General features: G+C 45.1%; 5 protein-coding genes across 10 annotated transcripts; 1 reads left to right on the top strand and 4 right to left on the bottom strand.

Annotated features, from left to right (window-relative positions):
- Window positions 1–2,793: 2,793 nt before the first annotated feature.
- fbxl16 (F-box and leucine-rich repeat protein 16) lies at window positions 2,794–33,637 on the top strand. 3 transcript variants are annotated; one of them, XM_086288105.1, is made up of 7 exons: window positions 2,797–3,195; window positions 23,114–23,819; window positions 25,355–25,597; window positions 25,762–26,027; window positions 29,499–29,583; window positions 29,784–29,847; window positions 31,223–33,637. In XM_086288105.1, the coding sequence occupies exons 2-7, from the start codon at window positions 23,121–23,123 to the stop codon at window positions 31,369–31,371; spliced, it is 1,506 nt and encodes a 501-aa protein (XP_086144231.1). In that variant the 5' UTR covers window positions 2,797–3,195; window positions 23,114–23,120; the 3' UTR covers window positions 31,372–33,637. The 3 variants fall into 3 exon arrangements, 1 of the variants encoding a protein (XP_086144231.1); XR_015128725.1 differs by lacking the exon at window positions 31,223–33,637 and having other exon boundaries at window positions 2,794–3,195; window positions 26,838–29,583; XR_015128726.1 differs by lacking the exons at window positions 29,784–29,847; window positions 31,223–33,637 and adding an exon at window positions 26,838–28,516 and having other exon boundaries at window positions 2,794–3,195.
- Window positions 33,638–47,617: 13,980 nt separating this feature from the next.
- Window positions 47,618–65,880, bottom strand: glyr1 (glyoxylate reductase 1 homolog (Arabidopsis)). Of its 4 annotated transcripts, XM_086288107.1 has the most exons (16): window positions 65,760–65,880; window positions 64,772–64,808; window positions 64,612–64,691; window positions 64,382–64,520; window positions 58,522–58,632; window positions 58,034–58,117; window positions 54,838–54,891; window positions 53,704–53,754; window positions 53,462–53,535; window positions 53,258–53,357; window positions 52,994–53,104; window positions 52,481–52,582; window positions 52,185–52,347; window positions 51,537–51,716; window positions 50,140–50,264; window positions 47,618–49,968 (listed from the first exon to the last, which is right to left on the bottom strand). In XM_086288107.1, the coding sequence occupies exons 1-16, from the start codon at window positions 65,795–65,797 to the stop codon at window positions 49,894–49,896; spliced, it is 1,524 nt and encodes a 507-aa protein (XP_086144233.1). In that variant the 5' UTR covers window positions 65,798–65,880; the 3' UTR covers window positions 47,618–49,893. The 4 variants fall into 4 exon arrangements, with proteins under 4 accessions (XP_086144233.1, XP_086144234.1, XP_086144235.1 ...); XM_086288108.1 differs by lacking the exon at window positions 54,838–54,891; XM_086288109.1 differs by lacking the exon at window positions 58,034–58,117 and having other exon boundaries at window positions 47,619–49,968.
- A 3,117-nt stretch (window positions 65,881–68,997) lies between these two features.
- ppl (periplakin) lies at window positions 68,998–85,146 on the bottom strand. Its single transcript, XM_086288111.1, has 22 exons — window positions 84,944–85,146; window positions 81,855–81,954; window positions 81,431–81,585; window positions 81,130–81,250; window positions 80,576–80,701; window positions 80,439–80,480; window positions 78,560–78,721; window positions 78,375–78,482; window positions 77,884–77,979; window positions 77,685–77,807; window positions 77,449–77,595; window positions 77,215–77,366; window positions 77,020–77,129; window positions 75,844–76,007; window positions 75,542–75,720; window positions 75,295–75,433; window positions 74,922–75,115; window positions 74,521–74,671; window positions 74,356–74,439; window positions 74,148–74,264; window positions 72,149–72,241; window positions 68,998–72,073 (listed from the first exon to the last, which is right to left on the bottom strand). Exons 1-22 carry the CDS (start codon window positions 84,991–84,993, stop codon window positions 69,401–69,403), a joined length of 5,286 nt encoding a protein of 1,761 aa, XP_086144237.1. The 5' UTR covers window positions 84,994–85,146; the 3' UTR covers window positions 68,998–69,400.
- A 2,612-nt stretch (window positions 85,147–87,758) lies between these two features.
- Window positions 87,759–90,858, bottom strand: LOC147331830 (uncharacterized). The gene is made up of 3 exons (XM_086290526.1): window positions 89,213–90,858; window positions 88,721–88,792; window positions 87,759–88,139 (listed from the first exon to the last, which is right to left on the bottom strand). The coding sequence occupies exons 1-3, from the start codon at window positions 90,624–90,626 to the stop codon at window positions 87,820–87,822; spliced, it is 1,806 nt and encodes a 601-aa protein (XP_086146652.1). The 5' UTR covers window positions 90,627–90,858; the 3' UTR covers window positions 87,759–87,819.
- A 23,803-nt stretch (window positions 90,859–114,661) lies between these two features.
- Window positions 114,662–116,047, bottom strand: tmem187 (transmembrane protein 187). Its single transcript, XM_086288112.1, has one exon. It carries the CDS (start codon window positions 115,922–115,924, stop codon window positions 115,139–115,141), a length of 786 nt encoding a protein of 261 aa, XP_086144238.1. The 5' UTR covers window positions 115,925–116,047; the 3' UTR covers window positions 114,662–115,138.
- Window positions 116,048–143,325: the final 27,278 nt, after the last annotated feature.

Raw genomic sequence — 143,325 nt, forward strand, 5'->3', positions numbered from 1 at the left:
GCTCTATCTGTCCATGAAGCCAGATAACACACACCAATGAGTTAAACTGCAGGAATGTCTTAAAGACATAAAGACCTGGATGGCCGCTAACTTTCTGCTTCTTAATTCAGATCAAACTGAGGTTATTGTACTCGGCCCTGAAAAGCTTAGAAATATGGTATCTAAGCAGATTCTTACTCTGGATGGCATTACCTTGGCCTCCAGTAACGCTGTGAGGAACCTTGGAGTCATTTTTGACCAGGACATGTCCTTCAACGCACATATTAAACAAATATGTAAGACTGCGTTCTTCCATTTGCGCAACATCTCTAAAGTTAGAAATATCCTGTCTCAGAGTGACGCTGAAAAACTAGTTCATGCATTTATTACTTCCAGGCTGGACGACTGTAATTCATTATTATCAGGAAGTCCTAAAAACTCCCTGAAAAGCCTTCAGCTAATCCAAAATGCTGCAGCAAGAGTCCTGACAGGGACTAGAAAGAGAGCATATTTCTCCTGTTTTGGCTTCCCTTCATTGGCTTCCTGTTAAATCCAGAATTCAAAATCCTGCTCCTCACATACAAGGTCTTAAATAATCAGGCCCCATCTTATCTTAATGACCTTGTAGTACCATATCACCCTATTAGAGCACTTCGCTCTCGCTCTGCAGGCCTACTTGTTGTTCCTAGAGTATTTAAAAGTAGAATGGGAGGCAGAGCCTTCAGTTTTCAGGCCCCTCTTCTGTGGAACCAGCTTCCAGTTTGGATTCAGGAGACAGACACTATCTGCACTTTCAAGATTAGGCTTCAAACTTTCCTTTTTGCTAAAGCATATAGTTAGGGCTGGACCAGGTGACCCTGAATCCTCCCTTAGTTATGCTGCAATAGACGTAGGCTGCCGGGGATTCCCATGATGCATTGAGTTTTTCCTTTCCAGTCACCTTTCTCACTCACTATGTATTAACAGACCTCTCTGCATTGAATCATATCTGTTATTAACCTCTGTCTCTCTTCCACAGCATGTCTTTATCCTGTCTTCCTTCTCTCACCCCAACCAATCACAGCAGATGGCCCCGCCCCTCCCTGAGCCTGGTTCTGCCGGAGGTTTCTTCCTGTTAAAAGGGAGTTTTTCCTTCCCACTGTTGCCAAAGTGCTGCTCATAGGGGGTCATATGATTGTTGGGTTTTTCTCTGTCTTCTTTGTATCATTTTAGGGTTTTTACCTTACAATATAAAGCACCTCGTGCACTACTGCTGCTACTATCTACACATGCACAAAAACGGATGGATTCCTTACAGAAGCTGCTGGCACTGGGAGCCCTTCCCCCGCTATAGAATACAATGAGTGTTTGTCAAATGCCTTAATTGACTTTGTGTGTGTGTGTGTGTGTGTGTGTGTGTGTGTGTGTGTGTGTGTGTGTGTGTGTATTTGTGTCGGTACGTTTTGTACAGTAAAATGGAACCTTTTGTGTTTTGTGCCTGAATGCGCACTGTCTACTGACGCTTTGTGTGCATCTATGTGGGTGTATCTCTTTGTGCCAAAGTGGGTGGGAGGCTGAACAGGCTTGTAGGACTAAAAATAGAATGCTCTCCAGCTCCCTGCCTCTTTGGACTGAGAGAGTGGCACAGCAATAAAGAAAAAGGGAGAAAATGGACAGATCAAACATAGGAGGAGAGTCTACCGTGGCGTCACTTCCTTATCAAAGCACGCCTTATAAAGAGATACATTCCCAGTAGGAAGTAGTTATTCCAATAAACTCTATAGGACCTGGCTTCTTGGTCCAAAACTGGAGTCAGTATTGAAGTGCTCTTGAATTTTTACCCGCTGTTTGTGACAAACCTCAGGTTTTATAATCAGCAAATGTATTTGCACCATATATTAAGAGTCAGATGTGATGATACTTTCTAGCACAGCTAGATAAATATCACTGAAATTAAGATATCGAATGTAAGGGCTCTGTGAACTGGAAAGAAGTCAGTTTTGCCGCCTGCTAATTTGTGCAGCAAGTGTGCTGGAATATTAAGGAATAAATCATAATATCATAGAAATGACAAAACGATCGATGCAATGGGCAGGAGTTTGCCCATTGGTCAGATAAGCTGTGCACCTTTCTTGCTACATTTTATTATAACTTCTAATGAAGGTGTATTGTCCCCGCTCTGTTGGCTTACTTTTCAAGTAGTTTTCCTTTGAACTAAGACTGTGTTGCTATAGTAACAAAGAGTTTTAAAAGAATCAAGTTTAAAAGTAGGACTGCATATGTCTGCCACTTTTTAGCATCCCTCTTCTGTTTTTCTTCTTCACCCCCTGTCCGTGCTGTCTTTGAAGATAATCGTTTTAGTACATCCCTCAGTGCATAAAGTAAAAACTTCCAAGGATCAGTGCATTTCCCAAAATCGGTGACCAGAAGACTGCAAAACGAGAATCTGCATATGCTGCTGACCTTACATCTGGATAACTGTGGCAGCCTGAACTCTTTCTTAAGGTCAAACACCAGTTTTTCACAGAGCATGTTTACAAATGCTGTAATAGTCGGAGCATGCGGAGTCACCCAGTTGGTGAAGAGTTAAATAACTCGCTTCTTTATTCATGAGCAAATTGTTTAATGTTGCTCCAACTTCTGCATCATATGAGCGGCCTACACACAGTTTTGTGTGTCCTCCACAGTAATGGGGGTTCAGTGAAGTTTGCTGTCTGTCACGAGTGGAGAATCACGTGCGCTGTTGCTTCAGGTAGCAGTCACATACACACACGGGCACAGGTAAAGCAGCTGTTGGTGTTTGGTTTTCGGGGTGTGCAGCATGCAGAAGCTGCTGCTCCTCGGGTTACATAAGAAGCAGACACGGTGGCTCTGTGCACGCCGCTGCTCCAGCTGCCCTCGCCTATCTCTTTAAATGAGACTGAGCCTCTCCGCTCTGCGTGTGTGCATGTGTGTGTGGAGGAGAAATTACGAGACAGAAAGGGCCACTGTAGGACTCGGCGATCGAAAACACAATAGACAAGCTCTTGTGCTTGGATGCGAACGACTTTGCAGAGGAGCCGAATGTGGTTTTCTGTCTATGGCGCATCTTTAGCTCGGCGATTGGACGCAGGACCAGCTCGTAATAATTATTTATTTCGCCCATTCTGCGCCGCACCGGTGGAAGAACCGTGATCGAGGCAGCGACAGCGACGTGCTGATCATGGATTAATGCCCGAGTGATTTTTCATCTACAAGGTAAACTGCGGAAAGGGCCGGCCGAGGGAAATGTGTCCGTGATCGCAGGGTGTAGGTGTGTGTGGCGGGGATGGATGGATGGCGTTACTTTATGGCAGCAGCATCCACGCCGCAGCTCCTCCGCGCACAGCGAGAAAGAGGAGACTGCAGGAAGAGGGTGATGTGGGTGAATGGCGGTGGATGTTTTAGTTCTTTGTGTGCACCGTGAGGCCTTCAGGAGCCGGAGCTGATCAACCGCATCGAGCTGCGTATTGTTAACAAACACAATGACGTCAACGTCTGTCAATGACGCACGCTCTTTCGTTCTTGTTTGTTTAACAGTGAAACAGGCTTTAGGAATCCATTTGGACTGCAATGTTTCCTTTGTGTTGCTGTTGTTCCCGGTTCCACCCATGATGCTCTGTCAGCTCTTCTTCATTCTCTGTGGGCCCGCTACGCGTTTCTGCGCTTCATATTTTAAAGGCTCCTTAAGTAGGTCAAATTGAGAAAAAGCAGTATGTTAGGAAAGCCTGCTACCAAGAGCTCGCTTCGAATTTAAATGTGTGGGACATCTTTTAATAATGCAGTTCAGGATGGTTGTTAGGTCATTCTTGGTAAAGGGCCACATCCTTTCAAATCCACACCCATGCAAGTTTTTCACTTGTGTATGTTATCGAATAAAACCATCAGTGGTATCATGAGGGTTCACCAGAAAACAGGTTGTTTCGAGATGGCAAATAGTGATATATTACATGTAGTGATATACAGCCCGTTTCAGGCTGGCGCTCCTTTCCTTTAATCTGACAACAACTAAACCATTGCAGGCTTCACTGGGAGGGATTCTGCTGTTCAGGCAGGGGTCACTCCTGATGTGTCACATGACTTCATTCACACATAGCAACACAAAACAGTAGTTTTGTTAAGTTACGCTCATCATTGATAGAAATGTTTTGGCTATATTGGTCTTTGAGTTGTTCTTTTTCTACAGTGAATGCTCAGCACACACTTTAGACAGCGCTTAAAAATGGTAATTATTTGGTTTTCTTTTCCCATAAAGGAACACAAGGCCAAAGATATACAAAAATCAACATGCAATAAGAATTTAGTGGCACTGATTCTACAATGTCTGCCTCCTGGTGAAGTTCTCTTACTTTTCTCTGCATGAACAAATGTGAAAAACAGAATTGTAGGTTTACTCAGGTCAGCACGGTCTCAGTGTGAAGCTGCTATTAAAGAGTTGGAGGAGCCACTGGACAAAGGCCCAAACTGTCAGCCTCAGTGGAGAAGATGCTGGTTCAGATCCAGCCCAGAAACCAGTCTGCACATGCCAGGCATGAACTGGAAACATGTGTCACTTTCCACTGTCCAAGTTTTACATCACCATTAAATGAGAGGCTACCATCTAAAACTGACACTTTATAAAGTTTATAGGTGATCATGTGAACAAAGAAACGTCATTTTTGAAGGGAAGCTTTATGGTGAGAATGTTTGAAGGAGTCGAGGTGAGTCGTTCAACCTGGAGAAAACTGTACCGGCTGCTAGGCATGATACATGCATCAGCAAGGCAGAAACACCTGCTGTGGAGCAAGGCACGCTAAAGTTGTGGAATAACCTTTCCAAAATGAAACTGGTTGTGTAGCTCACAAGGTTGAGCAAGCGAGCTATATGCCACAAAGGTACAGCAGAGACCCGAGTTTTCCTTTCCTGTCCACTCTCAACTATTATTTCGTAATAAAGGTTAAAAAAACTAAACCCAACAGTACTTAAAAAAATCAAGTCTGTGCAGGGATTACAATCATTTAAACTGAACTAACATATCCAAAAACTCGGCTACTGAAAATGTATTTAGAGGGAAACTTACCAAAGGGACATTTGACCAGATCTAAGTTGTGCTTTAGAATAGAAGAATCCTCTAACTGTCCCACCGGGGGAAATTTGGTTGTAACAGCAGGAAAAAACACACGTAAACAAACAGAACAGGACACAGAACAGAAGCACACACAGTCTTTACATATTTACATCATGGACAATAGTTACCAAAACAGAGTACTGTACCGTTATTAAAATTAAAGAACAGATACCTGACAAACTCAGGTTGTGGTGTGCAGACAGAGCAGGATACTGAAAGATGTTTAAATAGTTAAGAATATTTAGAATAATTAGAAAAGTGCCGATTGTGTACTTTATGCATAGTTTTGACCCTGCATGTATCATTTTTGTATTCATTTAAAAGCAAGCAGACAAAAAACCCCAAATGCTGATGGCAGGTTTGTCATCATGTAGCTCGAGGAAAAGTCAACCCCTTCTTCAATTCATTGGCTTCTAGAATTGAATGTCAAATCATTCTCCTCACATAAACTCTCCTGAGTGGGTGCGCCCCACCAGAATATATATGTTATTACTATATTACCCAAACAGAGCTCTTAGAAGCTTGTACTTATAGTTTCTAGAGTTCACAAACGCGCAACGGGCAGCAGAGTTTTCAGCTGGCTCCTGTCCTGCTCCAACACGCCGTCTCTTAGTTGATCTAAAAATGCTGCTATTGGCTCATGCCGCATCGGGAACTTCCCACCATGACTTCTCTTTATACCTCCCAGGCTTTTACATGCAGCTGTTGAATGTGATTGAATACTCTCTGCCATCACTTTTTGGTGTTTTTTCCAGTTTGATCTTTATTTCTGGCGTCTCTTTTCCAAGTGCATGCAAACGGCTGGCTCTTCTTGAGCCCCATTCTACCTAAAAAACGTCCGACCCTTTGGTGGTCCGCTGTCTCTGTGCTGCACCTCTTTTGCCTGCATTGGTCTTCTGGCTGCCCATGTTGTCACAACTTTCAGATTGTAGTGCTTTTACCAGAGTTTTTGATAATAACATCCTTCATAACAAAAGTATTGCATTAGTCTATATATATGAACATGAGAGGAATGCAAACATACATATTTACATGGTGATGAAAGGTCTTAAGCCATTCATAGACCATCTGCCTCTGAATATGATCATGTGTATTCTTTTATATCGTAGCTTTTTGATCCAAAGCAGAATTAGCACATCTGTTTCCTTCTCTTCATATTAAAAGGTGAACAGCTATCTACTCTGACCAGTTGGCAGCTCAGAGGAAAGCGAGAGATAGAGAGATGAGGACACAACGCAGAGTGGAGAGAGAAGATGCTGAACTCATATTTTATAGCTGTTCACCAAAGCTCTCAATATGTGGTGAAAAGAGACGTCAGTGCTAAGAAGGCCATCACAAGAAATACCAACCAAAACTGTTAGAGAAATTCATGCCAGGTCACCAATCTGACACAGTCTTAAGAAAAAGAAATGCACAAAGACCACAGAAGATAATCAAAGTGAATGATCTCACACTTCTTCCCTTGGATAAGAAAACTGTCTTTACAAAATCCCAGCCAGTAGCACTGATCCATGTCACCATCAAAGTCTACAATCAAGACATGTCTGCATGAATGAAAGGCTTACAACACGATGCAAACCACTGTCAGTGCAGGAATGCCAGGATAGAAAAAGCATCTAACACTTCAGTGGACCTGGGTCACCGGTGTTTATTGATGAGTACTGATAGAAATAGCACGATGGATTCTGAGGTGTACATGGCTACAGTTCTGTGAAAAAGTCTTTGCCCCTTCCTGAACTTTTCTTTTTGCATGTTTGTCACACTGCCATGTTTCACGTCATCAAACAAATTTTAATATTAGACAGAGATAACATGATTAAATGAAACATGCGACTTTGATCAGCCGCATTGGAGGGTTTTCTCGCACGAACAGCCTGAGATGCTTTGACATCTCGATCAGATTTAAGTCTTTGACGAGACCACTCCATCAGTTGCAGCTAGCGCTCCAGCCCCAGACCATCACACTACCACTGTTGGCATGATGTTCTTTTTATGAAATACTGTGTGAATTTTACACCAGATGTAATAAGACTCAAACCTTCCAAAAAGTTCAGTTTCACTGAATATTTTCCCTAAAGTCTTTTTTTCTTTGGCAAATCTAAGATGAACCTTTGTAACCGTTTTTGGTCGTCTTTGTGCTTTGGGCTAAAATATTATCCTCGGACCTTAACTAAGACGAGTGAGGCCTGCAGTCCTTTAGATGTTGATCTGGGCTTTTTTAGGACTTCTTGTGTGATTTCTTGATGCGGCCTTGGACTGGTTTTGTTAGTCTGGCCACTTGTGGAAAGGTTCATCACTGTTCCAGGTTTTCTCCATGTGGTTTACTAAAGCCTTACAATGGTTTTATAACTCTTTCCAGACTTACAGATGTCAGTGACCTACTTTACTGTTCAGGCAGGTTGTATTTAAGTGATTTCTTGATTCAGCAGGTCTGACAGAAGGTCAGGCCTGGGTGTGGCATATGAAATTCAACTCAGCTTTCCAAAAAATGTGGTTAATCTCAGATAATTCAGTTCATTGATGACTCTGTTGGCTCTACCCAACAGAGTCATCGGTGACTCTGCATATAAGAACCAATCCATGGTAAATGGATTGGTTCTTATATAGTGCTTTTCTACTCTGTCTGAGCACTCTTTATACAACAAGCGCCATTCCCTCATTTGCACAAGCACTTTTTTCTACACCTAAGTGCTTTCTATCTAACATTCACAGTCATTCATACTCCAGGGATGCAGTTTGCCCAGAGAGCAAATATGAGGTTCAGTCTCTTACCCAAGGATATTTTGGCAAACTGAAGGAGAGAGACCACAAACAAGTGGCTGACAGTGGCTGCAGTAAAGGTTTAGCAGAGCATCTTAAAGGATTCAGCTGTATAAATTAAAAAAAAAATAAAGTGTAAGAATAAGAAATGAAAACAAAAATATTTAGAAGTTTTGATAGTTTCTCTAGTTGTCTTGATGCATGCTCAATCATGCAGGTAAGCAAAAAAAGTTGATTCAGTTCATCTGGATGTTTTCAGTGGGAGAAACGTTTCGTCATCATCAGGTGACGTCTTCAGTCTCAGCTGACTGCAGGTTTCAGTCTTATAAACAGGACATTTGCATGATGACTGAAACCAGCCCACTGAAGGAACAATGGGCTGGGAGGTCAGTCCCTTCATCATTAATATAACTCTCATGACCATTGATCAAAGCTCACTGAAAACGCCACGTCCAGATGAACAGAATCAACCTTTTCTCTAGTTGGTTTTGAGCCTCTGATCATCAGCAGTGTTTTTGAAAAATACGTCCTGAGAGAGGAATATATCATGTCAAACGTATCGGTCCAAGTACAGAACCTCGTGGACTCATTTACATGAATACACTGGAATTTATCAGTGCAATGAATTTCCTTTAATAACAGCAGTTTGTTTTAGTCATTAACTGTTACGTCCCTCTGCAGCTTTTAATCGTCTCAGTGTTTTCAGCTGGTGCTAATTGGCCACACCTAGTCAGGTGTGGATAAAAGCATACCTGAGGCAAGCTTTCCGGCAGTGCACCAGTCTTTGCCTTGGTGGCACCAGCCATTTTAGCCAACCTGGTTTTCCATTTTAGGATGAAACCTCTTCTCACCCACACTCTGTTATTCATCTCCTTTTTTTTATGTTGCGGCTTTTGAGCCGGGTCGTAACATAAGTGGGGGCTCGTCCGGGATATTTGGACATTTTAGTGGAGACTGAATGTCAGTTTGTTTTGCTTTTAAGTGGGTGAGTGGTGGTGTTCACTGTAATTGAGCAAACTCCCTTTAGTTAGTGTTTCAGCTGGGTGGCTGTGCTGCCCTTCCATCGAAGCACTTGTTTGTTGTTTTGCTTTATTGTTTTAGTTTATTGTGTTTGGTGGCTATCCTGGGTGGGGGTACGCTTCAGGGTTTGGTGGGAGACTGTACCCCGGTCTGCTGCCTATCCTTGAGTTTGCGTTTAAAGGTGCCTCGAGCCCGGTACACCACTGAAGACTAGACAAGTAAAGTTTTATTGTTTTTTAGCATTTTAGGATGGGAGTTGCACATAGTAAATCAGTGGCACCAAACTTGGTAGGAGGTTTTTGATTATGGTCTGTAGCTGAGGCAGGTAGGCTGTTTTTAAGTTGGCATTGTGTGCACACCCTGTGTGTGCATATGTCAGTGTGGATGGATGCTAATGAGATCCTTGTGAGGTGAGTGTTTTGTGCTGTGACCTTTAGTGTTGTGGGGAATATGGCTATTTTGTTGGATCACTTGTGAGTGTTGTTGGCCAGGTGATGGCAATAACACTGTGGGGTGCTGAGCCACCCTTGATGTGATCATTGTGTGGCCATAGCTCTCCATTTTGTGGTTGGTCACTAGTATGCTTGATTTACTGAACTTTTTGGATTAAAGTAACTTGTTGTGGTATAGGGCCACTTGTATGTGACTGTTTGTGTGGTGGAGACAACAGATCACTTAGTTGTGATTATTTGTTGCTACTTTTGGTTGTGTGTCGTAGCAGATCAGGTAATCATTTTGGGTTTGTGACTGTTGTGCTCCTTTGTGTTGGTCACATGTTACTTTTTGTCTGTTCAGTGTGGCAACTTCAAATCCTCATGCCCATCCATGCTTAGAGATGCCAACTATAACGTGAACACTGCTTCTGTTAGCTTTAACTTTTATTCCAGGTTTGTGGGTCAAGGAACTGAAGGCTTCAGAGGGGCTTTTAATAAATTTAAGGGTCCTAGAGGAACCCTTTTAAGGGAGGAGGTGTTACGTCCCTCTGCAGCTTTTAATCGTCTCAGTGTTTTCAGCTGGTGCTAATTGGCCACACCTAGTCAGGTGTGGATAAAAGCATACCTGAGGCAAGCTTTCCGGCAGTGCACTAGTCTTTGCCTTGGTGGCACCAGCCATTTTAGCCAACCTGGTTTTCCATTTTAGGATGAAACCTCTTCTCACCCACACTCTGTTATTCATCTCCTTTTTTTTATGTTGTGGCTTTTGAGCCGGGTCGTAACAAACGGTATTGAATCCTGCATCGAGGCCTAACAGGACCTCACCGCAGCAGAGACATGTTCACAGTTAGAGGCCGTAAGACGATCGCCCGTCGCCTGTACTCGTGTAGATTTCTGTAGCTGATTGACAGCAGCCGAAATGCATCTTTGATTAATTGGAAGATAGCTGGGACAAGTAAAGGCTTTTAAGGAATATTGTAATGACAACACCCTTAAAAGACTTCCACATAGACTAATAAAGAGAAACTGATCATATTTAATATTGAAGTAAAACTTCAATAACAAAGTTTAACGTGTTGTATGGACAGCTCTGATAGACTTGTTGAAACATGGTTTGAACTTTTTGAATATATCATAAAGTAGTCTGTAAGTCAGGCATGCTCTCCCTCTCAGAGCCGTCTGTCCTCTCCCCTTCATTCCCTGTTGGTTCCTTATAATACAATTAGATAACATTGACCTCTGTGGATTGTTTTCACTACAGCACAGAAAATCAGTATGAAAAATGCAAAAGATTCACAACTAAAATGACATGTACGGAAATATAAGAACGATTGTTAAATCATATCTTGTATTTTATAACATCTTCAGCAGAGATATTCATGACATTAGGTAATATTTATTATTAATCCCTTTTTAAACAGAACAGCCTTAAGATTAGCCCTGTGAGCGGGTTAGGGTCTCTGTCAGGAAGTGTTTGAACATATACACACCTGCCCGCTAGCTTAGGTCGGCCAATCAGCAGCTCGGCACCAGAAACTAAGTATAACTTTAGAGGTGACCGTGCATGTTAGGCAGGCCTTTGGCACTCTTTAAGGAGTCGACTGACTTTGTTTCAACGTGTTTGATTTTATTTTTCTTTATCCTGTTTGTATATGTACAGCACTTTGTGAAGCCTGGTTTCATGTTAACGTGCTGTATAAATAAAGCTGATCTGGTCTGGACCTGTGGCTTCATTTAAAAGCACACAGTTGGTTTGTTTTTATTAAAAAATAAAAAACTAGCATCAAACATGATTGTCCCCTGTGCCTCGCTCAGGACAATATTATCCAGTTGTTTATTTGTGATGTTGTGATAGTTTCCACTGTGGTAAAGCAGATGAATATAAAAAGGGCTTCGGGTCAGATTTGGGTATTTCAGGCTAGCTGAGTCAGAAGGGATCATCAAACCCTGTTAGTGAAAAGTAAATGATTATATATTCCCTATAGTGATACTCAAAGATAGGCATAAACAATATTTTGACTGACAGTGAAGTTTACAGTGGGTGTCAAAATGATTTATAACAGATATTTCCAACAAACAAACAGCTCCGCACCTCAAAAAAGTAACATAAAGGAAAAAAGTCAAACATTGTGATGGACTTTTTACATTTGTGAAAAAAATGTAAAAAGTTGTTGTATGGCAGTAATAAATAGACTGAAGTTACCAGGATCACTGGGATATAACAGATATAACTACTGTTAACGCAGGGCCTTTGTTTCCAGAAGAATATTTAACAATATTATATTCACTTAGTTAATTTCAGCACTTCCTTTTTGCTGCTACAGGATATTTTAACTGAAAATAAGCAAGCAAGATGAACTTCTTTCTACAACAGCGTGGTGGAGCTGCACAGGTAGCCAATTAAATTAATAACAGTAACATTTATTTGAAGTCATTTTACTTTCTGTAAAGTCTCATTAAAATTATTATCAGTCCCTCGGTGGATAAAAATGTCTCATTTGTAAAACTGCTGTAAAGTTTTATATTTGTTGCTTATTATTATTATCCATCCATTTCCTTTTTTTTTTTCTTTTTGCCTGTCCCATTTGGTTCTTTAGCCATCAGAATTGTTGTCTGAAGACCAACAAGGATACCCAATGGATTTACTTTGCCAAATGGATCATCGTGGCATTGCCGTATTGGTCCATTTGGTCGATCTTTGTTTTTATTATTTATTATATTTTATTTTCAGATGTTACAGACGGGACAGACATGAGTGAGAGATAGGAAAGGGAGAAAGAAAGAGGAAGGAAAGGAAAAACAGAAGGGGAGAGGGACAGTGAGAAAGGGGGGAGAAAAAAAATAAAAAATCTCCTGGATCACCTGTTGAGAGAAGAATAGAAAACAAGCAAAAAAAGACAAAAAAAACAAAAAACAAAGCAACATACTAAACACAACACCATCGCATTAATCTAGCTAAGTGTAAACAGCAGTAAATACTAAATATTCAATGTTGTTGTGCAGCACGCAGGACAGATGTGCTTCGAAGTAGCAGCCAAGAAAGGTGTAATTTGGGTCTACGAGCAGTGAACACCCGTGTGCATACCTGTGTGGATCAGCATGCTTGTATTCCAAAGGTTTCTCCATGTAACGATCTGCTAGGGAGTGTGGGGGGGCCACAGCCCCGTCCTCCAGGGTGTGAAGCAGGTATGGAGGAGATCAAAACTCCAGACATCCAGAGGCCCCCAGAACACAAGAGACCAAGGAAGACCAACAGAGGGGCAGCCGCGCCACTGTCCCAGAAAGAGCTGAGGAGAGTCCCAGATGAGGGCTCACTCAGCAGCCGCGGAGCAGAAGCCAGGGGGAGTTGCAGTGACGCGCCCGTGAGCTCCGCCGGCCGCCAGCTGTGCCTGAGTGACCGAGCCCCAGGCCGAGAGGCCGGGGGCACCCCACCCCCGAAGGGGCCCGAGCGAGCCCCAGGCTCCAGGCCCGGATAAGCGGCCGCCAAGGAGTGAGCCGGTGTGTACCTGGACGCCCACCCCCAGACACAAAGAACCACCAAAGCACCGACACCTGAGGGAGTCCGCCACCGGCAGGGGAAGTGGTGGTGGGGGGAGATAGGCCTCCAAACCTTGGAGGGCCTGAGATGTCCCCAGAGAGGTGGCGTCTGATACCCAACCTGACATATAGACACAGACATACAGGCACACACATATACAAACATCCATTCCCCCCCTCAGGCTCTCATATGCACTCACTCCACACTCAACCAACGTGGAGACAGACGATCACACTCCCCAAGCGTACTCTACAAACCGGGTCTAGGTACCCTTGCTCCTGGAGGGGGGAACTGCACCCAGACCCAGGTGGTGTTACCCTTTTCCCTGCGGTGGGGAGAGGCAGACCACCCCGACTCCGTAGCAGCAGGGAGGCCCCACACTCCAGACCGCAGTCGGACGGCCAACTCCACCTAGCCCTCCCGCTCCAGCAGGCTGCAGAGAACGGGGGTGGGAGAAGACTCCAAACCTCCCTCCACCCGCTCATTGTAATGTTGATGCATGTGTGTTCTAAGGTGCATTTAAAACCCAGGAGGGCATGGAGCTACCTGCCAAGGAGCAGCAGGTAAGCGCATAGTCCCTCCTGATAGCCCTCAATGTCTACGTGTATTCAAAATTGAGAGGTGGGCAACGACGCCAGGGGTGAGGTGTACACCCTGATGGTGATTTGGACTCCGTGATTGTGCCCACCCCCAAGATCCTATATGTATGTGTAATGAGAGTGTGAATAATGTGAATGTCTAAGTTGTGGGATAAAATTGAGGCAGAGGCAGCCAGAAGGGGACAGAGGGGAGGGGGGGGGGTAGCCTCCTCTGCACCCTGGTGACATACCCCCACTCCAAGGCCCTGCATGTGTGGGTGGTTGTGGAGGAGCGGGAAGAGGGAGGCAGCTGGAGATGGGGAGGGAAGGAAGGGAGGGGCAGGTAACCCCTCCCTGGGGCCAGCTCCCCCGCTGACCCCAGTAGGCACCGCCACACTCCGCGACCCGCCAGGGAAAGGGGGCCCAGGCCCATCCAGACCGGGGCCCAGTGCAGCAGCGCCGCCCGGCCCCACAGAGCCCGGGACAGTCCACCCAACCCCACCACAGAGAAAACTGCACCCACCCCACCATCCACTCATCTTCCAGACTACATAAGACAGTAAACGCCCAGGCTGAGATCTTCCTCCACCTCTCCTGTATCTCCCCCTCCTGCAGAGAGAGTTCCTGAAGAGAGGAAAGCTCCTGCAAGATGTGACCATCTCCCCCACCAGTTGAAGAGCCCCCCAGGTGGTTCGACGCACCGGCGGCACCCCGCTCCAGGGCCGGGCCCCCATGCACCCACCCGCCCACAACCCCGGCAACACACCAACCAGGATCCAAGCCCCCGAGGCCCGGCCCGGGCCCCAGCCCAGAGACGGAGCGCCCCCAGAACCTCACGCCCATCCCGGACCCACCCAGGGGCAGCCAGGCTACCAGATCAGTAACCCACGTCCGTCAGCACAGACCCTCCCCTAGCCCCGCTGCACGCAGCCGCGAGGAAACAGTCACCTGAGAGCCAACAGAGCCCCCAACCGGACATGACCGCTACCCCGGGTTGAGCCCCCCAAGGAAGATGCCTCCGGGGAACCCCCCGACGCCCTAAGCCTGTCCCTACCCCCACACCAATCACAACAGTGAAGGCGGGACCAAACTATGACCCCCCACCCCCACTAGGTGATGGAGCTGATCAAAGGAGCCCAGAGCAATTGATCTGATGTGGTGGCAGAGGCTGTGTCAAGACTAATGTAATCTAATAGATAATTTCTATATTGGTTAGAATTAAGATTATTTTTATTTTTCCAGTTCATGAGGACTGTTTTCTTGGCTATGCATAGGGCAGTGAAAACCATATGGGCCATATTCTTTTCTGTAGTGACATTATCTAAGCTGCCCAGTAAACATACTAAGGGGGAAGTTGGAATGTTACATTTCAGACACTTCGATAAGTCTTCACATATCTCGCGCCAAAACTTTTGCACTGGTGGACAGAACCAAAGAGCGTGGATGTAATTGTCTGGTGTATTGCCTTGACAGTGTGAGCAGTTGTTGGAAGATGTAAAGCCCATCTTGAACATCCGATGACCTGTATAGTGCACTCTATGTAGTATTTTGTATTGTATTAATTGCAGACTGGGATTTTTAATTAATTTAAAGGTTTTTAAGCAAATCTGAGACCAGAAGTTTTGGTCTAGGTTGACTGATAAATCCGCTTCCCATTTTGCAATAGGAAGTGATATTGATTCATCTAATTTAGAAAGTGTTCTGTATATTTTAGATAATAATTTGGGGGATTTAAGAGTAAGGAAATGTGCCGCACTTAGTGGTGTTTGTAATTCAACTTGACTGAGGTTAAATTTCTTTTTTACTATGGATTTAATTTGTTGATATTCTAAAAATCTTTTCTTGTTGATCCCATATTGTGCAACTAGTCTGTCAAATGGAATAAATTCTGTTCCCTCTAATATATGTTCTAAGTATTTAATTCCTTTACAACTCCATTCTGGGAAATTAATCATATTATTGTTTTGTAATATGTCAGGGTTATTCCAGATAGGAGTACGTTTGCATGGGATTAATGAAGACTCCGTTATTTTTAGAAACTCCCACCATGCTGTCAGAGAAGAGCTGATGTTGATACTTTTAAAGCATTCATGTCTTTTGATGTTTGAGCTGATAAATGGTAGGTCTGAAATCTCTAGATCCTTGCATAGTGCCTGTTCAACATCTAGCCAGGGCTCATCTAAGAAGGTATGATTTAACCATTCTGAGATGAACTGAAGCCTGTTGGCTAAGAAGTATTGGTGAAAATTAGGCAGATCTAATCCTCCTCTATCCTTGGTTCTTTGTAGCGTTTTTAAGCTGATACGTGGGGGTTTATCTTTCCAAAGGAATTTGGAAATATATGAATCCAGAGATCTGAACCAATCTTGTGATGGTTTGTTAGGGATCATCAAAAATAAGTAATTTATTTTTGGCAAGATCATTTTTATAGTGGCGACCCTTCCCATGAGTGATATGGGTAAAGATTTCCATCTAGTCAGATCGCCTTCTACTTTCTTTAGAAGTGGGATGTGGTTTAATTTAGTTAAGTCTGAAAGCTTAGGAGAGACATTAATACCTAAATATTTAATATTTCCGGATTGCAGTGGGGCAGAGGAAGAATTATGGAAGGAGCAGTTAATGGGGAGAACTGTAGATTTTGGCCAGTTAATTGAATAATCTGAAACTCTTGAAAACCAGTTTATTAAAGTAATTACCTCAGAGAGGTTGGTTTGTGTGTTTTGCAGAAAAAGCAACACATCATCCGCATAGAGACTGATTTTATGTTCTATGTTCTTACATTTTATGCCCTTAATTAATTAATTAATCCATCCATTTCCTTCTAATCAGAATCAGAATCAGAAACTTTATTGTCATTGTCATGAGAACAACGAAATTAAGAATGGTCCCCGATCATTGCATCATCCCTAGCAATATCAAAATATAAATAAAACAATAAAATTCAATAAATAAAATAGATAGAATACTTAAAATACTAATAAGATATAACAGTAAAACATTCACATACATTCCCACACACATGCTTCAGACCGTGCATAGATTAACACAAGAGTGGCGTGATGGACATTTTTTTGTAGTATTCAGATGTGTTATTGCAGTTGGATAACAGCTGTGTTTGAGTCTATTAGTCCTTGCTCTACTTCTTCCGGGGCCTCCTCCCAGGGGGACATGCCCAGAGCGCCTCACCCAGAGCGCCTCACCCAGAGCGCCTCACCCAGGAGGCATCCTTGGAGAGTAGCGACTCTACTCTGAGCCCGTCTCGAATGAAGGAACTTCTATCTCTGAGGGGGAGGCCGGCCACCCTTTTTTCTGCCACTTATATCTGGGATCTCGTTCTCTCAGTCACTACCCAGAGCTTGTGACCATGGGTGAGGGCAGAGCTTTGCTGCCATGCTCAGCTCTCTCTTTACCATAAAGGACATGCAGCATCTGCATCACTGCAGTCGTGGCCTCAATCCAGAGCGAACTCGGCCACCACCCCATGTAGCCAACAGAACCACATCACTTGCAAAGAAATCCTGGCCACCAAAGTAAAGCCTTCCTGCACCTTCTAATTCTTCTAAAATTATGAACAGGATCAGTGACAAAGAGCAGCAATGGCAGAGTCCAGCTGCCACCATGAGTTTGACTGATTTCAAGCTTCTCAAATTGTTGTATAGGGAACGTACAGCTTGTAGCAATGGGCCACAGACCCCATACTCGCAAAGCACTGTGGTCAAATGCCTTCTCCAAGTCCAAAAAGCACATGCAGACTGGTTGGGCAAAATCCCACGCACCCTCAAATCTCCTTGAGAGGACAGAGAGCTGGTCCAGTGTCCCACAACACGGACGTATCTGAGGTTCGACTTATGGACAAGTTCTCCTTCCCAGTATTCTGGCATAGTCCTTCCCAGAGAGGCTGAGGAGTGCGACCCCCCCATGTACTCGGGGGTCTGGTCCATTCGAGTCTTGCCCCCCATCGCCATGCGATGTTATAGAGATGTGTCAACACAACAACCAGGGACTGAAATATCTAGATTTATTTTAATGTCTAACAACAAACAAACATAACAAAAACACACTAAGACAGTACACACTGTCATACAACCAAAGCCTTATTCGAATCTAAATTTTGCACTACTTTCCTTCAGCTCTTTGAATTTCTTAAAGCCTTTCTAGTTAAAGTCACAGTGCATACATACACATGTGTGCAGGTGCATTTAGCCTCTCCTGTGGCTCAGGGGAGTCCTTATAGTGTTCAGAGTTAAGCAGCACGTCTCAGCTCCTGCTGTGGTCGTGTGGGTATCACGGACAGTCTCAGATTACTGACCTGTAGCATCCTGGTCTTAGCTGATAGGAGTGGCATGCTAGCAGTTGTACTCTGACCTTTGACATCAACGAGACCTTTTCTCCCAGAGAGCCACAGCACTGGATATTTTCTCTTTTTCAGACCATCTCTGTGACGTCATGTATGTTTCTCAAACACCAGCCAACCACATTCACTCAAATCATCACCATTCTGGTCCTCAGCTTGAACTTCACCAGGTCACCTCGACCTTGTCTAAGTGCACTGACTTGTTGCTAGGTGACTGACTGATTAGATATATGTGTTAGTAAGCAGATGAGCGGGGGTACCTCATGGAGTATATGCTTGGCACATAGATTTATTCTTTAAAGGAAAAACAGAGATAGCAGCAGGACCCTCTAAGAAATGCAGCAACAGGCGGTCAGCCTGAAACTGATATTTGTGCCTTATTCCCAGTCATTTTGTCATGTATTAATATTTTTATTTACAGTGTAGTTTGGCTTTCTGGTTTCCTTCTTGCCCAGTCTTTATGTGCTCTGTCTGGCTTGCTGATTGGATGCCTTTGTATCACCCCTGCTTTTAATACTACTCCACAATTTGGGTTAAAGACATTTATTTTATTCTGTGTTTTTGCATGAATGCCATCCATCACTTTCTAAACTGATGGGCCTGTATCAGTGGTGACAGGGTGGAGGGTCGGGTAGACCCCGGACAGATCAGTGTGTGCAAGGCTAACAGGAGAACCCACACAGAAAGGCCCCGGCTAACTGATAGATAACAGGCTAACCACTGCTCACGTCAATTTTATTTATATATCACAAAATCAAACAGCTGCTTAAAAGTGCTTTATAGATTGCCTGAATTATTTCACACAAACTCTTTGCAGTTGTTTCAAATATACAATATTTCATGAACTATTATTTTTTTAATCAGCTAGCACTGTGGGAAACAGACTCTGACACTCCACAGCTGCACCCACAGTTCATAATGCTGAGTAAGAATCACATGTGAGGGAACAGACTACTGATATTTCCTGCTAATGACAATATTGTATGTGTACATGTGTTTCCTCTACTCGGGAATGTTGGATTTCATTGAGTGGTTTCCCTGTATTAGTTCTTTTCCTTAAACTTGTTACATCTGTAACAATGTGTTATTTAAATAGTCTGTTACAGTTACTGTCTTGGAGCAACTGTAACCCGCATCATTTCCTGTTCTGATTCTGATTTAGTGCTTAAAGAAAGAGAAGCCTGTAATATGGGACAAAAATCAAGACAATTTAATTCAGTTCAGTTTCATTTAAATAGCACCAAACTGTGACAACAGTCACCTTAAAAACATTTAATATTGTAAAAACTCCAATAACACAGAGAAGCCCCCGATAATTAAAGAACCCTCTGTGAACCCTCGGGGCCAAAAATCTCGGTTTTTTTACACAGACTTGGCTATTTCATGTGAATCAGCTAAATTGTGTTTAGCACTGCTGCTACGTGGCACAGCAGACTGTGTGTAGCATCACTTTGTGTTATCTGTGTAGTCTTTATGGTAAACTTTGCATCTGTGATATCAGAGGGACTGTTCCAGCTGTCTTTGCTCTGATGGGTTCTCCTGACGTTACTCTGAAGTGTTTGCTTTCTGAAACATTTCATTGTGCTCGCTGTAGCCACAGTTGCTGACAACACTGGCGTATTATGTAATGGATGAACCTTGTTTATGCTACTGCAGAGGCAGTGCCAGTCTGCTGAGGAGCTGACAAGACATGAAAGTGAGAAAATGCACAATGTGTTCATACTGAAAAGTGCCTTTGTTGTGCATACATGCACATATAGCATATAGCATCACATCTAGCTGTGTTAATAGAATTGGACAGGGAGATAGTGCTGTGCGTCTGAGCACCACAGTCACCATGTTATATAACTGAGTGGTTTGAGCTTTCATGCTACTGATACAGGGAGGGCACACAGAACAGGCCTCACTCCTTTACACTGTGCTGTCTTTTACTTCGATATCATGTCAGGTTCTTTTAACGTTAGCAAGAAGACCGAGTGTTCAAATAACGGGGTCAGGGCTACCTAACACATTCCAAACGATGCAACATGAGGGTTACTATCTCACACAAGACTACAGACTGGCAGCAGATGGGGTTTGAACCAGCAACCCTCTGATTAGTAGATGACCAGCCTGACCTCCTGAGCTACAGTTGACTTACCTCCAATAGCAGATGTTACAGTAATACCAGCCCTGGTAGGTTCTCTGATGGCAGACTGGTCCTGGCCAGCAAAGTGTGAATCACACTGAAACATGTTAACTCACCTGGATCCAGGTTATCCAGGCCCCACCCTGGAGCCTGGTCTTGGGGACAGCTACATGTGTCAATCCTCCTGTGGACCCTCCGCCCACAGAAAGGCCACGAGCTTCTAGTGCAGTATGGACTGGGCAGCGATACTTGTGGGATTATCTCTGGGTCTTCTTAAGCAGTGAGGGAAGGAGTGAGGAGCGCTGTGGACCAGCCTGTCATGGTGAACAGAGAACAAAGCTGTGGATTTAGCTCTTCAAATGTTGTGGGTACTGACTGAAAGAATGAGATGACAGATATAGACCTCTGGTTTCTGAGCTCTCCCAGATACAGAGACACACTGAAAGGAGCCAGTGAAGTAAAGGTGTCTAACTACAGTGCCCCCAGATGGACACAACAGACGGGAAGACCAGGGTAGATGCTGAGATTATGTTATGATGTCCTGCCAGAGGAGCCAGAGGAGGAGGCTGGGGAGACGTAGGGGCCTGCTGCCTGGACTAGGGTTGCCAACCGTCCCTTAAAATACGGAATCGTCCCGTATTTCGAAACAAAAGCACACGTCCCGTATTGAGCTAATAAGGGACGCACTTTGTCCCGTAATACAGTGAGAATCAAAAGTAGTCTATAAATGTTAATGGAATTAACGCTTTGTTTGAAAACATAATTCCCAGCCCCTCTCCTGCTTTGTGACCAATGAGCTGACAGCACACTTATGACAATTCGAGTATGACAATTCAGATTACCGCTCATCTCATTGGTCGAGGAAAGGTCGCTTGCGGAGAAAATACCGGAAGACAACAGATGACCACAACAAGAAGCATGGCCAACAGGGAAACAAACGCCGACACTGCGGTGCAAGTCTCGGATGACAGTACACCTAAAGCTGGGCAGACACTGTGCGATTTTTTCAGTCACGTTATTCAGCTCCTGCTCAAACTGCACGATTGACTCGCAGGGGTTAGAAGTTCATAGGTCACGATGCAGGTCTCACACTATACCGCCCAATGCTCTGATGCGACCTGAGTGCTCACACTGTGCGTCCATAACATGAAGGTTATAACAGAAAATCTGTCGCTCGCTCTCTCTGTCTTTCACTCACACAGACACACCACCACCATCAACTTTGCTAAATTGCTAATGAAAAACATGATCAGGCAGCTGTGATTGAGCAGCGATGTAGATCCAACTATTTTCACGGTTGTTGTGGTCGTGATAATTTTGTGATGCCACATCGAAAAGGCTCGGATGAGCTTTCCAAAGTTCTCCAAGTTGTGCCTCCATCGCTTGTGTCCAGATCACACGCTGCACAGCCGTGCTGCTCCATCTTTTACACCAACATTTACGTGTTTGCGCGTGAGCAGTGTGAGCGGCTGTGGTGAGACCCTCACGAGCGATTGATGATCGGGAGCTGGTCGTGAGGTGTTAATCACTTCTCGTTACCCCACGTATACTACACGATGCACGATGAAGGCCAAAATCGGTCCGATCACTCAAAAATCGGCTCAAAATGGGCCAAAAACCGCACAGTGTGAGCCCAGCGTTAGAGCAGCAATGTTTGTTCCCCTCAGAGAAAGGGAAGAATGGGAAAAGGAAAACACCTGGCTGGAAAACGTTAATATGGGCATGTGCAGTGAATATCAGCGCTATGTGGCCAGAAGTGTGATAATATAACTTATTTTGTGTAATAAACAACTGCAAGAATAGATGATTACAACAAATAGATGACTAATACATAAAAGTAATACATAGATGAATAATGATGATGAGTTAAGATGCGTAATCATGGGAACAAGCGGGTTTACAAACAGGAGCAGCTGATTAGCATTAGAAAAGCTGAAATAATACCTCAACTGAAGCCAATTGTACTAAATGCACTAAATGTGCACTGTTACAAGAATATTTTTCTTTCTATTGCTTTCTATTATTTTAAGTTAAGCAGGACAGAGTGCTTTTAAAGAAAGATTTACTTATATTCTCAAAAGTTAAGCATGACAGGCTTCTGTTTAAGAAGGAGACCTGTTTTACTGTGTTAATGTTGTCATTTTGAGCTAAAAATAAATGGCTAAATGATCATTTGTTTCACATGTGTTCATATCACAAAGAATAGAATATGCATCTACTTAAATCAACTTCAAGTCAAATGGTTAAAAAAATAATTTCACACACAAAAAAAGAGCTAGAAAATTCACCACACTGGGAAGGGTGAAGACAACTGGGTCGCCCGGCCCTGGCCACGAGGTGTCCCTTATTTATTTTTCAGGGAGTTGGCAACCCTAGCCTGGACCAACAGAAGGACTTTGTTATTCAGCTGCTGCTAAAGGCACAGCCTTTACTTTGAAGGTGAAGCAGCTCTGTTTCCAGCAAACAGGACTTGTAAAGAATTCTACATGACTCCTACATACAGAATGTGTGCCATTTTAAACACACAGCAAATTCAAAATATTGGACACAACAAGCTTCTGTTTATGAAAATTTACAACATCATGTGGGTAGAATAGCTTTCAAATAAGATGTCAGAGTTTTCACAGTGGACGCAGTTTGGTTAACTTTTATGGTAGCTACTATAATTTGTATGAAACGAATGTTTAGGAGTATAGCTGTAGTTACTGGCTTAGATCAAGAGCACGACGCCAAAGGAAACACACCTGTCCCTCGCACGCCTCAGCACCTCTGCTCTTCCTGGAAGGCCCAGCTGGAAGCACAATAAATGAAACAATATATTTAGACAAACAGCATCAGATCTGCTCACAGTGGTCTAATGAAAGTAGCCATATTTCTGATAGGGATAGTGAAGACTGACGGGAAAGAAAGAGGGGAAGACGTGCAGGCCGCGGGCTCAGCTGTGCAGCGTGTGGTCGTCTGCTCATTCCAGGAAGCTAAACCGGCGCCCATGAAAGCAGAGATTTAAAGAAATTATAAATCTGCAATATCAGTTTGAATAGTTTAAAATGACCTCAGATGTGTTAGTCCTGCAAATCAGCAAATTGTTTAAATCTAAATTCATAATCTTTTCCACAGAAATGTGTTAGAATAGTAATTTTTCATTCCTCTGTAAATTTGTCTCCAGTTTTGTCTTTCAGTGTTTAACGGCGCTCTTTGCATTTGCTTTCTTTCACCAGATTCCCAATGTTGAACATGTCCACACCGAGTGAACTGAAGTCCTCCTGTGTGACTCGTAACGGGATGGTGAAGCTGCCTCCCAGCCAGCCCAACGGCCTGGGCAGTGCCAGCATCACCAAGGGGACGCCTGCCGCCAAGAACCGCCTGTGTCAGTCCTCCTCTGTACCCTCCATCCTTCCTCCTCCACCATCTTCTCTATCCTATCACCATCACCACCTGGATGGTCCAGGTATGCCCCACGCTGCAGCTCCTCTCCTGCCCTCTGAGCCTGGGAAACCTCTGGTGGGTCTGAAACCATCTCTTTGCCAGCTTCCTCCTCTCACCCTGCCCAAACCTGTACTGCTGGAGCGCCAGCTCGTTCTGGATGAGAAGCTGCTCAACCGGCTGCTTTGGTACTTCACCACAGCGGAGAAATGTGTACTGGCGCAGGTGTGCAAGACGTGGCGCAAGGTGCTGTACCAGCCTAAGTTCTGGGAAGGAGTGACACCCATCTTGCATGCTAAAGAGCTGTACACCTTACTGCCCAATGGGGAGAAGGAGTTTGTCAGCCTCCAGGCCTTTGCTCTGCGTGGATTTCAGTCGTTCTGTTTAGTCGGTGTTTCAGACCTTGACATTTGTGAGTTCATTGACAACTACCCGCTGTCCAAGAAGGGTGTTCGGTCAGTCAGCCTCAAGAGGTCCACAATCACAGATGCTGGTTTGGAGGTAAGTCGCAGTGTGTTTGGAATAAAACGTTCAGTCCAAGCCATACCTGCAAAAGCTCTTCCTCGCAGTTTCATCAGCAATGAAAGCACCACCATTGATGTACCAATTTATTATCACTATTTGTGGATCGAGCCATTAAGAATGTAGATTCTACTTCCCCGTGTCTTAAATTGCATTTGTGTTTGATCTTTATGAACTGCTTTTTCTTCTCCTCTTTTAGTTCATGCTGCACCCTTATTTGAAGATGAATACAGTTTTTGTTTCCAGACACCTGGTTTCACCTGTTAGCACGCACATTACTTTCATTCATTCATTGTTCTCATTTCTGAAGCACAGCGTGAAGCACAGAGAAACCACCTTTGGCTCACTTTCCCTGACACAAACCTCGTGAGTTTTTATCACAGTGAACAGTAGAACGTGTATTTTGCTGAGACAAACTGGTGACATGTAACCAGCAAAACAGAGATTTTAAATAACTGGCAGCTGTTGTACTTTTACCCAAACTGTTTCTGTCTTTAAATCAGTTTCAGCCCTGATATTTAAGGCATCACTGCTGATGACACTAATGCAGCAACAATATTATAAAAGTCTGTGAATTAGACTCTTTCTGCGGAAAATAAAAGGACATATAACCAGTGACAACTGTTGCATGAAACATGGGATTGATGTGTCAGTAATGAGAGCAATGATGGATTTTGCATAAAAATGTTTCAGTTGTATTTGCGTATATGTGTTAGCTCAGACAGCTGATTTGTCACCTTGATCACTGAAGCTTGATTGATCGACGGTCTTTGTCCTGCTGACAGAGTGCCAGTTTAGGTTTCTGAACACAGAAAGTAGACAGCTGATCACTTCATGGTCAGCTTAGGTTTGTGCTGGAGCCTGTGCCAGCTAACGCGTGGGGCTAACGCGTGGGGCTAACGCAGGGCTAACCATACACACTCACATTCACACCTTTCACTGTCCTGTGGGAGGACCCCACAGTGATTGGATGATTACTAGATCTTTTAAAACTGGCTTTTAGATCAGAATTTATGGTTCTCCTGATCACTCTTATTGATTAGCTAGTCCCCACTGTGGCAGTGTGTCAGTAATAGCAATCACAGCTTTCTAACACATGGTATATTGAGAATGAAAGATTGTGGGCTTGAGTTTCTTTTCATCCATCTCATTAATCTGAGCACAGATGTAGATTGTATTATTGCAGGTCTTTACCTTATAATAAGAGCCTTGAGGCATCTGTTGTTGCCATTTGGCGCTGTATAAATATATAAAATTAACTGAAAGATTTGCATGACTGCTGGTGTCAGTGAGCTCACCATAAAACCTGTGGGTTTATTGCATGTCAGACACTACGTCTGATAGTGATGACCTCAGGACTTTCTCTCCTCGCTCTGTAGCCTCATACAATGATTTCATTCATTCATTTTTTTAGATAATATGTTGTCCAATGTTTGCTGTCCAGCACTGGCTCAGGAGACTTTACAGTGTCTGTGGGTATAATTACATTTCACATGTTATTTCTTGTGTTTCAGGTTATGTTGGAGCAAATGCAGGGCCTGATGCATCTCGAACTGTCAGGCTGCAACGATTTCACAGAGGCTGGCCTCTGGTCGAGCCTCAACGCTCGGCTCACGTCCCTCAGCGTCAGTGACTGCATCAATGTGGCGGATGATGCCATTGCTGCTATCTCACAGCTCCTGCCCAACTTGTCAGAGTTGACCCTGCAGGCTTACCATGTCACTGACACAGCCATGGCCTACTTTACTGCCAAGCAGGTAGGAAGTTAAAATAATAATGATATAAAGTGCTGCCTAGTTTAGCTGTCCTCAAGCTTTTTTCTATATTGGACTTCTTAGAATCCAAACAACTTTTTTGGCTTCATCTTTCTTAATTCCTTACTAGTTACTGACATAATTAAAAAAGTAAAATTCCTCCACAGGGCTACACCACCCACACTCTGCGGCTTCACTCGTGCTGGGAGATCACCAACCATGGTGTGGTAAACATGGTCCATAGCCTGCCAAACCTGACTTCTCTCAGTCTCTCTGGCTGCTCCAAGATCACAGATGATGGTGTTGAGCTGGTCGCTGAGAACCTGCGCAAGCTCCGCAGCCTGGACTTGTCTTGGTGCCCTCGGATCACGGACATGGCTCTGGAGTACATTGCCTGCGACCTGCACAAGCTGGAAGAACTGGTGCTGGACAGGTGAGTGTTCTTTGCCGTCCTGCGCACGTAGACGGAGTCTGTAATCAGGTCATATTCATACAAAAGGAAGTTACGATAATTAATCCGCTTCAGTGGCAATAAAGATACAACTCATGCTCATGCAGGTATTAAGGTTAGGGATAAAATGTTTACTGGGCAAAGGTTACAGATGTGGAGGTGTGTGCTGTGTTCTCATCCATCTAGCAGTGCTAATCTGCAGCCAGCATGAACTTATTTTGCTTAAGGTCACTTTAATACATGGAGGGCCTGCTGTCTGTGAGAGCTGAATAGTGGACAACCTGCTCTACAGCCTGAGTTGCAGCTGGTGTTTTATTGGTGCAAGAACTTGTAGACTTGGCCAATTTATCTTTAACACAGTGAGGATTTAGTGTGCATCAAGTGATTTTCTAATATTTAAGTGTCTATTTCAGTCCTCACATTTGAAGGCAGCACCTATGCGCCACATGTTAGTGTCCATGGCAAGGCACTGAGCTCCTCTGCTGTCAGTGTGAGGAGCGTTTGTCGAGTGCAGTAATGTTCTGGGACAGGAAGAAACATTTTCATTTAAGGCCTTTACACACTACACGCATAAAATCTATCTATAATAAAGCCACTCACACTGAATCTGCAGCTTTCATTTTTTAGAACTATAAGCATATCTGAACAATCTGATTGGGCAACAAGTGCACTTGTAATTTAAAACACACATTGGTACTATATGGAAACAGTAATCCTATTTTACGTCAGACACGCAGGTAGATGCTGCTCCGGGTCAGTCGGCTCTCTGAAATGATTTCTCTGCCTCCTCAGATGTGGTCCCAACTCTCCCAACAAGAGCTCACACTACCCCACTCACATCCTGAAATATGCACAAACGCAGTCGTGAAGCAGCTTCCACTCCTGGATCAAACCGTGAAATCCTCCCCGCTGCCGCCTTTCCTGGGAAATGGATGAACCGAGAATCTCACTCTCTTCCTTTTCTTATTCAGAAACACAGCTCATCATCGCCTAATGTCAACTTTGTTTTTTTCACAGTGTGTTTTTGAGGATGACGATTTGTAAGAACACTTTCAGTGTGTGTGTACACAACGCACTGAAAGTTTGCCTCTGAAAAATCAGAAGTTCTTCTCACTTTCCCCCAACATGCTCAGTGTGTAAACACCTTTACTCATTCATTATTCATGTAACAATGACAACATGTTGTTGCTGTTGTATCATAGCCTGCTGTAGTTAGATAAATAATATTAAATATAACACAATTTCAGTGAAAACTAAACTTCAGTAACACAGGAAGTACATTTGGATTCCATCAATGTTCTGACTCAGGATGGCAGGGGGCCAGAGCCTATCCCAGCTGTATAGGCTGGACAGGTCACCAGTGTGAGCTTGATTATGTCATTGGGGTACTAATGTGTTTGTGCTGTGGGGCTTGACACTTCATGTAAGCTCACTTGTTATTTTCTAATTTAAATTCAGTTCAATCTTATTTGTATAGAATCAACATTCTCCTCACTATTATTAGGTAAGACCCTACAATAATACAACTGACACCAACAGTCAGACAACCCTCTATGAGCAGCACTTTGGCGACACTGGGAAGAAAAAACTCCCTTTTACCAGGAAGAAACCTCCAGCAGAACCAGGCTCGGGGAGGGGCGGGGCCAGTTGGGTGTGACTGGAGGAAGATGGGATAAATAACACACTGTGGAAGAGAGCCAGAGATGAATTATAATGTATAACTAAATGCAGAGAGGTGTAAAAACAGACAGTGAGTGAAAAGATAGTAAGAGAAGGAGAAATGCTAAGTGAATCACAGGAAGCCAATCTAAGGGAAGATTCAGGCTCTAACTATATGCTCTGTCAAGAAGACATGGTGTCTGTTTCCAGAATGCAAGCTGCTTAGAGACCATATTTCTAAGCTTTTCAGGGCCGAGTACAATAACCTCAGTTTGATCTGAATGAAGAAGCAGAAAGTTAGCGGCCATCCAGGTCTTTATGTCTTTAACACATTCCTGCAGTTTAACTCATTGGTGTGTGTTATCTGGCTTCATGGACAGATAGAGCTGGGTGTCATCTGCATAGCAGTGTAAATGTATGCTATGTCTTCTAATGATGCTGCCTAAGGGAAGCATGTATAATGTAAACAGAATTGGTCCTAGCACTGAACCCTGTGGAACTCCATAATTAACCTCAGTGTGTGAAGAGGACTCTCCATTTACATGCACAAACTGGAGTCTATTAGATAGATATGATACAAACCACTGCAGCACAACCATGGTTCAGCATTCTTTAACAGTCTCCTTTTACTTCGGTTGCTGGTTACACACAGTTGGCTGCAGCTTTCCCGCCACTAGCCACACACACTGACAGCAACAAACACAACACAGACCCTCTTTCCCATTCTGAAGCCGGCGGGGTCATGATTGCGGATGCCGTGCAGGTGCGTCCACCTTCCCTGCAACAGGATCCCAGACCGCGCCCTGACACAAGTACTTTTAATGCCTGCAGCATGCTCTAATCTCTGTAATAAAATGTATTTATTTAAATGTAACCATTCTGGACCACACACTCAGCTCTTCGTCACAGTCTCAGACTGTCCTGTGTGTTCTCCAGCTGGCCCATCATTCCACTCTTTGGCTGTGTTTTCTAACTTACAATATCCGTATATGCCGGATACCGTACCAAAGATAAAATACTTTCAGACTTTTGCAGATATAGATTTTCAGTTTGATGTCCTACAATTGCATCTCTTCCATAACATCCTGCTGCACCTCCAACTTCCTCGAAACAGCATGACAACAAAAAGGATGTAAATCCATCCCTAGTGACTTTCCCAGTTCTCATAGTGAATTACTGAGACACATCATCTCAAACTGAAAAAGTATTTCACATCTCAGCAACGAATGCCTCCAGTTGTAACTGATAAGTGCTTCTGTTTACATCGCGTCAGTGAAACAGTCAGCCAGGGTTAGGAAGTGTGTTTACTGCTGTTTTGAGAAAGCAGATGTATCTCCATCCCAATCCCTAGCTGACTAGATTTTTGAAAACCATGACATCAGTCTTCCGACTTCAGTCTCACCTGTGACCTCTGAGACTGTCTCCTTCCATACTGGTAGGCAGGGACTCAAAGACAAAAAGACAAGCAAACATACAATCAAGCATCAGCTCTCACTGCCTGAATCACAGTCAGAATTCAGTGTTTTGTTTCTAAATTCGATGGATTTGACAGATAGAGTTTTGCTTCTTTAAATTCTGCCAGGTTTCCTTTGTTTGGCAAATAGCATGAATACAAACGCTTCTTTCTGACCTCTTTTACAACCTCGTCAACATCAAAAATAAATGTCATGATCTGCTCTCTGAGAGCACGCTGTAATAAGAAAGTCCTGTGTAACCACGTCTACACACAGTCCTCCACTCAAACGTGGCGTCATTAGATGAAGGTGTAATGTTGCTGATTGTGTGTGATTTTAGGTGTGTACGGATCACAGACACAGGCCTGGGATACCTGTCTACCATGTCATCATTAAGAAGTCTCTATCTGCGCTGGTGCTGTCAGGTAACAAAAACATGACATTTATTGGAATTGTAATTTAAAAAAAGAAAAAACAAGGCAGCGTTAAAGATACAGCATCTGTACATGCTGCAGTGCAGCTATAGGAACAGACTGTAGCTGACACCATACAGATCTTACTTCTAACATATTATATCCAGGCTAAGCAGTTCTGGAATTTTGAATGTCATTTGTCGTTGTTGCAGGTGCAAGATTTTGGACTGCAGCATTTATTTGGCATGAGAAGTCTTCGCCTACTGTCTCTTGCAGGTATGATTATCTTGATCCATCTTTCCCCAAATAAAGTCCTTTATAATGTGGGTCTGTTGTATCTGAGTTAGTGACATGCTTTCAGCGTACAACCCTGTTTGTAATATAATATATGGAAATAAAACCAGAAGGCACTGATTTCCAAATAAAAAAGGATTAACCAGGCCTCCAGATTCCTTTATGGTTTCATCTGGTGACATTTCAAACACACCTGCTCTTCATCAGACAAGAAACATCGAGCAGCTCCATCTGAAATCGTGTGTGGGCAGTGGATGGTGAATGCACAGGTGCTTATACAGCACTTTTCTGCTCTCCCAGAACAACAGTTAGCTATTCTGTGATGGAGAGTTTATCAAAGAGTATTTAGACACTGAAATGGGTCAAAATGCATGATGTCTCATTATTATGCTAATTTCCTGCTGACCTCACACAGGCTGGCCAGGGGCAGCCAATAGGATTGGATGTGGCCGGCCGGCTGAACAACGACTGTGCCAGTCCAAAGTGTCTGAATGTGTCAAGTGTTTTGACTGACACTGTAATATTAAAAAAGGTGCAGAATCACACAGCTAGTTAAGTTGAGTGCAATACTCGGTTTTGTTTGCTACAGAGTCTTCTGAAATGAAATATATGCAGGGGTCACATATTTCAAGAACTTAGTTGCAAAGAAGTCGTGAAGTTTGTCATCTGCAGCACACAGACATGAAAGCATCTGTATGTTAGCGGCACTCTTGCAGGAGTAACTGGTGTACAGCTGTTCCACTCTTCTAGACTAAGAATCCAAATGCCCTCTCTGGGAGTTACAGTCCCTGGGAGGGCATGTGGGAGTCCTGTTACCACTTAATAAAAACGGAGATCTAAAGGACTAGCTTCAATATTATAACAACTCAACCAACCTCGATGTGTTAAGCATCTGTCGTTTATTATTCCACCAGAATGTAGCTGCCATCACCAGTGTGTGAATGTGTGTGTGAATGGGTGGATGACTGGATGTGTAAAGCGCTTTGGGGTCCTTAAGGACGAGTAAAGCTATACAAATACAGGCCATTTACCATTTACCAGAATAACCAAAGGACTAAATGAGGAAATATCCTTTAACAGAATAGGAGTGTGCAGCCAGTGCACACGTGCAGTGTGCTCCTCTGCTCTTTTGTCTGTATGTTGTTCCTGATTCCACATTTTGAGCATCTGTATGATTATGTGATCGTAAATGTAGGCTGTGTGCTGTCGCTGTGACATAACAAGCCATTAGAAAATATCATCATTTTCACTACTGACAGGCTTTTTATGGAATAAATATTAATCACCGGAGAGAAGCGATCAGTGCTTTTCTTTAGCAAGCCCACAGCTGAAGTGTTCTTCTGCTTTGTTCTCCTAGGCTGCCCCCTGCTGACCACCACTGGTCTGTCAGGCCTCATCCAGCTACACGAGCTGGAAGAGCTGGAGTTGACTAACTGCCCCGGAGCAACTGCTGAGCTCTTCAAATACTACTCGCAGCACCTGCCTCACTGCATGGTCATCGAATAAGGCCCATGACCGACAGACCACCATACTTCCTGTTTTTCTCACTCTTATACTAAATGCTAACTGCTCCTCTTGTAACACTGTTGCTCATTACCTGACCCTACACCCAGCCCGTCTTCCTCCACACCACTCCATTGAGTAGACTGACCCACAGCTGGACAGAGAGGAAGGAACTCAGACGATGGTACGTGCCAGACCGGGACGATAATGGGATGGTATCTGAGGAGATGCTGGAGCAAAGAGTTTGATGTAACATCTCGTCTCAGAGCAAGTTTTTTTCCTGGCTGTTGTCTACAGAGAAGAGCGCATCTTCAAAGACTCTGATAGTGTTGACTTAATGGATACTGAAGCGAGTGACGGGCAGATGCAACACGGGAAATAAGAGAAATGGAAAGATTGATGTGTTTTAGCTGTTGGAACTTACATACGCGGTCACACGCCGTAAACATCCTGTATATGGTGAAAGCAGTGAGTGTAAGTCCTCAACACCACGAGGACTGACATCTCAGACTGAACCCATCAGTTGGTGTAATATAAACGCTTTATTCGTTCTTTTTCTCACAAGTATTTGGCGCTTCAGTTTTCTTTGTTTCGGGAAAGCCATATGTCATCGCACCATACACCACATGCCAGCTGGAAAAAACAAGACCAGTTCAGTCAGTGACGACAGGGATGGGAACATCGCTCTTTTTCTCCTTTGTGTGTGTCAAGTGTTCGTTGTGGACTTGGAGCGACCCATCATTTCGGAATAAAGTCACCACTCCTGAAAACTAAAGTAATAAGAAACCACAAACAAACAGTCACATCTGTTCACGTTTGGTTTGATTGGGGGATTTGCACTCCGGTGTGTCCATTTGGTTTTGTGCTCCTTTCTACAGTTTTTGCACACAGGTGTAGTTTACAGGCCTGGAGGAGACACGCTGAGAGAGTCTGCTGACGATATGATGCTCGTGTCTGAAATGGTGAATAGAAGTGAATTACAAGTTCAGTAAAGGGGTTTGACTTCCTGAACTTTGAGTGTCACGTTTAGTGTCTGAATTTGAAATTGAGCTCACTGAAGCTACTTATTTATTGTGTGCAGTTTGCTAAAGCCAGGTTACTTTCAGGCAGTGAATGCAGGTGGGTTGCTGTTGGTGTTCAAATCAGAGAAACTATTCAAAACTACTTTAAACTATTAGAACAATGTCCAGTAGAAACAAAGTCTCATTGGTGAGAAATGTTGCCACTAAGCCACAGTCAGAGAAATCATTTGCTGTAAAAACAAACAGCATGAATGAGGTTTCACATTTTCAGTCCAAACTGGGCTCTAAGCTGCCTTCTTCTGGCCACTGGTTGTGTTTGTAAAATGACACTGGTAACCATGACATCAGTAACTGGGAATCCCGCGGGTCCCCTCCTAAAGACAGGAGCAGAAGCAGACAGGTGTAGGTATGCCGACCCTAACCAAACCCCGCTGACCCAGTCGACATCAGCTGTAAACTGTAACGTGAGCAGCATAACACTGACCAGGGCTGTGGACCGCTGAAGCGATAACTACTACAGTGTTTGATTCTACAGTACATACAGTAGGTAATAAAAGACAAAAGCTCCCCGTAAGCCAAAGAATCCGAGAGTCGTTTTCCACCCTGACAGAGAGCCTCCATCCTGCCTCGCTGGTTGAAGAGACGTATCAGCGTCAGCCACCGTTTGCTTGTGACAAATGTTGCTTAAATGTGGCTGCTTGTTTCTAAGTGACGACGGTGAAACGGACCGACTGTACGAACAATGTAGAGCATGCATGTTTTTAGTTGCCTTTTTGTTACAGATCGGTTCCTTTTAGGTGTTCTTCAGCATTTCTTCATTGGACATGAATACATTTATTTATTCATGTATTTATTTATTTATTTAAATCAGTTTGTGTCTGATGTAATTTATTTATTGAAGAGATATTCTTAAATCAATTTCGTGTTTGTTTGAGAACTTGCTTTTAATCTGGACTTATTTCATTTATTGCTGTCACTGCTGCGATGATTATTATAACCACCATGAACCACTGACATCAGTGAAGTGTCCGAATACACAGAAGCATCTTATTTTCATCTGTTCACTTCTGCTGACTGTGTTCCCCTTTCTTAAAAGTAAGGGAGCAGAAATTGGCAATTTTGTATCTATTTGTGATTGTCCTGAATATGGCAACAAAATTTATATACACACACACGCACATATATATATATATATATATATTTATTAGGGGTGCAACGATATTCGTATCGATATTGAACCGTTCGATACAGTGCTTTCGGTTCGGTACGCATATGTATCGAACAATACAACATTTGTAATTTATTTTATCAATTTTCCTTCTGACGATGCTGTCTGTGTTGAGCACTCAGTGAATCTGCGTTCGACTACTCCGCCTAGGCTCGACAGTGCAGCCTAGGCGGAGTAGTCGAGCGCAGATCCACTGAGCGCTCAACACAGACAGCATCGTCAGAAGGAAGAGCGCAGGGCAAGCTAGCGAGACAGAAGTTAAGCTCTCCTTGCAACATGGACCTCCCCCACCCTCATTCAGATCTGGCGTTTGGAATTATTTTGGTTTTCATGTGACGTATGACCCTGAAGGTAAGCGAGTCATGGACTAAAGTAAAACAGTATGTTGGATGTGCCACGCAATGCTCAATTACATGGGTGGGAACTAGTGTGTTAGCGCAGTTAGCTCGTTAACGTGTTGGCCGTCTAGCCCCATGCACGGGGCGATCAGCGGTAGCTCGTTAACGGAGATTTGCCGTGTTGTGGCGTTAAGGTCATTTCAACGAGATTAACCTGAAAGCACTAGTGGGAACACAACGAATATGACTGCACATTTACTCCGACATCATCCCAGTGCAAAGACAAAAACAACAAGCATGCTACTAACTTTAGCCGAGTCATTTAGACAGCTGTTAGCACATGATTCTCCTTATGCTGCTGAGAATATAGCCCAGAAGAAGCGGATAGTATAGCTTTTATTTTGGAAAGAGACATTTCTCTGTAATAAACTCTCTTTTCCAAAGATGAGTGATTCCTCAATCAGATACAGGGCTCGCAATATCGCTAGCCCGACGTCCCAGGGCTAGCGATCTTTCCAGTCGGGCTACAAAAATCTCTCTGCCCTGCCCGTCGGGCTATTGTAGGAAAAATATATGTCAATGCTTTTGCATTCTTTCAGAAATGTAGCTGGGTAATTATGTCATTGGCATCGGTGAGCCACTGTCAATATGTGACATATTGAAGTCGCGTTTGAATTTGCGCTTGTTTTTTTGCTTTCACTTTGCAATCGCGTGAACTGTATATAGAGAGTGACAGCACTGATCTGTGAGTGATGATAATTTGCGCACCAATTCCTCTGACATCGTCTTATTAATCGTTAGCTTACTATGCAAACATGACAAGTGAAATCTCCCGCAGCTTAAACATGTGAGAGGTTGATCGTGCAGAGAATCGCTGAGCTTATGTGAGTCCGTGTGTAAAAGCATTTCAGTTCTGCTGAGCCAAATAAGACAGGTCAGGGTGAAGAAGTGACAGCCAAAGAAAAGCTTACCACAAACGGAGAAGTTATGACAAATCAGACTATAAGGCAAAAAGAAAGTGCAGCTTTATGGTTTCATGGACAAAATAATTTCTGTGGCTGCAATATGACGAGCTAAATAACCAGGGCTGCACATAAGTGGTCCACAGGTGCACATTCGCTGTCAAAATAAAAAACACACACAAGGGTTAGGGTTAAATTTAAAAACTGCAGTTTTGAGTTAAAATATATATTTATAATTTTAATAAACGACAAATTAAAAATGCATGAACATTTTTTTGTATCGAAAAAATATCGAACCGTGACACCAAAGTATCGAACCGAACCGAACCGTGAATTTTGTGTATCGTTGCACCCCTAATATATATATATATATATATATGTGTGTATATATATATATATATATATATATATATATATATAAGTATATATATACATATATATATGTATATATATGTGCGTGTGTGTGTGTGTGTGTGTGTGTGTGTGTGTGTGCGCTTGTTGAAGATTGAATGGAAGATTATTAACACAATACTGGATTTGATTGATGTAAATAAGATCGGAGCATGATCCAGCACGCTTGTTCTAACATACCACTTTTATTAGTTTAGAGAGAGACTTTTAAAAACACTTTACGGTGGCATGATAAACGGATGGTTTTCTTATTAGTCTGACTCGCTGCTTAAGTGAAAATCTATTTTTATACATCACCACACTCACTTCCAAGTCCTGATTACCGTGCCCTTTGCAGGTATTTGCAGATTAACTCAGCATTTATTCATTTATTCAAATTTCACTCAGAGTTTACGTCAGGACATGAACCAAAAAGGACAGTGTAGTCATGTTCTTATACACGTCATTGAAGTCAGTTTATAATGAGTAATGCACAACGTGTGATTGACGTCGCTCAGCTGTCACACTGTGTTGTGCACCATGCTCCTGCCTCGACTCCTGATCAGCTGTGTTTGTGCTCTGTCAGTATTTTGCTTTGGATGAGCTTCCAACAGCTTCATATACATGTTTACGTAGGAGCGCTGGGATGCACAGCTGCATCCTCACGACAAACAACAGCAACAAACTCAACCCCATCATCCGCCCTTATTTTGAGTCATTTCTACTACAGTATTGTGTCTACATCTGAGGAGCGCAGCTTTACAAAAGCAGCCAAATAAATCGTTTACTGAATATGACATGCAGACACACACAGTGTGCGCTGATTCCTTATCTGACCATACAATGACTGAGAGGACGTGCAGGCCTGAGAGCTTCTTGTGTCGTACTTGTACCTGCTGAGGTTTGAAAAAGATCTTTCCTTCTGGACAACAAAGTGGTTTGGATTCATGAAAACATGAAACGAGCTGATGTGTGTATATTTAGTGACAAAATCCATTTTGTAATACTAGTTAAATAAACATGTACTGCTCTAAACTACAGGTTGAACTATGTAACAACAGCTTGTGTCCAAATAATCTGAGTTAAATCACTTCCTGTGCACGTGTTCTGAAGCTCCCATCATCCTGTTCACTTCTTCTCACGTGACACACATGAGCTGAAGTCTAGCCATCACTTATAACATATTCATGTAAGGAGCTTGGAAAGAAAGTGACTGGACTGTTTCGGTTTCTTGAAGATGTTCCAGCTCTTATCCAAGGTCTGAGACCAGCTGGTGGAGAGTCCCAGATTTTAAGCCAGCTAGTGGGACGTGTTCCTTACTATGGTCGGTGACCCAGTATTGGATCTTCCTTTTTTTGTTTTTTTGAAGTGCAGTAGAACTGGATGCTTCAGACAAAAACTGCTTCATCCCAAGGACACAAATGCTGACACAAACTAAACAACGTAGTGTAAGCAGTGCAGAGCAGCAGGGAGTGCTCCGAGCACACACAGCCACTCTATAAACACACGGCACAACACAGAAGAGCCACCTCCACAGGACTCTGCTATGAGTCTGCATCTAAAGGTCAAAGGTCACTCTTTGAACACCACTGTGAGACACCAGCTGTCTGCCACACGATATGTGATATAGTCACTATGTGACAAACCTCTGCTGATTCATTTTGCACCTCGGCTCATGCGATGAGGCACATAATCAATAGTGGGTCAATGACCCTCTTACTCCCACGAAGGCTCACATACCTGGGACTGTCCACCAGTTGGTCTCAGAACTGAGAAATCTTTTTGAATGAAACGTCTTCAAGAGATTTAAAGAAGTCCAGTCGCTCGTTAGATTACCATGTCCTGGAGGACTGAGAACCTACACACACACTTATAACATATAACATACATGTGGCCCTCGAGCTGTCTGCCACAATATTTGACCAGAGAGAAGAACGACAAAGACAAGGCCGTGCAAAGGACTCCCCCAGAATAGCTAAGAAATGCTCCGACGTCCTGCCCCCACGCTGAGTTAAGGGCTGCTTTTTCACGTCAGTCTCATTTCCCTTGTCTGTACTTTGTGACACAGAGAGGTACGACTTCATAATGTGCTGATCCAAACGAGGCAAACGGTTCAATCACAGTTGTACATTGTGTAAAGTGTTGAGAACAAAATGATGTAACTATGATGGAAACCAAAATCCAACATAACCCTTAGATGACAGGATTCAAACCTGCACCATACGATGATACTGAAACACTTTTATGAGTAAAACAATAAATAAATTAAAACTTTGTTGCACATCTTTCTTTTGGATTTTCTAAAGCATAGGTTCAGAGTATGACACAATGTAAAATGTGTTGACATTTTAGGAGGAAAGTCAGATTTTAAGAATAGCACTGATATCGTGTCATCTTTCCAACCAAACCTTTCAATCTTGAAAGCACGCTGCAAAGACTGGAGGGAGGAAGGAGCAGCTGGTCTGTGGAGATGAAAGTATTTCTCTGTTTTCAATGCATCAAGTGTTTCACTGACTGCAATCAAACATCACATATACAAGTAAAACGTGGATTGCAAATACATTATTATTTACATTAGCTGGTTTTGATGGCAGCCTGGAGAAATCGTCTCTTTTTGCACAACAAAAAGGTTCATTTGCACATGGAGCCGAGCCCGATGGACAGGATGAGATGCTGACCTGGATCTTCTGCATGGCTGCAGTTGGAGGTGAGCTCACAAGCGTGTGTGTGTGTGTGTGTGTGTGTGTGTGTGTGTGTGTGTGTGTGTGGGTGGTAAAATGCAGCAGGTTTTAAAAGAAAGACATGAGTGACTGGTTTCTACTACTGACTGAGACTGTTAACCAAGGCTAACATGTTTAACATAACAATGGAAACACGTGAGACTAAAGGGAAAAACTGAGGAAAGCTAAATGTGAGAGAACCAGCATCAGACAGATCTGAGACCCCAGCTCACATTTTGCTTTAAGGGAATACCAGAAGCTTCCACTGGACTTAGGCTACGTTAGCTTAGCTTCGTCAGGCTGTCGTTGCATTTTTTGGTTGAACTGATCTGTTGTTGCTCTTGTGAATACTTTGTCTGGAATGAAGTTTATTTTTAGGTACAAGTAACATTGCTTCCACTGATTGTTCATATTTTGTCGATTCTCTGCAGCTTTAAAGATGCTCTAACATCGTCTGTCAGCACTGCTAATATTAGCCTCTGCAAACTGATCTCACACCATGACATTTAAGACGCACCCATCACTGCCTCACGCATAGCATTTGTGTCCTGGTTCAAGCTGGTCTATGAGACAATGCTCAGCCTTCTGCCCTTTAGCAGACAACATTCCAGATTTGTCTGAAATAATACAGTGTGTTTCTGTTTTGGATTAAAAATGATCACATTTCATTTTTACCAAATATATAGAGAGATCCTGGCGTTCACAAGCCTGACCTGAATCTTGTGTCTGAAAAGACTGAATCAGGACAGACATTCAGGACACACTCGAGCAGTTCACACTATTTTATTATCAGGCAAAGACTCGGGCTGCACAGCAGTGCACATGGACAAGGGAAGTACAATTCATCACTCAAAGCATATATCAGACATATGAACACAGGAAATATTTGTTATTGGCTGTTGGTGGGGAGATGCTCTCTCTGATTTGTTGTCCTGATGGTCTTTGACCTCCAGTCAGGGCTCTGTGTGAGAACACGCCTCCCTACTTTACAGCTGTTACCAGACATGGCTGGAACAGCATGTTGTACCCCCACACGAGGCCAAGGCAGCCTCTCCTTGTCTGAAATAGTGTTGTGTAAGCATGTCGCAATTTACCTTCAACACTCAACTCTCTGTGTTAACCCTTCACACTGTGGGCTTATCCTTCTAACGAGGAGTGTAATTATGAGCATACATTGCAATTAATATTAAAAGAAACTTGATCAAAAAACGTATTTCTAACAAATCCCTCTGTTCACACCGTCAGGTGTCAATCCCATTCGTGCAGATCCTCTGACTCATCCTTCCAGGATTCCCAGCCAGGTGTGACAGGAAGCCTGTGCTCTGTCTCCCTGTCAGGCAGGACAAATCTGGACAGTCATCTTCTCAGTTACAAAATTACAATAAAAGGCAGAAGAAGTTCAAATGTTTAAGCATACTCAGGGCTGCCTAGTCCCCAAATGATGTCTCTACGTTTCTCTGGATCCTCACCACCTACCTGCTTCATCCGAGTCTCCACTCTTTTGATTATCAGTCCTGTAGTATGACATTCTGCAGTAATAATATAAGGGGAAAACTTCCAAAAATATCAGATCACAAGTAGAGTCTAAGTGAAACATCATAACCTGGAAATATGAAATATCATTGGCTGTTCACCTGCAAAAGGAGCTTTAAAACTTTATTTAAATGAAGCTGTTTGTTTGTGAGGGGCTGTTGTTAAGGTGTGACACATCTTCATTAAACTTTATCTTTAAATCAATCAACCAGTGTTTCTAATTTAGTGCCATTACAGCAGTATTGTTAGGGATGAAGGTACAGCATACATCACACACACGCCTGCTTTTATGCCATTCTGTTTTGCCACGTCATGAGACTCGTCACATCCATTTGCTCTCATACAGCTTGAAGTCCATGTCTAGTAGAATCATAATAAATGTTTCAGCATTGACCAAGTGTGTTTGCTTTTGGAACTGTGTCTTCATTCCACCTACTTCACATACAAGGGTCAGTTCTACAGGCAGAAACATGGGTGTGCCGTGGGCTCCCCAGTTTCACCCACTGTGGCCAATTTGTACATGGAAGAAGTGGAAAAGAGGGCTTTGCTATCCTACCCTGGAACACCACCAATCCATTGGTTCAGACATGTGGATGACACCTGGGTGAAAATCAAATCTCAGGACGTTCCACATTTCACGGATCACATTAACTCAGTGGACCGACACATCAAATTCACCAGGGAGGATATGAAAAGTGGCAGGTTAGCCTTCTTAGACTGTGAGATTTCCATCAGTAATGGGGGACATCTAAAAGCTGACGTGTACCGTAAACCTACACATACGGATCAGTATTTAAGGTTTGACTCTCATCATCCACTGGAGCACAAACTGGGCGTCATCAGGACGCTACAACACAGAGCGAACACCATCCCTACTGACACAGCAGCCAGGGAGGCAGAAAAACATCAAGAAGGCCCTGAGTAAATGTGGTTATCCCAGCTGGACTTTTGTCAAAGCAGGAAAGGCTCCTAAAGAAAGCTCCAGCCGATCCAGGAGAGAAGGACAACCGCTGCCCACCTGTAGTGATCCCGTACATGTCAGGAGTATCAGAGCAGTTGAGACGCATTTTTTCTAAACACCGGGTCTCTGTGGCTTTTAAACCCCAAAACTTGGTCCACCCCAAGGATCGGGTCCCCCGACACAAACAGAGTAACATAGTGTACGCTGTTCAGTGCAACAAATAAATTGCACTGCAAACAAAGTCTATCAACAAAGAAAACATTTTCGTTTCATACTTTTCCGTTATATTCCCTTACAAAGCTAGCTTTAACGCTTCGAGGGTTCCTTTGTTCTTGCCGTCACCTCGGCGCTTGACCCAGACTTTCGCTCTGTAGTTGCTTTTTAGCATAGTACTACAAAAAATTGTAAATCTGTGATATATGATTGATAAACGTAAAGGTAACTGTATAAATGTGTTCAATGACTTTGTTACTTTTAATGATTGGAGAGCACCCGCTTCGATTCATGATCATGGATAAATGGGGAGAGATTGTCATGGCCTCCATATCCTCCGTGAGACACATTCAGGATCCACGACGCAGTAAAGAGGAGAGTTCATCCTGGTGCAACATGGCTCACCTATGCACCAGTCCGACTTCTAATAAGCCATGGTGGGTATCATCTGGATTGGTGTTGTATAAATGTAACAATAACAAGTTTTTCGTGTCCTAATTTATGTCTGGCCATACATTGTGTTTGTACTTCCAGACACATTTCACGAAGCAGAACGCAGTCTTCAGAAATATCTAAGTGAACACTGTGATATGTCTGACCTTCAGTCCGAAGCTGAAACTCAGACCAGTCATAAAAGAAAGCACAAGTAAAACTTTTTTTATTTCACAAACATATCTTTGATTGCTAAGAATTTATGATCTTGTCTTTTATACATATCTGTGGTGCTTGCATACTGCTATATCACCACATAATATAGTCTAAAAAGTGGAAGCTTGTAAACTTTTTATAAATGCAAAGCCGTGTACACTTGTGCACTTCAAAAATCCCTTGTATACTGTACCTTCTTGCACATCTCCGTTTCCTGTGTGTGTTGTTATAAATCAAACTGTAACTTTAGGAAAAAATATTCCAAAAGCACATTTGTAATTACTTATGACCGTTTTCAACTTTTTTTCTTTAGACCAAATCCCCTGTACACATATAGTGACTCAGAGGATGAGCAGCCCACAAAGAAATGGTTTCCCCAGGCCCCTCGAGTGAAAATACCAGGTAATAAAATACTGTCTAGTGTCTTTGTACATATCTGTGTGTGACACAAGGAAACTTTTGACAAGTTGTCTGTATTCTTAAATACTTAAAAAAAATTTATCTTTTTCTGTCAGACCTGACGAGAGCTGTTAACGAACTCCGTGAGGAGGTCAGAGCCATCCGCAATACCGGCTGCAATGAATCGGTAGATGCTGGGGTACTGCCTCTGGATTTGCCCTTGCACAACATTGAGGAGCTAAACAATGCAGAGCCAGCTCTTCAATCACAAGAGGCAAATAAGGCAATGGTAAGTATATAAAGGTTATGTACACTTTGTAACTATAAAGTGTAATAGCTGTCAGATGTGATTTAAATACATAACAACGGCCTGTTGGTTAAACACACAAGCACTTGCATACACATTTAAGACATGAGACACGCTAATTCCATCTTTTAAAATGTGTCTATAGGTGAGACGCTTTGCCTTGATTGGAGCCTGACGCAGCAGTTAGGGGCAAACTCTATGTCCGAGTTTGTCTTTGCACAAGCAGTGCAGAAATGGCTCCGATACGCCCCAGATCATTTGGGTGGTGCAGGACGCACATCATGCAAAAAATTACAAACTTCTGTGAATCATATAAACGTAAATAGGAAACTGTCTTTTAATAAAGTATTTAGCAAACGAAACATGCCTATTGACCTTTTTTTGTTTATGTTTTTTCTCTGTTACATCACATGCAATGCTTTCTTATTTTAGGATAATAATATTGACATGATACATTGTGAGACATTTGGGTTTTTTTTTATAAAGGGTGTCCAATTTAAGGAATAAGTACAATTATGTGTTTAGGTGGTTGAAGTATTGATGGAAACATGCAGTAGTTTAGTATTGGTTAAAATACCTATAAAGAAAGGTAGATTTCCAGTCATGATTTAACTGTTGTTTTAATAAAAAGCAAATATGCGAAAGAGGTGGAAAATCAACACCATAGCTCAACAGTGTTTCAATATCAGAATCTGACATTGTTTCAATGTCAGCAGTATTAGAAAATATAACGTTGAATCAACGTCAGGTTTCAACATTGATTCAACATCAAAACCTGACGTTGTTTCAACGTTAAAAAAGGGTGCAAGAGTGACGTTAGGTCAACGTCACACTTCAACGTTGATTCAATGACACAGCCTGATATTGACTCAACATTGTTTCAATGTTTCCTTGCTATCTGGGGAGCCTGAGCTAGTGCATGAGGTTGAGAGGTACCGGCTAGATATAGTCGGGCTCACCTCAACGCATGGCTTGGGCTCTGGAACCAGTCTCCTGGAGAGGGGCTGGACTCTGTCTCAGTCTGGAGTTGCCCCTGGTGAGAGGGTATCTTGGTATCCCCTCGGCTTGCTGCTGGTATGTTGGGGTTTCTCCCAGTGGACGAGAGGGTTTGTTCCCTTCGCCTTCGGGTCAGGGAACAGTACCTGACTGTCGTCTGTGCTTATGCGCTGAGTGGCAGTTCAGAGTACCCAGCCTTCTTAGAGTCCCTGGGTGGGGCACTGGAGGGTGCCCCCCCTGGAGACTCTGTTGTCCTGCTGGGAGACTTCAACGCTCACGTGGGCAACGACAGTGAGACCTGGAAGGGCGTGATTGGGAGGAACAGCCTCCCGGATCTGAATGCGAGCGGTGTTTTGTTATTGGACTTCTGTGCAAACCACAGTTTGGCCATAACGAACACCATGTTCGAACATAAGAGTGTCCATAAGTGCACGTGGCACCAGGACGCTCTAGTCCACAGGTCGATGATCGATTTTGGAATCGTATCACCAGACCTGAGGCCATATGTTTTGGACACTCGGGTAAAGAGAGGGGCTGAGCTGTCAACTGCTCACCATCTGGTGGTGAGTGGGATCAGGTGACGGGGAATGTCTAGCAGAGGCCCTGGTCCGCGAGATCTTCAACTCACACCTCCGGCAGAGCTTCAACAGCATTCCGAGGGAGACTGGGGACATTGAGTCCGAATGGACCATGTTCAGCACCTCCATTGCCGAAAGAAGAAGGAGTCCTAACGGGCTTGGTTAGTCTGTGGGACTCCGGAGGCAGCTGATAGGTACCGACAGGCCAAGCGGAATACGAAAAACTCGGGTGTGGGAGGAATTCGGAGAGGCCATGGAAAAAGACTTTCAGACTGCCTCGAAGAGATTCTGGCAAACTGTCAGGCGACTGTGGAGGGGAAAGCAGTGTTCTACCTGCACTGTGTATAGTGCGGGTGGAGTGCTGCTGACTTCGACTCAGAAAATCGTCGGACGGTGGAAGGAATACTAAGAGGATCTCATCAATCCCACTGGCACGTCTTCCGTGGCGGAAGCAGAGTCTGGGGACGAAGGGGATGACCCGCCAATCTCTGGGGGCGAGGTCACTGAGTCAGTTAAACAACTCCCTTCGTGGAACACTGGACCAGCTCTTTATCCTCTCGAGGATACTCGAGGGCGCATGGGAGTTTGCCCATCCAGTCTACATGTGCTTTGTGGACTTGTATGGCGTTATTTTTGTGCCACTATTCTGAGCGCACGTAAAAAAAATTTGCAGGTGCAAGTGTTGCATTTTGAGGAGAAATTTATTTTGAGCGAAGAAAAGCTGAATTTGAGTGAACAAAATTCATTGCTGCATGCAAAAAATGTATATCCGTGTTTGCTATTATCCATATACACACGCACAATAGCAGCCCCTCTCGCTCAGTTTTTGCACTTGCGCTCGCTCGCAATGTGTCGCTCGCGCTCTCAACATTTCAGCCCGTGCGCGCTCAACTCGTTCTGTACACCGTTATATTTGTGCCACAAAACCAACCAATCACAGACTTGGATGCAAAAAAAATCTGATTGGCTGTTTTCGTCTCCAACCAGCTCGAAATGACGAAATGCAATATCCCAGAATCCATTTCGTCCAAAACTCAAACGAGGCAGTGGCGGAGGAACACAGAGTGGCGGAGTTTGAAATATTACTCTTTGTGGGTCACAAAATAAACTTTTAAGATATTTTCATGCGAGAATGGTGCTGTGTAAACTTCTAATATCTGCTCGATTTATCAAGACATCACATATTTGCATAAGTGCTCTAACGCTTTTGGAGATGCCTGTTACCCACCAGCTGACCGAATACCTGGACTGGCCATTGGGCATTTACCCGGCATTTGCCCGGTGGGCCAATGGTGATTTTTCATTTTTATGTTAGTTTGTTTGTTTTTGTAATGGTATAAACAATGAAAGGTGGTGGATTAGCCAACTGGTAATAATCAACTCTGGGCTGGACCAATTACAATACATCCGTATTGAGGGGAAAAGACTTCAGCGAGAATAAAAAAGACACAAAGCTGGAGTTATTCTGTGTCTTAGCTGCCTCTTCTCTCCTCATTCTCCCTCCCTCTCCTGTTGCTACTTCAATCATGAAACTGATCAATGATCAGCTGATCGTCTCTCTTGTTTGTTTATCTCCCACTTTGCGCCAGAAACAGGAAACCAGCGGATGTTGCGCTAAACAACAACAGCAGCAAGTTCAAAATTGATCAGCTGTTGTTAGAATTTATTTAAAATTAATTTCTAGTATCAGCTGATGTTTGCTGGAGCCACAGCTGTAAAGCTGGAAACATGAAGGTGATACAAATCATACATATATACCAACAAAACAGTGTACATCACTGTCACAACAGCGTTTGTTTTCGTTCAAAGGCTTTATGGTTTTTCCAATAATACCTGGTGGTGTAGTCGGTGATTTTTTTGTCAGTTCAGCCTTATATAATATGTTTAACCCGAGTTCCCACCCGGTCAGCTGGTGGGTAACAGGCATCTCCGAAAACGTTGGAGCACTTATGCAAATATGTGATGTCTTGATAAATCGAGCAGATATTTGAAGTTCACACAGCTACATTCTAACATGAAAATATCTTAAAAGTTTATTTTGTGTCCCAGAAAGAGTAATATTTCAAACTCCGCCACTCTGTGTTCCTCCGCCACTGCCTCGTTTGAGCTTTGGACGAAATGGATTCTGGGATATTGCATTTCGTCCTTTCGAGCTGATTGGAGACAAAAACAGCCAATCAGATTTTTTTGCATTCAAGTCTGTGATTGGCTGGTTTTGTGGCACAAATATAACGGTGTACAGAAAGAGTTGAGCGTGCACGGGCAGAAATGTTGAGAGCGTGAGCGACACATTGCGAGCGCAAATACAAAAACTGAGCGAGAGGGGCTGCTGTTGTGCGTGTGTATATGGATAATAGCAAACACGGATATACATTTTTTGCATGCAGCAATGAATTTTGTTCACTCAAATTCAGCTTTTCTTCGCTCAAAATAAATTTCTCCTCAAAATGCAAAACTTGCACCTGCAAACCTTTTTTACGTGCGCTCAGAATAGTGGCACAAAAATAACGCCATAGACTTGGAGAAGGCATTCGACCGTGTCCCTCGGGAGGGGGGGGGGTCTTGTGGGGGGTGCTCCGGGAGTATGGGTGTGGGTGATGGGCTCCGCCAGGGCTGCCCCTTTGTCACCAATTCTGTTCATAATTTTTATGGACAGAATTTCTAGGCGTAGCCAAGTGGCGGAGGGCTTTCACTTTGGTGGTCTCAGGATCTCATCTCTGCTTTTTGCAGATGATGTGGTTCTGTTGGCTTCATCAGGTGATGGCCACCAGCTTGCCTTGGAACGGTTTGCAGCCGAGTGTGAAGCAGTGGGAATGAGAATCAGGCCATGTTCCTCAGCTGGAAAAGGGTGGAGTGCCCACTCTGGGTTGGGGATGAGTTCCTGCCCCAAGTGGAGGAGTTTAAGTATCTCAGGGTCTTGTTCACAAGTGATGGGAGAAGGGAGCCGGAGATCGACAGACGGATTGGTGCTGCGGCTGCAGTGATGCAGCTCTCAATTTACTGGTCAATCTACGTCCCTGCCCTCACCTATGGCCACGAGCTGTGGGTAGTGACCGAAAGAACGAGATCGCGGATACAAGCGGCGGAAATGAGCTTCCTCCGAAGGGTGGCTGGCCTCTCCCTTAGAGATAGGGTGAGAAGTTCGGCCATTCGGGAGGGGCTCAGAGTAGAGCCGCTGCTCCTCCACATCGAAAGGAGCCAGTTGAGGTGGTTCGGGCATCTGGAGGAGGTGGCTGGCGAGCGGGATTCTCTGCTTGGGCTGCTGCCCCCGCGACCCGGTCCCAGATAAGCAGAAGATGATGGATGGATGTGCCCACATCAGTTACATTTAGCTCTGAAAGGACAAGTTCATCCTCTGGTGGCTCAAAACCTGTTTGAGGCCTGATGAAGTGAAATGACCGTATTTTTAGAGTTTTAGATGATGTGTCAGAATTCAGTGGCTATTACAGAGGAACAGCTGTAGTTTTCATATTTATGAGGATTTGATGCTCTGAAGTGTTAGGCTAGCTGCTATACAGGATTTGCATACTGTGATTACTATAGTTACTTTTGATAAGATTGGGACTGGAGAAGAGTCGGAGATTCAGCAGTTCATACACAGAGTCCAACTGTTTCAACTAAGATGTTTTTGATGTTTTTAGGGCATCCAAGTCCCAACTGAAACCCCAGCACCTCTCAATACAAACCTAGTTTTAGGGGAATGAATCCCCAGTGGCTAAAGGTGCTCCTTTGGGCTGAGATCTGATGACTGGATGCCATGTGAGTACAGTGAACAGTGCCAGGTTCAACAAACCAGTGTGAGAGGACCTGTGTGACACGGTGTGTTACCCTACCATCCAGCGATGTCACACTGTGGTCATAACCATTAGCTGTGCTTTCTGGCCTCTCAGACTGCTCAAAGCATATTCAAATGAACAGTGTGATATTACTAGCAGGAGATAAACAGTCAGTGCACACGTACACATCAGCAATTAGGAGTTTAGGATTTATTAAACAGCACAAAAGTCTTGATATTTTCACATGTACACAAAATCATAAATAGCCCCAAAGTTCCTCCCACCTTGCATCAATGGGATCCCAGTCATTATTCCATCACAATAAGCCAGATTATATAAGCCATATATTTATAAACCATTTACATTTGAACTGAGCAATCTACAGTATTAAGACACAGATGTTAGACATTCGCTCTGTAGAGTCAAAACCAAAAGTAGCTTCTTCATTAATCCTGATTACCGCAGATAGAAAAGGAACCCTACTTATCCTAATGTGCTATTTACATCTTCTAAAAACAGCTCTTTGAAGTCTAGAGCGTGTCTGACAAACCAAAATTAAAAACTTAACCTTGGCTAACAAAATGTTTCTCACAGATCGCTTGGTAACTACGTTTCGACAAACGTGTAGCCTCAGATGATAAAACCATGAACTGGTGGGTGATCGGCCCGTTTTGGTTTCTTCATGTCATACTGGATAAGATACAGTAGACCAACCTGGTGGTGCAGACGCACGTTTTCAAAAGCCATTTGGTTTCAATGTTCAATCTGAAAATAAAAATGACCCTCACATGTTTGTAGGCCTGCCGCAGCACTTCCTGAACATATGGGACAGAATAAACTTGGACTAACGACTTCAAACACGACGCCGCCGACACCCTAAAGTATCAGAATAATCCCCTTGGTTGACTGGTGGCCGAGCCCTGTCAGTCTTAGAAGATATGTCGCATCTTTGAGTTTGAAGCAGAGAAGAAGAAAACCTCACTACTGTGCCACATTTGTACTTGCATACGCTGTCTTACTGATAGCAGGTACGTTTGATGCTACATAGCAGAGGTCTTCATGGGTACCAATAAGACTAAAATCACTAAGCCCTGTGAGGACACCAGTGAGCTGGCTTCATATCATGTTGGGAAGTCAAAGCTTGGCCCACGGGGCCTGTGATGGATTCATACAGTGTTGGGCCGTGTTGTTCCCTCACCATCTCAGTAATTGTCTTTATCTGGGTGGCTGGAGCCTGTCAGGGCCAACACACACAGCCAATGCTGCAATCACAAAGATCTGAGTCCAAACATTAAATACATGAAACACTCAGTAACATATTGTAGATAAACTACTATAACTGAGACCTCCAACATCTCTTTGGGATTTCATTTTAATGATCATCTGTCACAAGCTGGGCCACAAACCTCACTGATCAGTTGTGTTGTGCCAGCCTGTGATGACCTTTACAGTCAAACCTCCGCCCACTTTGTTTGCTCGTAATTTTATTGAGGCCAGCCGACCAAATCAATATCAAGCATTGAGACTCAGACTGAGTGAACACAGTCATGTAACAAATAGTGTCTAAAACGACCTGTGTGTTGGTCTGCTTTGACTAAAGTCTACAGGGCCTACAGTTTAAGTGTCACTCTGGCCTTAGCTTGGCTCTAACGCTAGCGCCTAACAACGATTCAACACTGAGCTGTCAGCTCAAACGGGATCGATCTAGGTTCATATATTTAAAGAGGAAAAACAAAGTCTTCCACGAGAAAGGCCGAAGCGTTTCAAAAGTGGAAATCTCAAACCATGAGGAGAAACATCTGCATTTTAAGGCCTCGGCACATCTGCAGCTTTGTCCTCCACTTGTTTCAAACAAAATCACACTAATGGAAAAGCCTAAATTCTGTGGTTACACACGGGAAGAAGCCAACTGCACAAAGAAGACCTTAAAAGAGGCATAAATAAATACGTGTATTGTCGAAGGACCCGAGGGGTTACAATATTAAGGCAATGCAGTGGCATGTTCTGTTGCTTACTCTCATGGATTTCTGGAGCAGAGCTCACACAGATAATTAAACAAAAGGGGGAAAACTCAAATATGTTAGGGTTCTGATTCCACATGGCAATTTGTTTAGCTTGACAGTAGCGCCCAGCATTACTCATACTGTTTTATAACAACGATGTCAGGAACGAGGCAAAGCGCCCCTCTGACGGCAAACTGCAGCAGTGCAGTAGTTCAGCCTCGTTCCTGGCACTCTTACAGCATAAAATTCCTACAGTACAGTCAGTGCAATGCTTAATGTTGCCTCTAAAACACGGAATTACAGTCCCGGAATTGCGGGCAGGTAACGCGGCTGGCACTGGGGTGAAAAATAAAATAAAAGTTTCAAATTAAAAACAAAAAACCTTTAATGACAAAGGGAGAAAAGGAGGGATCAAAGACTGTGTGGTCCACAGGCCAGGCCACACCTCGCTCTAGTGAATGTAGGCTCTGTAAACTGCTGAAATGTCATTGTCCGACTGGTCCAGTGCCTTGGCCCGCTTATAAACCTGCAAAACAGAAAACAACGGCTGGACAACGGAGAAAAAACGTTTCTGCTGCCCCAAGGCTCATATGTTAGAGGACAAGCAACATGAGCAGGAAACACTTCATTTCTGAGAAGAAAAGTTTTACCACAAAGAATTACAGAAATTTAGAGGAGAAAGCTGTGAGAGCTGTACCTCGTTGGCAGCTGCAGCCATCGGGGTTGGATGGTTGGCCATGTCGCCCATGGAGATGGCTAGCCTTAGGTCCTTCTGAATGTGTTTCAAATAGTAGTCTGGTTTAAAGTTGCCCTGTAAAATATCTGGAAGGGGCAGGAAGACGGTCATTACAGGCTAGGTTACAGTAGGACCTCCTGATATTCATGGGACTTGTTTTTGTCCCAGTTAAGACTAAAAAAAGAAGAAGAAAAAATAAGCTGCAGTCTCGATTTGGCACGTTCCCCAGTTCAACCACGGATCTTTGACTGTTAGGCGAAGCCACTACACTATGACAACTAGGGCTGCCACAAACGGTTATTTTGATAGTCGACTAATCAGATCATCATCCATTGGACGTAAAACTACAGCTTATTGCACCAGCAGCTCTGCTCTTATATAACTATCATTAGCTTACAGCTTGAAGTGTTCAAGGTCTGTGCTAATTAAAAATAAAGACAAGATGATAGTTTATTAAATTTTAATGAAATCTGCAGATTGTTTTGGTGAAGTTTAATAAACTTCTTGCTATCTAAAATATAAAGTAAATCCTCGAGCATCTCACACTTCTGATAATCAGCTGTCTGCTTGATGTTTATTCAGCTGTGTAAAAACTATAACTTTAATCTCAGCCAAACCGATTTACTCAGGAACAAATAAAATACTGAAAAAAGTGCCTAGCCCCCGCCTAGCTATCGAGCTAGTGGGTAACAGACGTCTCCGAAAACGTCGGAGCGCTTTTGAAAATATGCAGTGTCCTGATAAACTGAGCAGATATTTGAGGTTTACACAGCTACATTCTCGCCTGAAAATATGTTAAACGTTTATTTTGTGACCCAGAAAGAATAATAAGAGTAATATTAAAACTAACTAGCTGCCGCCATTGTTGGAAACTGAGCTGGGCTGCGCTATGAATTCTGGGATAGGTTGGGCCACGAAGTATACACCCCACCCATCCTTCAAATCTGGGGACATGAAGGGCTCATTTGTCGGAGTCTTCAAATTTGGACCGTCTTCGTCGTGTCGCTGTAACGTAACCGGCCTACTAATGCGGGCACAGGAGGATGCAGTTCCTGAATTTGGACACAGCTACGATACCGGACACAGCTTCTTCTTCTTCTTGTTGTTTAACGGCAGCTGGCATCCTTGTACATGCAGTGCTGCCATCTTCTGTTTCAGTCCGTTATTACACTCTTAAATCCTGCTACTTATTCCTGCGTCTTTTGGGATCTTACAAAGCTTCAAACGACGCGTCGACTATTAAATCAGTCGTCGACGAGTTTGATAGTCGACGTAATCGTGACTAGTCGACTAATCATGGCAGCCCTGATGACAACAAATCAAAGTGAGCAGTGACGTCACACTCTGTGTTGACTTACTCTGGCATTTCTGGTCCACAAAGGTGCTAGCCATCTGACCCTGGCACAGGATGTCCAGGAAGGTCTGCTGTGATTGGCCCGTGGCCTGTGCCAATGTTAGCCCCTCTGCAATAGTGGCCATGAAGCTGCCTTGAACCATGTTGAGGATTAGCATCATCCTTGCAGCATTCCCTGCCTCACCTTAAAAACACACACACACACACACACACACACACACACACACACACACACACACACACACACACACAGTTATAATCTGGCCCAAATCCTCTGTGCCATCAGTCTGCACTGGCTACAATGATTCACTACAATTTTTATTTACATAGCACCAGATCACAACAAGGTGCTAAAGGAAGGAAAGAAGAAACCTCCCACAGAAGCAGGCTGAGGGAGGGGCGATGGGTTGGGGTGAGGGGCGAGAGATGGGAGAGAGACACTGAGGAAGACAGCCACGGATTAATAACAAAGGAGCAGTTCTCATGTTTTCATCTTGTCGATATGGGCTGGTGCAGACTGATAGACAAAGGCACACAAATAACTCAAGTTCCTTTTGCTTCATGTGTGTCCCCTCGGATGTCTAAAGCCCAACACTTCATCCGTCTTCTGCGTGGGCCTTGCTGAGTGTACTGGACGCCGATCTTTCCGTACCCAGAAAAAACGAGGTCTTGCCCATGGCCTGGAAGCAGCTGCTGCAGTCCTCATAGACCGTCCTGTCGCCAGCTGCCAGGATGACCAGCATCCCGTCGTTGGACAGCTGCTGGCTTCCTGCCACCGGAGCTTCCAGGAAGCGGCCGCCGCGTGACGTGATCACCTGACATTCAAATACTGAATAAGAATTTATTGATACACTCAGCTGCTCCTACTGTAGGTACTTCTAACCGAGATGAAGGCAGCATGAGACAGTTTTAAAATCATTTTATTTACTGGATCATGCTGGTGTTTACCTGTGAGAGCTCTGTGATGGTCTCTGGATCGACTGTAGACATCTCTACGTAGCATTTGCCCGGTCTGATTCCTTGTAGGACTCCACTGGGTCCCAACACCAACTTCATAAAAGACAGAAATGTGAATATAGAGCTATGTGATTGATCTGCATTAGTGTCTTTGCCTCACACGATAACTGTTGGTGTGATTCAGAGTTAAATAAATATCAACGACCTGTTCAATGAACAACTTTGTCACATCCATCAAAGAGCCGCGTTCACACCCATGTTCCTTACAGTGAAACACCAGCTGGCGCCAGTGACTCAAAAAGTCAGAGCACCTTTCTGTTCATTTATAGCCCCGCCCACTTCACCCATGACAATCCCCACCCACTCAGTCTCTGACTGGAAATCTCTGTGCACTTGATGAATGCATGAAATCATGGATCCATTTGATTTTTCTTCACGTTTATTCTGTCGTTAGCTTGTTATTTGCAGACTGGTGTTGAACATGCCACGGTGCAGCGTACTCACGTCTCTGGCAGCCTTAGGGTCAGACACACAGGAGAAGGTGATGTCACACATGGAGGCCACTTCTGCAGGAGTGCGGCCTAACCGTGCCCCCTCCTGGATGAACAGGTCACACTGAAACATAGCAGGGAGGAATCAGCAGCAAGCCACACCCCCTTTCAACCAACCACGTCCACGTTGGGCGCTTTAATACTGCTGAACCTATAATCTGACTGAATGTGATCGTGTTAGAGACAGCAGCCACTGGCTGACCATGAGTGCGTTTACCTTTTCTGCAGTGCGGTTCCACACTGTCACGACATGACCCATTTTCAACAGGTTGGAAACAATGCCGCTACCCATCAGCCCCAGACCCAGGAAGCCTATTCTGAAGAGCAGAAGCCGAGAACATACAGACCAAAGCATGAAAACGAGCCCTGTGATCAATTTAGCAACAGTGTTGTGTAACCCTGTGACGAGGATGTGCCATACCGCTTATCTGTGGGTGTGATGCTGCCGTTGATCGCTGTGCTGTCTGCTGCTTGGATAGATGTTGACCCTGTGACCTGCACAATCAGAGGCAAATCTATAGAAATCACACTCACGGGAACTAAATGAAAAAATTAATCACATGTCCTTTGCCTGGTATGCACCGTGCACACATGCAAGTCTCTGTTCCTGCCAATGAACAATCATTTCAAGCAAATCAAAGCAGCCTACATTATTGCTTTTACCTCTTCAATGATCTTCAGGCGTTTGCTAATGGGCTCCATTGACGAAGCTGGCTGTGGGCGCAGAGGTGACAAAGTAAAAACAATGCAACTTATATTTAAAACGAGTCGTTTTTAACGAGCTGTAATTCATACAACATGTTTTCATTTCACACCAATCGATAATCAGTTAGTGCTAAAAGCAGCAAAGTGGACAGACTGAGGAGATAATCTGCATCACATTCCTTACAGAACCAGGAATCATCATACGCCATCAAGTAACTGGTACATAACTGACAGTGTCACCAGCTGCCACTACAGCAAGCTTTATAAACACACTTCATCATTTTTAATTCCTCTAATTAACTGAATTATTAGAGGACCAACTTAGACATGAAAACATGTGAGTGTAGAAGTGAAGTTTGTGTTGCAGACTAACTGGTGGTTGCTGCAATAAGAAACAATGTGTCAGTGAAACAAATCTTACACCAGATATTGAATTTCATCAGGTTTGAAGTGTTGGAGATGTTAAAAACAACTCTTCTCCAGTGGAGATTATGTCCTACTAACATCTTAATGCCAACAACTGTGGAGTCCCAGCGAGTCACCATGGACAGAAGCCCCTGATCCAAAACTGACCTTCAAGCTAAACTCATGTTTGCTGTTGCACAAACTTTAAAGTCCAGATGAGACAAAGATCTAAGGCCTTCAAAATGAAGAACACGGTACCACCTGTCAAACACGGTGGAGGCAGCATCGACACTGGCACACTGCACAGAGTGAATGGAATAAAAAACCTCAACCTCCGACACGATTGGGTTTTCCAACAGGACAATGATCCCAAACACACCACAAACTGGTTTTGAAAAGCAGCCTAATGTCCTTCCCAAAGGCCCGACCTCAGACCTATTAAACACTGGTCCATGCCAAGAAACCAAACCAACCAATTTAACCGAACTCCGGAGTGCTGATGGCTCCAGAGCATGCAACCAAATGTTGGTGTTGGTGTTGGTGCAGGTGTGCGAATCAGAGAACATTCTAGATAAATGGAAACCATATTCCTGTTTGTTGTTGTAAAAAACATTAGAAACTTAAATGAGCCGTCATTCATGCCTATGCGGAGTATATGGAAACCTCTGACCACATGTTCCTGCTTACCTTTTCAGACTGGCTGAGCAGAAAGTGGTGAAAATGTGGATCATCCTTCACAGGCTACAACACAGAGTGCAGTGGATGAGTGTTCATACAGACGTGCAGTGATCTGACAGGTTACAGTGTTAGAGCCACTCAATCATGTTCTAAAGCTCCTGCATTAAAAGCTAATGTTGGCAGCCTGTCTGCACTCTACAGTGTTTTAAAAGAAAACATTCGAGGTAAACATCAACACAGCACATTAAGGCGCGGTGGTGTTTGCATCATGCCATCTTCCCACAGCCACGCCTGTAATGATCTCACCTGCAGCCTCTCACACATGGACATTTTAGAGATACACTCTTGCAGAGCACCAGTTTTATGATTTTATGAATTTCGGGCTTAATTGGGGAAGCAGCAACGAGTCTAAAGCCACACCTTATTTCCTTCATTTTATCTTAGGAAAATGAGAAGTAGGTGTAACAGCTGTAAACAGACATGAAGTACAGTATGTAAGTTTGTACTACTCTAATGAGCCTGAAAGAGAATATTTGGTTCAATTCAATTTTATTTATACAGCATTAAATGACAACAACAACCGGCTCATGGTGCGTTATCCTGTAAGGTCGACCCTACAATAACACAGAACGCCAACGATGATGACCCCCTGTGAGCAAGCACTTTGGCAACAGTGGGAAGGAAAAACTCCCTTTTAACAGGAAGAAACCTCCAGCAGAACCAGGCTCAGGGAGGGGCGGGGCCATCTGCTGTGATTGGTTGGGGTGAGAGAAGGAAGACAGGATAAAGACATGCTGTGGAAGAGAGACAGAGGTTAATAATAACTAACGATTCAATGCAGAGAGGTCTGTTAACACATGCTGAGTGAGAAAGGTGACTGGAAAGGAAAAACTCAATGCATCATGGGAATCCCCCGGCAGCCTACGTCTATTGCAGCATAACTAAGGGAGGATTCAGGGTCACCTGGTCCAGCCCTAACTATATGCTTTAGCAAAAAGGAAAGTTTGAAGCCTGATCTTAAAAGTAGAGATAGTGTCTGTCTCCTGAATCCAAACTGGAAGCTGGTTCCACAGAAGAGGGGCCTGAAAACTGAAGGCTCTGCCTCCCATTCTACTTTTAAATACTCTAGGAACAAGGAGTCGCCGTTGCACAACCGACAGGGTGACAACAAAACCTTATCAGCCAGCCGAGGGGCGAACAGCTCTGAAAAGGCTCCTCAGTAGTAAAATCTAAAGAAATAAAGGGTGGCTCCAGACTTTTGCACAGTGCTGTAATTGTTATTATGGAGGCAGCCGTCAGCGGATCTGTGATGCAAACATACACGTGGCCCTGGTTTTTAAGGTGGCCCTTGGTACGGCTTATTAAAGGGGTAAAAAGAAAACACACCATCTGAAATGAATAGAAATATAAGATTCAGATCTGTAACAAGTGCTGCATGCTGCATGCATCTAGCTGGCGCTCATAACTTTGGTTAATTACGAGAGGACGATGCAGCTCTTCTGTCTGTGAACGTTAGCATACTGGAGTTACAAAGCAGGACAACGTTAACATGGAAATGTGTGTTAGTTTGCGCCACAAAGTGCAGATTGAACTCTGATACTTCTATTAAAATGAGGTGACCCCACAAGTTCACGGTCCTTCTCTATAAAAGTAGAAACCAGTGACGAGGCCCCAGTTACAGACTGGTTCACGGCTCCATTTTAGCCAAAAACTGATTGAACAAGCTTTACATGACTAAAGGAACGTGCAGTTATTTCTGCCTAACACGACGGACAAAGAGGAAATGGATGTTTTGCATAGACTGGAAACTAAAACAAGGAAGCGTGATGAAGCAGCCTGAGGAGCCGCTGGCTCTCACTGCACTAACACGGGGGCTTGAACTGCTTCCTGGGACAATAATTAGCTGTAACGTGCAGTAGCAGGCTGACGTTTGGACACCTTCACCCACCCAAATGTTTACTGACAAATAAAAACTGTTACTGTCTGCATTGTTTTGGTGGGTGAGCCGTTTGCATACGTACACATACAAACCTGTCAAAGGGCATTTCATTCAGCGCGGTCACATCCCATAACCAAGGACCAGCTCGGTCCTCATGACACCTCCGAGGCTGCCTGCTTCCTAACCTGTCAGTGAAGGTCAGGGAGCAGGCAGCCAACTAAACTAAAACTACGGAGGGTTTAAAAAATTGATTTTCGGTTTCAAATCGAGTTTAGCTTGAATAAAGCCACATCGATTCATTCAATCCTAAATCCATTTTTAAATATAAATGTATTTTGCCAGAAACTTGGATTAAAGCTCACGAAACTATTTCACCGCCACCAAACAGCTAAAGCAGTAAATGAGAGCAGGAAGACGGATTGTGCACAAAGATGTAAACACGGAGCGTGGATGGAGCCCCGACAGCACGTGTGCAGACACGTCGCTGCTGAACGCCGACACCTCACAGACTCTGATGCTGCAGGTTTCATCACTCGGACCAAAATTCACTGAACCAGCAGCAAAAGAAGATCAAACTACATGTTTGATCAACATCGTCATTAATTCACTCGGACTTTGGCTGTTTAGCTTCCGCCACAATAAGATCTCACTTCCTGCGCAGCTCTGTCTCTCTGTGTACTTCAGGAACAGCTTCCAGTCTCAGATCTCTGTTTTCTGCATTATTTGTACAGCAAAACTTCAAAAACGACTCTGGACGAGAAAGCCTCATTTCTGCTGTCAATACTGAAGAAATGTCAACTTTTACAAAACTCTCAGCTGTGTCTCTAATCAAACCTCTGTGACTTCAGCAGCATCAGGTCATGTTCAGATGCTGATTCGTGGTTTTCTTCAGTTTTTGTTCTACTGCAGAATATTTTTAAGGCTGCTGTAAAAAGTCGGGCCAGGAAAATCTGCTTCATGTTTTTCTGTTTTATGCTCACTTACTTTGACACAAAGGCCTCTGCTGTGGTGTCAGTGCTGATAAATGATCTGAATTATAATATTTCTCAGTCAAAACGCCCAGCCCTAATCAAAGCTCCATGTGGCACTGAGCCCTGCACGCAGGCTTGCTGACCATTTCAAGATCACAGCAAACAATCTGAGCAGTCACAGAGAGCACCAAACAAGCCAGAAGGGAAAGGTCTGCAGTTGCTGGTGAATTAAAGCCAAAGATTAAGGTCAGGTAGAAGTCAAGACAAGGCTTGGTGGGAGGGGGCGTTCACCTACGCTGCTTTCCCATTTGAATCCTGAGCCCGGTCCAGCCCCCAGCCTCTCAATAGTGGATGGCTCGGGGTCAGAGTCAGCTAAGTCCTTAAGGAGGAAAAAAGACACATATTCACCTTTAAATCAGTGAGAAATCTGCAGAGGTCAGCGTCTGCTGCAGGGGGCGCTGTCTCTATCATGTGCAGGAGACTCGACTGGATTATTTTTACTTTGGTTTGTTTAAACCATCACACATTCTTAACAGGAAACAGATGAATTGTGAACAGCAATGGAAGCTGGATGTGGTTCACTTTGACTCACTAGTCCTCCACACTCTTTGTTTCTGTGGCTACAAAATGTAACTCAGGTGTTGTTTTATAATAATATTTCAAAAACAGTCCAAGCAGGTTTGATTCTGATATTTTAGACAAGCACTGACAGGAAGGGAACCGTTTTTAACCTTTACAATAAAATACAGTCATCTTCACAGTGGTGTTAGCGTCTGAACTGACCTTCTCAGAGGGGTCCTTTAGGGCACTGAGGTCCTCATCATCCTCATCCAGAATTTTTAGTGGCTTGTTGGGCGTCTTCTTTCCTTTTGAGTCTCCTTTGCCATCTGAGTTCTTTCAAAAACACACACAGTGTCACTGAGCTGCCAAACTGAATGTGTTTATTCACATGTCGTGAGAAAAGTCTCAGTGATGAGACGTGTTTACGTTTATGGAGAGAAATCTGCCTGAAAATAGTAACAAACAGGGCTGCAGCCGTTCATCCAGTAATTCTGTAAATGAAAAATTCGACTCGATGCTTTGTTTAACACGCGGCTCTCACCACTGTCACCATGGAAACGTGAGTGCACATTTGCCACGACAAACAGACGTGCAGTGGAAACATAGTTGGTAGCAGCAAACCAATACAGAGTGACAACAACGAGCCCACGCAGACCCAACAGCAGCAGTGATGGTGACACTGGGACATTTCAACGCAAAGAGGCGGAGCCAAAAGAAAATGTGTTTTCCAAAACAGCCGGAAAAAGCTAGCGCGAGTCCTTCATCCCAACAGCTGATCAACAAACTCCGACGTGAGGAAAAGCAACCTCTGTAGCTGCTCCGTGTTTCAGACTCAACGTGAAATAATATCAAATGCTGAGTTCGTTAAATTAGATTCAGATTTTTCACAAGCCAATAAAATGTACCAGTAAAACTCTGAGCCACTGAATTAACACAAGCACACGCTGGCTTCTTCACTGCAGCCACCGTGTTAGAGGCTTACACACAAACTCAAACATGAACAACTTTACTAGCACAAAAAAAAACCATCCATTTATTTTCACTTAAACAAGCAGCTGTTTTTATGTACATTAAAGCTTTATAAAAATGTAACAGTGCAAATGCAAATTCCTTGCTGAAAGTTTAACCAAAAGGCATTTCCAGTAGAAATGGGCTGACATATCCTGAGCATAACCATGTATAATATCCACTGAAGTTAAAAAGAGGAGCTTTGCAACATTAAACTGCAGTGTGCCAAATAAAAAAGTCAAATATGTATTTCTCGGACCATAAGGTGCACGGGATTATAAGGCACATTAAGCGAAACAAAGCAGTCAGATAAATCAAACTTTATTAAACTCATTCTTCTTGCTTCCTCCACTTCTGTCCCATCGATTCATTAATGCTGTATTCTATCACAGCGGCTCTATTCCCATGTTGTTGCAGTATATTAATGACTAACCTCGTATTGTGGATGGATTATCTTAGTTGTTCTCCTGACTGAAGTTTGGTCCGTTTACAGCATCCTGCCATGCGATTACATTTGTCCCTAACCATCAGGAACCTTCACGTTAACTTTTGAGGGGAAAAGTGTTAGTGTTCATCCTCCAGCTTCACTGTTTATGCTAACATAGCTGTGTCGCTAGCGATCACGTAGCACATCCTTATATACCAGCTAGCCCAACTTCAGTAACCCTACAAACGTCGCTGTTTAGTTTCCTGTCTTCATTTATGTTGGAAGTGATAGCAGAGCTGTACGTTTGAATGTTTTCAGAAATCTCTCAGTCAGAACATGCAATATCATGCTTAGGTAACTAGCGAAACTAGCGAGCTAACTTCCGCTAGCTTCCTGCTAACTTCTAACTCTGATAAATGTAATAAATCCTGTTTTCATGGATGCCTGGATGTTAAACTTCATAGTTACACCTGGTAAAGCAGCAACGCTGATCGTTTTATTAAAGATGAAAGAATTTAGACAGTTTTTAACTCTCAGCGATGCTGCAGTGTTGTTTGACTTTGGGACCTGAAGGGGACGGAGTTTGGGACCCAGATTACTCTGATTTACGAGCACCTTAGTGCGACAAATACGGCAATAACGACGGCCGCCTGCATGTTCTACAAAAAAACAAACAAAAAAAAAAACAAAAAACTGTGCTTTGTTGTGTATCTGCCGGACAAACACCAAACCAGTTCCAAGTGGCACCATTTTTACAAACCAATTCTGGTTCATCCGTTTTACTCAATCTGCCATGCTTTTTCGGCCATGTGCGTATGACAACAAAGGCACTGCACATGCGCGTTTTACCCAAATTCTATCGCGATATTTCATTTTCTCATCGTTGCCTAACATTGTACCGGTATTACCGTAAACTGTATAATATGGCTCAGCCCTAGTGACAATTAAAGGATTCTTCTACTTGATTTATCGATGGAACCGAGGACAGATTACTCGATTACTAAAACCTTCGATAGCTGCAGCCCCAACCTAATCCACCACGAACCCCCCTCTGCACCACACCACGAGGATCCATGTGTTGTGTGGAAGCTCAGCTCCAAACTGTATCTACCAGTAAAACTATTACTATACAAAGGCGTACACACTGATCACTTCTTCAGTTCAGGTCCGGACAGTTTCCTCATTCAAAACTCTGTGCGTACAAATGTCTGCCACATGCAACATTTCTCTGTGCACCAACTGCCTGTTATGCACAGATCACATGGCAGCGTGGGGAGACAGATTTCATGCTGCCAGCTTCACACACATCCACAAATGTAAGCTGCATTCAAGACCCAGTGTAAAACTGGGACATCTGGGCTTCTTCTAAACGAACAGAACGACCAAAGGACAGATTTATGGTTACAGACACCACACAGTACTCTGTGAAGGTTAGCTTATGGTTTAAATAAGCTGCTGCTACACGCTAACATGTTCAGGGTTAGTCATTAAGCTAATATTAGTGTTAGCCTGCTGTTATTAGATAACAGTAAGATTCGAATCAAATATCTTTTACAGTGTCTGAAACTGGTAACAAGCACAACAACAACGATGTCCACCTTTTTTGTGGAATCCATGTCACATATCAATTTCACCACGGGATGCTCGGCCACGTTGCTATGATGACAACCACGCACGTTAGTAGAACCAGATTGTAACGGAAAACCAGTCGATCCGAGTCGAGTCACGGCGATCTGTGGTGAATCGATCCAAATAGGAACTTAAAAGCTTTAGAAGAAGCCCAGAACTGGGACAAGAACACAGCTTACATTTGTGGATCTGTGTGAAGCTGGCAGCATGAAATTTGTCTCAGAATCCGACGCAGGCATGTGATCTGTGCGGATCAGCCGACTGGTGCACTCATATTTTAGGGTTTGTAAGTGATGGAGAGGAACGTTGCATGCAGTAGACAGCTGGATGCAGAGAAAGACAAACGCATCCCATTTGTGAAGCTGAACTTCCTAAACTGTGCGTAAATGATCAGCATATCCGGTTGTTCAGGGATGACGCCACGAATCCTACTTGCGGGCCTAAAGTAGTCTGCGTTTAATATGGCTTTTGTGTTGTTAACATGTTTAATGTTATGTATTTTCTTCTATTTAATCTCAAAAAGCTCCTAAAACAGTCAGTGATCCCTGTTGACCTCCCTCGGCTTTTATTACCGCTAATCATTTATTTAAGCTCAGTTTTTAAAACCTTAGGATGTAACTACAGCCCAGCCCATGCAGCAGTATATGAATGACTAACCTCGTATTGTGGATGGATTATCTCAGTTGTTCTGGCTGAAGTTTGGTCCTTTTACAGCATCCTGCCATGCGATTACATTTGTTCCTGACCACCGAGAACACTCACGTTAACTTTTATCGAGTGGAAAAAAAGTTAGCTTGTTTATATTATGCTAACATAGCTGTGTCGCTAGCGGTCACGTAGCACATCATTATATAGCAGCTAGCCAAACTTCAGTAACCCTACAAACGTCACTGCTGTTTAGTTTTCTGTCTTCATTTATGCTGGAAGTGATAACAGAGCTGTACGTTTTAATTTGTTTCCAAAACCCCGCAGTCAGGACATGCTATATTGTATTTAGATAGAAGCTAGCGAGCTAACTCTCTGCTAACTTCTAACTCCGTTAAATGCCATAAATTCCGTTTTCATGGATGCCTGGATGTTAAACTCAATTGTTACACCTGGTAGAGCAGAACGCTGATCATTTTATTAAAGATGAAAGACTTTAGATAGTTTTTCAACTCTCAGTAATGCCATAGTGATCGTTTGATATATGGGCCTGCAGCGGAGTTTAGGCCCAGACACGGCTAGTGACGTCAGACTGAACAACCGGATAGTTTTACGTGTGGTCAGATGGCTTCATATTTGTGTGTGGATTGAAGCATGCGCTCAAAGGTTACACACAACTCACTGCACGTGGCTCGTGCTGTAACCACTGAGGCTCATTTTTCTCCATACGTGCTCCATGTTGGTATTTGTTACACTGAAGAAGGAAATGATGAGAACAGTGTGCAGTACGTTCTGCAGCACTTCAGTTTTGAGTTTCAAACACTGTTTAGATTTGAATCTATGAGGCACCAACCTCTGCTCCATTTACACATCCATGACCCATGAGATACATCTACACTCAGCAGCTATGCAGAGGGAGCATGTGACATTGCACACTCCACAGTAGCACCCCTGCTACATGGCAGCCTAATGCTTTATTGTTATTACCAGCAACATTAATCGCATGTCACCGGATAAAACATTAGCAACCTGCCAACAACATTTCAGCTGTAGACAGAAGAGCAGTAGACCTGCTGTTCAGTGCATCGGGCATTTACAAGCCACACCAGCCCAAACATCATCCACCGACCCTCACATCTCATGTGATGAAGGTGATGTAGAGACTAGTCTTTGCTCACAAAGACACAAAAACAAATGTCAGAGGAAATGATGTAATCATACATAACACACAGAGTGCACTCCCATCTCCATGGTGATGATCACCTTTGATTTCTCAGCGGAGAAGCTACAGCCCTACATCCTGTGGATTACTGACAGCGGTTCATCGTGCACACCTCAGACTCTCAGTACAGCTCTGGGTCACGCCACCTACAGACACTGTGACAAAGCTGCAGTGGTTGGATGTACTAGAGCTGGACTACGGGAGGAATCTCCTTCTGGATGTGAATCAGACAAAAGAGATGCTGACTGACTTCAAAAGGAAGAGGAAGGATACACCACCTGTGGGATGTTGATGTGGTGGAGAAGTCCAAGAACCTGGGCATCCACATCATCAACAGACCAACACAGAGGCTGCATGCAAAGAGGACGAGTAACTCCCATACAAGCAAACAGTCAGAGCTGTTGAGACGGTGAGCTCAGGGCAAGTAAAAGAAAATGTCTGTAGCATCTTTCCTGTATCACTGGTAAAACCTTCTCTTGGAAAAAGCTAGCAGGAATCCCAAAGAACTGCTCGAGCCAGTCGACGTGATGCGCAACACGGTTCGCGAGGGTGAGAACGGCAGGTACACTGGATATCCAGAGGAGCATCGTATCTAACAGACTGATTCATCTCCATAAACCTGGGTAAGGAGGAGGCGGGACCAGGACCAGCGATGCGTTCACTGTCCTGTGTGACCACTGCATTCTGTAGCTACAGGTTTATGCTCTGTAAACAGCAACCTGCAGGGCAGCAGGCTGCACTGAACTCCTGCTGCTCCTGTTGTTTTAGTGTGATTACTAGGCCCCATCGTCATCATCAGCATGTGAAGATTTCCACATACAAACTCAGTTTTATAAAAAGCACGCAGCACCACAGCTGTGGGTCCTGGGCTCTGTGGGGACGTGGCCACAGACTTCTCTGACCATTAACAGCACACGAGTCCCTTTTAATGTTCTCGATTAAGAAAAAGAAATAAAACAAAGAAAAACAAACACCTGTTTGTGACAGTCTATGTGAATAAAGACACTGAGCAAAAGGCTCAGCATTAATTAGGCAAATTACTGTGGTGCTGCTTGCTATGAATTTAAAACCTCCAGTCATCACGTACAGGGTTACATCTAAGCAGACTGTGATTTTTCTGCATCTTCTCGGTGTTAGGTGTCGTGCTTCACCTGTTCTTTCCCCTTTGCTTTCTTTAAGAAGTCCTCCACTGCATCAACAGCTTGCTGGAAGCGCTTTCCTTTATTTATCTTGATCATCTCTTCTTTGTGGGCATGGTACGGCTTCAGCTGTTCTACTTTGATCCAGGCACTGGAGACACACAGACACACAACTCTCCCGCATCAGCTGGAGAAGGCACAGCATGCTTGGCCAGAACATGAAGCTGATGATCCATACTTACTGGTCCTCTGTTCCAAAGAACTTCACAAAGTGGCATTTCTTGCCCCTGGGCTTTTTCAGGTCCTTGGGGGGGCTCACTATCTGAAACGAGAGTGTTTTGGTGTAACGTTACCGTCATTTTCTTAATTTAACAGAGGCATGGACAAGCTGTGGCTCCTTACCTTTCCTGGCCATGGTGGGTAACGACCGAGCTTCCCCCTGAAATAAGACCACACAGTCAGCACCGAGCCCGCGATCTTCACAGTTCACTGTACTCTCTCTGCTCAGCAGTCCCACAATGAGCTTTGGCGACGCGATACATCAGCTAACATTATCAGTGAAAGTCAGACTCCATGAACTGTCAGATAAAGAGAAACTGGGCCAAGCGCGGATCACTCCCAGGTCTGTGTGGCATCAGCTGCCCGCCTCAACCCCCCGCGGTGTTGATTCGGTACTAAAGTATTGAGCCAGCAGTCTGAGCGCTAACAGCAGGATTCGCAGACGGCTGGTACTGATCAGTACCCGTGCTCAGCTCGCGGCGCTCGGTGGGATTTGTCGCCGTGCCTCCGCACACTGCCCTCGCCTTCTCAGCACTTGTTCGGCCCGGTTTCACTCAGATTGCTAACTGCGTCGTCTGCCACCCTTCCCGCGGTGCATTTGTAACGGTCTCAACAAACAAATGCGCAAATGTGTGGAAATCAAGCCTTTACGAAAAACTTGCAAATGTGCCCGCCCGCAGTAACACGGAAGCCGAGCGCAGACATCCGCTCAGGCTCCGCTGCTAGCAAAGATCGTCGCAGACCACAACATTTCCACGAGCCGAGGCACTGAGCCCGTGTAACGTAGGTCTGCACGCACACACACACGACGGGGAATAAAATGATCTCCAAAGACAAGTTTGCATGGGGAAAAACAGCTGCCTAGTTTGGGTCTAAACCGTTACTGTAGCTTGTTTGCTAGCCAGCAGCTAGCGTCGGCTGCAGGCTGAGTCAGCTCGGTTAGCGATTTGTTTGGGTCGGCTATCCACTAACCCAGCACGGGAAACACTTGCAAGGATTACACCTGGTTTACGGCACGGAGAAACATCACTGCCACACGTCCTAATGCAGCGCTGCTCTATGGCCCGCAGACAGGAACCGGAGCACTCAACCTTGTCTAAAGGTTACTCACCACACTAGATCCCCGATCCTCAGATGCACCGTCGCCATCTTACAACTTTAATAAAACGTCGCACTGAATGAGAGGAAAAGACAACACACACCCACTAATCACATGTGAGGCCAGCCCCACCCCTTTCTCGTACGTCACATCCGTCGCTCTGTTGTTTACTACACATTTCAAGCAGCAGCAACAGCAGCGTGCACAATATCTACAGCATATCTTCCATACATAACGATATAAACCCACAATAATGACTCAGCCACGGGGAGCCACACGCTGGTCCCAGGCCGGCAGAAACGGGGAAGGTTACATCGGGAAGGGGATCCGCCACAAAGCCTCGGCCGAATCAAACGGCCATTATTACAAAAATGCGCTTTCCACATAGGGTCGACCAACTCTGCTGCTGCCTGAAGACACACAGGAAGGAGGGAGGGTGGGAGAGAGGCGCTGGGTGTGGGTGTGTGGAGGGAGAGCAGGAGCACTGCAGGTGGATTCAAGTTGTTCTACACAGGTGTGCGGTGACAGTAACTGCTTCTACGTTACGTGGGCACTCAAAACACTTTACACCAGGGGCGATTTTAGCCCATTTTTGGGGGTGCTTCAGCAAAATGAATCAAAGCACCCCCAAAGATTTCTTACTTTTTTTGACAACACTTGCTGTTTGTGTGATACACTACTAAAAATATAAAAAACATACAGTACTTGGTTGAGACGTAATATTTTAACAACAAAAGTATACATACCCCCCCCCCCCACCCCCTCCCAAAATGGTTTGTTCCAGCTCTCCCCTGCTCTGGCTCTAGCGCTCTTTCTGCCAGAGCGATGGTGGCTGAGACGCAGCGGAGCGGAGGTGTGAGTGCCTGGCTTAAAACAGGACATATTAGCTGCATTTAACCTTCAGTTACTCTTTATATAGTTGGTAGGAGTCAGGCCATGTTTCTTTTTAGCTGAAAAACATTACACCAGGTAACCTGCAGTGTTGAAACGTGTTTCCCGACGATGTTTGCTACTCTACAATCCGTCCTGCTCTGTAGTAAAATCAGCGACATTTGACTGTCCTGTTGCTCCCATTGAAATGTATACAGGCTGTTTAAAATCTAAAACTTAAAATTGTCCGTAGCCTGCTGTTGTTACCACTGTCCTGTTTGAAATGGAGTGAGAGAAGCTGCTTATTTTGTCATATGTGCCAAGATTAAACCCAGGAGCCACATTCAGGTAAAAGTGTAAGAACAAAGGATCCGTCAATAAAGGATAATGTTGGATCAGTGCTTCAATGTTTATATCTTTTATTAGATGTTCATGTGGTTTGGTTATTTGCCTTTTGGTTGAAAGTACACTGAGAGAGGACTTTTTTTTATTATTGATCTTAATATTTTTTTCATATTAATGTAATTTTTTAATCTAATTGAATACAATCTATTTGTGTATGATTATCAGTCCAAAGAGGGAGCGAGGAAAGAGGGGAACGTGAGGAGAAAGTGCAAGGTCAGGAAGAACCAGGTAAGGACACAGAGAGGGAGCAGTGACAGGCACAACAGAAACTGTTAAACTGCTTGAGAGAGTTGACCACCAAAAGTATTTTCCAACTTCAAGGTGAGGCGACACAGGTTAAAATGAAAGGAATAAATCTGCAGAGCCATAGTAGTATCTGCAGTAAAGATACTTTCATACATTGTACCATAGGCAAAGTTGCCTCCAATTTTATAATTTATTTTTTTTTATCAATAATTTGTACATTTCAATGACTCTATTTTTGGAGTCTATTTTCATGTATCTGTATTGTATTACACACACACACCTTAAAAGTGAATCTCTGTCCAAAAAATGCACTCTGTTTACTTAATACTCACTATGATCCCCATTCATCATTTTCCCCCAGTAAAGTAATTAAGTTTAGGATGTGTTTTTTTTTTTTTATTCCAATCCATTCTTCTTTTGCAGCATTTAAATAACCTTTATCTGATTTGATGGTTTTGTTACAGACTGTTGCAGTATTTTGCTTTTCTTTCACAAATGTGGGATTAAATTGGGTTAAAATGTACAAAGCAGTGATGTCATGTTTTGTGACGAGGACCCAGGCACAGAGAGACTTGATGAATTTAAGAATCTTATGATTTAATAAAGAAATTTGCAGACTTGCACAGAGATGGTAAAATTATGATGACTGATAATGGAGACGAGGACAGGGAGGAACAGGTTTAAATGCACCAAGGAGACAGTCAGAGGGAACTCGGGACAACTGGAGACATTTAAGGAAGAAGAAGTCTCATCGTGACGAGTAAAGTTGATCTTGCCTGGCTGAGCAGCTCTGGGTGCTCAGCACCCCCAAACCTCTGATCCTAGAATCACCCCTGCTTTACACGTCTTATTCATCATTCAAGGACATCTTTCTGTCTAACATTCACACATTCATACTCCGATGAACGTATCAGGAGTGACTCTGAATTCCGTATCTTGCCCAAGAATCTTTGACATGCTGAGCTTGTTTTACCGTTTCTCATTTTTGAGTCACCAGTAATGAGAGCTGTCACCTGTCATGTGTGAAATCTTATGGGCTCTGAGGTGGTACCGGGGACTTTCCTCGGGACCTGTGGCTTCTGGACCTAGCACCTCAAACCTGTTAGACACAGTAATGAGTGCCGCAGGACTGTCTTCCTTCTTTGCACTCCCCTTGGATAACTGTGCAGGGTGCAGAAGGAGCCTGCATAGTAAGAACAACCCCAGGTTTCTCTTCAGCACTGTAGACAGGCTGACAAAGTTAGAGCTCTGTTGAGGCAACCATCCCTTTAACCTTAACTAGTAACAATTCCCTTCCATATTTACAGTGTAATAGGTGTAGGCTGCTGGGAGCTTCCTGTAATGCCATTAACTCGTATGTTTATACACCTCTCTGCATTTAATTATTAGTTATTATTAATCTCTGGGTCGCTTCCACAGCATGTCTTTGTTCTGTCTTCCTCCCTCCTCTCCAATTGCATGCAGCAGATGGCCCCGCCCCTCCCTGAGCCTGGTTCTGCTGGAGGTTTCTTCCTGTTAAAAGGGAGTTTTTCCTTCCCACTGTCACCAAAGTGCTTGCTCATAGGGGGTGGGGGAGCATCCGATTGTTGTTTGTTTTTCCTGTATTATTGTAGGGTCTTTACTTTTTACAATATAAACTGCCTCGAGGCAATTGTTGTAATTCAGTGATACATAAATAAAATTGAATATTGATACCATAAATTCCATACGTTTTCCACAATAAAATACCCCACAAGACATTACATTTTGTTTGAATTTTTTATTGAAAGCACACAGCCGACAACCCTGTTTAAAGCCCATAAATAAATGAAACACTTAGTACTCTTGTGAGTTTTAGTGACAATATTTCAAAGATACATTCTTAACCCTGCCACCAAGTTAAAGAAATTAAAGATCGAACTTTTCAGCATCAAAAATTTATGTGGCTGGCTGTGATGATGGTAATATGAGTCCATGTATTCATGCCAGATATGCATAAGAAAATTAATACATGGTGTAGTTGGGACTCGTAGGTAAAACACATAGTAACTGAGGGTCACCACAATATTAAAGTGAGAATATAAGTATATATTAAAAGCTAGGAAGACCAGTCAAAACAGATTTTTTTAGAATGAAAATCAAAAGCGTATCTTTTAAAGCCCCCCGTTCTTGCCCGATACCAATGCACCAAACTCCTGGATGGAGATTTCTTTATTTAAGTACTGCTGAAGCTGGCGATTTGTGATGTGTCCAAGGCGCAGTGCATCATCGATGGAAAACTTTTTTCCTGACTTTCTGTCATGAAGCACAGAGGATTCTCCCTGCGGCCCTTTGACTGAGATCTCTTCCCAGTCACACTCCTGGCTCTGCAGGTTGACAAACATCTTCCAGTCGATCAGCCCTAGTTTGTAGGCTTCCTCTGGTCGCATCTCCTTGCCTGTATCTGGGTCGATGACGACAATAGACCTGCGGAGATGGCTTTCCCTCTGTTCCCTCTTCATCCTCACAGCTGCCAGGTTCTTTTTAAGCTTCTCTATCTCCTCATCCTTCTGGTTTGTTACAGCCCTCAGCTCTGCCAATTCCTTCTGTAATGAATCAAGCCTCAACTCCAAGTTCTTTGAATCCTCTCTTGGCGCAGACTCTGTAATTAGCCGAGTCTCTTTGCTTGTGATCTCAATCTCTGACCGAAGCTTGCGAATCTCATTTTGCAGCCTTTGGTTTTCCTGCTGCAATCGGCTACTTTCATCACGGATGTAGTCCAATTCTTTGGTAGACTTGGTGTTAGAAAACTCCATATCAGAGAGCCTGGAATTGAGGGTGGATAGTTCTTGGTCAAGTTCTCGCCTTCTCCTTTTCTCCTCTTCCAGAGTTCTCTCTAGGTTCTCAATCTCAATCTCTGCCTCTGGATCCCGTTCAACTTGGACTTTCTCAGTGCGGACAACCCTTTCCTTCACATCTACCTTTTCCAGGGTGATCTGCTGCTGAATAAGGACATTCAACTCTTTCTCAAGGAGGGTGCGTTTGTGACGCTCTTCATCAAGTTGTAGTTTGAGAATGGAGTGTTCCTTCTCCTGTTGAGGATCCTGCTGCAGAACCACCTTTTGTTTGACTGTCACCTTTTCACGATTTTCTTTGTCACGGATCTCTAGCTCATTAAGTCTAACCCGAAGCCGCTGGATCTCTAGTTCTGCATCACGCCTTGCCCTGCGCTCACGCTCCAGTTCTTCCAGCTGCATGTCCAGGTCAGTCTTCTGTCTCTGCAATTGGTAGAGCTCTGTTTTTAGGCTCTCCTTCTGTTTTTGCTCATTGTTGATGTTCTGTAAGAAGCTGTGACATTCTGACTTAAGGAGAGGATCCTCTTCCATCTTGACCACTTCTTGCTGAACAATCTTCTCACGAACCTGAGACAAATCCATCTTTCTTAGTCTAATTTTTTCTTCTTGTTCTGTCCGTTCTCTCTCAAGGTCCAGGCGTTTCTGCTGTTCATCAGCCAGCTTCCTCTTTAGCATTTCAATTTCTTCCTTAGTCTTTGGATCTTCTCTGTACTGCAGCACTTCATTGACAACCTCTTTGGTCTGCACTTGGGGTTTGGTATTCTTCCATCTTTCGATTTCATCTCGAAGCTGGCGGATTTCTAGCTCAGATTTCTCAGTCTGGTGGCTTTTATCTACAATTTCATTGCGAAGTCTCTCCAGCTCTCTTTCAGTTTGTGGATCTATCTTATATTTGATTACTTCTTTGATGATCTCTTTAACTTCCACTTGAGGCCCTCTGTTCTTGAGCATGGTCAGCTCATCCTGCAGAGATCTCAACTGGAGCTCTGCATCTTTATACCGCCTCTGTTGCTCTACAAGTTCAAGACGGAGATTGGCCACTTCATTCTCAGCCTTGGGATCGGGCCGGACAATCTCTCGTACTTTCTCTTGAATCACAACCTTAGACTTCTCCTCCTCCAGGCTTGCAATTTTCCTCTGGAGGTCAGTCTTTTCCCGCTGTGATGATCTTCTTTTGGCCTTCTCATCTTCGAACTGCCTCCTAAGGTTTTCTACCTCTCTCTCAAAGGCAGTATCCTTCTCAACTTTCAGCACTTCCTTGATGGAAATCTTTTCCTCAGCCATTGATTTCTCCTTCTCCAGTCTTCGAAGCTTTTCTTGAAGAAATTGCAACTCATCCTCCAGCTGCCTTCTGCTTTCTATTTCCTTCTCTTTCCTGTCAAGCAGCACCCTGTACTCACTTTCAAGTTGGGGGTCATTCTGGACTTTGATCACCTCCTCTTCAGTGATTACCTCCTGTTCCTTGTTCTTCTCCTCAGCCAGGAGTGTCACATGTTTTTGGATCTCAATGAGCTCGTTGTCTTTCATCAGCCTCTGCCTTTTTAGCTCTTCCAGCTCCTCCCGAAGCTTTCGGACCGCCTCCTCCTGACCACGGTCTCTTTCTATACGCAAGACCTCCTTCACTGTGTACTGCTGTGCCCCTTCTTTGACCTCTGTCTCAAGGCCACGCAGCTTCAACTTTAGTACCTCAAGGTCATTCTCCAGGACATGGGTAGTGCGGCGCTCCTCTGACAACTTCTGCTGGACTTTGTAGACTTCTTCATCCAGCTGGGGGTCTGGAACCTTTTTAATTAGCTCCTTCTTAACAATTGTATCCTGGGGCTTTTGTCCTTCAAGCATATAAATGTCAGTCTGAACGGTCTCTATTTCTTTTTCTAGTTGCTCCCGCCTATGGATCTCATCGTCTAGCTGTTTTCTTATTCTCCACGGCTCTTCACCAGGGGCATTGGCTTGGACCGACTTGACATTTGTAACTTGGATAGTCTCAGATTGCTATAGAAAGAAAATAATCATTATTATTACTGTAGTTTTTATGTTTATGTAGCAATGATATGTAAAATAGTTTACCTGGCTCAGAAGACTGTTGGCAAACTCCAGATTCTGCAGTCTTTGCTTATTTACAGCATTCACCTCAGTAAACTTTGCCTCAATAGCTGCTTCCTGCAAACGATAAAATAACATGTAATGAAAATCATATACAGTAACTTCTGTAGGGGTTTTTGGCTTATGCCCTTAAGCTGAGGATTGTGGTTGTTAATTTGCACGAGTCTGTTTGTGTCAAGAAGCATCTCTTTTCCTGTAGATACCTTTTGCCCATAGACAGTATAAATATTGATGTTGCTTCTGGCCGGTGTCAAAGTGCCTCAACAATTTATATTTGTGCGTAAATATTGGCCACACCGCATTTCAGAATGGATGATTATCTGTACAGCTTGTGATTGACATGTCAATGAGGAAATGGATTCTCAGTCAGACATGACCCTCCTTATCACATCTGTCTTTTTTTTTTTTTTTTTTCTTTAAACCAAGATGGCAATAGTGAAAAAATTCATCTTGAGGAAACCAATGGATGTCACAGCAGCAATGGCAATACTGTCTACACGGAGAGAAATGTTCCTCAAAGGGGTTGCAAATGTGTACAATAATTTTGTGAACCTTTTGAGGACTCGCATGAGTGTGCTACGTTTGACCAAACATCGAACAATTTTACAAATGCGTACATACAAACAAATACATTCAGATCATTTACGCACAGCGTCTTGAATCAGATGATTTTACTTTTCGATAACCTTGCTATGCGTACACAGATCACATCGCATGCCAACTTGGGGTTTTGAGACAAGTTGAACGCTGCCAGATCCACAAATGGAAAATGCATTCAAGTCCCAGTGTAAAACATCTTGGCTCCCACTGTAAATACACCCCCCCCGCCCCCCCGCCCTAAATAACCTTTACCAGAAAACATTACTAATTACAGACACTACAGAGTAGCCTATAAAGATAAGGGTGCTCCCACAGTCCAAAAACATGCAGTTAGTGGGGTTTGGTTAATTGGTAATTCTAAATTGCCCGTAGGTGTGAATGTGAGTGCGAATGGTTGTCTGTCTCTGTGTGTTAGCCCTGTGATAGACCGGCGACCTGTCCAGGGTCTACCCTGCCTCTCGCCCTATGGTAGCTGGGACAGGCTCCAACCTCCCACGACCCTAACAGAGGAGAATAGATGGATGGATATAATCCAGGTAAGTGGAACACTTTGATGTTAATCGTACCCATCTTACCGTTCTCTAATCCTGAACATTTCGGATTGTGCAGGCTACTGTGTAGTGTTTGTTATTGGTAAATCTGTGTTTTCTAGTATTTAATAACACAATGCCAGCAGATCAGCTGATCTTAATGCAGGCCTACAGCTCAGCTCATGCTGTAGGCTGGGATTCAATTCAAATTTATTACAGGGCACATTATTTAAGCTGCTTTAGCATCGTCACAGGTGCTGCACAACTGCAAGTCTATCACCAGCTCCTTGTTTTGTGATGCCATCCATCCATTCGCTTCCACCTATCCTTTTCAGGGTCGTGGGGGCTGCTGGAGCCTATCCCAGCTGTCATTGGGCGAGAGGCGGGGTACACCCTGGACAGGTCGCCAGTCTGTCGCAGGGCCAACACATAGAGGCAGACAACCATTCAGTCCCGCATTCACACCGATGGACAATTTGGATTAATCAGTTAACCTATCCCCACTAACTGTTGTTTTGACCATGTTTGTGTCCGAACTCAGCTTGTCTAAACAACCCGATAACTGCGTCATCAGGGTAATCTCAGCGCTTGTTTGAGAGTACCAGAGAAAACTGTAGTTTGAAATGCATCCAATAAAAGACTGGAACATTTCTGAGGTCACGATTCTTTCAGGATATATCAGGTTCTCTTGCTTTTGGTTATTCATTGTTTTAATTTGTATCCCAGCTGAAAATGAGCTCTGAGCTAGAAGACTTGTGTTGGTCATAGCAGTTAGCAACACAAGTTTAAACTGTGCTGTGTATTTTCACTTCACCGTGCATGCTGTGCCTTACCTCTGCCTTGACTGTTGCTGCAGGTGATTCCAATCTGCTCCTCTTGTATGTCTGAGGTACAAGTCCATCCTCAAGATCAAGGATAGATTTGAACTTCTCAGCTTCAGTCTCATAGTCCTGAAGAGTAAATCAGTAAACCAACATCAAACCTTTAACTTTTCTAAAAGATCATATGATAAAGAAAAAAAATCAATGGAGAAAAACTGACTTTGACAGCTTGCTGGTACAGCTGGGCATTTTTGGAGACATTGTTTAAATCAGACTCCTTTCTCGCTATATCAGATAACAGGTTCTGTAGAAAAGAGCAGAGTTAAGTGCCACTAACATTCATGTGTAACGAGAAATATGCAGAGTTATTGCTCAGCATTCATACCCTCTGATTTCTCAGCTTCGTTTCCACTTGTTTTGGGTCATCAGTGTCACGGGGCTCGTAATTTGGAACACGAGAGAGCCAGCTGTTCAAATTGTCATAATCATTGCAGTAGTTTTTGTACGCCATCTTGGCTCTCTGCAAGCTTTGAGCCCTGCACAAACAAACCAAAACATATCATCAGAGATTGTCTTTACATATGAAATGACCGTCTGTGCTTCAGGGACCCTGATGGTCACAAGCCAGAGCGTCGGTCAGGTAATACAGTTGTTCTGTAGTGCTTCTTCACGCTATCTCCATGCACCTTGGGCAGGTGATGTTGTGCTAGACATTTCTGGCTGTCGATGACGTCCTGCGCTGTATTTGCTTTACATATTACTGACGTGCTTTCCTGCCCAACTTACCTCGAGTCAGTCTGCTGGTTGAGGTTGTTGTATCTCTTGTTGAGTTTCTGGACATCAGCTTCCTGCCTCTCGATGTCAGGGCAGTGCTCTTGGAACTTGTTGGCCATGTTCTCACAGCTGCTCTTGGCCAGACGCAGGTTCTGCTCTGTGTCAGAGACCAGTGTCCTCTGTGACCGCAGGTCCGCTCCGATATCCTGCCAGGGCAGCAAAAGACAAACTGCATGAGACAACCTACAGTAAACAGTCACGTCACCTGTCTGTGAACGTGTGGCAGTTTGGACATGAAGGAACATAAACTGAAACAGTAACAACAATTTTCAGTTCAGTTCATATAAAAGTGAATAAATTCTGTTCTGATATAAGACCATCTTACTGCAAGTTCCCGCTGGGTTTTCTCCATTGAAGAGACGTCAGCAGGAGCAACCTCCTCCCTGGCCAGCTTGTTCTCGTAGGTGGAGAGTAAGGTTTTTCCATTTTGCAGAGATGACTCCAGCTGGTTGGAATTCTTCAGCCTAAAGCAAAGTTCAAAAATGCCTGTCACTGAGCACACTGAAAACAGAAAAAGCAGAGGCATGCTGCTGCACTGATGGCACTTTGAAAGCAATAACCAGGTCACATACTTCTCCTGAGAGCACTGAAGAAGCTGCTCCACCTTGGTGTACTTCTTGTTGGCCTCATCCACCTTGCTGTGAAGTTGAGATGTGCTGGCACAATTTGGGTTTGAGACCAAGAAGCTCTGTGCTTCCTGCACTTTAGAAGACTTCTCTGGTTCAATCCTTCTGACAGCAGCAGCAATGTCCTGGAGAGAAACGTGTACTGGTGAGTTGCACAGTGCAAAAACACACTCTTTGCTTGGTGGGCTAAACCGAGCAGAGAGAAGCAGCTTTAATATCAAACCAAAGAACAAAGCCGACGTTCTTACTTTCATGTCCTGCAGGCGGTCAGTACTGTCCTGCAGTGTCCTGTTCTGTTCCAGCGGAGGGCGCACTCGAGCATAGATGGATTTCTCCTGTTTGTCCAGGTCACTGACAACCTTATCCAGACCAGCCATCAGCTGGCGGCACTGCTGTTCCTGTTTGTCTGAGGCTACATGCAGCAGTGTGAGAGGGCAGGAAACATATTCATCACACGCACACTTGATCTGAAATCTTCCAGCCAGCAGCACGTTTAGATTTATAGTAGCTTCTTTTCATGCTTCATGGTTATGAAACTCAAAATTTCAACTTAATGAGCAACTTGAAGTTTTGAGTTACTTCTGAGTAACTCAAGAACCCAAAGTTTCGACTAACAGATGGAAAAGAAGTGGCAGAAACAACAGTTTATATCACTGTGTCATGAAGGCAACATGTCTATTCTGTGTGTGTCCTTTTTGTATGTAGCCTGCTCAGATTTACTGTGTGTGAGAAAAACAAATGTGTCATAGAAGAAACAAGGCGAACACAAAAGCAGACGGTAAACCACATCTGGATTGCCCCACTCTGTCCTGGTGTTCTGAGCAAGAAATCATCCAAATTTGCAGAGAACTGGACTGAAACATCAGTCAGCTCTAGTGCAGTGATTAAATTATTATTGTATGTAGAGAGGAGAGAGAACAGCTTGAGGAAGCCTGGAGAAGTGTTCCTGAAGATGCTTGGATAGAAAGCTGAGAGTTCAGGCTGTGCTCAGCGGTGCTCACACCAAATATTTCTACAAACTGTCTGTTTGCACGTTCCTCATGATCCTATGTCCTAATTATGAAGAAACAAAGGCTCAACGTCATCTTATTATTTGAGAAAAACTCAACATATTTTTGGTGAAGGTTTCACTAACATAGTTGCTTGAATAGATGAGAAAAACAGAGCATGTTGCGGTTATGCGAGTTTCCTAGTGTGAGGATTATTGTGACAAACAGAGCAACGTCATTAACTCTAAGAACCAGGGCAGCCTTTCACCTGGAGGGAAGGCAGAGCAGTTGCATATATTTGAGTGTACTGGCAGCAAACAGTGTGAGTCAGAGGCACCAGCACACTGGAAGGTTATACTAGAATTCAGCTGGTCTGTCATAACCAACTAACTTGGCTAATTGTGGTGCTAATATATTATTGTGCGTCATGCGTACCTGTAGCGGTTGCAGTTCCGCTCGTCTTCTTCAGCTCGTCCAAGCGTTTCTGCAGACTTCCCTTGGTGGCTGCCATCTTCTGTTTGATAGCTTTCTGCTGTCCGGTCAGGCTGCAGCACACACACGACATACTGTTACAGCTGTAGATGCCCTCATCGGCCGAAGGAGTTTAGAAAGCCCTTTGTACACACTCACTTGTCGGCGATGGCCACAGCCTCCGGGTCGGTGGGGGGGAACATGAAGCAGATGCCCGGGGCAGTGATCTTGTGTCCGGCCGCATCCTTCACGTCCCATTTGGAACCATTTTGCCGCAGGAGAGTGTACCTCTCCCCCCGCACGATCTGACCCTACACGGGGAAACAGTTAGAACGCGTCACTGGATCACGCCGCTATCGTCTCAGTATTACGTGTGAAGGACGCAGTACGTACGTCATCGGTGTCAAATTCGCACAGAGCCTCGACAGGGATCAGCTTCTGGGGTGTTTCCCTGCGGTACTTCAGAGGCAACACCTGAAGGCTGCGCTTCTGAAGGGCCTTAACCCGCTCGTCAAAGTTCTCGATGGCCTTGGCTTCATCCTGCACACAAGAAACGCACAAGCGTGTCGTCACCGTACGCAGTCAGTGATGCTATCAGCTACGGTCTATGTGCAGATAAAAGAACTCACGTCCAGCTCCCTGATCAGGCCCTCCATCTGATACATGTCTTTGAACTCGGGGTTGTACTTCTGGCTGATCTCCGTGTCCAGACGCTTCAGCAGGTCCTGAGTGTCGCGCGCCTCCTTGTGGAACTGCATGCAGACACACACGTACAGATGAGCTTCACTCTTTAAATGCGTCTCTGTGCATGTCACCTGTCACACTGACCTTGTGGTACTCATCCATGTGTTTGAGGTGGTTCTCCTCACAGATGAGCAGGTTCAGGTGTTCCTTCCAGTCAGCGTGGACTGCTTCCATATGAGCCTGACAACAACGTGGTTTATGCGTAACATTATAGAGATGTGCGGCAACAGAGTTAATAATGAGACAATAAGAAGCACCAGTATGGCTTCTTCCCCCCTTTTTACATCCATCTGAAGGATGAACGTCTTACGTTGCCCATAACAGACTGTGAGATAACAAGTGGAAGCAGCTCATTTGTTGCCTGAGCTGCTCGTATGCCAACTGGGTCCAACCCACAAACAGTGTTTTTAGACAAAACGAGAAGCGCATCATCCGTCTGCTGTGTGAGGACTGAAAAGCGCCTTGAAGCCCCGCTGTCTTTAAAACATGACCCTGCTCTACCGCAGACTCCCGTGGACCCAGGGCCCAGGCAGAAACGCACTATGAAAGAGTCAAAGTGTGCGGATGGTGGGTACCTCCATAACATTCTTCCCTGGATGGTTGGAGGCAATCAGCTTTTCTCCATCATCGTTCAGCTTGGTGATGGTGCCCTCCTTGGACTCCAGACATTTACTGATGAAATTCTGTTGGTTGAGACAAATTTGCTGAGCGAGCTGAGCTTGTTTCACTCGCCGTGCACGTGTGTGAATTCCACAGCTACCTCGTACTGCCTCTGCCGGGCAGGGTAGTCCAGGTTGTTGTCACTCCAGTCGTATTTGATCCTCTCCTCTGCCTGCTGGTCCATCCAGTACAGCTCGTTGGTGCAGCGCTGCATGTAGTCTCGCAGGCTCATCAGGTTGCGCTGTCGAGCGCTGGAGTTAGCCTAGCCGAAGGAACAGGAAGCTTAGTCACCAACAGCTTTATTTGAGGTTTTTACAAGCGCCTGGACGAGTCAAGGAAAGTTTTGTTTGCGTTTGAATTCAAACGATATGATTCTGTGTTTTAATATAATTAGCATGAATCTGATGAGCTTGATTTTGTAAGTGGCCTTTCCAGCCTGTATGAATGATAACAACTTGTGCTACAGTCAGAGTTTACTTGTTATTAATCTTTTCAAAAACTAGGTGCTGAAAAGATTTCATGTAGTAAAATCAAGTTCTTGAGTTTTTAACAAATTCATGTTTTTGCTAAAGATAAAACACTTCAGTGGAGAACCGGCTGGTGTGTCAGCAGCACTACTGTCAGCTAGGGCTGGGTTTTGATTATCGATTTATCGAGTAAAATCGATTCTGGTCTGGATAACGTGATATCGAGTCATTAAAATCCTGAATCGATTTTTTTAATATAAATTAATTTTGCCCAAAATGCCAGAATCTCAGGTTAAACCTCACCAAATTTCAACAACCACCAACAAAACAGTAAATGAGAGCAGGAACACGGCTTCTGCACAAAGACGTAAACACAAAACGCCGACGCATCAGAATCAGTGAGATGTGACTTTCTCACCCGACGGCACGCACAGGGACACGCCGTCGGGGCTGAAAGCCGACAGCTCGCTGACTCTGAAGCATCGGCGTTTTGTGTTTACGTCGTTTTTGCGCTGATTCTGAAGCTGTTAGTTTATCTCTCTCCAAACAATATTGACCGAAGATCCAAACTACGCTTCACATAAACGTCGTCATGAGGGCGATCGTGGCTCAAGAGTTGGGAGTTCGCCTTGTAATCGGAAGGTTGCCGGTTCGAGCCCCGGCTCGGACAGTCTCGGTCGTTGTGTCCTTGGGCAAGACACTTCACCCGTTGCCTACTGGTGGTGGTCAGAGGGCCCGGTGGCGCCAGTGTCTGGCAGCCTCGCCTCTGTCAGTGCGCCCCAGGGCGGCTGTGGCTACAATGTAGCTGCCATCACCAGTTTGTGAATGTGTGTGTGGATGACTGGATATGTAAAGCGCTTTGAGGTCCTTAGGGACTAGTAAAGCGCTATATAAATACAGGCCATTTACCATTTATTTACCAATTCACTCTGACCTTTGCTGTTTTGCTGGTGTTGGCAGCTGCTTTTTGTTGTTGTTGTTTTTTCTTACTTCCGACAAGAAAGCCTCATTTCTGCTGTTCAATACTGAACAAATTAAAACTTTTTAAAATTATGCAAAACTGCAAAATGCTTCGCGATGTCTCCAATCAAACCTCTGTTACTTTGCTCTGCTTCGCTTTGTTTTTGACTGCACAATATTTTTAAGGTCATCTGCTATAAAAACACAGACCAGGAAAAATGCCTTCATGTTGTTCTGCGTTTCATCCTCAGTTACTTTGACACAAAGGCCTCTGCTGTGATGCTCACACCTCTGATAAAGTCTCACAAGTGTCAGGTTTCTTTTTATAGATATAAAAATATAGATATGTACTGATAAGTGATCAGAATTATAATATTTCTGACTGCCTGAGGCAAAATCTTCCCGAATCGAATCGATTCTAGAAATCAGTGACGATACCCAGCCCTACTGTCAGCCGGCTGGATGCTGTGTGCATACACCGCACTCACCATGGATCACAGTGAAACTACACAAAAGCGCACATATATCATACACACAGAAACGAACACTTACCAGCAGTTTGTTGTACTTTGACTGAAGGCTGCTGACGTATTCCTGCAGAACAAAGCAGAGCAGACACACAGAGGGTCAGCGAGGAACCGACGCAGGACGTCCAACTGTGCAAACCTTTGATTCTGACATCATGTCACCTTGTCTCCACTGGCAGAGATGTGAGGAGCCAGAGCCTCCACCTCACTGTGGAAGATGTTGTGTTCCTCCACCTCGTTCTCCACAGAGGGCAGGTCCTGGCCAAAGCCCTTGTTTTGCAGGTTGTCCTGAGCAGAGACACATGGTGTGCATCATGAATGAATTCCACTTTTCTGAAATGAAACGTCTAAAAAGCGACCTATGTCTAACACCCTCTGCAGACATGTGATGTGAAATTTCTGCCATGCAGACATGGAATGCTTTTATTGTGTTCACCTGTGCACTGTACAAACAAATACCTGACTCCATTGTTTAAGCAGGACTCCTGCTAACCCACAGTGACAGTGATCTGCAGCGTGCGAGCCACCTGCTGCATGTAAGCACCATGTGCACACACAGCTAAGGCGTGCTTGTGTTCCCTCAGTAACTGAAAGTTTCTCAGTTGTTGCACTGACATAAAGACCTAACGAGGCGTTCCTCTGTAACACCGTGCTGGACCTAGCAGCGAGTGCTGCACACTGTGGCTTGAATTCATGTTTGCTGGGTTTTTGTTTACCAGCTTTTCATCCATCATGTTGCCCCAGTTGATGCTGGGCTTGCCCTCAGTGCGGACCAGGTGGTAGATGTGGCCGTGCTCCTCTTTCAGCTTCGTCACTCTGTCACGCAGTTGCTTCATGCTGAATACACACAGAAACGCGAACACAACATTTTAGGTAACAGAGCCAGCAGGTAACAGTAACCAGGTCTTCCTCAGGTCTTCGTGAATATTCATGACTTAACATTAAGCTTTTGTGTGCATCATACACTAGCAGGCACAACTAAGGTGGTTTGCGTAGCGTGAAATAGCGTTCACTCACTCCTGTGCGATCATCTCAGCCTGCGGATGCTGAAGGCGTCTGGCGTTGACGACGTCTTCATCCAGGCCACTCAGCAGCTCCAGAGAATTGAGGAGTCTCTTGTTGGTGTCTTCTTGATACAGGGGCTGCTTCCCCTCATTGATCTTGCTCACATCCTGTGAGGAAAGAGTCAGTCATGTGGAGTTAGCCAAACACTGCCAGCCTTTCAGCTGAATAGACAGAAGCTGACAGTGCTGTGGCTCTGAGCTCAGATGGGCACTAACGTGTGGCTGCGGTGGTTTTTATATGACGGCTAACATGCTCCATGTTGAAATAAGCTGTGGCCTATTTCTCAAAGAGGCTGATACATATGTAATTATAGCCGACAGCACACATGAAGCTGATTGGACTGACTGGAGACATGAGCGTTGCTGCAGCACTCTACCTTGTTGAGGTTCTGCTCCACATCGTAGATATTCTTCTCCACTTTGTCAGCATTCTTCTGCAGCTTCTCGATCAGTGTGGCGAGTTCTGTGCTGGGAGCACTGAGAGACGACACACAGAGACATCCTTAATGACGTCACACACAGGCTTTTCTGGATCCCTGTGAAGCAACTCTGTAACACTCGATGGAACATATATCATAATTGCAGAAGCTGAAAATAGCGGCTTCGTAACAAGCTCAACCCCTTCGATTATGAGCCGCAGAACAGCAGCTCGACGCTTTCAGAAATACAAAACACCGAGAACTGATCAGTCAGTGTTCAGCACTGCAAGCCCCATCACTAAAGTACTACTCCAGGGTTAGTACTTTAACGAGGCATCAGAGAAGTGCAGAGCACGTGGTTTAAAACTAAACCAGCAGATCTGACAAACTGGGAACCCATCACGAGTAGCAAAGAGTGCCAAGGCATGTAAAGAGTTCAAATGTAGTCAGTGTCAGAGTTCTGAATGGGGCAACAAATGCAGGATAAATGTACTGGACTTCTTTGCTGTGCACTGTTAGTTTCAACAGCGACACGTTTGTACAGAAACTGACATCGTGTTACTCGTACAGGTGATCCAGGACCCAGCTGACCTTCTCGATAGATTTAATTGTGGATTTAAGTGGAAAGCAGCGAGTACTCTGTACAGTACCTGTGCTGTTCATTACACAGAGTGATAACGAGTCATCATCTCACTGCATGTTTCCATCACACCTGGTGTCAGACAGCAATCAATGACCAGTGACAATTTGGGTGAAAATGAGCACAACTCACTACAGTACAGCGCAAACGTTAGCCACCACTGAACAACACAGGAAATCAGTCCTGTGGTCATCTCCCTGCACAGCTCCTCCATCTGAGGCATCCATCACTGTAGCACACAGTGCGATAGTTACACCTGTTTGTACATCGTCTACGGTGAAAACACCAAAATAAGAAAGTTTTACAGTTCAGAGTAAAACGTCAGTCGTATAAAGTTAATCTCTTCAATACTCTGGATGCTTATAATTGAGCCGTTTGTTCATATATTAGAGCCACTTCTCATACTTGTAACTTTGTAATAAGTTGTATTATTTAATTTAGTCCAGTCTGTTACTGCTGTTGTCTTGGAGCAACTATAGTCACATCGTTTCCTGAGGGATTAATAAAGTGTGTTGATTGATAACATCAGAGCTCATGAGTCTGACTGTGAATGCTGTGAATCTCCGATCTCAGTGGATAAGTTGCCATTAGGTAGCTGACATATTCCCTAAAATGGGGGAAACTAGCCCAGCGAGTTTTTGTTACACACACACGCACACGTTACATAATGCTCGATGCAGTACTTTCAAACCTGAGCTGATTTTTACTTTAACACAAACAAGTCTGAACTGGTGCGCACTGTCGAGCTGTTCTGGGCAAGCTCATCCAAAACAACACCCAACAGACTGAGGGGGATTTCTGACTGTAGTGACAAACATGAAGAAGACGTCTCATCTACAACTTTACACACTCGTCTTCTAAACATCACAACACCAAATACGTGAGAACACAGGAACATGAACGCCTGTACTGTCTGTACTGTGCTCCTGCATGATTGGCACCACTTGTTGCATAAAACTTGTGTAAAAGTGGAGCGTTGTTTTCATTGTGAATCCAGAACAGATGTGAGCTCACCCTGCTGTGGTCACCAAAGAGTGCACAGTGTCAGATCACCAAACAAGAAGCAGTGCTGTGCTGATCTGCAATGCTCCAACAGTTTAAGCTGCTCTGCTTTGTTTTGTGTGTTTCTGGGTCCTGGGGAGGTCGCTGGCTTTAATGCAGTGTTCTCACTGAGGCTGTGTTAGTTCTGAAAAGGATCTGGCGCTCAACAAACACAACTCACGTGTTTCCACAGGGAGCTGGTTAAATCAGAACCAGAACGCTCCAGCATTAGGTCACACAGGGTGTGGAAGCCTGCTGCTAACACTAAAGCATCGCTGCAAACCCCGAGCCCTTTCCTCTCTGTGTGTACACTGAGATGTGCTGAGCATGTTGTTAACCAACTGGAAGGTCGGTGGTCTGAGCCCCAGCTCCGCCGCCTCGCCTTTACAGTCGTCTCTGTTTGCTGGGCTTTGGCTTAAAACCTGGCTCATCCTTCACACACGCACACCTACACCTGAACAAGAAGAGCAGCATGAAGAGGGGTGGAGCTGCATTACTCAGATTCCATTGCAATCTGTTGGTGGTTATCACAGGGCACGAGTGACTATAATGAACGATATGCACTAAGACGGACGAATCACTGTGCTGGTGTAAACACATGCTTCACACGAACATGACGCCACAACACCAAAACAAAGACTCCTTTGCTGTTGGCGCAGGTGTGGCAGCAGGACAAACATCTCTCACCGATACCTGCTGCTTGGCTGTGCTGTTTCTAAGCCAGCGCTCTGTAATGATTTAACACGCTCACTTTCTCACTTTCACCACGGCATGTACCCTGGACCACGCCAGTACAACAGCTGAAGTGACTGGCCCAGGTGCAGTGACATTATGGGCGAGGCTGCAAGGAATTCCTCTCACATTGTGTTTCTAAGGAGGGCAGCAGAAAACTTATCGAACCAGTTACCGCAAACTAACCAGGGCTTATCGGCCACACCCACTCTCCAGTTAATGCACAAACTATGTAGTCTAACGCCGAGTTTCGGCCCTGCCCGTCTGACTGTAGCTCATACAGACACCACCAGAACGTTTACATCCCGCGATCCATCAGGACACAATGATCCGAGCCTGTGTTAAAGCGCCTGGACGGACAGCTCCGCGTTCTTTCCATCTGCTGCTGGTTTAGCGCACAGCGCTGCGCTGCGCTAAGACCGCTCTGTGTGCACAAACAAGTAATACGATACGCGCATATAAACTCCGAGCTTCAGCACAGCCGGGCTCACCCCGGTGTGATCATTTAACCATCCTTTTGTCTGAGATGTGGCGTGAGTCCGCTGATCGTGTAGAAATCACTACAAGTTAGGACAGATGAAGCTCGCGAGCCGCTCTGAAGGGCTCGAGCGCAGAGGAACAAGCTCCTACTTACGCCTGTTTCGGCTGCGTTATCGTGGTGGACTTGGTCTTCTTCTTCAGCATGATGAAGGTCACCTGTCAGCGGCTTTCCACAGAAACAGACCCAGCAGTACAGGTGAGTCTCGGCTGCGCGCGCTCGCTGCGTCGCTGTGTGTCAAAGTCAGATATGTCCACGCGCCCTTCTCACTATCAGAGCGTGCCGTCCCAGCTCAGAGTACCAGAGCCAATGAAGTCAGCGCTTCCAGCCTGACCTTCTACCTGTCAGCAGCCAGGGGTGGGAGGGTCCAAAGAGCGAGGCCCCGCCTTCATAGCCTTCCCCTCTCACACCCACGCAAACACGTTGTGTGTTCCACTGAAAAAGTGAATGAATTCTACAGTAAAACGAGGCGCGTCCGTTTCAAAGTTTCAGTTGGGAGTAATCAGCAGTTTGTGTGCTGCACCTGTAACACCAGCACGGCTGCCTCAGGTATGCAGCAGACCAGCTGCTGTATCAAAGCTTAGTGCCAGCTGCAGAATGGCCACTGCAGCACGGGCCTGTGTAAAAGCGGGGTGTCCTGGTCAGGTTTCTCATTTCTTTCTTTCATATAAACATCAGCAGCACACCTGCAGGCCTGGCACACCCACAAGTTATTTAAAGTGCTGGGAAATCTTAGCTTTGACTCATAGCAGCCACGCTTGGGTGTTAGGGGAGTGACCTCTGTTAGCAGCACAATGTTCCCTTTTATAAAGCAAAAACTATTTGGAAATACTTTGTGGAACATCAAAGTTGAAGGTGTTTCTTCATATTCTGCAGATCTCTGGCCAAGTGGCATGTGCAGGTTTGATCACTGGCCCCAGCTGCTACAGGTCGTTTCAGTGACCTTAGTATTGGGGTCACTGCGAATCAGAGCCAGTTTCAGACAGCTGGATCTCTGTTCACTGCCTTTTCCTGCAGAGTATGTATCTGAAAATACAACCTGTCCTGTGTGCATGACTGGCTCTGGGTGTGGCAGCTAGGACAGCTCTGGCTGAACCAGTCAGACTTGACACTGTGCTCTGTGTGATTGCTGTGTTGTGTTTGTGTGTGCGACAGTGACAGTGTGACTGCAGGAATTCAGATACAGAGTAAAGGCATTTCAACATCCACACTTTAGTTTTCGACTTTTTGATTCAGCTCACTTTATTTGTTAGTTTGTTTTCTGTTTGACATCCAGTTTTATAGAAAAAAGTGCACCTTTCCCTTTTCCTGAATACAACCTCCAGTGAGTTGTTGGAGGTTTGTAGGTGTTTATTTATGGACAGCTGTCTGCAGTCAGCTTGACGTCTGGACTGCTGCCAAACCCTGACTTTTTTCAGTCGGTTTGCTGTTGAGCTCAGGATCGTCGTCCTGTTGGTGACCTAGGTTGGTCCGAGCTTTGGCTGTGGGACAGAATACTTTGTTATACAGAGGAGTTCATGGTCCACTCAGTTACTGCTTTCCCAGGTCCTGTGGCTGCACCTCCTCCATCATGGTGACAGGTGGTGTTAGGTAATAATAATAATACATTTTATTTGAGGGTGCCTTTCAAAAACCCCAAGGTCACCTTACAAAGAGAAAAAGACATCAATAAATCAGTAGATTAAAATAGATTCTAATACATTAAAATACAAAAAACAACAAATTAAAAAGAAAAAAACAAATAAACAAGATTTGACAGCGAGTACGATCTGTATTAAAGCGAGTAAGCCAGTTTAAACAAGTAGGTTTTGAGCTGTGACTTAAATAAGGGAATCTATATTTCTTAAGACTGAAGGAAGCGAGCGCCAGCCGAGGAGCAGAGCGAGTGAGAGCTCGGCGCCCCACAGTGACGAGACGAGCAGAAGGAACAACAAGATGAGTGAAAGACTTGAGAGAGCAGGAAACAGCGGAGATAGAGGGCCAAGGTTATGGATGCAAACGTGAGAACTAAGATTTTAAAGTTGATCCTGGTTTCTATGGGCAACCAGTGAAGCAGTCTGAGTTTCTCTCTGTGCATCAGAGACTAACAATTCCACTTTGGTGTCCAGGTTTGTGCATAGCAAAGGTAATCCTTGTCACGGTCTGGCTGGGGCAGACCGTATGTGTTGCAGAGGAGGACTCAAACGCAGACCAAAACGTAGTGTGGATAAACAAAACAAGCCGTTTATTGAGGCTAGCAATGAGGGTAAAAATAATCGGGCATCGGTGAAAACTAAACAATAACCTAAACTGGGTGAACTAATAACAAAACATGAAAAAGCTTAACCATAGTGAACTGACATGGGTACCTGGGGATGAGACATGGATGAGCAGACGACCTGACAATGGCATGCAGAAAACAAAGGGCTTAAATACATACATGAGGTGATCAGGGGAGGTGGAGACACATGGGGGAAACAGCTGACAGACATAAACCTAATGACAGGACCAGGAGAGGAAAGCTAAATACAATAAACAAAGAACACATGACATTGTCAGAATAAAACAGGAAATACTAAAACTAAAACATGACAACACAACTTAACAGACCTAATATGTGATGAATAAATACAAAACCCCAAAACATAGAAAACCCAGGAACAATAACTGCCTAAACTAAAGGCAGATAGGAAATAACACAAACTAAATCACATAACAAAATGAGACAAATACAAACATGAACTCAGAGCGCTGGGTCAGAGACCCAGCCTGTGACAGAGCCCCCCCCCTCAAGGGCGGATTCCAGACGCCCAAAACCTCGAAAAACAAAACCAAAAACAACCCACCAAGGGCGGGCGGTGGGGGTCCAGGACGGAGGGCCAGAAACAAGGCCAAAAAAACCAAAATGTCCCTCAAAATCACAGGAGCACAGGGAACAGTTCATGACTCCTCAGGGGGCCGACCCGGAGGGTGACGGTCCAGAAAATCATAGTTCATGTGATCAGGGGGCCGGCCCGGAGGCCGACGGCACAGAAGTCCATGGTCGAACAGTTCCGGGGGCCGTCCGTGCGGACGGCAATGGTGGCGACATGGAAACCGTTCAGGGGGCCGACCGTGCGGACGGCAACGGCGTAGAAACAGTTCAGGTGGCCGACCGTGTGGACGGCAACGGCGTAGAAACAGTTCAGGTGGCCGACCTCGACGGCGGTGACGTCCAGCAGGTGGCCGAAGATTCCCAGGTGCAGAGCGAGGCTTGGGCGGCGGCATAACAGCCGTAGGACCAGGCGACGCTGAAGCAGAGGCTGGACCAGGCGTAGCAGAGGCCGGACCAGGCGAGGCAGAAGCAGAAGCCGAGGAAGACTCGGATGAGGCCGAACCAGGCGAGGCAGAAGCTGAGGCCGGACCAGGTGAGGCAGAAGCAGGAGCAGAGGCCGAAGCCGGACCAGGCGTAGATGAAGACTCTGACGAAGCCGCACCAGGCTCTGACGAAGGCTCTGACGAAGCCGCACCAGGCGAAGACGAAGGCTCTGACGAAGCCGCACCAGGCGAAGACGAAGGCTCTGATGAAGCCGCACCAGGCGAAGGCGAAGCACAGGCTGGAGCTGCAGCAGGCGAAGCACAGGCTGGAGCTGCAGCAGGCGAAGCACAGGCTGGAGCTGCAGCAGGCGAAACAGAAGCAGAATCTGAAGGTGGCTGGACGGGCTCCTCGGGCCCCCCAGCTGACGTGGCTTGAGGCTGGTGCGGTTCTCCTGAACCCCCAGCTGACGTGGCATGAGGCTGGTGCGGTTCTCCTGAACCCCCAGCTGACGTGGCATGAGGCTGGTGCGGTTCTCCTGGGCCCTCCAGCTGACGAGGCATGAGGCTGGACGGGCTCCTCGGGCCCTCCAGCTGACGAGGCATGAGGCTGGACGGGCTCCTCGGGCCCTCCAGCTGACGAGGCATGAGGCTGGACGGGCTCCTCGGGCCCTCCAGCTGACGAGGCATGAGGCTGGATGGGCTCCTCGGGCCCTCCAGCTGACGAGGCATGAGGCTGGATGGGCTCCTTGGGCCCTCCAGCAGACGAAACTTGAAGCCGGCTGGGTTCACCCGAACCCCCAGCAGACGAAACTTGAAGCTGGCTGGGTTCTCCTGAACCTCCAGCAGACAAAACATGAAGCTGGCCGGGTTCTCCTGAACCTCCAGCAGACGAAGCATGAAGCTGGCTGGGTTCTCCTGAACCTCCAGCAAACGAAGCATGAAGCTGGCTGGATTCTCCTGAACCCCCAGCAGACGAAGCATGAAGCTGGCTGGGTTCTCCTGAACCTCCAGCAAACGAAGCATGAAGCTGGCTGGGTTCACCTGAACCTCCAGCAAACGAGGCATGAAGCTGGGTGGATTCTCCTGAACCTCCAGCAGACGAAGCATGACCAGCAGGTGTAGAGACCACCGGCTGGACAGAAGGCTGAGCAGGTGATGGAGCGAATGACTGAGCTGAACAATGGGGAGCTGGCTGAGCTGCACAGTGGGCTAAGGGCTGAGCTAACGGAAACACAGGAAAATGAACTATTGACTGGGCTGCTAACAGAGCTAATGACTGAGCTATAGACTGAAAAGCATGCAGTAGTGATGGTGGTGTTGGTTGCGGACTGAATTCTCCTGAGCCTTCAGTAGAAACAGGAACGGGTGCAGGCACCTGCTGGACACTAGCCACTCCCACCCGAGGAGTAGGTACGGGTGCGGAGACGGGCTGTATCCTGGCTGACCTCACCCTGGGGACCGGCATGGGTGCAGGGGTGGACTGGTTCACAGCCCCCCTCACCCCGGAAGCCGGGACAGGCACCGGCAACGGCTGGGCAACTGCCCTTCCCACCCGAGGAGCTGGTACGGGTGCAGAAACGGACAGAGCCTCAGCTGGCCTGGAAACCAGAGCAGGGACCAGCTGGGCCTCAGACTCCCTCACCCGAGGAACTGGTACGGGTGCAGGGGTACGCTGGGCCCGAGCTGCCCTGGCAGCAGAAACACGAACAGGCAAAGGAGCAGGCTCAGAAAAAACAGTCTTAGAAACGGCAGGCTTAGGGTTAATATGTATTGGGTCGACAAAAACAGACCTAGCAAAAATGAATCCGCCGTCCACTTCATGTTTAGCAGTCTTAGTATTAGCAGTCCTTGGGTTAACGGTCTTAGAGTGAGCTGACTTGGGGATGATTGAACCAGACTTAACAAAACCTGAACTGAGTGTTGTAGACCTGGTAGAAGTGTTAACAGTTTTTCCTTTAACCGCATGTGCAGACTTAAGCGAGCGGGAATTGTCTTTCATCCCTCCCTGCGTAGAGGGAGTAAAACAAAACGGATCCTCCCAGTCCACGTCGTCATCCATAAGGGAAATTCCCCATGGATCGGAAGTGAGCCGATTGTTGTTAATGTCAGACGGGACGTGAGAATAAAAGTCATTTTCACTCACCACCGTGAGCTGCTCAGCGATGTCCGGTTTATGGCGGCGTGCGCGCCGCTTCCTGCGAACAGAGGAAGCTGGCGGAGCGAGCGACTGAGCCCCTGGTGCACAGAATGGTGACACCGAGGCTGGAGCGTGAGCGCCTGAAGCCACACGGAGGACTCCCACCTGAAGCGAGCGAGGCTTAGATGCAGGCAGCGCAACAGGCGGGGACTTTCGGCAGCTCTTGGGACCTCCGAGAGCTAGCCGAGTCCCGTGGAAAATGCGCTCGTAGTCGGGGGTACGCCACGGCTTCCAGCGGAGCTCCTCCTCCAGCTGGGCGAAGGCTGCCTCCCGACGCTCGTAAAGCTCGCGGTCTGCTGAGTCCATAGTGGTCAGGTCGTACTGTCACGGTCTGGCTGGGGCAGACCGTATGTGTTGCAGAGGAGGACTCAAACGCAGACCAAAACGTAGTGTGGATAAACAAAACAAGCCGTTTATTGAGGCTAGCAATGAGGGTAAAAATAATCGGGCATCGGTGAAAACTAAACAATAACCTAAACTGGGTGAACTAATAACAAAACATGAAAACGCTTAACCATAGTGAACTGACATGGGTACCTGGGGATGAGACATGGATGAGCAGACGACCTGACAATGGCATGCAGAAAACAAAGGGCTTAAATACATACATGAGGTGATCAGGGGAGGTGGAGACACATGGGGGAAACAGCTGACAGACATAAACCTAATGACAGGACCAGGAGAGGAAAGCTAAATACAATAAACAAAGAACACATGACATTGTCAGAATAAAACAGGAAATACTAAAACTAAAACATGACAACACAACTTAACAGACCTAATATGTGCTGAATAAATACAAAACCCCAAAACATAGAAAACCCAGGAACAATAACTGCCTAAACTAAAGGCAGATAGGAAATAACACAAACTAAATCACATAACAAAATGAGACAAATACAAACATGAACTCAGAGCGCTGGGTCAGAGACCCAGCCTGTGACAATCCTGCTGCCACCTTTCAGAGGGAAGAGGCTTTTTCCTGGAAGCCCTTCCAAACAGCCGTACTTGTTTGGTATCTTTCTAATCATACTGTCATGAACTTTAACCTTTAGGCATTAAGACTGTGACATGCAGCTTTTGGATTTTGGCCTTTTCTCCGAGCATTGTACAGCCTTAGTTTTTCACACACTCGTTTTGCCTTAAAGTGGTTAAAAGTAAAAGTCGCTGTTAAGGTGCTGTTGTTCATTTGATGTTGCGTCATTGTAAAGCCCACTAAGGAATAAAGGGTTGTCATTATGTCCTGTACTTTCTTTTTACGTGACTGTACGTTTGGCTCATTTTTTGGAAAACTGAACTAACCCAACAAGACAGATGCTAGATGTTCCCAGAGTGTTACCACTGTGTACATGGACGATACGTTTGTACCCTAACTGAGCGCTCAAAGTACCAATCACACGCATACATACAAGTGCTTTTTCTACACTTAAGCAACTTATCTATCTGTCAGTAGACAACCCACTGAGGCACAACCACCCCAGATGCACTCTGTGGCTGAAGCTAATATTCATTTGCACTACAATAAAGTTCTGGGAGTTAAGTGAAAGATTAAAATAACTGAAAACCTGGAAAAGGCTGAAGCAGCAGTTTTGACCCTTAATAATAATAATACTCCTTAATAATGGAGTACAATGTGGGAGGTGTGCTCAGGTGTAAGAGCAGGTCACCTACTAATTGGAAAGTTGGTGGGTCGATCCCTGTCTGCTCCAGTCTGCGTGCCAAATATCCGTGGGCAAGGTGCTAACCCACGTTTCTCCCTGATGCATCCATCGTGCTATGAGTGTGTGTGAATGTGAGATAGGAAGCACTATAGATGACAGCTCTTGTGTGATTGAGGCATGTTGTGTAAAGTGCTTTGAGTGCTCAGAGTAGAAAAGTGATCATTAAGAACCAGTACAATGTTGTCTTAGTCTTTAGCATAGTTCTGCTTTGCATTACATGTTCAAAAGAGCCAGTAAAGTAGCTGTAATGGTTTGTGCAGGATTATTTGAAACAAAGTATCGTTCCCTTCATAGTTTGGCTGTAAAAGCTCAGAGGTTTGATAACGTGTTCTCATCTGTTGTAGTGTAAGTTTGTAACTTTTGTGTGGTAACAGGAACATTAGCATGGCCTTAGCCTTTACATTGATTCAAGTTTCACTGGCCAGGAACCAAAGGTGTTCTCAGATGGAAAGCTTTATCAGCTCATCAGTAACATGCACCTTTTTAGTACATTACAGTTTGCACCCAGAGAGCAAAAGACGTTTGCTTTCACTTACACATGTGATCTAGAACCTGCAGTAACTCACCTGAAATAGCAAGTATTATTTTACCTGGGATTATGGACAGTCTGCCTTGTGAAGATCAGCTGAATGTAGTCCTGGCCTGTGTTAACACTGTCACTTTAGTCTTTTCCTGTTTAAAGCTTTGTAAGGATTGCACAGTGTTCAAACACAGTCGGTGTTTCCATCCTTCTGGAATCAAGACGTGTCGTTCCTCTGCTGGGCTGGAAAATAAAAGCTGTTATCAATAAAAATGAGTATGTGGTCCTAAACAAGTGTGTGTGTGTGTGTGTGTGTGTGTGTGTGTGTGTGTGTGTGTGTGTGTGTGTGTGTGTGTGTAGGTGTGTGTGTGTGTGTGTGTGTGTGTAGGTGTGTGTGTGTAGGTGTGTGTGTGTGTGTAGGTGTGTGTGTGTGTGTGTGTGTAGGTGTGTGTGTGTGTGTGTGTGTGTAGGTGTGTGTGTGTAGGTGTGTGTGTGTGTGTGTGTAGGTGTGTGTGTGTAGGTGTGTGTGTGTGTGTAGGTGTGTGTGTGTGTGTGTAGGTGTGTGTGTGTAGGTGTGTGTGTGTGTGTAGGTGTGTGTGTGTGTGTGTGTAGGTGTGTGTGTGTGTGTGTGTGTGTGTAGGTGTGTGTGTGTAGGTGTGTGTGTGTGTGTAGGTGTGTGTGTGTGTGTGTGTAGGTGTGTGTGTGTGTGTGTGTGTAGGTGTGTGTGTGTAGGTGTGTGTGTGTGTGTGTGTAGGTGTGTGTGTGTAGGTGTGTGTGTGTGTGTAGGTGTGTGTGTGTGTGTGTGTGTGTAGGTGTGTAGGTGTGTGTGTGTAGGTGTGTGTGTGTGTGTGTGTGTAGGTGTGTGTGTGTGTGTGTGTGTGTAGGTGTGTGTGTGTAGGTGTGTGTGTGTGTAGGTGTGTGTGTGTGTGTGTGTGTGTGTAGGTGTGTGTCATTTTCCTCAACACTTCTTCCCTTTCATGAAAACTGCCAAATTTCTCTTGATGTGGCAAATGACCCACAGGTGTCACACTGACATGTTGGGAAATCCACTGGACAGTAAACATGACCCGACACACCTCCTCTCTCTCTCCAGCATCAGTCCCACAATCCTTAAAACAAAAGAACTCATAATGGACCCCACCCTCATAATCAGGCCCCACACCACACACTCACAAGCAGGGCCGTTTAGATTCTTAACAAACACGATGGCCCCACAGCCCACCGCTGCCCACCCATGAGTCTGAGCCATGGCCTCAGTAACCCCTATCATTCAGGCCACTCACACATAGACTTGCCTCAGACCAAATCCTTTCAACCTGTTCTTCTATTGTGGGCCTTTCTCTTGTTTTGTACATATTCCCCGTGTTTTGTATATATTCCTGCTGTCTTACTATTTATAGCTTATTCCTGTACAGTTGGTGTGGAGTGCCCACAATTTCCTTGTACAGGTATAGTGACAATAAAGGGTTATTCTATTCTATTCTATTCTATTCTATTTTACATAAACTCGGAGTTCCAGTTCCAGAATACTTCAAGTAAGATGAAATCATTTGTATGTTTACAATCATATTTTCTTGACTCTTGATGTTTTACAGCCTTTTTTTCCTCTTTTCACCTCCACTCATGTTACAGATGAAATTAATCATGAATTACTTATCAGTTTCCATCCAGTATTTTCACAGGGCTAACACAGAGAGACCCGTCACCCTCGCTCCATAAATGACAAGCATGAGCATCAGGTGCAAAGGCAGAGCCTTCATGCTACGGGGCAGTACTGCTACATGTTTTGTAATATCATTTGTTAGATGCAAAGTTATCATTTGAACCTTCCCTAGATTATTTATTTCTGCGTGACCCATTGTCTTTCTTGCACTGTAGTTTCTTTTCAGTCGCTCAATGCCAGGTAGATTACATGTGTAACAAAAATGTATGACCTCATTCATGGCTGTAATTTCATAATGATGTTACTGAGGTGTGAACATTTTTAGTCCAGCAGGGATTGCCCCACCCCTGGGTGGAGCCTGGACCTCCCACATTTCAGTCAGACCACCTGCACCTCACCATCCTCAGCAGCAGCCAGTACGTAAGGACAGCTCCAGGACTCAGTTTTGACCAGACTGTCTGCTCTATGTTACTCCTGTGAGCCCATTTCCTGTCTGGGACCTCACCAACTCACTGGCTCCCCACCCTCTGACAACTTCCTCCACACCTGACTAACTAACTACTAACTAACCCGTCTGACACCCCGTCACCACAGCATTCCTCTGCTGACAGGGTGAGAGTTAGAGACAGAGACGCTTAAACATGAACAACATGTCAAGCTCTTCCTGCAACTACACCTCTAGTGCAAAATGCAACCTGGAAGCACTCTGACAGCTGGGTGGATCTCATTAATTTGTCCATTTCAAGCAGCCTTCTGAGCATGTTTTATTGTAAACCAAGAAAAAGGGTGAACGACCACACTTGGCATTATTTCAGATGCTCCAGTAAGAGTTTCTTCTTCTTGTCCTTAGCGGGCGACCAGCGGCGGTGGTCTGCCGCGCAACCACTACGCTGCTGTAGGTGCCGTAGGTTCTCTTGCTTGACCAACGATTATCTTCCAAGCTTTTCGATCTAAGGCGATGGTTCTTGCCTGCTCGAGGTCAAGTCGAAGGGCCTTCAAATCATCCTGGATTTGTTTCATCCATGTCTTCTTTGGTGCATTTCGATGCACCCTCCAATCGGTGGGGCGGGTCAACCAGAGTAGGCCATGGGGGTAGCGGCTCGGGTCCATTCGACAAATGTGGCCAAACCAACGGAGTTGGCAGTGCTGGATTAGGTCGCCGATCGTCGGTTGGCTGCCGCAGCTGGTGAGGATGGTATCATTCGAATGACGGTCACGAAGGGAAACGCCGAGAATGCATCTAAGGCAACGCATTTGGAAAACTTCGAGCTTGCTCAGGTCGTGTTTGAGCATTGTCCACGTTTCTGCGCCGTAAAGTAGAATGGGCAGGATCAGGGTTCGGTAAAGGTGGATCTTTGTCGCCAATGAGATGTTGTTCTTCTTCCAAACGCACCAGCGCAGGGAAGCGAATGCTGCCGCCGCCTGCCCAATTCTGGAGTGTATCTCTACTGATGATGCCACTTTCTTCTCCTCGACGAAGGACCCCAGATATTGAAATTGTTGGACTTGTTTGATCTGCACAACGTCGAGGTGGACGATCGTTGGTGAGCTGTCGGTGGTCAGGACTTTGGTCTTCTCGGCGTTAACCTTGAGGCCGTACAGTTTGGAGTGCCGGGCGATGTCATAGAGGATGTGAGTTGCCTCGGTGTCATCTTCGGCAAAAATGGCGCTATCGTCAGTGAACATTAGATCGGTGATAAATCGATCGGTCGAGGCTTGGACTCCGCGGTGGCCCTTGAATGCTTTGCGCATTATCGCATTGATGACGATGTTGAACAACAGTGGTGACACCACATCGCCCTGCCGGACCCCTGTCATGATGGGGAATTCTTCGGACACTTCGTCATGAATACGTACCTGGCTGGTCGAGCCATCGTAGGCGGTTTGTAGTAGCTCGATGATCTTCACGGGTATGTGTTCGGCTGCCAAAGCCCTCCACAAGGCTGGCCGGTCGATGCAATCAAACGCAGACTTGAAATCAATGAAGATGATGACTGTTCGGCGTCCACATCTGATCCGTTCCTCCATGAGTCGACGTAGGGTGAAGATCTGGTTGCTGCAGCCTCGTCCGGGTCGGAACCCGGCCTGTTCTTCCCGGCTGGTCATCTCACAGTGCTTTTGAAGGCGTGATTGAATTATTTTCATAAGGACCTTGCCGACGATGGACAGTAAGCTGATGCCCGGTAGTTTTTACATTCTCGGTTGTCGCCTTTCTTTAGGATAGGAATGACAGCCGCCTTCTTCCAATTTGCTGGTATCATATTTGATGTCCAGATCAGTTTGAATAACGAGTGTAGATGTATGACGAGGACTTCTACTCCAGCTTTGAGGGCTTCTGCCGCCATATGATCAAGGCCAGCGGCCTTGTTGTTCTTTAGCGAATGGATTGCGAGTTTGACTTCTTCTACCGTTGGTTCTGCATCAGACATCGGCACCTTAGGAGGGTCGATGATGGGCGGCGCTGCAGCCGGACCTTGGGGCGGATCTTGATTGTAGAGTTCATTGAAGTATTCTTTCCACCGTTGCAGTTGACTTTACAAACGAGCCATCCACCTTCCTGATGTTATCATTCATTGTCTTGCACTTGCCACTGAGACTACGTATTGTCTGGTACAACACCCTGTAGTCTTGTCGTTCAGCCGTATTTTCAAGTTCCTCGGTGACTTTGTTCCAGTACGCCTCACGGTCTGCTTTCATCTTCAGCCGCACCTCACAGTTTAGCCGATGATACTTTTCAAAGTTAGTTAGCTTGGCCTTCTTGCATTTAACGACCAGGTCGAGACACTTGTCCGAGATCCACGGTTGTGTGCGACGCCGGGCGGGTGGGCACAGCGGCTTGGCGCAGTCCAAGATGGCTTCCGATATTGTTTGCTCTTCTTTGTTGGCATCGTCGCTCAGGGGGAGGAGGGCGAAGCGGTTCGATAATGCGATCTGGAATTCTTGACAGCGGTCATTGTTGTTGAGGTGATGCCAGCCCAGCCTGGGCAGTTTGGGTGTCGGCTTCTTCGCTCGTTGGAGCTTCAGGCGCACTCTGGCACGGACAAGATAGTGATCAGAGCCGCAGTCGGGTCCGCGCATCGCCCGGACATCTTGCAAGGATGATCGGAACCGGGTGTTGATGAGCACATAGTCGAGTAGCGCCGAGTCGTTTCCTCTTGGGTTGCGCCATGTCAGACGGTACTTGAGCGAGTGTTGGAATAGCGTGCTCCCGAGGACCAGTCTGTTGGCGGCGGCGAATGACAGCAATCGTAGCCCTTTGTTGTTCATTTTTGCATGGCCGAACTTTCCCATCGTCGATTTCCAGCCAGTGCGGTCTTCTCCGACGTGGGCGTTCATGTCGCCGGCGATCATGATCATGCCGGTTTGAGGTAGGGAGTCCAGGACGTCTTGCAGGCGATCATAGAAATCATCTTTAGATGCGTCGGAGTTCATTTCGGTCGGTGCATAGACCGCAATGATGTGTAGCTTGATTGTACCGTTGACAGTTAGGACGGCGATACGGTCAGATATGGGTTGGAAGGCCACGACGCTCGCAGAGAACCGATGGTGTACCATGAAGCCGACTCCGGTTTCTCTTTTGTCGCCGCCCGAGTAATACAACGTCATCTTTTCGTCCATGGCTGGCACTTCGAAGGAGACAGTGCCAGTTCCAGTCAGCCGAAGTTCCGATAGGGCCGTTATTGAGACGTTGAGTTTTGAAAGTTCACGGGCGATGATCTCCTTCTGCCCAACATGATGACCAGTTCTGACATTCCACGCTGCAATGTCGATCGGCGTCTTGGGCGTGAGATGATGGAATTGATGGCCAGTAGTCCATTTCCCACCAGCGCCCTGGGTCCCCACCACACTTGCATAGCTTCTCTCAGAGTCTTCAGATAAAGACCAGCAGTTTTCAGGTTTCAGTCGTAGAGGGTTCCAAGTAGAAGATGGCGAGTCGGGTCAGCAATTTGACTAGAAGCAAATGTATTTTGACCTTTTTCCTGTGTGTGAATTTAACCCCCAGTGTGAGACTGAAAATGAGTTATACTGTGACTTTGTTATACTGTGACTTTGCCAGATTTGCCATCATGTGAGTTCTTGTTCTTCCATAAAATGAGCCTCAGTTTAAAGGATGCTTTGACTGAAGGAGGCTCAAATTCTCAAAGATTCAATTCAGTTTTATTTATGTAGAGCTAAATCACACCAATATCCACCTCAAGGTGCCTCATTGTAAGGTAAACCCTACAATATAGAGAAAGCACCAACAAGAGCAAGCACTTTGGTGACAGTGGGAAGGAAAAACTCCCTTTTAACTGGAAGAAACCTCCGGCAGAACCAGGCTCAGGGAGGGGCGGGGCCATCTGCTGCAGTTGGGCATGAAGGGAGGACAACAGGACAAGGACATGCAGTGGATAAGAGGAGTGTTTAGGACATCTTGAGAGTAACAAATGACAGCAGTGCAGCCTCGAAGTAAATGAACTAGTTTTCTGAGCTCGCTGTGAGAGGATATTCCTTATTAGAGACATCGCACAAACATATTTGCCTTACGCACATTGAAGGACATATGCCTGTTGACTCCGAGACACAGATTAAGAGTTGCACTGATTAATGTAAAATAAGAGCCATATTCATAACTTTGGGAGTATGAGTTGAACTCACAGTATCTTCAGTCTTCCCTTCAGTAATTAAATTTTTCATTAATTTTTGCTGAGTTTATTTGGTTTCTTTTTGTTTCTTTTTTCACTTTCATTTCAGTTTGATTTTATTGTTCTTGAAATGTTCAGTGTGTTTTGTTAAAGTTTCTTTGTAAAAAAAAAAAAAAACCCTTACAGTGTCACTTTTCATGACTTATGACAGATTTCCTAGATGGAAAGTTTCCATTTTCACCACCATCCTCCAGTTCAGGGCTGAGTGTGAAGCAGCAGGAATGAGAATTAGTATGTCCAAGACCACAGTCCTGCTCCTGTCATATCTCAAAGACCTCATAGTACCATATTATCTAAAACAGAGCCCTTCTCTCTCAGACTGCTGGTTTATTTGTGGTTCCTAGACAAGGCAGAGCCTTCAGCTGTTAGGCCAGTCTGTCCAGTTCATTTGATCTTTTTTCTTTATCAGAATGTGACCTTCAGCATGGCTTTTTGCATATCTGTCAAACTTACATGTTTGGGATCATCGTTGCACAAAGACAACCCAAATTAATGATGTCATTCATTAAGGGACAGAAGCTTGTCCCACACAAACCTCCTGTCCTGTGTGGAACAAAGAATTCCCCCATTTGTTAAATCATGAATTGTGTGAGATTAACCACATTTTTTTGGAAAGCTAAATTCAGTCACACCCAGGCCAGATTCCTGCCAGATGAATCATGAAATCACCTAAATAGACCTAAAAGGCTAAAAGATTTCTAAAAGCAGCACATCATGCCACTATCTGAAGAAAAGTCTAGAATAAAGTGACTGACATCTGTAAGGGTAGAAAGAATTACAAAGCCCTTTGTAAAGCTTTAAGAATCCAGGAAACCACAGGAGAGCCGTTATCCACACAAGAAGAAAAGTTGGGACAGTGGTGGACCTCTTCAGCGAAGTCCGGACTAACAAGATGACTCCAAGAGTCAATCAACGATTCATCCGAATGTTTCTACGTTTCTTAGTATTGTTTAGTTTGCTTGTTCTTCCTGGTTTCATCATTCCTGGTTGTGAGGTCTTGTTCATTCCAGTCTGCGTGGTCCATCATGTATGGTTGTTTCTGTCTCCCTGATCTTTCTCCCGGGCTCCATGTTTCTCAGTTAGTTATTCTGGTCTCGTGCTGATGTCATGGCACACAGCAGCAGGTCTCCCCAGCCTTGGGAAGTGAAGTAAAAATGTAAATGTTCTCTTCAGAGATGTTTGAAAGATAAATGATAGAGTAACAGTTCTGAAGTTGCAATTTTCATAGTTTGCTTGTAAAAGCATTGACACGTGATGCATTGTGTTGTTATCAGGTGTGTTTTGTTAACGAGCATCTGTGCAGCATTACACATCTTATTTCAGAGGTCTCGTCCTTTATTTCTGTCGTGGTTTGATTATGTTCACCGTACGTCCTTGAAAATGACCCGTAGCTTTTGCTAAAGTATCCAAAGAGTTGCAGGATCCCAGCAGGGCGTAATGCTGTAGTATCCCACGACTGGAATGTCTGTCTAAGCTGCTGGACTGGGACAACGGCATTCTGATCATATGCACAGGCATGAGTCAGGAGAGACGTGTGACTGAGCACCGGGGAAACACTAAGCTTCAGGGTCAGCTTAGCCGCATGTATTTGCTTAGCTGCTAAACGGGGGTTGGGAATCGCATCTGTAACCGGAAGGTCGCTGGTTCGATCCCTGGGCTCTCTGTCCTGGTCGTTGTGTCCTTGGGCAAGACACTTTACCCTACTTGCCTACCGGTGTTGGCCAGAGGGGCCGATGGCGCGATATGGCAGCCTCGCTTCTGTCAGTCTGCCCCAGGGCAGCTGTAGCTACAACTGTAGCTGCCTCCACCAGTGTGTGAATGTGAGAGTGAATGAATAGTGGCATTGTAAAGCGCTTTGGGTGCCTTGAAAAGCGCTATATAAATCCAATCCATTATTATTATTATTAAAGGCTAGGTGAGGAAAGAGACCACACCCCCATGCCAGCAGGTTTTCAGCTACATCAGGTTTCTGACTACTGAATCACCTGATTATCTGACCTTTGACCTTTGTGAGGAAGGAGAGAATAAAACAGCTGCTTCTCTCATATTCTACAGAGCAGTCCACACAGTGTCCTCCATCCATCCTGCTTTTCTGTCGCCACCTCAGCCAGGTGACAGATGTTTGTACGGTTCCTCATCTCAGGCCGGCTGCGAGAGAGCAGCTCTCGTCCAAGTCTGCTGAGGACGAGAAGCTAGTTTGGGACTCTTTACCATTTATTGAGAGAGCAGAAGTAAAAACTGAAGCTTTTTAATATATGGAGTCTCATCAAAAGTCTCATTAAAAGTAATGCAAATGGTATATAAACACTGAAAGCACAAAGTAAATATACCAGCCGCCTGAGGGTCTCCGTTTCCGTCGCCAGTCTTCATTCAAGCTTCGATCTCCAGCAGTGTGACTCTGAAGTGCTGCACCGTATGTTTGTATGTTTCCTCCCCAACAAACAACAATGTTGACCAAAAGTTTTGCACCGTCAAAGGCAACAGCTCATGCCTTTGCTTTCATTCTATAATACTGGACTTATTTTTCTACAACGGTTTGAACTTTAAGAGTTTAAACAAGAGAGAAAAGTGTGAAAATGTTCACGCCTGTCTGAGAAAAGTGTATAAAGTGTGTAGTGAGGGGTTTGACAGCCTAAAACATCTATAATAGTTGTAAAAAAAAAAAAAAACGTTGTCTACTGTGCAGGTTTCAGCTATCGCAGGTTACTTTGAGAACATAACTGTGGCGAGGGACCGCTGTAGTGCAGTTTTTTTATTATGAATTCTACAGCTGGTTGGTGTTTGGATGGTTTGTCGTAGTCTTTTTCTGTTATACACAGACATATATCTTCCCTCAGTGCTCGCTGTCCTCCTGTGTCTAGTGTCCTGTTAATGGTTCATTTGTTTGCTCTGTTTATTCCCTCTCTGTCTCATGTTTGTTTTGCTTCCTTTTCGTGTCTGCCTCTGTCGTTCTCTTCCTGTCCCTCACTTTCTCTTACTGCTCTCGGTCTCTTGGCTCGGTCTGCCAAATGTGCTATTGTCTTCCCACGTAAAGTCGTGTGTCTGAGTCTCAGTGTGTGTTTCTCGTACTTCCTGTTTTATTCTGATAGCCATTTGTCCTCTGTGCATCATGCTGTTTTGCTTCTGCTGTCTCATCAGTTAGATTATGTCCAGCCGTGTTCCCCTGGCGTTTCCTCTCTGCCCTGATTTCCTGTGTGCATATATTGTCTGCAGCTTTAGTTCTATATTATTCTGGAAGTTTAGCAACAAAGCTGCAGTGAGTTCAGCCCTGCATCTGTTTGTATTGCGGGTCCTACCCTGCTGCCTCACACAGCACAACCTGACTCACAGGATTCTAATACATACGTCTTGCATATATAAAGACATTTGGTTCAGTTCTGCTGACTATAGCGAGGAAAAAGAGGATGTGTCCATGTACAGGAATAAATACACCTGCATTTCTGTGACCAGTTTAAGTCATGAGCCCAACTATGCTGCTACATAGAACTGAATGCTCTTCAACACTGCTGTAACAGACAGAGGAGAGCCAGGCCTTATTAAATGAGCATGACAAACCAAGATGACAAAGCATGCATGGTTAAGTCAAGTGAGATTTGAGAAGAAAGCAGAAACCTGACCCGCTGAATGATAAAACAGTTTATATTGCAGTCACACTGCACTGCAGGTATGAGGAGGAAAAACATCCATGCCTTTGTCAGGCCCACAGTCCACATTCCCCAGAGAGGTGTGACACTTTCAGGTGTGTATGGCTGTCACATTCAGGAAGGGTGGTGCTCTGCTGGAATGACAGGTATGACACCAACAGAGTTTCAAATGCGTGGGTGAAGCCAGGTGTGGTGCCATGCAGTGGTGAGGTGTTCTTTTTAAGAAGTGTAGACTGTGGTTTTATCATTTTGATAGTTTTTAAAGGCTGCTTTATAAATTATTTGTTGTATATTTTATTGTTTATTTGCTTTTTTCATTATGACATCAGTGCTTTGCTGCTCAGAGGTAGATGGCGATCATGACGGAGCCAGCAGCACAGGTGAAGTTGTCCTTGGGGCCCAACCCTGCGTCTCATGAGTCCTGCTGTCTTCCCGTGGACAACGACATGGGTAATAAAGTTGGACTCACCACTCGTAGTAGTGCAAATGAATGAATTCATTCCTAAAACAATTCCACTGAATAAACCAGCGGATGGCGGTGAACCTGTGTCTTCTGGGAGCACCCTGGGGTCTAGGGTCCAGGCACCTGGCTACTTCAGCTTCCACCCTGCACGGATAACCAGGAGGCTTTTTCAGTCAGGAACCTGTAAACTGAGGGTGTGGGTGTTACTTCAGAAGTACGTCACAACTCAGGTGTGGAAAACACAGACGGATCGAGAACACAGCACAGTAGAGAAATGGTGATAAATTCTGGTAATGTTGGTAAATTGGTAGTAGTCAGCACATTACAGTAAAAGGCAAATGTTTTCTCTGTACTCATGTCAATATTTCCACCACTGTCAAGGTTTGGTTTCACATAATAATGATAAAGCAGAACATTTGAAAACAATCACCGTGTTTGCCTTCATGTAACACCTGCTTTGGGAGCTTTTTAATCTGAGCCCTGTTGTCACAGATCTAGGAGAAGGACCTTTTATGGTCATTGTGTTTTCTATACTGAAGGGTGCACTTGTCATGGTTCTGGGTCATTTTGAGCCAATATTTAGAGTTTTGTGCCTTTTTTGTATTATGTTCTAATTTATATAATTATATATCTTAGGATTCAGTTAGCTCTGTGTTTAAGTTTGGTTTCCCTGTTTAGTTCTTGTCGGTTTAGCTTGTTGTTGTCTATGCCATGTCTTCAGTGTGTGAAGTCGTGTCTGTCGTGCTTAAGTCTCCCTCGTTCTTTGTGTGTCTTAGTCGTGTCTTTGTCTCCCGTGTCCCCTCGACCCCTCTGTCAACCTCGTGTTGTCACAGTCTACGTCTCACTGCGTTTCCTGTTTTATTTTGACAGTCTCGTGTTCCATGTTCAGTGTGTTTAGTTTTGCTTCCCTGTGGTGTTGTGTTGATTTGTGTCAGCCAGAGATGGGCAGTAACGCGTTACTTGTAATCCGATTACTTTTTTCAAGTAACGAGTAAAGTAAGGGATTACTATTGCAAAAACGGTAATTAGATTACCGTTACTTTCCCGTAGGAACGCTGCGTTACTGCGTTACTAAAACCGTGATTTTTTGCGAGAATGTCTCATGACAGTGACGTAAGCGAGTGCGCCGTTAGTGACAACAGCTGTGTGCAGATCAACAATGGATCACATATCGAGTGCAGAGAGAGTATGAGCGTGCAGCGTTTAAAGCGTGGAAGTACTGACCTTACTTTGAGTTTGATTCCATAAAAAGTGACAAAAACATTAGTGTCCGCTGTGCGTGGGAAGAAAACTTCTTTTTACAGCGAAAAAAACCCCTAAACTTCCAACAAGCACCGAGTAGCTATGACGTAATGGGAAACTCACAGAGAAACTCGCGGATTCTTCCACTGACCGCAGCACACCTGCACCAGGGTAAACCTCCGCCTACCCCACTCCTGCTTTACAGGTGAAAATAGAGCAACAGGACCGCTGAGTCTTTGACTTTATTTATTTTCTGCTGTGTTTTACTTGCATCTATTTGAAAGAGTGAGTGCAAACACAAAAAATATTTTATTTTATGTGCTGGAATGTGCAGAAAATAGGTTTAAATGTTAAACAAACTTCTTCCAATCAGAGAATGTTGCATATAATTAAATTTTTGCTTGATGCATAAAGTTAAAAGATTAAAACTAATAAAACTATAAAAGTTTTAAAAAGAGACTTTTCCATTTGATTACATTTTGTATGATGGATTATGTAGAAAAAGTAGAATTGGGCTGAAAGATCTATCACTTTATCACCTACTCAGGTTGTAAATCATGTTTTTAAAAAGTAACGAAGTAACTAAGTAATTAATTACTTTTGAAAATAAGTAATCAGTAAAGTAATGGGATTACTTTTTGGGGGGAGTAATCGGTAATTAGTTACTGATTATTTTTTTCAAGTAACTTGACCAACACGGTGTCAGCTGTGTTCCCCATGTGTTTTCACTTCCCTCGTTTCCCTTCTGTCTATTTAAGTCCTCTGTCTCTCAATGTCAGGTTGTGTGTTTCCCATGACTAATGTTCCAGGAGTCCGTGTCTCAGGTCCAGGATTCACATTCAGGGTGTTTCTGTGTTTAATTTTAGTTTATCCACTTTAGGGTTTTGTTTAGTTTTGCCTTTGCACTTTGTTTTGTATTTTTTTCTACCAGCCTTATTAGATTCCATCTCACCTCCACACAGTCTGCATCCACAGACCGTGACAGCACTACCGAAGTAGCATGTACCCATCAACTGTTATAAGAATAAGAATGGGTGAAGTGGACAAGGACAAGGACCCAACGACACAAGGACAAGGACACAACGACCAAGACTGTCCAAGCTGGGGCTCGAACCAGCAACCTTCCGAGGCAAACTCCCAACTCTGTACTCCCTATATATATATATATATATATATATACACACCAGTTAAGTAAACTTTTTATTAAATCATATCAGGGGTTACAAATGCATCAAAAATGAAATAAAAGTGCAAAAAGTGGGACCTCACCCTGTCCCGATACTCAGAGAGATGAAACCACACCCATCTGAATTCCAGAATGGGACACAGACAGAGAAACTTTGTGACACTTTCTGCTGTCTGCTGTCTCTGACACACACACACACACACACACACACACACACACACACACACACACACACACACACACACACACACACAGTGATGGGCGTGTGCAGCTACAGCTCATCAGGGACAGGGGTGTGCCACTTTTCAGGTTTAAGCAAACATGCTCACTTACACATCTATTCCTATTGTCACAGACACACTGAAGCACTTCAAAACTCTGCTCCACCCTTTGCTGCTTCGCATTATTCAAATAGTCTGTTGGGAACCAGGTGACTCCACCCTGCCCTTAAATATGTGGTCCTCTCTGTAAACATTCCTCCTGTCTCCATTAGTGTAATGATCAGCATCAGATTAGCACATCAGGCAACATAGCAACACAATGACAAATATGTGTTTTATTAATGTGATGAGACTATATTAGTAAATGGTAATATAAACTGTGACTCCCTTACTCCCTTTATGCTCCTCCTCTGTGGGGCAAGCTGCAGTGCTGTGACAGCTTATGGACATCTACATTCGTACTGGTGTTGTGCCAAAAAGGCACTGGTGGTGCTGCATAAATGACATGTTTTTGCCTCTTTCATCACTTTGTATGCAATAACACCTGGTGATTGATGCACTTTTAGGACTGCCTTTCACATGTTACCTTTTAGGCTTAGATTGATGTGACTTGGAATAATGACTCCTCTCGAATGTGTCAAAGCAAAGGTAACGAGCATGTTTGGAGTAGAAATGATAGATATTTGTGTTAAAATGTGGGGAGTAAATGTATCTGTACACTTAAGAAAAGTACAGATACCTGAAAATTTGACTGTACAGTAACAAAGTATTTGTACTTCATCACTTCCCACCTCTACACTTGCCCAAGGATACTTTGGCAGGCCAACTGATGCAGCCAAGGATTGAACTGCCAACCTCCTGAGCAGCAGATGGCCCTCTCAAACTAAAGCTACTCAGCTCTCATTTTAAACATACAACAGTGAAAGTCTCTTTCCTTTCACCTCAAAGCTACACACCAATTTGCATCCATCTTTTACTTTACTGCCATCTTGTGGCTGCAAGCAGTGCTTAGAAGTAAAGCTGCGTCTGTGAAGCTTCTCAAGCTGACTTTGGTTTGTAATCCTCTGGTCTCTGACAGGGGCTGATGGGAGACTACTGTGCAGTGCATGACAAGCTGGCACTGGCTCTACTTTCACAGCTCTGAGATCAGTTATTATCTGTGCTTTGTGTGCAAACAGGACTAGCATTAGCAAAGAAACAAGCTTCACTGTAGCCAAAGTTTACGTATTAGCCTTGGCCAACATGTGTGATGTAGAGGAGTGACAGTGCAGTGTAAAAACTTTATTTGTTTAGCACATTAACAAAGAAAGCCTTGATGATGGAGACGGGCACTCCTGTTTACTCACACAGACAAAGGTGAGCAGGGACGCCTGTAGCAGCGCTTCCAGATTAGCCTCTATGACAAATCACTCGACTGACTGAATGTACGCCACTGCCTTTAACCAGCGTTTGTGCTAATATACCACCTTCATTTTGAATTAATATTTTGAATCATCCACTTTTTTACAGTTAGCCATGTCACACAGTGCCCAGCTTTGTGTTGTTAATGTATCTCAATATGCTTTAAAAGTGAAGAAAGAGGCCATTTGTGTGTCTGCTCAGCTTTCTGTCAGACTCACCACATACTCCCAGTCTGCTCTCAGTCAAAACACAAGTCTTTATAGGATTTCTCATATTTCTTCACATTCTGTTGATAATTGCAGCTGTTTTTTAACTGACTCTAAGAACCTCATATAACTTTTAATAAGACAGTGTAATGAAGGAAACAGTTTGCTTACTTGTATTTCAGCTGCTGTCCTACTGCCGTAAATCCTTTAGGTGTCACGAACAGGTCATCTGCCACCATCTCACCCTATCCCAGCATCCTCTGTCACACCAGCCCTCTGAATGTCCTCCTTCATTACATCCATGAGTCTTATCTGAGATTTTCTTCCTGCCTAGCAGCTCCATCTTCATCATCCTTTGTCTGATGTACCCCCTCTCCCCCCTCTTCACACGTCCAAACTATCTCAGCCTCGCCATTCTAACTTTGCCTCGAAATATCTCAACCTGAGCTGTCCCTCTGATGGACTCATTTCTAATCCTATCCATCATGCTCACTCCCGCCTCTTACCTTCCCTTTCCTTCTTGCTGCTATCCTTTAGCCATCTCCACCCACTCCACCCTGCCTACGTTCCCTTATTCACGTCTCTTGTGCACTGTCTGTTGCTTTGGATTATCTCAGGCTTTTAAACGTATCCAAATTATTCACTACCTGTGCTCTTTGCTGGTACATCTGTCTCCCTCTCATGTATTCTGTCTTGCTTCTACGGACCTTCAACTAGTTTTATTCACTCAAACACAGGGCGAGGGAGTGAGCGTGGTAAGCTGTGAACAGAGGGAGAGTGTGGTTAGAGATGATGCAGGGGGAGCTAGACTGGAGAGGTGATATTGGAGTCTTACTTGGCAGGTGAAGCGTAAAAGGCTCTGGGGCAGGTGAATAGCCAGGTGAGCTCCTAGAGTGCTGAGCAAGTGAGAAGATTCCATCCTTGTTTTTCCAGAGATCCACAAGAGACGGTGTCAGGAGGACATGCAGGTGGAAATGGTGAATGGTGTGAACCTGAGAGGTGAAGAATCAGCAACAAAACCAGAGCCCTGCTGTGGACACCAGCATTCAGAGGATCTTGAGCTGCAGGTGAGTGGTGATGGTAGGACGAGGTGACTAAAAGCACAAAGAAACTGAGGTAAGTACGAGACTTTAACGAGGAGCATGAATCGATGAGGCCTTTTACAAGTGATGCAACGTCTGACACTGAAGCCCAGAGGCCTGTGTAGAGTAAAGGGGTTCATACGTATGGTTCTTCATATTGTTCTACTATCTGTAGTGTTCTTTCTCAGCATGAAGCCATACTGCTGCTTACTGATCATGACTTGTGTTCTGAACTGCCTCTCCCAGATCGCAGATGCAATTCCACTCACTCCATCTGTCCTTTTGCATTTCTTGTCCTTGATACAATGCCTCTTCATCTCTGCTCTCTTCACCAGTCCATTGAAGTCTGCTCCAATCATCACTGACCACTCCCCCTTAGAATATATAGGCTTGTGGGCCCTCCATGGCTGGGAATATCGGGAAAAACACTTGGAACACACAGCGCAACACAACAAGGAACACATCCAAACAGAGGCTTTTAAGATACAGCATGACCTAAACAGGGAAATGAGACAAAAGCATTAAATAGGGAGTGCTGAGGGAACAGAATAAAAATGCAACTGCAATAGGAAACAACATACAAAACTCAAACAATAAACTAGAGAACTTCTGGGAAAGTATAAAAAAGCAAGGAATACAAACAGCCTCATATATAAAAAAGTTTTCAGTTTCATTCAACTTTATTTACACAGCGCCAAATCACAACAACAGTCGCTTCAAGGTGCTTTATATTGTACAGTAAACCCTACAATAACACATACTGAGAAAAACCCAACAATCATATGACCCCCTATGAGCAGCACTTTGGCGACAGTGGGAAGGAAAAACTCCCTTTTAACAGGAAGAAACCTCCAGCAGAACCAGGCTCAGGGAGGGGCGGGGCCATCTGCTGTGATTGGTTGGGGTGAGAGAAGGAAGACAGGATAAAGACATGCTGTGGAAGAGAGACAGAGGTTAATAACAGATATGATTCAATGCAGAGAGGTCTGTTAACACATAGTGAGTGAGAAAGGTGACTGGAAAGGAAAAACTCAATGCATCATGGGAATCCTCGGCAGCCTACGTCTATTGCAGCATAACTAAGGGAGGATTCAGGGTCACCTGGTCCAGCCCTAACTATATGCTTTAGCAAAAAGGAAAGTTTGAAGCCTAATCTTGAAAGCAGAAAAGAGCTGAGGAAAGCCCCAGGCCCCGCCAAGCAGCCCCCGGGAGTGAGCCAGTACAAACCCGAACATCCAGCCCTGGACACCGAGAACCATCAATGCACCAACGGGTGAGGGCATCTGATTATTTAAGACCTTGTATGTGAGTAGCAGGATTTTGAATTCTGGATTTAACAGGAAGCCAAAACAGGAGAAATCTGCTCTCTCTTTCTAGTCCCTGTCAGGAAGACAGGAACAAAGCAGTCTTACATATTTGTTTAATATGTGCATTGAAGGACATGTCCTGGTCAACAATGACTCCAAGGTTCCTCACAGCGTTACTGGAGGCCAAGGTAATGCCATCCAGAGTAAGAATCTGGTTAGATACCATATTTCTAAGATTTTCAGGGCCGAGTACAATAACCTCAGTTTGATCTGAATTAAGAAGCAGAAAGTTAGCGGCCATCCAGGTCTTTATGCCTTTAAGACATTCCTGCAGTTTAACTCATTGGTGTGTGTTATCTGGCTTCATGGACAGATAGAGCTGGGTGTCATCTGCATAGCAGTGAAAATGTATGCTATGTCTTCTAATGATGCTGCCTAAGGGAAGCATGTATAATGTAAACAGAATTGGTCCTAGCACTGAACCCTGTGGAACTCCAAAAAAGAAACATATCAATTTGCAGCCCCTGTTTCTTTCAGTCAAAACTAAAATGGAGCATGACTGCAAGAGACACATCAAGAAAATATCAAGGCGCCTTCTCAGGAAATACAAACTGGATATAGATATTTGTGTGTGTGTGTGTGAGAGAGAGAGGGTGAGAGAACGAGACCCCTAAAGCCCTGCTAGCATGGGTAAATCCCTGCAGTCAGGAAACTGCTGCTCTGTCAGTTCACAGCACTAAGCCTTGCAGAGCCATTAGTGCTCACAGTCACAGTGTGTGTCCAAACCAGCACGCACACACACACACGCACACACACACACACACACACACACACACACACACACACACACATCTCATGGTGCATTCTCATCAATAAAAAGCTTCACTTTGCATTAGTTCTGTTTCTGTTACCAAATACTCACATTACTAATTACAGCACAAAAACCAATGAGGTTACTTTTTAAAGATAACAAAATGTAAAAACAGAACAACAAATGCAGCTGGAGTCCTAATGCAAACACGCGTTATCAGTGGTTCTCCCCTGAGTCACCCTGCAGTCTAAAGGCCTACAGACCTACTCACCAACCAAACACAGGGTCACCAAACAAAGCAGCATCAACAATGAGGTGCTCGCTTTGTAATGCATGCTGTGAGTAACTCCCTCTCGCAGGTTTAATCCATATCAATACTGAGTTTCTGTGTCTTACTATTAATTTGTGAAATAAACAAGCTTTGTTAAATAAATCTGTACAATTCTTTTTGTAAGACTAGCTCATTAAGTTTTATTTGATGCTGCACGAGGGCAGGCCTGCAAATCTCACTGCTCTTTTTCCAACTCTGGGGACAGACAGAAGGAAGAAATCTTGGAATCAAAGACAAAACTTCCCACACGTTTTAAAGAGCCAGCAGGTAGAATGGGAGCAGAGCAGGAGCATCCTTATAATAAGAAAGTACCAGTGACCAAGTCTATGAAATGACAAAGCAGAACATCCATACATCTTTTAATGGTAAATGGACTGACTCTTATGCAGCACTTTTCTACTCTCCAGGAGAAATCAAAGTGCTTTACACAACAAGCCTCGCTCATACAAGCACGCTGCACGCTGATCAGGTGTGAAAGCTGCGCTCTCTCTGGGATTTTACTCACCATGGGGCTTTTTGGACGCTTCATCAATGTTTCTTTTTTGTTACAATGTCTTATATTTTAGAGTGATTTCATTAAATGTTGCCATTATTGTGCTTCAAGTTGTAAGCCTTGTCCTAAACAGCATGATCGAAGACATTCCCTTGTTTCTGTTCCCCTCCCCAGCATGTCAGATGGTATAGTGATGTTTAACTTCCTGCCCTTTATGACCTCAACTGTGCTACTCGTTCTTGAGTGAGTGTCTGTTTATCCAGCAGTTTCAGGAATATCTCTCTGACATTAAACTGCACTGACCATGTCTCCCAGTACGAGTCTTTAACAGAGTAATGAATGACTTTGCCTTTGTAGGTTTGATGTGGCACAATAGAGCTTCTAATTTACAGTAAATTCTCTGTAGAAATAACTTTGGAACTGTTATTAGGATAGTATGCAACTATAAAAATGGACAGTAGACACACGTATTTGATGGGCTGTCAGTTTAAGAAAATGACAGTAAAAGAAGAATTTAGAAAGATGTTGCAGCTAACTGCACTTTGTGCTAGAGGAACAAGAGGGAACCCAAAGTTACCTCTAAATCTGCGCTGTCATCAACAGAAACCTGACTTTTCAGGTTAAGCCTCTGGGGTCCAGGGTACCATTGGCCACTTTTCACTACTTTGTATTTCACCTTTAAATTTTCTTCTCGTGCCTTCTGTGGCATCATTCTTTTCAGCACAATCTCACGTCTGAACTTACAGTAATGTTTTCATTGACATACTGTACTAACACAATTGATCTGAAATCACATAAAAATATAAAAGCCGAGTAGGAGAAAGTTCTATTTTTACTGTAAAAACCACAGACATGTTTATTGAATTATTTTCATAACTTGAAATGCAAATATAAATTGTAGATTAAGTTAGAAATAAAGTTATATTTAACCATTTACCTAAAAATAATACATCTGGCATTTTTTTGTACAGCTATTTAAAAATACTACTAACACTAAAATTAGAGAACAATTAGTTGTCACAATAAGGTGCCCCACAAATTATTTGTGCCAGTGCAAAAAATAGTTTGTCGGCCACAAGACAGAGGAGAACAGCACAGGAGTAAAGCTGCTGCATCAGTCCAGTGTTTCCACTGCCGTCTGCCTTTGGTGGCTTTCCTCATTGTTTTTGTGACAGGTATAAGGACTAGAGATGGCACGATACCACTTTTTTATGTCCGATACCGATATCATAAATTTGGATATCTGCCGATACCGATATGAATCCGATATAGTGTTTTTTAATCAACAAAACAGTTTTTTTTAAATATCTTGCTGCATTTTGTATAAGTTCATACTCAAGTTTAAAACAACAACTACACTAAAGCTATTCTGTTATACCTGTATACAAAAAAAAATATTTCATAGTTCAGCAATACTGATCAATCTAATAAACTTAAACCTACACCATCCTCCCTATTCTGGTATTTTAAAGAGTACTTAGCGTAAATATTAAGCAACCTAACTAATAGAGTTCCAACTCCCAGCAACAACAAAAATAAATAAATAAAAAATAGGGAACCACCCCTCACGCTCCACCTCATGATGCTTAATCGACGTAATCAACCTTAATTTGATGCAGTGTGAAAAAAATGCACAGAAATCAATTATTTTTCAAGAAATATTAAATAGATTCAACATCTTTCTTCAACAAAATTGCAGAATGCACAGATGGTACCTTCCCAAAGGAAAAAGTACTATAGCTTACTAGGGTATATATATTAGACTTAATAGTCACTATATACAGTAATTGACTTCTATTCATTTTACATCAAATTAAAACTTTGTGTGTCAGATAATTATTTATTAAAAGCTCGACATTTTAAATGAGAATAAGAAAGAAAAGTATGTCTTTGTGCCCCCTTTTCCCTGTTCATGCCCTATCGGCCCCCCTGGCTAAACTTTGCTAGATCCGCCCCTGCACAGTTACCAGCGTCAGCTACGTAGAAAAAGATCCCCGAGTAGAAACTAATAATAAATAAATTCTAACAACAGCTGATCAAGCTTAAACGTGCTGCTGTTGTTCAGCCGCTGGTTTCCTCTTTCTGGTGCAAAGTGGGCCAAAAACAAACAAGAGACACGGACTCGAGACAGAAAAGCCGATCAGCTGATCGTTAAGCAGTTTCATGATTGAAGTAGCAGCCGGAGAGCGAGAGGCAGTCGCTTGTTAAGCTTAACACAGGAATGCTTTACAAACATTCAGAGATGGACTTACACACTTGCTTTACTTCTCTCGGGGATAACTTTGTCGGAGATGAAATGCCGGGTTGCTAGTGAAGCTCCACATGCTATCCAGACCACCGACAGGTCCCGCATGCCACAGCTGCTCTATCACGTGATGCATACTGCTCCGACGTGCTAACGTTCTGAGGTGAGTTACGGCGTGTTGCAAGTTTTGTGAGGTGCTTTCGTGATATTTAATGGATCGGATTACATTTTTTATTTTTCTCCGATATCCGATCCAGTAATTTAGGTCAGTATCGGACCGATACCGATACGTAATATCGGATCGGTCCATCTCTAATAAGGACTACTGCATATAAAACTGTTCAGTTAATACTAATTCATATCTGTTGATATAAGGACGAAAATAATGTAAATATGGTAAGAAAATGATTAAGAGTTTATTATTTTTCATGTTATATTAATGGCTTTCATGTTACTTAAGAGAAATACAATCTATACATCAGTGATCGGCTAGTAAGCCTTTTCTGGGATCGATTAGTAGTGTCTCTATTCTCCACTAGGGGGCTTTCGCGCGTTCTCCTCACTGCAATAAACGACTGCATGAGAGACGCAAGTCATAATCACTCTCGTGATTCTTTTCCCCTGTTTTCAGGGGTGTAACATTTTGACACACAAAGCTCATGACTACACTACACACTAACTACATGCTAAACGTCACAAATCTCTCACAACTCAAAAGTCGCTGTCGATATCGCTCTCTCGCCACTGTCCCAAAACTTTCCCCTCTTCCTAAATAACCAAATCACAGGTGCTGCCAAATCATGGTACATTTACACCAATAGCTGCCCCCGGAGGGTGAATAACACTCACGCAATCAATCCCCAGTGTAAGATGTGAAAAGGCTCTGGGCTGAACCATTTTAAGTGGTGGTGGGGGGTGCTATCTTATTTTAATGAACAACACTGACATATGCAAAACTAGGGTGGCACATGCTGCCCCTGTAGATCCGCCCCTGTGAGGAGGGGTGCCACATACTGTGACATAATGGGAAACCCTGAAAACTGAGCCGAACCATGCCGAGTCGATCTGAGTAGGTACTAATGGTCTGTAAGTCACAGTCAGACTAAACATCACACAGACATGTGTACTTTTCTTTATTTTAACTCAGATTGCACATGTGCACCACTGAACATTGTAAGTAAGCAGCAATCCTTCACCCCTCCTCCAGCAGAGCAGCCCTAAGGGGTGGTGAAGCTTAATGTCACATGTTTACTTCAGCTACACTGCAGTGGTCATCTTTGGTCTCAAGAGTCCACAAAAGTCCGGGGGGCTATCCTGGTGGTCCTTTTCCTGAGAGCAGCGGTTTTCTTTGTTCTGCCCTCCCACTGGCATCGTTCTGCTCATTTTTCTATTATTAGATACAGCTGATTGGAGCTGGAGCCACGTGGCTGGGGCACATCGAATGCTGCAGCTGCTCCTGTAGCTCAGGGAGAATCAATATTTATGTGGAACTAAAGTATTGAAGCTGAACAGAATCTAGAGTTATGCTGAGGTGAAGATGTGGTCTTGTGTGGAATGAGACAGAATGAACTCCCAGCTGGAGGATGCTGCGTGGCTGTCACTGCTGCTGCGGCTCAGTCTTGGCCCGCGCTCTGCTCGTCAGCCTGGTCAGGAAGCAGAAGCTGTAGTGGAACTGCAGCACGTCGCACACTTTGGACCAGAAGTGTCCGGTGAAGCGCTGGAACAGGCGGTACTGAGCCAGGTGGTGATCCAGCAGCTTCAGGAGCACGAAGCCTGCACACGACAGCAAAGCCAGCACGAGGTGTCTGCGCGTGCGCACATCTCCGTGCGTCCGCTGCACGTCAACCCCTTTGTACACCGCAAAGAGCACGTGACCTGCGAGCGCCGTGTCGAAGCCGCGTCGGTGTGCGATCGCCAGTCCGTAGCTGAGAACGGAGCCGAACTCGAGCGTCGCCGCGTGCGACGCGCGCCATTCGGTCCGCCTCTCGATAAAGTCGATCCACACCGGCACCCACGCGAAGATCGGTAAAGTCAGCCACTGGTCGAGAACGGCTGGAGCGCGCCGCAGCATGGCCAGGCGCGTCCACTGTACGGGGCCGTAAAAGACGGCCATGAGGGCGAACACGTGCCTCAGGTAGCGGGCGCGCTCCGACTCAGCGCCGTCCCCGCGCCACAGCAGCCAGTACAGCCCCACGCACACGTAACCCACATTGACCACGCAGTTACAGGGCATCGCCAAGAACGCGGGCAGACCGTCGACCCGCCTCTCCGCGTAGTGTTCGGAACTCAGGTCCACGTCAACGTCCGCGAACAGGCCGGTGTTCACCAGGCCGACACACAGCAGGAAGCCCACGGACACGTGCACCACGGCCCGCCTCATCATCTCCGGACCTCCGCTCCGAGACTGGAACCAAAGGTCTTAGGTGTTTTTCCGCGTTTCAAAATCACGTGGTACAGAAACTGAAGGCTTGGATTGGCTGCCTTGATCCGGGCATGAGGCCGGCAGCCTCGAAACAGACGTTTAACACTGTCACGAGCGTCAGAAGCGCAGATCTGGCAAACACTGCTCAAGGCGTGGGTCAAAACACCCAGGCCACGTGACCACGACCAGACAAGGGTTAGGTTCCTGCTTCTTGTAGAGCCAGGCGCAAGGATTCACTGTTTATTATCCGGAGTCATTTGGCCTCGTCAGCACTGAATGACAGCTTTGGAAGGAAAACAGTATCCTCAATATCTCATTATTAATTTTGATGTGGACTGTGAAGAGTCAATAAACATTATATAGATATATCAATACCAGATAAATATCTTATTCTAATGATTACTGCGAGAACGTGAGACAGACAGAGACTGCTGGGCGATCTCCATTCACTCCTATTAGCAGAGAGAGAGAGAGCCACACACTGCTTTCAACATCAAATGTTATTTGGTGCTCCAGCTAGTGGTGTGCAGATCAATACTGAAATATCGATTCCTCTGATACCAGTCATTTATGTTCTAGAATCGATTCTCACATTAAAATATCGATATTTTAGTAAATTTGTAGTTTATCATTAACAGGAACACAGCGGAAAGAAACTATAACATTCGGATTGTCTGCATTGGAAGGAACTACGTCCTCTTCCACCTTTCATAGTCATGTGTGAAACACGGCTGCATAAATGTGTTGCAGCCTCTGGCGTGCGCACTCACAACACTGGCTGAGTGTAAACGGAGTCATGTGTGGACGTGTTTTACCTCCACAAACAGCCGAGACGCGGTTTGTGATACATGTGGCAAGAAAGTGAAGTGTTGTGGCAACACCGCTGACCTCGTCAAACACCTCACAGTAAATCATATCACAGAATAAGACGAGCGTATGCTGAGGCGAACTGAAGAGGAGGACAGGGACAGGTGCTGCCAGGGCGAGACAGACGTCTCTCACGGAGTCCTTTAGTGCTGCAGGCAGGCAACGTGTTCAGATAGGCACAACTTCAGTTTTTTCATTTCTATATGATGAATTCTGCATTATTAAATGATAAGAACAAGTAATCTGATGTCCTGTAATCACAATGATTTGAGATACAATTAAAGATACAATAAATAAATAAATAAAATACGTTTTTGTACAAAGTATCGGTATTGGATCAGTATCGTCGATACCACCCTTATTTTTACTTGGTATCGGATTGGAAAGGAAATCAGTGGTATCGCTCATCACTAGCTCCAGCGACTTCATCCTCACTAGACCCCCGACACACACTGTGCCACCATAAGGAATACATGCATACTGTGAAAAGCTATAAAATTAATTAGACGCGACCCAATTCAATTCACATTACACATGTTTTTCCATTTCCTTTTTATTCCCACTGATGCTTCTGGTGCGAGTATCTCACAAACAGCAGGAGTTATGCAGGTTCACTATGACCAAAACTCCAGACTCACAGTAAAACATCACGCCAGCGTTACAAGATACAAAATCCACAGCAGGATAAAATCAAGTTTCTTTATAGTTCAGAGGCTGCTCAGCAGAGGATCATTTAAACATGCATGCGATTGATCTGAATTTGCCCATAAATATGATAAACAGAAGGAAAACACATATAGTCTTTTCATTTAAATATATATGTTTAAATTTATAAAAAATGAAGTCTTGTGATGGTGCTGTTTTTTATTATGTTGCTCTTTTTTTTGTTTGCTTTCTCTTCTGGTTTTTTATCTCCATACAGGTGATCCAGGTGTTTTGTTTGTTTGTTTTCTTTCTTCCCCCCTTCTCACCGTCTCTTCTCCCCTTTGGTTTTCTTTCTCTCCCTCTCTTTCTTTCATTCTCTCTCCCTGTCCTATCCCCCAGTCACGTCTGTCCCGTTTGTAGCAACTGAAAATAAAATAAATTCATAATTATAATAAAGGTCAATCAAATGGACCAATATGGCAAGGCCATGATGATCCACTTGGTAAAATAAATCCGCTTGGCATCTTTCTTGGCCTCAAGACAACAATTCTGATGCTAAAGATCCAAACGGGACACAAATTAAAAAAAAAAAAAAAAAAGAAGTCTTATTCTATGCCAGCTTCTAGCTTTGCTTGAGAAACTCCTAGAAAGCTTAAAAGTCAACCAAACACGTGCATAGTTTCACATCTTTGAGCAAAAAACAAAGGTGAGTCCAACAACAGCTGTGTGGTTATTACAGTAAACCTTCCTCTGCATGCTTTGCCTTATACATCGGTTTGTTGTGAGCAACACAAATGTTAACAGAGATTTTTCTGAAGCACACTGAGCAGCACACTGCTGTCTTTAACAGTCTTTTTACTTTTCTTTCCTTGTTTGCACGACGATTTCTCCAAAACATGTGATGATTGACAGAATGATGTCATTAAGACTCATTGAGTGTGTTTAGTTTTGATCTTCATGAATCCCATGCGAGCCTCATCCTGTGCCCTCATAGGTTGAGGCTTAACTCCTAATCTTTGCAGATATAACAGAAGTACTGGACTTAAGCTTAGGTAAATGAATGGACAATAAGACAAACAGTCCAAGTTTAGTAACAATAGTTCATGTAAATACTGAGATCTGGAATCATGTGGTCAAACAAATAGGAGCATTGCGACAAAGTTGGGATTGTGTGCTGGTCTCAGGAAATATTAAACGGCCTGTATTTGTATAGCGCTTTTCTAGTCCCTAAGGACCCCAAAGCACTTTACGCATCCAGTCATCCACCCACTGGTGATGGCAGCTACATTGTAGCCACAGCCACCCTGGGGCGCACTGACAGAGGCGAGGCTGCCGGGCATTAGCGTCACCCTCTGTAGGCAACGGGTGAAGTGTCTTGCCCAAGGACACAACGACCGAGACTGTCAGAGCCGGGGCTCGAACCGGCAACCTTCTGATTACAAGACGAACTGCCAATTCTTGAGCCACGATCGCCCCAGAAAGGAAAGGAAAGTTTCAGAGTTTAAGTGGAATAGTGGTATATGCTCCATAGAAACAATAAACTTGTTGATGTAGAAAATTTATAAAGATTTTTATTTTCAGTTCTAATTTGCTGCCAGTGTGTTTTAAATAGCAGGAACTGCAACTGCTAGAAGAGAGACCAGGCTGATTTATCTTCAGGAAATATTCAGTCAATAAAATGTCTCTTTGATCTGGAAAAAAACAACTATATATCTCTGTCATTTGGCCATGGGACATATTTTGCACAGTAGTACACAGAACCAGTTAGAGGGCACATGGAAAATCAGAGCTACTGGCAGATTCCCTTGTCTCCGATGTCTGAGGAAAAGAACGGCCTACAGTTTGTACCAATTTGTCACACTTCCGTTCAGCTTGTTTAGAGGTCGAACCACATTTTAGCAAACCCGAGAAGTGTGTGGTTGGATGGAGGGAGGTACAGTGCCAGGGGTCCCTCTTTGGATGTGGGCAGGTGCACCCCCGCCACTAACACATGACCCTACGCTGTGTCACTGCATCATTTCATGTTTGGCACTGATCACCACCTGCACTCATGTATATATCTTTCTACGTAGCACTCATAATTCTTATTCTCATGTATATATCTCATGTATATCTCATGCACATATCTTTCTTTCTACATAGCACTTTAATTCTTATTGTCTGCACTGAAGCACCGCAGCAATTTCCTAATGTTGTAAACCTCAACATCTGGCAATAAACCCATTCTGATTCTGATTCTGATTCTGATATGAAGAAAACAACAGCCATTACATCCTATCCATCTCCTAAAGCCAAAAACTTCACAGCACTTACCAGCCCCTTGACTGCCCTCAGCTGAAATGGTGCCCCAGATCTGGTCCGGTGGACAGAGCAGAGCCAGGTGGCATTCGTGCAGGTGAAGAAACTCCCTGTGGGGAACCCCGGTGATATCTGGCCTTTTAAGTTCAAGGTGGTCCATAGGCCAGGGCTACAGATGGTCATGGCTGATTTCCTGTCCTGCTTGCGGGGGTGGGTAATAGGTTAGGTTGCATGGCTCTTTGGCCTGAGGGAGATGATGGGGGTATGTGGCAGGGTGTGATTTGTGGATCAGTTACAGGGGATGGGTGGAGCAGTGGGTTCAGGGGTGGTGTTGGGGGAGGCTGACCACCACAGGGGATCTCCATCATCTAAGCAAGAGAAGGCAGCTGACTAGCTACACTAAATCAAATCAAATCAAATCAAATCACTTTTATTGTCACATCACATGTGCAGGCACACTGGTACAGCACATGCGAGTGAAATTCTTGTGTGCGAGCCCCACAAGCAACAGAGATGTGCAAACACAACAACACAAACGAGCAAAATACAAGAATGGCCAACCTGAAACTAATAAATATATGTACAATATATAATAGTGTATGCATTTCTGGATGTGTATACTAAATATTTTCCTACGTGTGTGTGTGTGTGTGTGTGTGTGTGTGTGTGTGTGTATACACATTTTTACAAATTAAATAGTAAAAATAATAATAATAATAATAATAATAATAATAACAATAATAATAATAATAATAATAATAAAATATATAAAATATACAGAGTTGAATATGTGCAAAACAAGTGGCATTTATATACAGTGTGGAGTGCATAATGTTGAAGTTCCAGTAGTGAAGCTGAGGTGTCTATGACGTGTTCATCAGTCTGATGGCCTGATGGAAGAAGCTGTCTCTCAGTCTGCTGGTACGGGACCGGATGCTGCAGAACCTCCTTCCTGATGGAAGCAGTCTGAACAGTTTATGGCTGGGGTGACTGGAGTCCTTGATGATCCTCCCCGCTTTCCTCAGGCAGCGCTTCCTGTAGATGTCTTGGAGGGAGGGAAGCTCACCTCCAATTATCCGTTCAGAGCACCGCACTACTCGCTGGAGAGCTTTGCAGTTGTAGGCGGTGCTGTTGCCATACCAGGTGGTGATGCATCCAGTGAGGATGCTCTCAATGGCACAGTGATAGAAGGTCCTGAGGATGCGGGGGCTCATGCCGAATCTTTTCAGTCTCCTGAGAAAGAAGAGGCGCTGCTGCGCCTTCTTCACTGTTTTGTTTGTGTGTACTGACCACGTAAGATCCTCAGCCAGGTGTACGCCAAGGAACCGGAAGCTGCTCACTCTCTCCACAGCAGCGCCGCTGATGGTGATGGGGGTGTGTACTTCTCTGCACCTCCGGAAGTCCACTATCAACTCCTTTGTCTTTGCGACGTTGAGGGTGAGATGGTTGTCTTGACACCAGTGGGTCAGGGCGCTGACCTCCTCCCTGTAAGCCGTCTCATCACCGTTGGTGATAAGACCCACCACTGTAGTGTCGTCCGCAAACTTCACAATGATGTTGGAGCTGTTAGTGGCTGTGCAGTCGTAGGTGTAGAGTGAGTACAGGAGAGGGCTCAGTACACACCCCTGTGGAGCACCAGTGTTCAGTGTGATGGGGGATGAGGTGATGCTGCCCAGTCTGACCACCTGGCGTCTGTCAGACAGGAAGCTAAGGATCCAGCTGCAGAGGGAGCTGCTCAGTCCTAGATCCTGCAGTTTCCTGTCCAGCTTCGAGGGAACGATGGTATTGAATGCTGAGCTAACAAAGACTGACAAAGAAATGGTGCAAATAAACATTCACTACTCTGCAATGCCGAGTTTGTCAGGTCCTTATGCTACATCTGCATTACTGTACATACATCATAATCAATCTAGTCCTTTTTTGTATGCTTCTAGAACTGTGATGTTTTTTACGCTTTCCTGCATCCCTCCATGCCGACAGAGCTGACAGGGCTCCATGTGCAAAGCTCCCTCAGCCTTCCCAAAAGTTGATTCTGTTCTTCTGGACGTTTTCAGTGGGAGAAACATTTCGTCACTGTTCCAGGTGACTTCTTCAGTCTCAGCTAAATGGAAGGCTTCCAACCTTTTAAACAGTACATTTGCATAATGGTAATCATCTTCTAATATTGGCTTTTTTATCTTTCTCCATCTGTGTCAAAAGTTAGCTCTCTGTCTTTTCTCTCCCTGTGAAATACAGCAGCTGCGCCTTTAGCTGCAACACACTGTGTGACAAACTGCACACAAACAGTTTGTGTGTTTGCTGCATTTGAAATTACCTGCCACTGAAAAGGCATTATTGCCTGCATGGTTGCTTGTTTTCTGTAGGGCTAGCTAGATGCTGAAGTACTGCAACCGAAACTTATGGACACCTGCAGTTGTTCTGGTGTTACTGCAAGAAAAATAAAAAAACCCTTTTTATGCGACATCCCCTGGTCATTATTACACAAACAGAAATGATTTAGGATTGATACCTGAAAATTCTACTAAGTACAGTAACAAAGTATTTGTACTTTGTAACTTCCCACCTCTGTGCAACACTTTGCGAAGATGACAATATTTAGATGCTTGGGAGAGCGTCAGTCTGTGCCTAAAACGGTTGCCTACAGAAGAGTACTTCCGTTTGTAGCCATATGATCCTTGTGGCCACAAATGTAGTCGAGCCCTAGTGACTTTGATAGCATTCATAAAGAGGGACATTATTGTGAGACCTGAAAGCATCTGAGGGTTCAAAAACACTTTGTGTGAAAGCTCTTTCCACTCCGCCATAATGATCTTCGGGAGAGAGAAGCTCATAATGAGAAGAATGAGGACGATGATGGTGACTCTGAAGCTGAGGTAGCCAGCCTGACAATCATCCCTCCCCTACTGGCCTTAACCTTAAAGCAGAAAACTTACAAGCAGAAGTCTGGAAGCTTAAAAGTCTGCTTAGAAGAGTCACCGGAGCTGCAAAAGGGCTTTGAAGCAGCTGGATGATGGCAACTTCTTAGGGAGGGGCTGTATGATTAAGGCCTCTTTGACGATCCACATCCCCTGGAGAACCATAGACCGGAGGGGCAAGAGGACTGCACAGCCTGATCTGTTTGGCAAGGTAAATGCCATTATGGTCCTTTACTTACTAGCAGTGGCGGTCCTAGCCCGTTTGGCGCCCTGGGTGAACACTCCCTCTGTATCATAATGTTAGGTGTTTTCGTGTTTGTTGGTTTGTTTTTATTTTGTTTTATTGTGCGAGTTGGTTATTAGATGCTGCTCCAGCCAGCCAGAAAATCCCCCGCCGCCCTGCCCTCCCCTCCCTGTACCGCAAGCAGCAGGCGCACCTCGCAGATGGAGGGCTCCCTTACTGCCAGCAGATGGGTGATAGAAAACCGATCGGTGCCTATGCCATCCCCAGTATGCGCTGGCATGAGTACGAGCAATTTTATTTTAGTTTTTTTGCCGATGCCCGTGATGCCGCCCCCCACCACGATGCCGCCCCGGGCAACCGCCCGTGTCACCCGTATCAAAAACCGCTACTGCTTACTAGAACCTTTGCTGGAGCTGTGGAGGCAAAACTAGAAGCTAATCAAAAAGAAACAGTTGACCTCCTCAGACAGTTCAGGTTCGCTGGCCAATTAGGCTACATGTCCTTGACAGAGCTTATTCATTCATTTTTCATTCATTTATTTGTTCATTTTCAGGCACAACAAATACCTATATTAAAATGCACAAAACAAAAAACAAAAATTGCCTGAAAAAGGAGTGGGACGAAGAAAACTTACTAAACTTATTAAATCCCACCCCTATACTCACTCATCAACAAAAAACCCCAATAAACTTCCCGCAGCTACGCTCATCATTGCATACAGACCCATCAAGAGCCCCGGGCACATACAAGCATCTAAACGGCAGCTCGCAAGCAACAATTAGAGCCTTCATAACTGAATACAGAATATATAAATTATAAATTGCATTACCACAGGTAACAGGCCCATCCTCCCGCAGGCCCACCACCCGCAGGAGGTGCCGTAGGGGTCGGGTGCATTGTGTGCCGGGCGGTGGCCAGGAGTGGAGGTCCTGGTGGACTGATCCACAGCTACCAAGACTGGCAATTGGGACATGGAATGTCACCTCTCTGGTGGAGAAGGAGCCTGAGTTTGTGCGTGAAGTTGAGAGGTACCGGCTAGATATAGTCGGGCTCACCTTCTGGACACTCAGGTAAAGAGAGGGAATGAGCTGTCAACTGATCACCACCTGGTGGTGAGTTGGATCAGGTGGCGGGGGAGGACGCTGGACAGACCTGGTGCACCTAAACGCGTAGTGAGGGTGTGCTGGGAACGTCTAGCAGAGGCCCCAGTCTGCGAGATCTTCAACATACACCTCCGGCAGAGCTTCAACAGCATTTCGAGGGAGACTGGGGACATTGAGTCTGAATGGACCATGTTCAGCATCTCCATTGCCGAAGCTGCTGCATTGAGTTGCGGCCGCAAGGTGGTTTGCGCCTGTCGTGGTGATAATCCCCAAACCAAATGGTGGACACCAGAGGTGAAGGGAGCCACCAGGCTGAAGAAGGAGTCCTATCGGGCTTGGTTAGCCTGTGGCACTCCGGAGGCAGCCGACAGGTATCGACAGGCCAAGCGGAATGTGGCTCAGGCAGTGGCTGAAGCAAAAACTCGGGTGTGGGAGGAGTTCGGAGAGGCCATGGAAAAAGACTTTCGGACTGCCTCAAAGAGATTCTGGCAAACCGTCAGGCGTCTCAGGAGGGGAAAGCGGTGCTCTACCTGCACTGTGTATAGTGCTGGCGGAGCGCTGCTGACTTGGACTGAGAAAATTGTCGGGCGGTGGAAGGAATACTTCGAGGACCTCCTTAATCCTACTGACATGTATTCCGAGGAGGAAGCAGAGTCTGGGGATGAGGGGAATGACCCGCCAATTTCTGGGGGCGAGGTCACTGAGGCAGTTAAACAATTTACCGGTTGATCTACATCCCTACCCTCACCTATGATCACGAGCTGTGGGTAGTGACCGAAAGAACGACATCGCGGATACAAGCGGCAGAAATGAGCTTCCTCCAAAGGGTGGCTGGCCTCTCCCTTAGAGACAGGGTGAGAAATTCAGCATTCCGGGAGGGGCTCAGAGTAGAGCCGCTGCTGCTCCACATCGAAAGGAGCCAGCTGAGGTGGTTCAGCCGTCTGACAACAATGCCTCCTGGGCGCCTCCTGGGTGAGGTGTTCCTGGCATGTCCCACTGGGAGGAGGTTCCGGGGCAGACCCAGGACACGCTGGAGAGATTATATCTCTTGGCTGGTCTGGGAACACCTTGGTGTTCCCCGGATAAGCTTGAGGAGGTGGCTGGGAAGAGGGAGGTCTGGGCTTCTCTGCTAAGGCTGCTGCCCCCGCGACCCGGGCCCGGATAAAGCGGAAGAAGATGGATGGATGGATGGATGGATGGATGGAATTTAGCTTTAGCAGAATCAATTATACTGAACTAATTAGTTTACCCTGGGCTAATGCTGACCTTGTTCTGATCTCTGTGAGGAAAAAGGTCAGCGAGAGAACGAGCACACCCATGCCTGAAGACGTGCTTATTTCTGTGCTGAGTGGAAACCCAAATTTTTTGATTCTAAACTGTAACACAGCAAAAAAGAAGCAAAGAAAAATCCAAAACCAGTTTGCAGGTTCACGGTTTTAGCAGCACTTTGACCTTCTGGTGTCTCAACTGTGAACATCTTCTAAACCACTCATCTTGCAGAGGACAAAGGGAAGAACCCCATATTGTCAGGGGTCCTGGATCATTGACCCAGTGTTTGGTACTTTTGTACTTTGTTTATTGTTGTGATGTTTCTTGGTCTTTAGTTGGTATTGTTTAGGTTTCTTGTGAGTCATTCCACCAAATGGATGCCATTTCCGTTCCCTGGATATTATATTTGTAAGTTCTCATGAAGGTGAATGGGGTGGAGGCGATGTGGGAGGATGGAATCGAAGGGATCCGGGTGAGTAGTGATCTAGATAAAGTCGAGAAGGTACTTGGTCCAACAGCTCTGGCAGGGAGACAGGCAGGTGGAGGGCCACGATGAAGGGATAAAGGATGAAGGGTGAGTATTTTTCCCAATGTGAAGAGGTGACCGTGCCTTCGCTTCAGTCTCACCTAACCTCTGGAATAACCTCCCTCATACTATTCGCACGTCTGACTCGATCCAGACCTTTAATTCTCCATTGAAAACCCACCTTTTTAGCTTAGCCTTCCCAGCCTCCTAGAGCAGCGGTCCCCAACCTTTTTTGCGCCACGGACCGGTTTATGCCCGACGATATTTTCATGGACCGGCCTTTAAGGTGTCGCGGATAAATACAACAAAATAAAACTAGTACCGTTACCGAAAAAAGAAGATTTATTCATAACACACGTGAAAAGACCCAGGAAAACCGAGTAAACGATAAAAACTGTCACGGTTCTGGGTCCGTTGGACCCAGTATTTTGAGTTTATTATGTTTTGGTTTAATTTTGCATCATGGATTGTTTTCTTGTTCTCTTGTTGTGGTTGTGATTATTATTATTAGAGTTTCATGTTTCTGTTATCCATGTTTTAGGAATTGGGGTTTCATGTATAGTTCAGTTCCATGTGTCATTTTCTGTCTCTCTGTGTTGAGTCCGTGTCTCTGAGTTGTGATTCATGTTTCCTGTTTTATTGTGAAAGTCTTTGTCTTATGTTAGTATGTGCAGCTTTGTTCCCCCTGTCTCGTTAGCCCTGATCTCTCCCAGCTGTGTCTCCCTCCTGTTGCCGATTCCCCCGTTACTACCCTGTGTATATAAGCCCTGTGTTTTCCCATGCTCGGTGTTGCGTCGTACCATCAGATTATGCATGTGTGTTTTTTGGTCTCAGTGTTCAGTCCTCACTTCATGTTTTGTTTTCTTGCCAGCAATAAAGCTGAGGTTTTTGAGTTGCATTCCGTTTTCCGAGTCCTGCATTTGGATCCTCATCTCTGCCTGCCCGCACACAGAGCCCTGACAGAACGACGCGACCAGTAACGGATCCAGCAGACTCCGTATGGTATCGGCGACCCACAGTTTCCACCTTCCTCAAGGAGAGGGAGCGGCAGGGGGCTAGGTGTGCCTGGGAGCACGAGTCACCATTCGATGGGTCTCGTTTGGCTCTGGGTGGGCCCCGCAGCTTCCAAACTGCGATGGCTACCGCCGTTCCATCAGCTGTTCCATCAGGGATGCGAGGGGCCAAGCGCTCTCCCTCGACGGCAGTAGCTCTTCAGTTTTTTGGTGTCACTCCACCGCTGCTCTCAGAATTCAGGCCCTGCAGGAGGGGCAAGCAGCGACGAAAGAAGGATTATGTGGTGGAGGACACTGGGCTTACTCCACTGCAATCCTTTGCTTTGTTTTTGAGACTTCCACGTTCAGAGCTACACAAACTTCCCGCCTCTTCGCCCCAGCCCGGCCCACCGAAAGACTTTCGGCCCGGTCTGCAGGAGGATTCGCAGTCTGGCTTACCTCCCTCTTCCCAGAGTGAGCGCCTCTCACGCAGCCGTCGCTCCGCTTCCTCTGGACAGTCAGCAGTGGTGAGCAACAAAGACTGTCTTTCTCATGCTCCTCCTGACCTCATGAACGTAACAAACAATAAATCCACCCCTAAGTTTCTGAAGACTACCTGCCATGCAAGTGAATCTAAATCTACTAACTTAAAGGTAGTTGAGTCTGTGTTTGTTAACCCTGTGAACCCCTGCTCTGAGGATTTAAGAACCTGTTTTCATTCTGCACAATCTGAACCCAGTGTTAAAATGACTAAGACTACTCCACTTAAATCTGGGGGGAGAAATGTTCGAACTGCTGTGAAATTTCCAGAGGCTGCAAGTTCTGTTTTCAAGTCAGCTGAAAGGGGGGTGGTTAATGTTTCTAAGCCAGCCTTTCAGCCATGTACTTTTCAGCAAGGGCGCAGGCAGTTGGTAGGGACAGAAATTGCAGGCTGTAACTTAGGCTCTCTGAAGGAAGAGGCTGTCTGTTCCCCAAGGACATTTAAGGACTCTAGTTGCACCTCTCTACAATCTATTAAGACTGTGGCTCTTCCCAGGGACTGTTCTGTGTCCCAGTTGAATGTTTCTGAGGTTGCCCACTCTGCTAAGACTATATGCCCAGACCCAGTTGGCAATATTGGGCATTTTGAGACCATTCCTGAGCTTCTCTCTCCTGTTTCTGCTCCTAGGGTAGCTCGGGCCCAGCGTTCCCCTCCACCCGTTTCAGTTCCTCGGGTGGGAGGGGTTGGTGTTCAGCTGGTGCCGGCACCCGTTCCTGTGTCAGCTGGAGGCTCAGGTGAGCCCTTCCAGCAGTTTTTCTCGTGTTCAGAAGGCTCAGGAGGATTAGCTCAGTCACCATCACAACCACCATCACTACAACCTTTATGGCAGTTCCCAGCTAAGTTTCCAGTATTTTCTGCTCAGCAGCCGCCTGTAGCTCAGTGTCCAGTGTTCCTTGCTCAGCAGCCGCCTGTAGCTCAGTCACCAACTCCACCACCACCACTTTCACCTCAAGTTTATTTGAAGAGTTTCAGTCAGGTTTCAGAGCTCATCACAGCACAGAAACAGCTTTAGTGAAGGTTACAAATGATCTTCTTATGGCCTCTGACAGTGGACTCATCTCTGTGCTTGTCCTGCTAGACCTCAGTGCAGCGTTCGATACTGTCGACCATAATATCCTATTAGAGCGATTAGAACATGCTGTAGGTATTACAGGTACTGCACTGCAGTGGTTTGTATCATATCTATCTAATAGACTCCAGTTTGTGCATGTAAATGGAGAGTCCTCTTCACACACTGAGGTTAATTATGGAGTTCCACAGGGTTCAGTGCTAGGACCAATTCTGTTTACATTATACATGCTTCCCTTAGGCAGCATCATTAGAAGACATAGCATACATTTACACTGCTATGCAGATGACACCCAGCTCTATCTGTCCATGAAGCCAGATGACACACACCAATGAGTTAAACTGCAGGAATGTCTTAAAGACATAAAGACCTGGATGGCCGCTAACTTTCTGCTTCTTAATTCAGATAAAACTGAGGTTATTGTACTCGGCCCTGAAAAGCCTAGAAATATGGTATCTAAGCAGATTCTTACTCTGGATGGCATTACCTTGGCCTCCAGTAACGCTGTGAGGAACCTTGGAGTCATTTTTGACCAGGACATGTCCTTCAACGCACATATTAAACAAATATGTAAGACTGCGTTCTTCCACTTGTGCAACATCTCTAAAGTTAGAAATATCCTGTCTCAGAGTGACGCTGAAAAACTAGTTCATGCATTTATTACTTCCAGACTGGACGACTGTAATTCATTATTATCAGGAAGTCCTAAAACCTCCCTGAAAAGCCTTCAGCTAATCCAAAATGCTGCAGCAAGAGTCCTGACAGGGACTAGAAAGAGAGAGCAGATTTCTCCTGTTTTGGCTTCCTGTTAAATCCAGAATTCAAAATCCTGCTCCTCACATACAAGGTCTTAAATAATCAGGCCCCATCTTATCTTAATGACCTTGTAGTACCATATCACCCTATTAGAGCACTTCGCTCTCGCTCTGCAGGCCTACTTGTTGTTCCTAGAGTATTTAAAAGTACACAGCAAATCCAGCATGTCCAAATTAACACTGTCGGATTTGATTTCAACACTATTAAAGTGTCTATATGGGTCCACACCAGAGAGTGTTAATTTAACTCTTTTTGGAGAGTTGGTACGTTAACTCTGATTTAGTGTTAAACACCAAATCTGTCTGGAGTTGATAATTTAACACTTGGTGTTAAGAGTTTATATATTAACTCTCAAAGAGTATTTTAGTTTAACTACGTAAGAGTTATCTTCTAATTCATTCTAAAAAGCGGGAATTTTACTGTTCTGAACTTCTAGAAATTTCTTTTGGAAATAAACATTTACTAAAAAGACGCAATGGTTTTTGAAAAACATTTATTCTGAACTGTGCACCACAATTTCAAAACATTTTCTGAAAGATGTAACAGTGTACATGTTCTCACTTTCATTAGAATTTTGTTTATCAAAAGGTCTGACATGGTAAATGCAAATAACAGCATTCTCATCACTTATTTCTTCAATACAATATGCATGTCCTTCATTCATCACTTTGTGGAACTTCAACGGACTTCTGCTCTCCCCCATATTCCATCTTCACAAGCATATCCTGTGCGGAGATTGAATAAAAATTAGTTGACATTACGTAATTAAATGGCATAAATAATCCAGTAAACAATTGCAGCACAGTAAAAAAAAAAAAAAAGGAATCCTCTTTGAGCCATTACTTGTGTAAAGTATTTTCCCAAAGGACAAAGACACAGGCAACAGGTAATACTGAACTAAATGTAAAACCTCAACCTTTTTAATTTTTACCTTGTGCACAAAACTCTGGAGGGATCTATGCTAACGTAGAACCCAGTCAGGACGTCAGCTACTGCTGTTTGCTCGTTTTTTTGTTTTTTTTTTTATGGGCGATCGTTTTCAGGCTTCAAGTAGCACCATTATACCAACATTTCACATTCTAGACATTGTTTTAGGTGTATTTGACCAAAGGTTTGACTGAAAATTCACATCCAAGCCTTTTTTTCAAGGCTGTGGTATTTGCCCGCAAACAATACCTTTCAGCTAGCTAAAACAGAATATTATGCTATCACCGAGCAACATGGCTAATGCCTTTCACACAGCTTTGTCTCAACTCCAAAGAGCCACAGAAGTAAAAGCTCATAATAATAATAATTGAAACAATCTTTGAAAAAATGACTTACCAAGCATGGCAAACAACTCAAATATGTAGAGCAAAATGTTCTGAAACGGCTTCACTTCAGCTTCGATTGGAGCCGTGCTGGGGGCGGAGTCTGTGAATTTACTCTGTTGGTGTCATAGCCCCTCTAGGAGTTCAGAGTTAAGAGGTCAAGAGTTAATGTTTCCATTGTAACACCTCCAGATTTGACAGAGAAACACTCATTTTTAACACTCGATTTTAACTACTATCATTTTACACCTCAGAGTTACATTAAAAGAATGTGACTCTGCTTAGAGTAAAATTAACTCTACTTTTGCAAGAAGACTATTAACACCAAAACATTTAACGCTTTTGAATTTGCTGTGTAGAATGGGAGGCAGAGCCTTCAGTTTTCAGGCCCCTCTTCTGTGGAACCAGCTTCCAGTTTGGATTCAGGAGACAGACACTATCTCTACTTTCAAGATTAGGCTTCAAACTTTCCTTTTTGCTAAAGCATATAGTTAGGGCTGGACCAGGTGACCCTGAATCCTCCCTTAGTTATGCTGCAATAGACGTAGGCTGCCGGGGATTCCCATGATTCATTGAGTTTTTCCTTTCCAGTCACCTTTCTCACTCACTATGTGTTAACAGACCTCTCTGCATTGAATCATATCTGTTATTAACCTCTGTCTCTCTTCCACAGCATGTCTTTATCCTGTCTTCCTTCTCTCACCCCAACCGGTCGCAGCAGATGGCCCCGCCCCTCCCTGAGCCTGGTTCTGCTGGAGTTTTCTTCCTGTTAAAAGGGAGTTTTTCCTTCCCACTGTTGCCAAAGTGCTTGCTCATAGGGGGTCATATGATTGTTGGGTTTTTCTCTGTATCTATGAAGCACCTTGAGGCGACTTATGTTGCGATTTGACGCTATATAAATAAAATTGAATTGAATTGAATTGAAAGTTCAGTCACCCATAGCTCAGTCTTCACCCCCGCTATCCATAGTTCAGTCGTTACCACAATCGGATTTTCTGCAAGCTTTGTTACAGTCCATAACCCAGTCAGTAGCTCAGTTAGTGGAGGAAAGATTAGCGTTGTCATCTGCTAAGTCAGCCACTCATCTTCACCCTCAGCCAGGGGTCCCAATTGCTTCTGGTCCTGCATCTGCTCCAGCTGGAGGGCCCAAGGAGCCCGTCCAGCCTCAAGTGTTGTCAGCTGGGGGTTCGGGAGAACCCAGCCAGCCTCGAGTTTCATTAGCTGGGGGTTCGGGTGAACCCATCCAGCGTCCTGCCTCGTCGGCTGGAGGGCCTGAGGAGCCCGTCCAGCCTCAAGTGTTGTCAGCTGGGGGTTCGGGAGAACCCAGCCAGCCTAAAGTGTCGTCAGCTGGAGGGTCCGAGGAGCCCATCCAGCCTCATGCCACGTCTGCTGGAGGGTCCTGGAGGACCCAGCCAGCACATCCTCACATCTGCTGACGGTCCGGGGAAGTCTGTTCAGCCGTCACCTGCTGACTCATCCCCCGCGACTTCTACATCATCGCCTGCAGCATTCACATCACCGCCTGCAGCCGTCCCGCTGCCGTCAGGTTCCGTGTCTTCATCCACGCCTGGTCCAGCTTCAGCTCAGCGTCTTCATCCACGCCTGGTCCAGCTTCAGCTCCGCCTTCGTCTTTGTCTGGTCCAGCTTCAGCTCCGCCTTCGTCTTCGTCTGGTCCTGCGGTTGCCACACCGCCGTCAGAGCCAGCTCGACCCGTTCCGCCTCACCTCTGCCAGCCGTTTTCCGGGCCTCTAAGTTGGCATCATGACCTTCGGGGACGGCCTCTGGAAAGAGTTCGTCGCCGCCGCTGGCATCGCGGCCGACCTCCGGACCTGCTCAGTGGCCACCACTGCCTTCCAAGTGGTCGGCCTCCTGATTGGTTTTGCCTGCGCCGCCGCCGTTGCTTTCCGCACGGCCGGCCTCCACACCAGCTCTGTCACCTATGCCACCCACCTGGTTGGCCCCCGGACCGTTTGACTTATGGACTCTTGTGCCGGCAACCTCCGGGTCGGCCCCCTGACCTGTTTCTCTGTTGTTGCCGTCTTCACGGTCGGCCCCCTGAACTTTTCGTGGACTCTTGTTGAGCTCTGGTTTCGTTTTGTTTTTGATGTGCTTTCCTGCGTTTTTGGACTCTGGTGCTCCTTGTTTTTTGTTTGCTTTTTTTTTGTTTTGCTTTTATCGATTTTATCATTAAGTCTTACTTGCTTATCTGCGTACTCGGTTAAACAATGCATCCCACCTGCTAGCTCATCTGCTTTTGTACTTTACTACTGTTTTATTGGATTATGTGAAGCACTTTGGCTACCTCTGGTTTTAAATGTGCTATACAAATAAAGTTGTATTGTATTGTATTGTATTGCCCCTCCTTGAATCGCTACCTTATCGTGGTGGAGGGGTTTATGTGTCACAGGGATCCCAGGGGCTATGTTGTCTGGGGGCTTTTGCCCCCTGGTAGGGTCTCCCATGGCAAATTGGCCCTGGGTGAGGGACCAGACAAAGAGCGATTCATAAGACCCTTATGAAAAGGACATCGAGGGAACAGTTTACCCTGCCCGGGATAGGGTTACCGGGGCCCCGCCCTGGAGCCAGGCCCGGGGAGGGTGCCCGAGGGCGAGCGTCTGGTGGCCGGGCCTTAGTCCATGGGGCCCGGCCGGGCACAGCCCGAAGAGGAGACATGGGCCCATCCTCCCGCAGGCCCACCACCTGCAGGAGGCGCCATAAGGGTCGGGTGCATTGTGTGCCGGGTGGCGGCCAGGAGCGGAGGCCCTGGCGGACTGACCCCCGGCTGCCAAGACTGGCAATAGGGACATGGAATGTCACCTCTCTGGTGGGGAAGGAGATTGAGTTAGTGCGTGAGGTTGAGAGGTACCGGCTAGATATAGTCGGGCTCACCTCTACGCATGGCTTGGGCTCTGGAACCAGTCTCCTGGAGAGGGGCTGGACTCTGTCTCAGTCTGGAGTTGCCCCTGGTGAGAGGCGGCGGGCTGGGGTGGGTATCCTAATATCCCCTCGGCTTGCTGCCGGTACGTTGGGGTTTTTCCCGGTGGACGAGAGGGTTTGTTCCCTGCGCCTTAGGGTCGGGGAACGGGTCCTGACTGTCATCTGCGCTTATGCGCCGAGTGGCAGTTCAGAGTACCCAGCCTTCTTAGAGTCCCTGGGGGGGGGGGGGGGGGGTGCTGGAGGGTGCTCCACCTGGAGACTCTGTTGTCCTGCTGGGAGACTTCAATGCTCACGTGGGTAACGACAGCGAGACCTGGAGGGGCGTGATTGGGAGGAACGGCCTCCCTGATCTGAACCTGAGCGGTGCTCTGTTATTGGACTTCTGTGCTAATCACAGTTTGGCCATAACGAACACCCTGTTCGAACATAAGAGTGTCCATAAGTGCACGTGGCACCAGGATGCTCTAGGCCGTAGGTCGATGATCGATTTTGTAATCGTATCACCAGACCTGCGACCATATGTTCTGGACACTCGGGTAAAGAGAGGGGCTGAGCTGTCAACTGATCACCACCTGGTGGTGAGTTGGATCAGGTGGCGGGGGAAGACGCTGGACAGACCTGGTGCACCTAAACGCGTAGTGAGGGTGTGCTGGGAACGTCTAGCAGAGGCCCCAGTCCGCGAGATCTTCAACGCACACCTCCGGCAGAGCTTCAACAGCATTCCGAGGGAGACTGGGGACATTGAGTCCGAATGGACCATGTTCAGCGTCTCCATTGCCGAAGCTGCTGCATTGAGCTGCGGCCGCAAGGTGGTTGGTGCCTGCTGTGGTGGTAATCCCCAAACCAAATGGTGGACACCAGAGGTGAAGGGAGCCACCAGGCTGAAGAAGGAGTCCTATCGGGCTTGGTTAGCCTGTGGGACTCCGGAGGCAGCCGACAGGTATCGACAGGCCAAGCGGAATGCGGCTCGGGCAGTGGCTGAAGCAAAAACTCGGGTGTGGGAGGAGTTCGGAGAGGCCATGGAAAAAGACTTTCGGGCTGCCTCGAAGAGATTCTGGCAAACCGTCAGACGTCTCAGGAGGGGAAAGCGGTGCTCTACCTGCACTGTGTATAGTGCTGGCGGAGCGCTGCTGACGTCGACTGAGAAAATTGTCAGGCGGTGGAAGGAATACTTCGAGGACCTCCTTAATCCCACTGACACGTCTTCCGAGGAGGAAGCAGAGTCTGGGGATGAGGGGAATGACCCGCCAATTTCCGGGGGCGAGGTCACTGAGGCAGTTAAACAACTCCTTGGTGGCAGAGCCCCTGGTGTTGATGAGGTCCGCCCCGAGTTCCTGAAGGCTCTGGACGTTGTAGGGCTGTCCTGGTTGACACGCCTCTGCAATGTTGCATGGAGATCAGGGGCAGTACCTGTGGACTGGCAGACCGGGGTGGTGGTCCCCATCTTCAAGAAAGGGGACCGGAGGGTGTGTTCCAACTACAGGGGGATCACACTCCTCAGCCTCCCTGGGAAAGTCTATGCCAGGGTGCTGGAAAGGAGAGTTCGTCCGTTAGTCGAACCTCGGATACAGGAGGAACAATGCGGTTTTCGTCCTGGTCGCGGAACACTGGACCAGCTCTTTATCCTCTCCAGGATACTTGAGGGTGCATGGGAGTTTGCCCAACCAGTCTACATGTGTTTTGTGGACTTGGAGAAGGCATTCGACCGTGTCCCTCGGGGTGTCCTGTGGGAGGTGTTGCGGGAATATGGGGTGTCTGGCCCATTGCTACGGGCCATTCGATCCCTATACAACCGTTGCAAGAGCTTGGTTCGCATTGCCGGCAATAAGTCGGACTCGTTCCTGGTGGGTGATGGGCTCCGCCAGGGCTGCCCTTTGTCTCCGGTTCTGTTCATAATTTTTATGGACAGGATTTCTAGGCGCAGCCAAGTGGCGGAGGGCTTTCGCTTTGGTGGCCTCAGAATCTCATCTCTGATTTTTGCAGATGATGTGGTTCTGTTGGCTTCATCGGGTGAGGGCCTCCAGCTCGCACTGGAGCGGTTCGCAGCCGAGTTTGAAGCAGCGGGAATGAGGATCAGCACCTCCAAATCTGAGGCCATGGTTCTCAGCCGGAAAAGGGTGGAGTGCCCACTCCGTGTCGGGGATGAGTTCCTGCCCCAAGTGGAGGAGTTCAAGTATCTCGGGGTCTTGTTCGCGAGTGATGGGAGAAGGGAGCCGGAGATCGACAGACGGATTGGGGCTGCAGCTGCAGTAATGCGGACACTGCACCGGTCCGTCGTGGTGAAGAGGGAGCTGAGTGTAAAAGCGAAGCTCTCAATTTACCGGTCGATCTACGTCCCTACCCTCACCTATGGCCACGAGCTGTGGGTAGTGACCGAAAGAACGAGATCGCGGATACAAGCAGCAGAAATGAGCTTCCTCCGAAGGGTGGCTGGCCTCTCCCTTAGAGATAGGGTGAGAAGTTCGGCCATCCGGGAGGGGCTCAGAGTAGAGCAGCTGCTGCTCCACATCGAAAGGAGCCAGCTGAGGTGGTTCAGGCATCTGACAAGGATGCCCCCTGGGCGCCTCCTGGGTGAGGTGTTCCAGGCATGTCCCACCGGGAGGAGGCCCCGGGGCAGACCCAGGACACGCTGGAGAGATTATATCTCTCGGCTGGCCTGGGAACGCCTTGGTGTTCTCCCGGATAAGCTGGAGGAGGTGGCTGGGGAGAGGGAGGTCTGGGCCTCTTTGCTTAGGCTGCTGCCCCCGCGACCCGGCCCCGGACAAAGCGGATGAAAATGGATGGATGGATGGAATGTATTGTATTGATGACCAGGCAGGTAACTATGGCAGAGAGAAAACACTATGAGCAAAATTGCAAACATTAAAGGATTTCATCATGAGAGCTTGACGGCCTGGCACTGACACAGGTTAGCTGAAGATCTGGCAGAGGTCTGTTGTGAGTGCTGGTCTTAAATGCCGGTGACTTGATTGCAGTCAGGTGTGAAGGCTGATTGGAGTCTCCGCCTGAAGGTGGAGCCCAGCACTGTGGAAAAAATCCGCACTTCCCCGCACCATGACACACCACTGTCAATCTGGATGACCTTGTGAAAGAAATCACATGTGACATAGAAAACATATAGTGCATGTATGGAGAATGTTCTGAGTGCAAGGAAGGAGGAGGAAAACATTTCAGGAGATACCCAAAGATGTGCTATCAATTCCATCCACTGTGAGGATACAAATTCTGACCTGTGAGTGCTTTAATACAGAAACAACCCCCCACCCAAACGTTTAAATGTCTGTTGTTTCACTCATCGACAGACAGCAACCACAGCCACAGAAAGTTTGTAAAAAAGTCCTGAAGTTGTTGGTGAAGGTGTGTAGTGCTGACCTCTACCCAGGTGTCATCACAGGTACAAGGAAACACATATTGAGGTCTGTTGCATGCACATAACTGGGGTCAGCAGCTTCTTCTGGCCAGTTTGCTAAGACATACTGTGGTATCTCTTTGAGGACGTTTTGAGTATCATCCCACCACTGAAGCCAGAAGCCAGTCACAGCAGAAAAATATATGACAACATAATTTCATTTTGGAGACGTACAACAAGCCACCTGTTCAGAGGAATGTTTCTAATTCTTAGGCACTTGTTTATTTAATCTGCTTCTTTTTGTGTCCTCCTTCACCTGACTTTTATATCTGGTCACTCTTTCTCGACATCACATCTTCAGAGGTGACATCTGGCCTCACCCATTGTGACGTCCAGTCATGCTGTTGACATCTAATCACCCAATGTCCAGCCAAACCTTACCACCTGACTTTTCCATATACATGAATGAAACAAACGTTTAAACTTTCAAATCACTTCATTGCATGTACTTTTTTCTATGTTATTCTTGTCATAGAAAATCACATTACATATGAACATTAGCTCACTCCCTCCCATCCTACATCCTCTCAGTGATTTCATGGATTATATTTTCTTAGTTAACATACTGGATGAATTCATACATGATTTTATATTGATCAGGAGTAAGCGATTAAGCATAATTAGCTACAATATCAGCAAAATCACATGTGAATTATGGTTCTGTGTTGAACCATTACATCACTTCATGCCAAATCACGTTTAATGGATGTATTGACAACATCTTTTTATTATATTTTTGGTTAAGAATGAAGATTATTTACAATGAGCAAATACAGATACACTCTGTTATCACACTGACATTTTAAACATGAAGGGCTGGTTGTTAAGACCTCACCCTCTATCAGATGTAAGGAGTGGAAAGCCTGAACTTCAGTGTCTCTCTCAGTCCCACATTTCTGTGATAGAGTTTATAACCCCATCCTCAGTGAAGCAAATATGACAGTTTCTCCATCTAACGAGTTATCACACTGCTGTTATCACACAGCAGGGCATGCTCTGAACAGGGAGGACACAGACTGGTGTGAGAAGTCAGTAGACTTGCTAAAACTGAGCATTATGACAGTGCCCATCCTGTCACGTCACGACTCCACCCAAACCTTCTTGATCCATACAGATGTGTGTGATCTGAGCTTAGGAGTTGCCTTAATGCAGAAGGATGCTGATGGTAGGGAAGCAGCAGCAGTGTACGGGGGTTAATTTATGCAAAAAGTAGGGCACTTGGGGCACTTCTAACCCAAGTCAGGGGGCTTCATGTCACAGTCTTCATCGACCACAACAGCCTCAGGTACCTGATGGCAAGCCCCAACAACATCAACCACTTGGCCCAGTGTTCTTGGCACAGACTTTGACTTTACCATTATACATAAGGCAGGCGTGCACAAAAGGGTGCCAGATGCTGTGTCTCGCAACCGTCTGCCTGCTCCTGAGGGTGCCCCTATGGAAATTCTGACAGAACAGAGGCTCAGAGACCTGCAGTTGTCGCCTCGTCTGAACTTGGATGACACCTCGCACCTTTGTCCAAAACTGAAGCTTTATGCTTCTATGATTCTCCTGGGTAACTGTGTGGTTACTATCATGACCCCCCACCACTTGTCATCTGGTAATCTCTAAAACCTTAGCCATAATGCAGTCTTGTTTCTTCTGGTCTAAGATTTCGGTGCAAGGGCTACGTCACGTCTTGCCAAGTTTATCAACTCATCAAGCCCAGTCACAGTAAGCCAGCGGGTATCCACAGGGGTGGGCTTACTTCCTCCACCATTTTGGGTAATGTCTACTTACTGGTGTTCGTGGACTATTGCTAAGTGGATTGAGGTATGTGCAGTTTGGGAGATGACAGCTCAAGTTAGTTAGTTACTAGTTAGTTACTCCTACAGAGGTTAACCATTCATCAGTGAACTGTTTGAGCTTGTTCTCTCCATTCTTGGGTGAACCCAGTGCCTCAGTACGGCGTATCATCCACAAACAAATCTCAAAACAGCCACAGAAGCTCAGGGAGGTCACCTACTGTCACGGTACTGGGTCATTTGACCCAGCGTTTTGTGTTTATTTTGTATTACTATTATTTTGTTGTTGTTATTATCATCCTTTGTTGTAGTTTATGCTGATTGTGCGTTTGGGTTTACACCCTTTGGTTCTTAAGAGGTTTGGTTTTGCGCTCCCTCTGTTTTGTGTCCGCCCATGTGTTCCCTATGTTCTGTCTGTACCGCATCTCTGAGTCCAATCTGTACATTTCCTGTTTTATTTTGAAGGTTTGTGTCTTTTGTCAGTGTGTTCTGTTTGTGCTCTCCCTGTCTCGTCAGTGTAATCAGCGTCAGCTGTGTCTCCCAGCTGTTTCCACTTAGTTCTGTTCACCTCTTGTATTTAGTATCTGCGTCTTCCCCTGCTCGTTGTCATGTCGTACAACCCATATGGAAAAGATATATATAAATCTTATAAAGTTTGTATCTGTCTTGTGTGAAACTTTCATGAGTAAATCATATAAGCCTTATATGATTCATTATATGAAGCAAGCTAAAGCTGGTGCAAGTCTTTTATAAGTTTTTCCTGTTTCTTTTCCATCTGGGAGCCTTCACTGTGTTCCGTTAACCTGTTTGCCTGCCCATCAGTTTATGTTTTCCCAGTGTAGTTGTCTCCTGTTCAATCTGCAACTGGCAATAAAGCTGTTTGTTTTGAGTTTCACCCTTGCCTCCGTGAGTCCTTTTGGGTCCTTTTCCCTGCCTGCCTGCACATAGCCATGACAACTACAGGTTAGCTAAGTTGAAATCGTCAAAGACGCGAGAGTCTTTCATGTCATGAACATTCAGGCCTTCTATTCCTGGGACTCAGCGCCTCCTTTGGGATGCCAACCTCCAGTCATCAAGGGCCCAGAGGAGATGGGAGCGGAGGCCCTCAACCCCCGTGGATAATGACAGAGATTTTCACCCCTTCAAGGATGTGCCTGTTTTCGATATTGGTTTCGTAATACTTATAATGGTGGCTGAAAAGTCGCACAAAACTCACGATTCAGATTTTCGGATCTGCAGGTTGACTGACGCCGATAGCTCAACGATACAACGAAGAATAACACAGGTCTGCCATCTTAAGTAGTGCTTTAATCCACTGGAATCGGCAGCAGATGTGATGATGAGCGCAGGCGCGGGGGCCAGAGGCGGGAGCCCGCAATGAACACCGGCCCGGCCGAGGGAAGAGACGGGAGAGCAAAACAAAAACAAAGTCAGCCGGGGAGACACGGGGACATGACGCTTCCAGGCTTCACCCTGCTAGGAATGGGTTACAATTGGAATGTTCTCAAAACGACTTCATATCCTTCATGAGAGATATGTTTGTCCTATATTTGAGAGGTTCCAGGCCAGGGCTGCCCAATCCCAGTCCTCGAGAGCTACTATCCTGCAGCTTTTAGATGCATCCCTACTCCAACACAGCTGAATCAACTGAATGGCTTGTTATCAGGCCTTTGCCAAACACGATGGCATGCTGAAGAGGTAATCAAACCATTTGATTCAGCTGTGTTGGAGTAGGGATGCATCTAAAAGCTGCAGGATAGTAGCTCTCGAGGACTGGGATTGGGCAGCCCTGTTATAGGCCAACAAATATTTATAACTGTTTAAATTCCCACATTCACTTTTTGGCACAACACTGGTGTTTAAGCTTGTACTTGTGTTTGTGGAGGTACTGAAACAGTAGCTTTTTTTATGCACAAGTTTAGGTTGCATGTACAGCACATTTTATTTGACATTACTTTAGATTATTTATTTATTTTTGTATTTGAGAAAATGTTTTATTTAAACAATTACATTTTAAGATGGCACGTAACTACAATGAAATGGTTTCGTTTTTGACAGATGCTGTATGCAGTTAAACTATTAAAACACTGCAGTTTCTAAAATGCAAACCACTGAGCAGTTCATTTTGAAAGACCTGTGTTTTTTCTATTTGGAATATTTATTATCGCCATATATGGGTTTATGTTAGCCAAGGTGTACGGCAGCTTTACGTCATCTGCAATAACTTTACAGCAGTAGGCTGTTCAGCAGTGAGAGTATGTAGCCGTTTTCAGGGTTGTTGTGTTTTGACTGGTCACTGCACGCTCAATAAAGCAACGTTGTAACAAAAACTAACGCTTGATCGTTCTACAATTTTTGCTTATTAATAAGTCAAAAGTATTTTTTGCAGTTACTCGAATAATCGATGGAATAATTGGTAGAATACTTGATTACTGAAACAATTTGATAGCGTCAGCCCTAATTTCCAGGATATTTGCACTTTCTTTGATATTGTAAAAGAGACACTGCTCTAACCTTAAAACATAAATAAAAAATACATACATTTTGAACCGAAAGGTATGCTGCAAATCTAAACCACGCAATAATTCAGCTTTATATCCATACATCTTTTTTGGACTGCCTTTGTTAAGGCTTTCTAAAAGTAAAAGAGAGTTGTCAACGCTCATGTATTACGTGCGTAATTTGACTGCTGTGAGCTGGTCCAGTCGGCTAGCCTACTTCTCCCGTCAACGGCGACCCGACAACTTTTCCTAAGCAGCGTCACTGCTGCAGGGGTCGAACCCACTCACAGATGCAGGACAGCAGTCAGACAGACGGGCTGCGGTCAGTCAGCAGGAAAAGCCCCACCTGTCCACACCACTGATGTGAGGGGGTGAGTGCTGACACAGCCCCACAGTCAGCGCACGGACCGCAGGCTCACACTGAGGAGAGCATGTCTCTGCTGAAGGAGCGCGGCAGGGAGCTCGAGCGCTTCGACGGACTGTCGCTCATTTACTGGTACGTGAACAAGCGCGTGTGCACCCGGCACGGACTAGAGAGTGGGCGCTGTGCGCCTCTCCTGTGCGCAGAGTACGGTAGGAGACGCGCACGCCTACGCTGCGTTCAATCTCACACTGGAACAACGCATCACTAAAATGTGAAGACTCGAGCGACAGTTTTGTCCTGTGTTCATACAACATTACTGATCGGGCAAGTGACGTTAAGGTGAATCTAAATTTCCAACAATAAATTCCAGAAAAGGTCGCGAGAACTTGAAAAGCCAGCTTTGAGGTCAAAGTCACAGACTTGTCAGGGGCAAAGAAGGCACGGTAAGAAAAGCTGTTGTTTTCAGAATAACATAAAATCACCACGGTCCTCTTCATGGATGCTTCTCATTAAACGGAGTTTTTTTTTTCCCTGAAATAATCAGAAATTACTGTAGAAGCATGATTTCATTTGGTCCTCCAGCTAAGTATTGGTCGTGTGACCAGGTAGAGCCATCCTGCCAGTCTAACAGATGCTTCCTTGAAAACAATCCTCACATTTTATCCTTCCTCCATATATTTGTGATTTAATAATCCCAGAGAATAGTCACGTTTATCTCTTAATTAAAGCCTTAATAAGCAGCTGAAATAAACAGGTAAACAGCCAAAGCAGACACTAACAACATGTACACTGTGTGTTTCGGTGAAATGTGAGAGCATGTATGAGGTGACAGTGACTGTTTGTTTTATTTTCTTTGTCAGATGTCATATTGGACTACACTGATACAACATTCCAAATAAAAAGGACCTTTAGCATTTTCCTGAGTTTTCCAAAGGAAAGCAGATAAATATATCTATCCGGTCCTGTTTGTGGAGGACGTGGTGCAGTTTGGAGAGGAACGGTTCATTTTGTGCTTGTGTTATGTCCCGAGGGAAGGAGTCAGTCAGCTAAATGTATTTGCTGAGTGGACATTGAAGCTGGATCAGCTGGAACGCTTAAATGCAAGCTGAAGGGAGGTGATAGAACGCTGCTGTGGGCCCCCCACTCTGGATGACACCCATCTTTAGCTAGTTGTTTCTCCAAAACAGAGCCTCCCTCGAGTTTCCCTCATGATTCTCTCCTCTCAGAAGTTGCCTGAGCTCTGGGACTACTTTCTGATTTATGTCTCAGGAGCACTAGAGTTTAACCCTGACAGCGAAGACATAGACTTGGGACTGTTTCCTCTCAGGATGAACCCCACCATTAAGACCAGGTAGGTGATGCTCAGAGGAAGTATTCACAGAAGCAGGGAAAACGCATCTTCACATTGCTCCCACGACAGAGTTCGGTCAGTCTGGGTTGCTTGGAAATTAATTAATGTTAAAAGGAAACAACTGATGATTTATATCATCATAATAATATAAATCTCCAGTGAAAATTATGTGGTTTTTTTAAGATATTACAAGCGTCTGAAAATTGTGTATTTTGGTACAGCTGTCACTGAGCTGGTTAGAGCTGAACCTTTTGTCTTCAGCTGGCATCCACACATGTACATGTACTTTAGCATGTACTGACAGTAATCATCAGTGTAGTGTCTCCTTTGTGTGACCAAGTTTCATTTCTCGTACTGAAGCTGTAGGAAGAAGGACATTGGTGAGGCTGACGGCAGCTCTGGCTTTATTTGAAACAGACCC

Source organism: Aulonocara sp. 'chitande type north' Nkhata Bay, linkage group LG4, assembly GCF_057382095.1.
Source record: "Aulonocara sp. 'chitande type north' Nkhata Bay isolate Kocher_YH1m ecotype deep benthic linkage group LG4, A_spYH_male_GT1.1, whole genome shotgun sequence".
NCBI classification, from domain to species: Eukaryota; Metazoa; Chordata; class Actinopteri; order Cichliformes; family Cichlidae; genus Aulonocara; species Aulonocara sp. 'chitande type north' Nkhata Bay.

What these genes read in the sequence shown, in the direction of transcription:
- fbxl16 (XM_086288105.1), top strand. Translation starts at nt 23,121, where the DNA reads ATGTTGAACATGTCCACACCGAGTGAACTGAAGTCCTCCTGTGTGACT. An exon ending in ATCTGCGCTGGTGCTGTCAG is followed by an intron (nt 29,584 to 29,783) that starts GTAACAAAAACA and finishes TCGTTGTTGCAG; the next exon opens with GTGCAAGATTTTGGACTGCA. An exon ending in TCGCCTACTGTCTCTTGCAG is followed by an intron (nt 29,848 to 31,222) that starts GTATGATTATCT and finishes TTGTTCTCCTAG; the next exon opens with GCTGCCCCCTGCTGACCACC.
- glyr1 (XM_086288107.1), bottom strand. Translation starts at nt 65,797, where the DNA reads ATGGCGACGGTGCATCTGAGGATCGGGGATCTAGTGTG. An exon ending in TTCTTTGGAACAGAGGACCA is followed by an intron (nt 64,521 to 64,611) that starts GTAAGTATGGAT and finishes GTGTGTCTCCAG; the next exon opens with TGCCTGGATCAAAGTAGAAC. An exon ending in GCCTGAAGATCATTGAAGAG is followed by an intron (nt 53,536 to 53,703) that starts GTAAAAGCAATA and finishes CTGATTGTGCAG; the next exon opens with GTCACAGGGTCAACATCTAT.
- ppl (XM_086288111.1), bottom strand. Translation starts at nt 84,993, where the DNA reads ATGCTGAAGAAGAAGACCAAGTCCACCACGATAACGCAGCCGAAACAG. An exon ending in TCTCTGCCAGTGGAGACAAG is followed by an intron (nt 80,481 to 80,575) that starts GTGACATGATGT and finishes TTTGTTCTGCAG; the next exon opens with GAATACGTCAGCAGCCTTCA. An exon ending in CTTCAGTGCTCTCAGGAGAA is followed by an intron (nt 75,434 to 75,541) that starts GTATGTGACCTG and finishes ACTTTGCTTTAG; the next exon opens with GCTGAAGAATTCCAACCAGC.
- LOC147331830 (XM_086290526.1), bottom strand. Translation starts at nt 90,626, where the DNA reads ATGGACTCAGCAGACCGCGAGCTTTACGAGCGTCGGGAGGCAGCCTTC. An exon ending in TCATGCTTCGTCTGCTGGAG is followed by an intron (nt 88,793 to 89,212) that starts GTTCAGGAGAAT and finishes CGTCAGCTGGAG; the next exon opens with GGCCCGAGGAGCCCGTCCAG. An exon ending in GCCCGTCCAGCCTCATGCCT is followed by an intron (nt 88,140 to 88,720) that starts CGTCAGCTGGAG and finishes GGCCTCTGCTAC; the next exon opens with GCCTGGTCCAGCCTCTGCTT.
- tmem187 (XM_086288112.1), bottom strand. Translation starts at nt 115,924, where the DNA reads ATGATGAGGCGGGCCGTGGTGCACGTGTCCGTGGGCTTCCTGCTGTGT.